This window comes from Tachysurus fulvidraco, chromosome 13, assembly GCF_022655615.1.
Source record: "Tachysurus fulvidraco isolate hzauxx_2018 chromosome 13, HZAU_PFXX_2.0, whole genome shotgun sequence".
NCBI classification, from domain to species: Eukaryota; Metazoa; Chordata; class Actinopteri; order Siluriformes; family Bagridae; genus Tachysurus; species Tachysurus fulvidraco.
The window spans coordinates 25,117,861-25,233,498 of NC_062530.1; the positions used below are offsets into that span (position 1 = coordinate 25,117,861).

Genomic DNA, 115,638 nt, shown 5'->3' on the forward strand with positions numbered 1-115,638 from the left:
GCAGCGGGTTCTGAAAACCGCCCAGCGCATGACAGGGACTCCACTTCCTGCCATGGAGGACATCCACAAGAAACGCTGTCTGTGTCGAGCTTGCAGCATTCTTAAGGACTCCTCTAATCCTGCCCATAGACTGTTTTCACTTCTGCCCTCCCACAGGCATTTCAGGTACCTCCGGACCAGGACCAGCCGACTAAAACAGCTCTGCCACTTGCTGATCCTACTGTCCTTCATTCTACTAGCCCCCCAACCCCCCACCGCCCCAACACACACACCTCACACCACGCTATTGCACTAATGGACTGTCTAAACTAAAACTTCTGATCACTTGTACATTTGCTCAATCACACCCCACAATTCCGTATTGCACTAATGGTATGTTACATAAAAGTATGACCATTTGCACACTTGTTTGCATTGCTGCTCACCATTGCCTTACCATTGTATATACCCACCTGATTTCGGTTCATAATAACAGCAATATATCATGGTACATATCATCCTGTATATTTCGGTTTATCGTAATAACAATATATTTTGTTTATAGCACATACCCTTCTGTAAATTTTAGCTTATAGTAATAGACATCTGTCTATTATGTTCATAGCATATGTATACAGTATATTCATCTGTATATTATATTCATAGAATATATATACAGTATTCATTTGTATAATATATTCATAGTATATTATATTCATATATATCTGTAAATTACTGTTTATTGTAATAGCCATATATTTTGTTACAGCACATACAGTATCCTTCTGTAAATCTGTATATTCGTTCATAGTATGCAAACATCTGTAAACCACTCCATATTACCACGTATTTAACTTATTTAAATTTTGTACAAACTGAATATCCTGCACTAGCTACTATTGCACTCATATATATATATATCATAAATATATATTATTTTTATATATATTTATATATATATAATAAAAATCAATATCATGTAACATGGACACACCTCTAAGAGCCAACCCATTACATGCACTGTCTATAAAAAAAGGAGTGCTCACTCCACTCTTGTGCTCTTCAGTTTGCTGACCAAACATGCACATACTTAATATACTTTATCTTTGTTTACTTGTCTGTATAACAACAGGCTTTGCATGTAAATTACTATCTAAGTTTGAAGTGAGAAGCATGTTTAAGGAAGGAGATATTATGATAGGTGGCATTTTCCCAGTCTCTTCAAAAGAAGAGAGTATACTTTATTCATTTGACAACAAACCACAATGGGCAAAATGTAATGGGTAAGTTTAAATAATATTAAACTGAAGTTTAACTAAAGATTAATTTTTATAAGCCTTTTTTTACAGTTGTGTTGTTTATTAACTTTGTTGATTTCCACAGATTTGGCTTACGAGCTTTTCGTTGGACGAGGATCATGATGTTTGCAATAGATGAAATAAATCAAGATAATCGTTTGCTTCCCAACATTTCCCTGGGATATATAATTCTGGACTCTTGTTCCTCTCCTACTAATGTTCTGAGAGCTGCGCTTACTTTCATGAGCACATCACAGCAAAATGGCTCTCAATGTCATCCACCTCCCATATTAGCTGTTATAGCTGAATCAGCCACTACCCAGTCTTTAGTAGTGGCTGGTGCAGTTGGACCATTTAAAATACCTATGGTAATATAAAACACATCTTTTCAGTAAAAGTATGAGCATCAAACAATATATTGATGAATTATATAACTAATGAATTTAATTAAATAACTTGTTTGTCCCTGAATAGGTGAGTTATTTTTCAACATGTGAATGTCTAAGTGACAAAACAAAATATCCTACATTTTTCCGAACAATACCAAGTGATTACTACCAAGCAAAGGCTTTGGCTTTCCTTGTTAGACAATATGAATGGACATGGATTGGAGTTATACAGTCTGATAATGATTATGGATTTAATGGGATATCAGCATTCAGAAAGGAAGTGGAGGCTCATGGAGTTTGTATTGCATTTGTTCGCACAGTCTTGCGAACATATCCCCAAAGTAAAATCTCTGAAATTGCTGAACTGATAAAGCAGTCAACTATAAAAGTAATTCTTGCATTTGCACCTGAGAGAGATATTGATCCTTTAATGAAAGAAGTGGTAAAACAGAACATTACAGGAATACAGTGGATTGGAAGTGAAGCCTGGGTAACTGCAGCAAGTCTTTCCACACCAGAAATGTTCAAATCGTTTGGAGGAACATTAGGACTTGTTGTCCGAAAGATGGATATACCCAAGCTGGGACCAATTCTCAAAGATATCAGCCCTTATAAAGATTCAGAATCAAGTTTTGTCAGTGATTTCTGGGAAACATTGGTGGGCTGTAGACCTCCGTCTAAAATCAATTATTCAAGTAATGCCACTAAAATGTGCTCAGGAAAAGAAGAAGTTGATTACAAAAACAATTTCTTTGATGTATCTCAACTTAGAATAGCATATAATGTATATCAAGGAGTGTATGCTATTGCACATGCCCTACACAAAGGGATGTTTTGTGAAAGGCCTGAAAGCAATTTCTCAGGACTGTGTCTTAATGCTTCACAGCTTACCCCAAATCTAGTGAGTTTTAACTGCAACGATGCATTAGTTAGGCTCATAATTGAAAACACTTCATTCATTATGTTTTATATTTTGTTTATAAGGTAACTGAGCAGTTGAAAAAAGTACATTTTGTGGATGCATTTGGAGAGCTAGTGTTCTTCGACAAGAGCGGAGATCCACCTGCCTCCTATGAAGTCATAAACTGGCAGCTGAGAGACGGTCAAGTGCAGCATATTCCAGTTGGTCGTTTCAGCACATCTGTAAATGGACAATATGAACTTGTGATTAATGAAGACAAGATAGTCTGGAGCACTGGAAATTTGGTAGTATTATTATTACAACTATTTATTATTATTATTTTTATTATTATTATTATTATTATTATTATTATTATTAGTAGTAGTAGTAGTAGTAGTAGTAGTAGTAGTAGTACTTTAATTTCATTTTATTTTATGTCATCTAATATATTCTCTCTCCAAGACCCCAAAAGCTGTTTGCTCAGAAATCTGTCCACAAGGCACAAGAAAAGCACATATTAAAGGTTTACCTCTGTGCTGCTTTGACTGTATCCCATGTGCTGATGGCTCTATATCAAATACAACAGGTGAAGTGGCCTGCTAACTACTAATGCTGAAATAATTACACTAATACAGTAGTCCTCATCTCTCACCATGTCATTTATTTCTATTTTAGGAGCAACAGATTGTATCACCTGTCCTGAGGAGTACTGGTCTAATGAAAGAAAAGACAGCTGCATCATGAAAATAATAGAGTTTCTTTCATACACTGAAACAATGGGAATTATTCTTATGACACTGTCATTAGTGGGCACTTGTTTAACATTTTCTACTATCGTAGTGTTTATACATTTTAGAGACACACCAATAGTTAAAGCAAATAATTCTGAGCTGAGCTTACTTTTACTTCTTTCCCTTATATTTTGCTTCCTCTGTCCACTGACATTCATTGGTGAGCTAACAGTCTGGTCCTGCATGTTACGTCATACTGCTTTTGGCATTGCCTTTGCACTCTGCATTTCTTGTATGCTGGGGAAAACTATAGTTGTGGTAACTGCCTTCAGAGCAACATTACCTGGGAGCAATGTTGCAGCAAAGTTTGGACCACCTCAGCAAAGGGCTATTGTGTGTTCATGCACTGCAGTTCAAATAATTATTTGTATCCTGTGGCTAAATGTTGCGCCACCATTCCCAGATAGAGTTATTGAGCAGCGCAGTAAAAAAATAATTTTAGAATGTAACACAGGATCAGATGCTGCTTTTTATAGTGTTTTAGGATACATTGGTCTTCTTGCTATAGTTTGTTTGTTCCTGGCCTTTTTAGCCAGAAAGCTACCTGATAATTTTAATGAAGCCAAATTCATCACATTCAGTTTGCTTATATTCTGTGCAGTTTGGATCACCTTTATTCCAGCTTATGTCAGCTCTCCTGGAAAGTATACAGTAGCTGTAGAAATATTTGCAATTTTGTCTTCAGCTTTTGGCCTGCTGATATGCATTTTTGTACCAAAATGTTACATCATTTTAATCAAGCCAGAGAGAAATACAAGAAAACATGTAATGGGGAAAAATACAAAAGTTAATTAATTGTAGGTTTTACAAAGTGCTGCTCTTAAAAAAAATGACCCCTTGTCAAATATACAGTGTTCTTACATGCACATTATATATACACTACAATTTATGACAAATTATATAATATAGTATCTGAATGCAATGAGAGGCTCTTGGAAATCATTAAAGTTATTAAATTTATAAAATTTAATTTTCTTGTTTTTTATAATCCTGACACTGAATTGTGTAGTGATTTTATATCATATATTAGCAATATTTCTGAAAAGAAAGGACTCATAGTAATATTACCTACATAAGCTTCAAATGCAGGAGTGGAGTCAATGGTTACACCAAGGTCTTGAAGAAAAAAGGCCTAGAGTTATTATGTAATAAATAGTTTGGTTTCTTTTAAAAATAGTTATTTTGCATCATGTTATACATTATATGTCTAATCTTAGCAATATTACTAAAGATCCTAGTTCTAATATCTACAGGAACACGTGACAAGTGGGTGGAGTGACAGGTGGTGGTGAGGATCATGTTGAGGCACAGAGGGAAGCAAGGGTCATGGCTGCAAGACCAGAGTGTCCAGAACAATGTCCACAGCCAAGTAGAATAGCCAAGTGCTAGTTGAAGTGTTTCATGAATAAGTAGGTCTTCAACAGGTTGTTTGAAAATAGCCAGTGACTGTCCAGACATCTAGGGGAAGTACATTCCACTACCTCTGTGCCAGAACAGAAAAGCATCTTGTAGTATACTTACCTCTTACCCCGATAGATGGTGGGACCAGTCGAACATTGCTGGTAGCGCTGAGGATGCAAAGAGTGATGAGGGCTTTGAGGTAAAAGGGAGCTGGTACATTTTTGGCTTTGTAGTCAAGCATCAGTGTTTTGAATCTGATGTGTGCAGATATTGGAAGCGAGTGGAGGGATCGCAGCAGTGGGATGGTTGGAAACAAGTTGTGAAGCTTAGGTGGGTTGAAAACAGCTGCATTTTGGATCATTTGCAGAGGACAAATTGTGTTCATAGGTAGACCTGCCAGTAGTGAGTTGCAGTAGTCCAGTCTTGAGATGACAAGAGACTGGACAAGTACCTGAGCAGCTTGTGTTGTCAGAAATGGCCAAATCCTTCTAATGTTGTAGAGAAGGAACTGACATGAGCTTGTCATATTAGCAACATGCTATCATAATATGGGGGTGTCCAAATGGATAAAAAGACCAAAACACAAAACATAAACAAAAGGCACAAAAGCCCCCAATCCCCCCCCCCCCCACCCCTTACGCGTGGCTCCCGACGTGCCAATCCTGTATCATTCATAATATCCTAGGGAACCATGATCCCGGTGATATCCAGGAGGTGGGAGCGAGGCGCCTAGCGAGGCAGGTGGGAAGAGAGTGGCACACGGGAGCATAGCCAGAATGGGTTGAGCAACGTCCACAGTTGAGCAGAAGGGCAGAGCGACGTTCCTAGCCGAGCAGAAGCGTTGAGCGACAACCCCGGACAAGCCACGGCCAGACCCATGTACAGTAGGTCTGAAAGGGAGGGAGGGTGGGAAAAATCCTCTACCACAGAGCAAAAATAATAATAATTTTATATATATATATATATATATATATATATATATATATATATATATATATATATATATATATATATATTTTTTTTTTAATATATATATATATACACACACACACACACACACACACACACACACACACAGGGCAAACATACGGGCCTGCAACACCTTCCGTGGACAAGAAGTGAGGTGGGGTCCTCCACAGGAAAACAGGAAGTGAAATGCCATCCCCCAATTGAACAGATGCAGGGTGATATTACAGGACACTGAAAAAAAATAAAATCAATATCAGGCTGGTGACATTCTCCGCAGGCAAGAAGTGAGGCACCATCCTCTGTGGAAAACAGGAAGTGGAGTGACATCCCCCACAAGAACAGATGTGGAGAAATGTCTGCTGAAAAATAAACAAAAAGTCCAGGGCACAAAAAAAAAACCTGTCTAACCTTCCTATTTTCCCTGGGTCTATTTGAACCGGGTGAAAGATTTTAATGAGTCATAACTTGGGTTTTCTTCCACGTATTTGCCTGAAATTTACCAGGATTTGTTCCAAATTATGAACTTTGCAAGTAAAATTAATTTTGTCTACTTTTGTTGAACTATGTGTTCAGACCAGTATATACTTGTCTGAACTATGCACGCATTTGTTTCCTCTCTTATTTAAAAGTTTTATTCACATGAAATTATGTCATGTTTTTGAGTGGGGGGTGGGTGGGTGTTTGTGTAGCTTGTTGTTGGTTGATCAGATGACATCAGGTGGGCAAAATAGATATTACAAGTGTAAAATAGATTACACACTGAATGGTGATCTGTCAGGGATCAGCACGGACTTTCGGCCATGTGTGTTTGTTGTTCCTCGTCACGTGTCTGCCCCGCCTTCGTCTGCTCCTCCCTGTCACCACACCTGCTCCTCATTGTGTCATCATTGTCTTGTGTATAAATGTGAACCACGTTGCTGATATTGGTTGCGTCTAGTCAAGGTTGAGTTTCATCATGTGTATTATTTTAGTACTCGTCATTGCACTGTATTTGTCTATCATTTAGACCCCATTCCTTTGAAGCTATCCTATGTATGGGTCTGTCTCCTTCCTTCTCTGGTTGTGACAGAATGAATCCGCCAACTCAGACCCAGCAAGATAGCTTCCAGCTCGGACCAGCCATTTTTTTTTCGTCGTCTTCTCCCGGACTGTTCCAGCAGTCTAGCTAGTAGTGATGGCCAGTTCGTGAACGAATCGTTCTTTTGAACCAGTTCTTTTTAGTGAACTGGATGAACCGGTTCACCAAATCGGACTGATTTGTTCTAAACAGTTCACATCTTAAGTCAGCGCTGATCCACAGGTTACTAAAGTTACTCACTTTCAGTCATGCCTGACAGTCGGTCCGACTCTAAATAAACTAATATCCCGGAGTATATGTAACTCCTGTACACTGAACTGAGACATATTGTGCTGAGAGAACTGTGAGCTATATGATACTCTGCATGTGTGAATTACTAGACCGATACAGCGAATCATCAGTACAGAACTGAGAACTGCTTGTTCCGGACGCGTCCAAGAACCGATGAACTGATACAGCGAATCATCAGTACACTGAACTGAGAACTGTTTGTTTCGTAAGCGTCCGAGAACTGATGAGCTGTTGATACTGCGCATGCTTGAATAACTGAACTGATACAGCGAATCATCAGTACACTGAACTGAGAACTGGTTCTTTCGGACGCGTCCGACATACTGAGAACCGATTAGCTGTTGATACTGTGCATGCGTAAATCATTGAACTGATACTGTACAGCAACAAATGGAAATGGTTATGATTTAAAGTTTTATCAACGTATGAGTGTTTAACTCAATTGCATTAGTTTTTTAAACAGCTGATGGAGCGAAAGAAACATTTCAAAATGATGCTTTTTTTGTGTTTTTGTAAGTTGATGAAGATTAGTTTATTAACTTTATATCTTTAAGAAACGCAAAACACCCACGTTCGCACATCAATGCCTGTACTGGGTGTTTTAGTTGCAAAACTTAAACGTAAGAAACGTATTCAACTAAAGTTATTATTACAAAAAACTTGATTGTATCTGCCGGCAGCGGTGGGATGAAAGAATTTATGTCATGACTTCAGGACGTAAAAGAACTGGATTATAGAACTGGTTCATTAAAACAAACTGTCCGAAAGAACCGGTTCACGGAAAAGAACCGAACTTCCCATCTCTACTAGCTAGATCCATCTTAATCATCGTCGTCTTCCCCAGACTGTTCCGCCAGTCTGCCTGGATCTATATTAATCTTCGGCTTCCCCGGACTGTTTCGTCAGTCTTCGTGGACTGTTTTTCACTCTCTCTTTTTTTTCTTCTTCTCCCAGTGCCCTGCGGCATCGCCCCACAACATTTTTCCGGTGAGGGACGACGCTCCTGCCGGATCCTCTGAGGATGACGTCGCCTCACTTCATCTGCGGGGGGTGTTGCAGGCCCATGGCAGAAGATTTTTCCCGCCTCTCCCCCCTTTTATTTTCCTCAGGTCGTCGAGGCGAGGGTTTGGCTGCGGTGCGTCGGGGGACGCTGCTCGGCATGTTAGCTCGGCTGTGGATGTCTCTCGGCCCTTCAGCTTGGTGATGGACGTCACTCGGCCCTTCAGCTTGGCGGTGGACATCGCTCAGCCCTTCAGCTAGGTAATGGACGTCGCTCGGCCCTTCAGCTCAGCGGTGGACGTCACTCGGCCTCCCAGCTTGGCTATGGACTTCGCTCAGCCCTTCAGCTCAGATGCGGATGTCGCCGCGGCTCTAAGCTCGGCTGTGGATGTCGCTTGGCCCCCTCTGGCTGCGCCGCCGTGTGCCCTCCTCCCCCCGCCAACTTCGCCATGGTCCTTGCTCCCCTCACCTGCCTTCACCATGGTCCTTGGTCCCCCATCTGCCATCGCCGTGGTCCTTTCTCCCCCCATCTACCTCGCCATGTGCCTCGCCCCCCCTCCTGAAACTTGCCATGGGTTTTGGCGCTTCGGGAGCCGTGCCTCAAGGAGGGGGTACTGTCAGGGATCAGCACAGACTTTTGGCCATGTGTGTTTGTTGTTCCTCATCACGTGTCTGCCCCGCCTTCATCTGCTCCTCCCTGTCACTACACCTGCTCCTCATTGTGTCATCATTGTCTTGTGTATAAATGTGATGGCAGCGCGGATTCATTGGTTGCGTCTAGTCAAGTTTAGGTTTCGTCAAGTGTATTATTTTAGTCCTTGTCATTGTCCTGTATTTGTCTGTATTTGTCTACCATTCCTTTGAAGCTATCCTGTGTACGGGTCCGTCTCCTTCCTTCTTTGATTGTGACATGACCATTGTAGAATTTTTGATTTACAAGCATTCGTGTCAATTTGGTCTGGAAAAAAACATTATATTATTTGCTGACATTAAAAATGGTCACAATGGTTTCAAAACAATCTCCTGCCTTTGAAATATACCAGCCTGTGCATCAACTTTTGTGCCTCTATAGTGAAAATATTTACAAATTTCTTTTTTTTTTCCTGAAAAATGAGGCATTTTTGTATATAAACAAGGTTTATTATACCAAATATAATTTTTATTTTGCAAAATATATGTTAATATGTTGGAAACAAGTTAGACTAAAAAGGTGGAAAAAAATGTCGATCATAAATACTTATGCCATACATATATTCAAGGAACACAGGATAAGATGTTACTATCCTTTGTGCAAGCATTTCCAAGAGTTCATGAACAGAGAACCTGAAGAAATTTAGGAACGCATCATCAGTAGTGTACCTTTGGTTCCTAGGGTGTTTTGGCCTTTCACACTATACACCCTCCCCAGAGGTGGCCAGCGACAGGGTGATCAATCCTACGCTTGCGTCCCATACCCAATTAGTCATAGGAGTTGCCTTGTTGTTGATAGCCAACATCCCATGGGACTATGCATGGCAGGGGCATCCTCCTCCCTGAGTCAAACACTCTTGACCACATACCTCCTGATCCTCTCACTTCGGGGCCCAGCTGGGGTCTTTCCTCTTCATCCAGAGCCATTGACTGCTGCCTTCTGCCGCCTCCGATACAGCTCTGATTGCCGAACGCTGGCTCTGGCCCTTAATTCGCAGGTCTCTAAACAGTCTGGTCATAGATGTTGCCACAAAACCTCTGCAGCCCACCTCCACTGGTCGGACTAGTGATGCCAAGTGTAGCATCCTTGGGTGAGGCTTGTTTTACATGCTGTGAGAATGTGCCTGAGGTTAGCTGGCATGGAACAGAGGGCACATTCCGGCTCTTCACCATACCATTGGTGAAGATTATCTGGTGTTGGAAGGACGTCATATGTTGCTCTGATGGAAAAGCTCAACCGCTTCGCTTCCATGGCCCACATTTCCTTCCAGCTTATCTTCCTCTTTTCCACACTGTCCCATCGAGTCCACTGTCCCTGTTTGCCAAGAGAGACTGCCTTAGCCCACCTTGCAGCCTCCTGCTGATGGCGTACTTCCTGCACTACCATCATCCGCCGCTCTGGTGCAGTGGCCTTACTCCAGACAGCACGGCTAGTTAGCCCAAGGCCTCCTCTTCCTTGCTGGACATGATCCACAATGTCATCATGTCTGAGGGCTGCTATTGCCTCCTGGACTGCCTTTCCTGGCCTCCATTTGCGCCCGGTTGCCAAGGTCGGTGCATTATAGCTCACCACTGGGTCTCGAGATTCATTCAGTGTCATCTGGAGCCTGGTTTTTGCACACTTGAATTCCTCTGTTAGACTGGTGAGGGGCAGCTTGAGGAAACCATCTCCATAGAGGCATATGGTGGTAAGGCATCGTGGAACTCCGAGCCACTTCTTTAGGTAGTCTGTGACTCCTCTTTCTATCTTCTCCTCTATTGAGATTGGAACCTCATACACTACTAGGGGCCACAACACCCGGGGTAGGAGACCAAGGCTTTTTACTGGCTGCTCAGACACTGTTGGGATTTGGACATCTCCGATGATACATACACACATACACTATATCATATATCATATATACAAGGTCAAGTTGGCTCAGTGCTCCAAATTTGCAAAGGAGGTCAAAACAAGGGTTAAAATGTCAGAAAGAAATGGCTAGATACTATCCTGCTGGGTCTGTGTCTGGCAGAATCTTTCTGTCATAATAGGGGGGTGTCTCAATGGATAAAAAGACCCAACAGAAAGAAAAACATCTATTAAACATAACCAAAAATACAAAACTCAAAAATAACAACACAAACCACGAAGACATTACAGACACAAAACAAAAGACAAGGATTCCACTTTGCCTTTGCTAAATACTTAAGACAATTAGACACATAAAGGAGATGTGCTGAGGCTGGAAGGAATAGACAAGGGCGGGGCAGACACTGGAAACAAAAGGCACATGGCAAAAGTCCAGGCTGGATACTGACACATGAAATGGACAGTTAATTGTCCATGGCTACCCCGAAGTTGCAAGCTGTGACTGAAGGGTAGATCAGATCATTTTGCAGGAATATTGCAAGATCATGACCTGGAGATTAATCACCTGGGATGATTAGAAGTTCAGTTTTGCTAGGATTGAGCTTCAACCGATGAGCCATCATCTACGATGGTATATCGGCCAGATATGCTGAGATCCGAACAGAAGCAGTGGTATCTGAGGGTGTGAAAGAGAAGATAAGTTGTGTATCATCGGCATAGCAGTGGTAAGAGAGCTGTGTGAGGAAATAACTTCACCAAGAGAGTGAGTATACAGGGAGAAAAGAAGAGGACCAAGTACTGAGCCCTGTGGGACACCAGTGGAGAGTCAGGTAGGAAGCAAACCATTCCCTTGCAAGATTCCTGAGGGTGAACAAGAGAAACTTGTGGTTAAACATTTCGAATGCTGCTGAAAGGTCAAGCAGGATGAGGACAGATGACAGCTTGGCTGATCTAGCAGCATGTAGTTTCTCAGAGACATTCACAATGGCTGGCTCTGTCAAATGTGCTGCTTTAAAGCCAGACTGGTTGGGACCTTTGAGGTTGTTCTGTGAGAGATAGACAGACAGTTGATTATAGACAATGCATTCAAGAATTTTTGAAAGAAAAGAAAGAGATGATACTAGTCTGAAGTTACTAATGTCTCATGGATCCAGAGCAGATTTCTTCAGGATGGGAAAAACCCTTGGTCTCTTGAAGGTAGTTGGCACATGACCAGATGTTATGGATTCATTGATGATAGTGGTGATTAAGGGCAGAAATCCTTGTGAGATGGTCTGGAGCATAGTGGAAGGGGGTGGACCTAACAGGCATGAAGAACAATGTGTTAGCAGCACGCCTTTATAGTTCATGGTCTCAAAAATGGCTGCCGCAAGTGAAAAATGTGTTGGAAATGAAAATCCAAGATGGCCTCCGACATGTAAATAGCATCATCAAAATGGAAGTGACTAACATGAGTCGGAAACTGCAGGGAAACATGCGGACCCAGTATATTTTAATCTGTGAAAGATGTCAGAAAACCAGGGTGTCATCATGGATAAAAGTCAGACCCAAATGCAGGTGTCAGACAACAGGTCTTCTCAGACCCGCTGTCAGGCGTTACTGGGTTTCCCAAAAAGAAAAAAAAAAGGTTGGCAATACTCGCAAAGATGTAAGTGTAAAAGTGCTGTTTATATTACAGTGCCCAAGAGGTGAATACCAACCCAACACTATATACAAAAAGTAATTATATATATATATATATATATATATATATATATATATATATATATATATATATATATATATATATATATATATCCCAGATAGCAATTACGTTTGGGCCACATGTGGGTATTATCTGGCACATATGGCCTAGATGTGCCATGGCTATACAGATATGGTCCAAATTGTGGCCATATTTGTTTTGCCATAACTTTAAAATTGGCTGGAAATGCTCTCTTGGTTCACAACTCATTTTGAGGTATATGGCACAGATAACAACGAACACATGAGAAGCATATGTGGTTGGGCTATGGCACACGGTGAGAAACATCGACTTGTGGTAAACTTTTGGCTTATATGTGGAAAAACACAGGAATCCTGAAATCAAGTGTGGCAGACATCCGCCGTTCCACACCTCAGGTTGCTATGCATCTTCCCTCCTATTGGTGGAGTGAGACTACGGCACGAATGTGACTGAGACTCTGACAGTGGGTGGCATTTCTGCTTTCCTCACGACTGTGTAAGCTACGTTCAGGTAAGTGATTGCCACTTTACAGTCATATAATTGAAATATGCAGCATTATGTGTCAATATTGCATGTTATTAAGCGTTTAGTTATTAGTTTAATTGAGGAAGGGGTCAAATTAGCTAATATTTTCCTCGGTTTAACAATACAGTTTAATGTACGCTAGGGATCTGCTGGTTTGGCATTTTAAATTCCGATGTTTTTGGCTATAAATCAACAGTACTTAAGTAAAGTTGGCCGCATATTCACAGATTGGAGTCCCAAGTCAATAACTCCTGAGCTAAATGCTGTTACTACACAAGTAACACCTCTTTTCTATCGTAGTAATGTAGAGAGGCAGCTACAACCCAATTTTTCTCAAAATCTGCTTTCTTCCGTGGTGGACAAAATACATGTCTCTATGTGCGAACCAAGGGACCATCTGCAAAGTGCAAAACCCGAAAAGCGAATACTAAAAACAGTCAACTTGGGAGAAATGTCTTTTTGTATAATTTTTGTTTTTTTATATGAAAATATTTCCCCCAAAAGTAAAACACATTTCCCCCAAGTAAGTGTTGTAGTATAACTATCAGGACATCAGTGATGTGTGAGCTGAATTTGTACATATAGTGTATAAATATATGTGACAGTACAGTGTATTGTTTTTTAGTATTCGCTTTTCGGGATTTGCACTTTGCAGACGGTCCATTGGAATCTGTCTCATGCACTGAAAGTCATACGTGTCTTTTTTAAAGCAGAATACATCCAGTGTAAATTTTAACCAGTTGGTGAAAAAGTATTCTAAAAACAAAATCTAAATAATTTGTCATAAGAAATTATGGTATTATTATGGCCCACATATTGAAAAATACAATTTGCAATTCCTTTCGCAAATATACTGGAAACATTTTTTTGTCAATCAGAGGTGGTTAATTATTGCAATTAAAATATTAAAGGAGGAAATTTATATTAAATGATTTTTTCCCCTATTATCCTCCAGCTCTAACTTCCATATTGTATTGCTGCTAGCATTATTTAAATTCATCTTTATTGCAGAGACCGAGAGGGGGGAAGGAAGGAGTGAATGAAGAAACACGAGGCCCAACAAAACACTGCCGACCCTCATTAGGAACATCAAAACTCAATTTCTCAATACAAGTTAATCTGATTTTTTGTATTTTTTTTCTGTGATTTTTATTACTCGGAGTTGAATACATTCTTAAATGTATTCTTATGTTTACTCTTAAAGCTGTAATTAGTTAAACACTTGTTTTGAAGTAAATTGTTTTGAGTACATTTGTTGTTGAGTGTTTCATTTACTTTTAAGTTAATAAGACTTTTACATACTGTCAGCTGCATGTGTGGCACATATGGGCCAACAGATTTTAACGGAACTCAACCATACTAAAATTGCATATAAGGCTCATATTTGGGCCACATTAAATTGTATTATTTGTATGTTTGGTGGAGTTATGGCACTCCTTTGGTTCGGTTTTGGCAAAGAAGAGGTGTGCCATATTTAGGCCACATAAATTACATTTGGCTCATGCTTGGTAAATGTACAGCACTGCTTTGGTTCAGTTTTGGCAAAGGAGATGTGGGCCATATCTGGGCCGACAAACACAAACTAATCTGGGCCACAGCTCAGCTGTTTATCTGGCCCAAATCTGGGCCAAAGGAAATTTGCTGACTGGGATATATATAAGACCTCTACTTCAAGACAATAAACCAAAATTGCTCACGGCACCACAATTGCACGCTCGCTAGCCAGGTAAACTGACCCAGATCATTCTCTGGGGCACCTTCTTATAGGCCAAGCCCCGCCCCTTTTTGGGTAAGACCAACATTATCACCAGATGTAAGTAAACAGGTAAGTATGTACATTTACACCACACAACACCATTACATATATAAACATATAATCAATGAAATATTTTGAGAAACCAAAAGATGATCAAAATAACAAATAATAAAGATAAACAAAACTGTTATTCCCCCTGTAACAGACAGGACAATGGATGAGCCGGCTTCCAGCTGCTTCACGCCGACACGCCCACTCACAGCGGACCCGGCGCTATTTACCCAGGTCGCTGGTGGCGCTCGGCCGATGATGGAGAAGCAAAGCGGAAGACCGGCAACACAGACGCCGACAAACACTCATAACAGGTAAGTATAGACACACCACAGGACAAAACATTAAACGCAAGACAAAGCTAACATGTGTGTGTGTGTGTGTGTTGTGTGTGTGTGTGTGTGTGTGTGTGTGTGTGTGCTGCACGGATCAACGGGCATAGGGACAGTTCACTCTCACATCACCTCCCCCCCTCTCTAGGCCACGAACTGACCGGATTCCGGGACAGGTAGTCGGCAATCCTGTTCTGGACCCCACGCCGATGTCTGACCTTGAACTGATAGGGTTGCAGAGAAAGGTACCACCTAGTCACCCGAGCGTTGTGGTCATTCATGGTATGGATCCATGTCAGAGCTCGGTGGTCAGTATCTAAAGTGAATTCCCATTCCCGGCATGTAATATCGGAGGCTCTCCAATGCCCACTTGATCGCCAGCCCCTCTTTCTCCATGGTAGAGTATCGCCTCTGTCGGGGTAACAGTTTCCTGCTCAGGAATGCTATGGGCCTTTATTCACCCATCTCGCCCTGGGCCAGGACTGCTCCAATCCCCACATCTGAAGCATCTACCTGAACTGTGAATTCTTTTTTTGAAGAAGTCTGGGCTTAGGAGGACGGGGCCCTAACACATCTGCTTCTTCAATGTGGTGAGGGCCAGCTCACAATCCTCAGTCCAGACAACTGGGTTCTTCATACTCTTAGAGAGCAGGTTGGTTAATGGGACGGCAGTGGTCGAGAAGTTTAGAATGAATCGTCAATAACATCCCACCAGTCCCAAAAAGGATCAAACCTTCTTCTTTGTCCGTGGTCTTGGGTTGGATGGCTTCTACCTTGTCCACCTGTGGCCTCAACTCACCGTTTCCAAGATGGTACCCCAGGTAGTTGGTCTCTGCCTTCGCCCACTCACACTTTGCCACATTCAAGGATAAACCAGCCTCTTGGATCTTGGTCAGGGTGTCTCTGAGGTGCCGAAGATGATCCTCCCAAGTTGCGCTGTGAATGACCACGTCATCCAGGTATGCAGCTGAACACTCTTCACAGACTCTAAGGACTTGATCCATGAGTCGCTGGAATGTTGCCGGGGCCCCATGCAGCCCAAAAGGTAGGACCGTAAAATGGTATAGCCCCAGTGGGGTCCGAAATGCCGTATAGGGTCTGGACGCCTCCTTCAGAGGGACTTGCCAGTATCCTTTACACAGATCCAGTGTGGTGGTTTACCTGGCTTGACCAATCTTCTCCAGCAGGTCGTCGATGCGTGGCATGGGGTAGGCATCAAACCTTGACTGGGCGTTCAGCTTCCGAAAGTCAATACAGATACGTAATGTACCATCTTTCTTTGGGACAATCACAATGGGGCTATTCCACTCACCCTTCGAGGGTTCAATGACTCCTAAATCTAGCATCGTCCCAATCTCTGCTTGCAGCGGTGCCAACGGCCTCTCAGGAACCCGGTATGGCCGCTGTCATGAAGGTGTCTGGTTAACCCTTTAAGACCTAAGGGTATTTTTACAATTAATTTTCCGCCTGGTTTTATTTACTAAAAAGCTTGTAAAACATCAACCCTGTTGTGCACAGACAATTGACACACCTTTTTTTTCAAGACAAGTTGCACTGTCAGTATATTTGTGTTGCATTGATGTCACCTGAATGTAAAATAAGTTATAGGACCATAAACACAAATGAAAACATAAAACGGAAATTGAATCACTCAAATATTTATTGAAAACACACACAAATAGATAAAAGCTAAGCATATTTCCTCTGGAAAACAGTTTGTTCAAGTCTTTGGAGTCCTTGAACTCAGGAATAAACATGAGAACTAATACAGAACAAAAACTATTTACATTTTTCCAAAAAAAGTCCAGGCGTTTTTGGCCTCTTTGGATTTTGGATATTTACAGGTGCCAAGCCTCAAAACAGTTCCTATCAGGAATCACACAGAGGGCCACATCACAGGCTTTGCATTTCCAGGGGGTGGCCTGTTTGACCTGCCTTGTCTGTTTGCAATTCACACATTGCCTTCTACCATAGGAGGCCTTCTTGCTGGTATCAGTTTGGTCAGATGTTGGCACAGGTACATGGTCACTTTGTTGCTGGAGGGGGGGGGGCAGCAAGGTAACACCACAGAGTTGGGCTGTCAGCTCCTCCAGAAAATCCCTGTGGGTCATGGGCTGTTGCTGCTTCTTTGCACAAACTTCCTTGTGAAGTAAATAGCTGTTGGTCGCAGCAATGTCCAAAAAATGGTAAAACAATGTCCTGTACCATCTCATCGTTTTATGGTGAACGGAGTAGTATTGGATGAGTTGATCAGAAAGATCAACACCTCCCATATGCTTGTTGTACTCAGTGACAGGGGTTGGGCATGAAATGGATTTGGTGTCCCAGCCTCCATCCTGAGTTCTTACCCTTCTCTGAACTGTGTTGCCAGAGAAGGCCGGGTGAATTGTGGAGCAGACAGAGACTTCCCGAGTGTCCATCCACTTTACAAAAGCAGAGGGTCGTCACGGATGCACCTGATGGTGCCTCTAGGATCCTTTTTGGTCATAGCATTTGTGGTTGTGCGGGAGCATCCTCGTCTGTTGTCCCTGTAGGTGCCACATGCTTCAAAGTTCATGCTGTAGAGATCCATGAATAGCTTTGGACTTGTGTAGAAGTTGTCTACATACACATCGTAGCCACTCCCTAGGGATGATTTGTTCATGAGGGACATAACGGAGTCGTATGCCAGTCCTACACCAGAAGCAAACACAGACTTCCCCGTGTATACAGCAAAGTCTAAAGTGTACCCAATGCTGCTGTCTGCCAGCACAAAAAGTTTGAAGCCCCACTTAGTTGGCTTCGCCTTCATATATTGCTTCATGCCAGTGTGAGCCTTTGTTGCCACCATCCTCTCATCCACTGAAAGGTTCTGCCGTGGGTGATAAAATGTTCTGCACGCATGTTTGATGTCATCTAAAGGGGGCTTCAGACGAAACAGCCGGTCATAAGCTGGTGTCCCTCTCTTCAGGTCGTTGTGGACATCTTCATCAGGGTCGCTCATGTGGATGTTCCAGGAAATTACCTGATACCTGTCACGTGCCATCACTGAGTGGGGAAACTGTTGGCTGAAAATTGTATTTGTCCTCCAGTAGTCCCGGATATTTGTCAGTCTCACCAGTGCAAAAAAGTCAGTCCTAAATATTTGAAAAATTCTTCAACAGTGAAGTTTTTCCAGGAATATTTTTTGCCACTGGCAATGTTTTTTGCAGTGTTTGTGTTTGTGTTATTACACAAAGTGGTTGCTGCACTGTCACTGACAAAAAGTTTGAAAAGGTCCAATGGTGTGTATGTGGATGTGGGGCTGAGCTGATGTCCTGGCTTTCTTGTGGGGACGAACCTTTTGGGCACTGGTGGGATGTCTGGCTTACTCTCACTGTTCCGTGATGGAGTTGGGGCTGCTGGCTGTGGTGATCTAGATCTCGACCTAGTGGATTCAGGACTCTGTCGACCCCTCAAGCTGCCGGATCTGGATCTTGACGGTGCTTTCCCTCGTGACCGTGACTGCAGCCGTCCTACTCCTGGCAGCTGCTGGAGTGCTGTAGCAGAAGTGGAAGGCTGGGGTGCTGCAGCAGAAGTGGAAGGCTGGGGTGCTGCAGCAGAAGTGGAAGGGCCCTCCACAGCGGAAGAATCGGAGCTTTCCTGTCTGGCTTGAGTGGGTGGGCTGGTGTCTTCATTATCATGACTGTAAAACAAATAAATAAAGCAAAATATTGTATCATACATATCAGATCAATGAGTGTTTTTGTATTTTATTTCAAACATAAGATAATCGCTGAGATTGCTACTGTACCCCCAACCCACTACAGCTAAAAGGTGAGCAGTGTTGAAAGCCCTACCCCCACTACAACATCCATGAGACATTCTGTCCACAGCTAAAAGGTGTGACCTACCCCCGACTACAACATCCTTTTGCTCATCTCTAGGTAAACTCACTAAACCTCAGACAAAAAATGGCTGAGACAAAGTGTAATCCACAACTCTTACTACTCTGTAACAAACATAGAAAAACGAAATACTACTTTTACAGAACTTATTTTTACATATTTAGAAAACGGCAATATAATTATTATTATTATATTTAGAAAACGCTACTGTGCGCATTTCTATTATCATATTACTTTTTTTTTATTTATACTTTTACAGTAAATAAATAACAATCACTTACTCTTCAGCGGGGTCTAGACCATCCTGGTAATCGAGTTCCTCATCAGTCAAAAAGCTCTCTTCTCCTGAATATTCATCATCCTGCATGGCTTCAAAAAAGGCCAGCGCTTGATTTGTGTCCATATATCTCCGACGATCCATTGTTCTCCGTGTATCCTCAAACTTTCTCCTCAAATATTCTCCTCAAACTTTCTCCACAAAACTACTCAAAACTGCCGCGCGTCTCTCTCTCTCCCCTCAACACTATTTGCCGTGCGTCTCTCTCTCCACAATAACAGAGCTGGGGTTCATGCGTAATGACGCACACCAACGTGGCTGACGGATCAGCCGGTCATTGGTCAAAGCCTCACGCAAAGCGTCATGAGATATCCAAAACCGCAGCTAGCATCGAGCTAGCGGCAAAAATGACGGAACATTTATAAATTATGGACATCAAGTGGATAAATCTTGGATGTAAGTGTTTTGATTTATTGCTGAACAATTCCGAAAAGATGCACATGTTCCAGGCTGGATAGAAAACCTTTTGTAAAGGCTACAAAGACACCAAAGATGCCAAAGATGCCCCTGTGATGGCTAGCTCGTGAGGCTTAAGCAGGTGGATCTGGTGTTGTACCAAGCTGGTCCACCCAGGCCTCTGACGGAACAACGAGGGATATCGGCTCAGAAGGAGGTACAGCTCAGCCTGTTTGTCCTCTCCCAGATGGCGGAGATCAACTTCTGCCAGCTCTCTCTCCTTCGGCTCTGGATGTTCCTCCTCCAGATCATCCTCCACCTCACGAATTAATAATACAGTCTCTGGTTTGCTGGGTGCCTCCTTCCACTCCTTAACTAGGTTGATGTGGTAGGTGTCTGCACCGTCTTACCCTTGTCTGGATGATGAACTTCATATGTTACCGGTCCCATTCTACAGACAACACTGTATGGGCCTTGCCACTTTATTAACAGTTTGTTTGCCGACGTGGGCAGCAGTAACAGTACCTTCTGTCCCAGTTGCAGTTCTCGGGATCTGGCATGCTGGTCGTACCAGGTCTTTTGTGCTTTTGCGCCTGTCTGAGGTTCTCTTGGGCCTTCTCCCGGTAGCTTTCCAGGCGGTCCCTCATTTCAAGGACGTACTGGACTATGCCCTTCTCAGACTTCGTCTCATTTCCAGACGTAGCGGCCTCCCACCCTTTTCGTAGGAGATCCAGAGGTCCTTGCACCCGCCAGCCATACAGGAGCTCGAATGGAGAAAAGCCCGTCGAGGCTTGAGGCACCTCCTGGTAGGCAAACAGCAAGAATGGTAGCCATTTGTCCCAGTCCTTTCCAGTGTCCGACACGAACTTATGAAGCATGTTCTTCAGCGTTTGGTTAAAGCGCTCCACTAGTCCATCAGTCTGTGGATGGTATGGGTTTGTCTTTAAGGCAGTGATGCCTAACTGCTGGTGCAGCAACTTCATCAGCCTCAATGTGAAATTAGTCCCTTGATCTGTGAGGATCTCCTCGGGTATCCCAACCCGGGAGAACAACTGGACGAGGGCATTGATGATCTTTGGGGTTGTGATGGAACGAAGAGGGAAGGCCTCCGGATATCTTGTCGCATAGTCACTGATGATCAGGATGTACTGATGCCCCGCACTGCTCATTTCCAGTGGCCCCACAATGTCCATGGCGATGCGCTGAAAGGGAACAGATATGACGGGCAAAGGGTGTAAGGGTGCCCTAGCCCGTTGGCGCACAGCATTGGTCATTTGGCATGTATGGCATGTGGTGCAGTATGTTTGTACATCAGTATACATGGAAGGCCAAATAAATCGTGAGCTAATGTGTGCATAGGTTTTCTGGAGTGCCATATGCCCTGCCCATGGAACACTATGACCTAGGTGTAACACAAGGGGACGACAACATGTAGGGACAACCAGACGGGTAGATTCATGATTTTGCATGTACAATATATCATTGACAACAACATACTTTTCCCCACGTCCCATGTCGATCTGTGAGTCTCGAGCTGGTGTAGGAAGCTCCATACGTGGACTTTCGTCCTCACTCGGCTCCTCAGCCGGCCGGGACAGCTTGTAGAATCGATTCTCGCAGATTCTGTATCTCCTTTACATACCATTCCTCCCTCTGCTCTTGTGCGTTCAGGAAGTCACGTATCACCGAATACATCTCACCTTTAGATGACTCGGGTCGTTGGGGTGATGCCACCTTGGGACACACTGGCGGAAGCTCTCTCTCCTCCTACGTAGACTCAGCCGTGTCCCAGGCCACATCAGATGTAGCCATAGCCTTGCTCTATGAGCGAAGCCCCACTCTAGGTCTTCTACCTCTGGTTGCAGACTTGCGAGGAGCCATCCCACTTCTGACACCAAATGTCAGACAACAGATCTTCTCAGACCCGCTGTCAGGCGTTACTGGGTTTCCCCAAAAAGAAAAAAGAAAAAAATTATGGCAATACTCACAAAGATGTAAGTGTAAAAGTGCTGTTTATTTTACAGTGCCCAAGAGGTGAATACCAACCCAACTGTGAAAAACAAAACGGAAAAAAAGAAATATACAAGACCTTTACTTCAAGACAATAAACCAAAATTGCTCACGGCACCACAATTGCACGCTCGCTAGCCAGGTAAACTGACCCAGATCATTCTCTGGGGCACCTTCTTATAGGCCAAGCCCCGCCCCTTTTTGGGTATGACCAACATTATCACCAGATGTAAGTAAACAGGTAAGTATGTACATTTACACCACACAACACCATTACATATATAAACATATAATAAACGAAATATTTTGAGAAACCAAAAGATGATCAAAATAACAAATAATAAAGATAAACAAAAATAATAAACACAGAGTAATAATATTTAATTTAATTCTTCCCCCGTAACAGACAGGACAATGGACGAGCCGGCTTCCAGCTGCTTCACGCCGATACGCCCACTCACAGCGGACCCGGCGCTATTTATCCAGGTCGCTGGTGGCGCTCGGGTTCGACCAGCCGATGATGGAGAAGCAACGCGGAAGACCGGCAACACAGATGCCGACAAACACTCGTAACAGGTAAGTATAGACACACCACAGGACAAAACATTAAACGCAAGACAAAGCTAATATGTGTGTGTGTGTGTGTGTGTGTGTGTGTGTGTGTGTGTGTGTGTGTGTGTGTGTGTGTGTGTGTCAACGGGCATAGGGACAGGTCACTCTGTCACAGCAGGATAGCAGAAAACATGGTTTATTAAATAAAACAAACAAAACTAAAAACAATACTAAGTCACAACAAAGCCCAAACACAGACAAAACAAAGACAAGAATTCCGTACTGCCAAAGGCAACGTGGTGCAAATAAATATGGAAGACAATTAGACATACTGTATAAGGGACACGGGCAGACATGTGAACACAGAAGAAAGAGATCAAAAACAGAGCCTAGCAGGTCTTAGATACTCAAAATATTTGTGGTCAGTGAATATCACAAAAAGTTTTGTTTATTTGTTTCATTGAAGTCAAGAGTCAAGAAGCTTTTATTGCCAATTCAACCATATATAGCTGTTGCAGTACACAGTGAAATGAGACAACTTTTATCCAGGACCACGATGCTACATAAAACAAAAACAGAGCTAAAGACAGAGCTAAGCTATTCTATTGTTCTATTCTACTATTCTATTGAAGCTATTCTTACTTTCTATTGTGATGTAAGTGTGCTTTACAACTGCTTCAGTCTTGCCAGGGTTGAGGAATGTAATATTCATTCATTCATTCATTCATTCATTCATTCATTTTCTACTGCTTTTCCGAACTCTCGGGTCATGGGGAGCCTGTACCTATCTGGAATGTAATATTAAACCTGATAATTCAAATCGGGGAAAAAAAAATAAAGTATGGGTGGAAACTTTCTCTCTTCTCTCCAAGAAAAAATCAACATCACGTAACATTGACACACCTCTAAGAGCCAACCCATTACATGCACTGTCTATAAAAAAAGGAGTGCACACTCTTGTGCTCTTCAGTTTGCCGACCAAACATGTACATACTTAATATACTTCATATTTGTTTACTGCTCTGTATAACAACAGGCTTTGCATGTAAATTGCTATCTAAGTTTGAAGTGAGAAGCATGTTTAAGGAAGGAGATATTATGATAGGTGGCATTTTCCCAGTCTCTTCAAAAGAAGAGAGTATACTTTATTCATTTGACAACAAACCACAATGGGCAAAATGTAACGGGTAAGTATAAATAATATTAAACTGAAGTACAACTAAAAATTAATTTTTATAAGCCTTTTTTACAGTTGTATTGTTTATTAACTTTGTTGATTTCCACAGATTTGGCTTACGAGCTTTTCGCTGGACAAGGACCATGATGTTTGCAATAGATGAAATAAATCAGGATAACCGTTTGCTTCCCAACATTTCCCTGGGATATATAATTCTGGATTCTTGTTCCTCTCCTACTAATGTTCTGAGAGCTGCGCTTACTTTCATGAGCACATCAGAGCAAAACGGCTCTCAATGTCATCCACCTCCCATATTAGCTGTTATAGCTGAATCATCCACTACCCAGTCTTTGGTAGTGGCCGGTGCAGTTGGACCATTTAAAATGCCACTGGTAATATAAAATATTTTTTATGCAAATACGTTTAGTGAAAAGATGTAGCATTATACAATATATTGATGAATTACAGAATTTAATAATTAAATAACTCGCTTTCTCCCTGAATAGGTGAGTTATTTTGCAACATGTGAATGTCTAAGTGACAAAACAAAATATCCTACATTTTTCCGAACAATACCAAGTGATTACTACCAAGCAAAGGCTTTGGCTTTCCTTGTTAGACAATATGGATGGACATGGATTGGAGTTATAATGTCTGACAGTGATTATGGGCTAAGTGGGATATCAGCATTCAGAAAGGAAGTGGAGGCTCATGGAGTTTGTATTGCATTCGTTCGCACAGTTTTACGGACATATTCCCAAAGTAAAATCTCTGAAATTGCTGAACTGATAAAGCAATCAACTGTTAAAATGATTCTAGCATTTGCATCAGAGAGAGATATTGATCCTTTAATGAAAGAAGTGGTAAAACAGAACATTACAGGAATACAGTGGATTGGAAGTGAAGCCTGGGTAACAGCAGCCAGTCTTTCCACACCAGAAATGTTCAAATCGTTTGGAGGAACATTAGGACTTGTGGTCCGAAAGATGGATATACCTAAACTGGGACCAATTCTCAAAGATATCAGCCCGTATAAAGATTCAGAATCAAGTTTTGTCAGTGATTTCTGGGAAGCATTGGTGGGCTGTAGACCTCAATTTAAAAGCAATTATTCAAGTAATGCCACTAAAATGTGCTCAGGAAAAGAAGAAGTTGATTATACAAACAAATTTTTTGATGTATCACAACTTAGAATAGCATATAATGTCTATCAAGGAGTTTATGCTATTGCCCATGCCCTACACCAAGGGATGTTTTGTGAAGAGCCTGAAAGCAATTTCTCAAGACTGTGTCTTAATGCTTCACAGCTTACCCCAAATCTAGTGAGTTTAAACTGCATTGATGCATTTATAAGGCTCATAATTGATAACAATTCATTCATTATCTTTTATATCTTGTTTATAAGGTAACTGAGCAATTGAAAAAAGTACATTTTGTGGATGCATTTGGAGAGCTAGTGTTCTTTGACAATAGCGGAGATCCACCTGCCTCCTATGAAGTCATAAACTGGCAGCTGACAGATGGTCAAGTGCAGCATATTCCAGTTGGACATTTCAGCACATCTGCAAATGGACAATATGAACTTCTGATTAATGAAGACAAGATAGTCTGGAGAACAGGAAATTTGGTAGTATTATTATTATTACAACTATTTATTATTATTATTATTATTATTATTATTATTATTAGTAGTAGTAGTAGTAGTAGTAGTATAATAGTAGAAGTACTTTAATTTCATTAGTCATCTAATATTTTCTCTCTCCCAGACCCCAAAAGCTGTTTGCTCAGAAATCTGTCCACAAGGCACAAGAAAAGCACATATTAAAGGTTTACCTCTGTGCTGCTTTGACTGTATCCCATGTGCTGATGGCTCTATATCAAATACAACAGGTGAAGTTGCCTGCTAACTACTAATGCTGAAATAATTACACTAATAGTCCTCATCTCTCACCATGTCATTTATTTCTATTTTAGGAGCAACAGATTGTATCACCTGTCCTGAGGAGTACTGGTCTAATGAAAGAAAAGACAGCTGCATCATGAAAATAATAGAGTTTCTTTCATACACTGAAACAATGGGAATTATTCTTATGGCCCTGTCATTAGTGGGCACTTGTTTAACATTTTCTACTATGGTGGTGTTTATACATTTTAGAGACACACCAATAGTTAAAGCAAATAATTCTGAGCTGAGCTTACTTTTACTTCTTTCCCTTATATTTTGCTTCCTCTGTCCACTGACATTCATTGGTGAGCTAACAGTCTGGTCCTGCATGTTGCGTCACACAGCATTTGGCATTGCCTTTGCACTCTGCATTTCCTGTATGCTGGGGAAAACTATAGTTGTGGTAACTGCCTTCAAAGCAACATTACCTGGGAACAATGTGGCAGCAAAGTTTGGACCACCTCAGCAAAGGGCCATTGTATGTTCATGCACTGCAGTTCAAATAATTATTTGTATCCTGTGGCTAAATGTTGCGCCACCATTCCCAGATAGAGTTATTGAGCAGCGCAGTAAAAAAATAATTCTAGAATGTAACACAGGATCAGATGTTGCATTTTATAGTGTTCTAGGATACATTGGCCTTCTTGCTATAGTTTGCTTGGTTCTGGCCTTTTTAGCCAGAAAGCTACCTGATAATTTTAATGAAGCCAAATTCATCACATTCAGTTTGCTTATATTCTGTGCAGTTTGGATCACCTTTATTCCAGCTTACGTCAGCTCTCCTGGAAAGTATACAGTAGCTGTAGAAATATTTGCAATTTTGTCTTCAGCTTTTGGCCTGCTGATATGCATTTTTGTACCAAAATGTTACATCATTTTAATCAAACCAGAGAGAAATACAAGAAAACATGTAATGGGGAAAAATACAAAGGTTAATTAATTGTAAGCTTTTCAGTTTTAATATAGATACATTTTAAATGCTATAAATATTTTAAAATTTCTGTATATGCATCATCTTAATACAGTGAGAAGTTCTACAATTGTAGAGGCTACAAATCCCAATCATATATTATATATAAACAATAAAGTGGTGAAATTAACTTATTTTTTTGTTTTACTTTTTTGTCCATTGCATGTCCTCATCCAATTTGACAGTTTCATGCATATTCTTAAAACTTCTGTGCAAATGACCATCAACTGTTGGTTTAAAAAAAAGATAAAGACAACTTATGTTGGCTTTGTAGAAGCCAACATTCTGATTTCTGTTATAAGCTTATTATTATTATTATTATTATTATTATTATTATTATTATTATTATTATTATTATTATTATTATTATTATGTTGGCTTTGTGAGGTCACGTGAAAATTAAAAATTTGCACAACATGGACATGTGACATATCAAAACACTCAGCACAATGAGGGGAACTGCCCCACGGGTATTCTGATCACGTGACATCACGTGTAGCCCCACCCCCAAAACAAGCAAAATAAAAAAATTGCACAACATGGATATGTGACATATCAAAACACTCAACACAATGAGGGGAACTACTTCACGGGTATTCGGATCACGTCACGTGCTCATGTCCGCTCACCTCCAAAAGTATTGGCACCCTAGCGGTCCAGTAGCTTTCACAATCTGTCGGCCCACTCGCCTCCAAAATGCACCAGCCTTTGCGAATACTTGCACCGTCAAAGCCAACATCAAAGTTTGTTGCGACGAACTTTACAAATCTAGTTATTATTATTATTCTTAGACAAATTTTTTTTTAAAACAATGCGGCCTAGGGCTTTCGAGCCACATGCACCAAATTCGGATATGTCGTAGACCCTGGTCTGAAGTTTGTTGCTTCTATTTTTCTAAGTGATCAGAATTCCGGCATTCCCGGTACGGAAGCTCAAAGTGGCCTTTTTTCCCATAGACTTCCATTATAAACTTTTGAGGTTTATAACTTGGCAAGTTTTCGAGCGATTTACACCGAACTCGGGCAGGTTCTTTAGGACCTTACTCCAGACCAAACTCTTATTCCGGAGTTCCGACAGAATTTTCGGTTTTCCCGTAGTTGATGATCGAACATCACATAGACTTGAATAGGGAATTCCGAAAAGTCCTCTAAGCTCTCACACACAATACATCCAACATTAAGAATTGCATGTACTGTTCTATGCAGTATAATAAGTAGAATCCCATAATGACTGCAGAATTGACATGAAATGTCCAAACCCTCAGTAACCACTTTTTGCCAAAAGTATTGGCACCCCACCGGGTATTCTGGTGACGTCACTCGACACCACGTGACGTCACGTGTAGCCCCGCCCCCAATACAAGCGAAATCAAAAACTTGCACAACAGGCACATGTGACATATCAAAACATTCAGCACAATGAGGGGAACTGCCCCATGGGTATTCTGGTCACGTCACGTTACGTCACGTGTAGCCAGGCCCCCAAAACAAGCGAAATAGAAAATTTGCACAACATGGACATGTGACATATCAAAACACTCAGCACAGTGAGGGGAACTGCCCCACGTGTATTCTGGTCACGTCACATGACGTCAGGTGAAAATTAAAAATTTGCACAACATGGGCATGTGACATATTAAAACACTCAGCACAATGAGGGAAACTGCCCCACGAGTATTCTGGTCACGTCACATGACGTCACGTGAAAATTAAAAATTTGCACAACATGGACATGTGGCATATCAAAACACTCAGCACAATGAGGGGAACTGTCCCACGGGTATTTGGTTACGTCACATGACGTCACGTGAAAATTAAAAATTTTCACAACATGGACATGTGACATATCAAAACACTCAGCACAATGAGGGGAACTGCCCCACGGGTATTATGGTCACATCACATGACGTCAGGTGAGGTCACGTGAAAAAAAAATATTTTGCACAACATGGACATGTGACATATCAAAACACTCAGCACAATGAAGGGAACTGCCCCATGGGTATTCTGGTCACGTCAAGTGACGTCACATGAAAATAAAAAATTTGCACAAAATGGACGTGTGAAATATCAAAACACTCAGCACAATGAGGGGAAGTACCTCACAGGTATTCGGATCATGTCACGTGTTCATGTCCGCTCACCTCCAAAAGTATTGGCACCCTAGCGGTCCAGTAGCTTTCAAAATCTTTCTGTCCACTCGCCTCCAAAATGCACCAGCCTTTGCAAATACTTGAACCGTCAAAGCCAACATCAAAGTTTGTAGCGGTGAACTTTACAAATCTAGTTGCAATTAAAATTTGAGCAAATTTGTTCATTTTTACTATTTAAAAATCTTTACTTTATATATCTTGTGGAATAAGAGGAAAAAGTGCAGTATTTAGTCTAGGATTGGCAACTGTGAAGTATGTCTTGGATGTGTTATTTTTGCCTCCCATATGAAAAGTGCTCTGCTCTGTATAGAACGGGCATAATAAAAAAAATAAATAGTGCAGTGCTTGACCATCAGATTTGATTGTTCAAATTCAAATCTGTAATATATTTAGAAGTCTATAATTATGCCCTCTGGTGGTCATTTCACTTTTTATGTTGCAGTGCTGAGCAGGAATGTACTACTCATTTCACTGCAGAAACTGCACTTATAAAGCAAGCTTTAGTTCATGTAGTGACTCGTGCTGCGAGGTGGGATGCAAGAACAAGGCAGGAGACAGATGGAAAATTTACAGCTCCTTTATTAAAGGTCACAAGTGAAGGCAGCATTGCAAAGTGGAAAGAAGCTGAAGGTGCAGGACAAGGGAAGGTGACGAGTGAGCAGTCAAGCCAGGAGTGGCACCTTCCTGGCAGATGGAGAGGTATCTGGCTGCAGTTAGTCAGGGGAATCTGGTGAAACAGAGGGACGGAAGGAAAAACCTTCCATTAGTTCACCATTCAATTTCCTCCCTATTACCTTTTCCAAGGCTCAGCCAGGCTTCATCACCTACTCCCAGTGGGTGAGGAGTTAGATGCTGCTCCCGATTAGTTCCTCCATATTTTTTCACCCTTTTCTCTGCCCCACCTTGCAGCCGCCCTCAGCGGTGCTGTCTGTTTTGCTGAATTAAGGTCTGGCTGACTGATTAGCACGTTTTAGTGCCATGGAGACCAGCCAGTAGCCCTTGGTGAGGTCTAAAGAGAAGATGTACCGGGCCCTCCCGAGTCGCTCCAACAGATCATCTACCCAGGGGAGGGGGAAGCTGTCAAACTCGGACACCTTGTTGAGCCTCCGAAAGTCATTTCAGAGCCGGATGGTTACATCCGGCTTGGGACCACTATAATGGGGCTTGACCAGAGGGTAGTGGACTCCTCAATGATTCCCTCCTGCAGCAATTTGGCCACTTCTTCCTCTATAGAATGACGGCGGGCCTCAGGTACCCGATAAGTTCTCAGGTGCACCACCGTCTCAGGAGGGGTTTTGATCTTATGCTGAACTACGTGGTTGCGGCCTGGCACGGGGCAGAAGACATCAGTGAACTGGTCCACTAATTACACAAGATCTTTCGGACCTCTCTGCTCTGTCCAAAAGAAGAAAAGGCTGTCCTTAACCAGGTAAAAAAAAAGCGTGGAGGGGCTGTTGGGGGTCCGTGGTGACCCCTTCAATATGGTGCACCTGAGCCCAACAGTGCTTGAGCCGATCTTCCACTTTTTGTTCTCTCCCCAAACCCCTCTCCCGGTGAACCTGGTGAAACACAGAAGATGAAGGGTTAGTTGGGTCAGGAGACTCTCAAGGAGAAGAGGCATCTGTGCCCTGTTCCTCCTGAGCCATGCAAACAGGGCGTTGTTGTGGGAACCCTGACCAGTCATACCCAGGAGAAGAGGGACTGGGAGATAGGAGATCACACCCACCAGTAATGGCCATTCTCCAGTGGGCCTCCGGATCTGGACCTGTGCGGCGGGAACAAAGCGGGCATAAAAATGGCTTGGCGAGTGTCACTGTGCTCCCTAAATCCAGTAAAGCCATGACGGGCTTGCCATTAACCTCAACCTTAAGCTGGGGAGCCTGAGGAGTGGAGGGGGAGTGTCTGCAGCCCACCCATCCAAAGCTTGTTAGCTCAGGGAGGAGGTGTCATGTCAACATTCCGGTTCCTGCCTCTCCCAGAGGGGCTAGAGACCAGGCTGGCAAAGAGTCCAAATTTCTGTAAGAGTCCTAAATTCCTGATGATGGTCACAGATGATATCCATTGTTGCTAACGGGCACACAGGGGCATGCAGCAGCTCACAAGGACTTGTGGAACTGCTCAGCCCAACAGTCCGCCGCTCATCAGCCGACAAGGGATGGATGATGAGATCCATGGCCACTTGCTCCAGCACCTCCTTCATGATCAGGAGGTCCGGCTGTAGCCAGTGTTGGATGATTCGGTACAGTTCCTCGAACTGGGACCGTGGGTTATGTTCTGGCAAATACCTCCAATTATGGAGGATAATGGCCCATGCAGCCCTTCGACAGTCAAACGTTAGCATAAATACCTCCACGTTGTCATCGGCTGTCATCTTAGATAGTGAGCATTGTGCATCATGGTCGGGGTCAGGGAGAGGGACAGCGTCTGCTGTGAAGACCTTTGTCAGGCCCAGTAGTTCATCAGTGGCCACCTGGAGACCCTTGGTCAGCTCCAGGGTGACGGACTGCTGGTGCAGGTTGGCCTGAAGGAAATGCTGCAGCAGCTGCTCCACCGTGACCCAGGGTGCCGATTCTTGGTCCACTGCCTGCACATTCCACCAATGTAGGGACTTGCACTGCAAGGTGGGACACAAGAACAAGGCAGGAGGCAGATGGAAAATTTACAGCTCCTTTATTAAAGGTAACAAGTGAAGGCAGCAGTGCACAGTAAAGAGATCCTGAAGGTGCAGTAGTGCCCTGATCCATTCCCAAGCACAAGGGAAGGTGTTGAGTGAGTAGCCAACCCTGGAATGGTGCTTGGCTAGCAGATGGAGAGGTATCTGGCTGCAGTCAGTGCCAGCGGGAATGAGGAGCATTTTTTTGTGCTTTAAGCGAGGCAGAGTCGGCACCGCCATAACATTTATAATATATGAAATATACATTTTAATTGAAGCAATACATGTTAAGCAAATAATCAAAAATGCTCATAAGCCAAAAGTGTCAGTTTGATGCAAATACTAATAGGGTTTTAACTATCCATTTTTTTTCTTTATTACCTCTATAAAGAGTAATGTTGGTCTTACAGCTAGCATGCTAATACAGACAGAAATTAATTATATTTTAGAAGTAAAATATCAAAGTGTTTGATCCTTTTGAAGTAATTGAATTAACTTTCTCTAAATTCGATCAAATAACTGTCAGGTATCTACATGGATCAACATTTATCTAATTTAAGATTACTTAAAAATCACATGATTCTGGGTCGAATTTATTTCAGAGCTAATTTATTCATTATGAAACAAATTTATTTATCTTTAGTATGTGATTTAAGCTGGTGAGGATTTTGGTGTTTCTTAAGCCTAACCATGGAACCACTGGATATGAGTAATGTAATATAGCTGAAAATTTTAAACTTGACTTTATGAGACTATACAGTCTATATTACCAGTGAAAATTACAATTAAACGAACAAAAAAAAATCACACTTTAATACTCTGTTTAATGTATCCACCTACTCTGGGATGACTAAACACTATAAATATTCTGCAATGCACAAAATGATAAGAAAACATTAAAATATGGACCTAGCATTATATGGAAATCTCTCAACAGTAAGGGAAAGCCAAGATCAGGAAGAGTTGACACACCTCTAAGAGCCGACCCATTCCATGCACCGAAATCAGGGCTAGTGTCTATAAAACAAGGAGTAATCCTTCATGTCCTTTTCATTTTGCTGACCAAACATGTACATACTTAAAATATTTCATCTGGGTTTTCTGCTCTGTACACAAACAGGCTTTGCATGTAAGTTGCTAGCTCAGTTTGAATTGCAAAGTATATTGAAAGAAGGAGACATATTGATAGGTGGCATTTTTCCACTATATTCAAAACAGGAGAATATAGTTTATTCCTTTAACAGAAAACCACAAATGGCAGAATGTGACGGGTAAGTACTGTATATAATAATATTTGACTTAATTATAACTGAAGATTAATTCATAAACATTCTTTATATTTGGGTTTTTAGTGAACTAATGTTTCTCAAAGATTTGGATTACAGGCTTATCAATGGATGAGGACCATGTTGTTTGCAGTAGATGAAATAAATCAAGATGATCGTTTGCTTCCCAACATTTCTCTTGGATACATAATTCTGGACTCTTGTTCCTCTCCTACTAAAGTTCTGAGAGCTGCACTCACATTGATGAGCACATCACAGCAAAACGGCTCTCAATGTAATCCACCTCCAATATTAGCTCTTATAGGTGAATCAGGATCTACTCAGTCTTTAGTTGTTGCCGGGGCAGTTGGACCATTTAAAATACCTATGGTAATGTAAAAATATACACATGCAAATACATTTAATGAAAATAAATATTATGAATCAGTATTATGCCATATATTGATATGTGTAACTTTTTTGTCCCTGAATAGGTGAGTTACTTTTCAACATGTGCATGTTTGAGTGACAAAACAAAATATCCTACATTTTTCCGAACAATACCAAGTGATTACTACCAAGCAAAGGCTTTGGCTTTCCTTGTTAGACAATATGGATGGACATGGATTGGAGTTATAATGTCTGACAATGATTATGGGCTGAATGGGATATCAGCATTCAGAAAGGAAGTGGAGGCTCATGGTGTCTGCATTGCATTTGTTGGCACAGTTTTGCGAACATATCCCCAAAGCAAAATCCTCGAAGCTGTTGAACTGATCAAGCATTCAACTGTCAAAGTAATTCTCGCATTTGCGCCAGAGAGAGATATTGATCCTTTAATGAAAGAAGTGCTGAAACAGAACATTACAGGAATACAGTGGATTGGAACTGAGTCCTGGGTAACTGCAGCCAGTCTTTCCACACCAGAAATATTCAAATATTTTGGAGGAACAATAGGACTTATGGTCCGAAAAATGGATATACCTAAACTGGGACCAGTTCTCAAAGATATCAGTCCTTATAAAGATTCAGAATCAAGTTTTGTCAGTGATTTTTGGGAGGCATTGGTGGGCTGTAGACCTCCATCTAAAAGCAATTATTCAAGTATTGCCACAAAAATATGCTCAGGAAAAGAAGACGTTGATTATACAAACAATTTTTTTGATGTATCACAACTTAGAGTCTCATATAATGTCTATCAAGGAGTGTATGCAGTTGCACATGCCCTACACCAAGGGATGTTTTGTGAAAGGCCTGAAAGCAATGTCTCGGGACTGTGTCTTAATGCTTCACAGCTTACCCCAAATCTAGTGAGTTTTTACTGCCTTGATGCAATAATCGTGTTCATAATTTTAAGCATTTCATTAATTGTGTTGTTTTTTTGTATATCAGGTAACTGAGCAGTTGAAAAAAGTACGTTTTGTGGATGCATTTGGAGAGCTAGTGTTCTTTGACAAGAACGGAGACCCACCTGCCTCATATGAAGTCATAAACTGGCAGCTGAGAGACGGTCAAGTGCAGCATATTCCAGTTGGTCATTTCAGCACATCTGCAAATGGACAATATGTACTTGTGATTAATGAAGACAAGATAGTCTGGAGCACTGGAAATTTGGTATTATTATTATTATTATTATTATTATTATTATTATTATTATTGATAGGGTAAGGCTTAGGGGTTAGGGTTAAAAAATAATAATAATTATAATACTAGTAGTTGTACTTTAATTTCATTAGTCATCTAATATTTTCTCTCTCCCAGACCCCAAAAGCTGTTTGCTCAGAAATCTGTCCACAAGGCACAAGAAAAGCACATATTAAAGGTTTACCTCTGTGCTGCTTTGACTGTATCCCATGTGCTGATGGCTCTATATCAAATACAACAGGTGAAGTGGCCTGCTAACTACTAATGCTGAAATAATTACACTAATAGTCCTCATCTCTCACCATGTCATTTATTTCTACTTTAGGAGCAACAGATTGTATCACCTGTCCTGAGGAGTACTGGTCTAATGAAAGAAAAGACAGCTGCATCATGAAAATAATAGAGTTTCTTTCATACACTGAAACTATGGGAATTATTCTTATGACACTGTCACTATTTGGTGCCTGTTTAACTTGTTCTACTATGGTGGTGTTTATTCATCTCAGACATACACCATTAGTTAAAGCAAATAATTCTGAGCTGAGCTTACTTTTACTTCTTTCCCTTATATTTTGCTTCCTCTGCCCACTCACATTCATTGGTGAGCCCACGGTTTGGTCCTGCATGTTACGTCATACAGCATTTGGCATTGCCTTTGCACTCTGCATTTCCTGTATGCTGGGGAAAACTATAGTTGTGGTAACTGCCTTCAGAGCAACATTACCTGGGAACAATATGGCAGCAAAGTTTGGACCACCTCAGCAAAGGGCTATTGTGTGTTCATGCACTGCAGTTCAAATACTTATTTGTATCCTGTGGCTAAATGTTGCACCACCATTCCCAGATAGAGTTATTGAGCAGCGCAGTAAAAAAATTATTCTAGAATGTAACACAGGATCAGATGCTGCGTTTTATGCCGTTCTAGGATACATTGGCCTTCTTGCTATAGTTTGTTTGGTCCTGGCCTTTTTAGCCAGGAAGCTACCTGATAATTTTAATGAAGCCAAATTCATCACATTCAGTTTGCTTATATTCTGTGCAGTTTGGATCACCTTTATTCCAGCTTATGTCAGCTCTCCTGGAAAGTATACAGTAGCTGTAGAAATATTTGCAATTTTGTCTTCAGCTTTTGGCCTGCTGATATGCATTTTTGTACCAAAATGTTACATCATTTTAATCAAACCAGAGAGAAATACAAGAAAACATGTAATGGGAAATACACCAAAGGTAAGTTAGTTATACATTTAGATAGTGTTTTTTTTATTTTAAATATTATATTTATCAGAAAATAAGCCATACAGCATCACTGTAAAATACAGTGTCCTTACACACATTATAAACACCATTCCCAATGCAAAAAATACTCTGTCATATTTTTGTCACTTCTATGAAGCTTAGAAAAGTCTGATATTATATTTTTATGTAATGTTCTTAGTAAAGTGAATGAACCTACAAATTTTCATGCTGTTAAACTTGAGCATGCATTATCTATGGTCAATAAAGTTAATTATTCAAGTCTATATTATTTTCTCTATTTATTTTCTGTCTTTCTTCAGTGTATTAAATACAAATTTAAATTATGCATAAAGGCATTAGGTAACAGGCAAAAGGTAACAGATTCAACAATTACTCAAAAAATAACCTATAATGTTAATATGAATGGAAATTACTAATTAATTAACATATAAATTAATAGTAAAAACAACAAAAAATAGTTATATTTATTAACAGTTACTATAAAATAGTAACAGTTAACCTGCCTACAGAAACCTTTGTATAATTTTGCAATGCTGGGAATGAAAGATGGAAAATAAGAATGAGGAAGGATTTTAATGCTGTGATAATGGGCTTCATAAATATTTGGAGTGATCTGCTGTTTAAGCTCTGGTAAAAAACACATACTGTACAGTATCATACAATGACTCAATGTTTGAAGAACGCAGTCATAAAAGAACCTAGCTACAGTGCCAAACAATGCCAAGGAGCCAAGTGTATTTTGCCAAATCTTTTTATAACAAGGACCTGAACTTCTTCAAACTTACCTTGACTATTTTAAACAAACATCAGACTTTATACAGTATATGCACAAAAAACACAACCTATCATTAAAACTTACAATCTTACGACCTCAGTGTTTAAATTGTGTTATGACCCATATGTTTAAACCCTCACTACGACCTAGATATCTACTTTTTTATATTTAAGGTGTACTGAAATGACATGTTTTTACATTTACAGCATTTAGCAGACGCCCTTATCCAGAGCGACTTACATTTTTATTTTTTTTTATACAACTGAGCAATTGAGGGTTAAGGGCCTTATTCAGGGCAGTGGGTGGCCAGGCCAGAGGGGTGTAGAAGCCTTTTTCACAACAAAAGTGCAAAGATAACCTACAATATGGCTACTGAATTTACTGTATTTTAGATTACTGTGAACAAACATGCATCATTAAGGAGTCCACCAGCCCATGGTCAGTGCCAAAGCCCAATGGGAGTGCCTGTGCAACACTTCCCAAAGGTTATCCAGGTCTTGGTCTTTGGTAGTGTAGCACCTACTGTATTGATCTTATGGAAGTAACTAAAGGACGTTAACATCTACCTAGGTTCGATGAGAGGTAGGTTGGGCCAATTTACAAGAGAAGCCCCGATTGAGTTGAACAATGGACAATTTTATTGCCTTCTTACAACAGTGAAAATAAATGGCACAATAAATGTTGTAACAAACATTTCGCAGGCTAGGCCATCTCGGTTCATCCAGACTTCCTAGTACTCAAAAAAAAAAAAATAATCTGCATAAACGGTACAGACAAAAACAATTCAGTTCTTTTTTTTCCCTTTTCTGACATGAGACTTCATTGACTTCTTTTTCTTTTAAAGTGCATGTTAACAATATTCAGGAATACACTTCAATATATTAGTCAAGTTACATCAACTATTCACACTTACAATTTAATTATTTGTAATAAAAAATTCTGGTTACACATTAATTCCTTTAAACTCCATCATACATTCAAAATTACCCTGTTTAACACAGGTTTAACATGGAAATTAATTAGCATAAGCAATAAGCAAAAAAATATGGAATTTAACACAATCATTTACATTAACCATGTACCTTGGATATTATGAACATGTTGTATTCACTCATATTGCATAAACAGCAGCTACAAAAAAAAATGACGGAATTTTTAACAGTGCATTTTTGTACCAAAATGTTACATCATTTTAATCAAACCAGAGAGAAATACAAGAAAACATGTAATGGGAAATACACCAAAGGTAAGTTAGTTATACATTTAGATAGTGTTTTTTTTATTTTAAATATTATATTTATCAGAAAATAAGCCATACAGCATCACTGTAAAATACAGTGTCCTTACACACATTATAAACACCATTCCCAATGCAAAAAATACTCTGTCATATTTTTGTCACTTCTATGAAGCTTAGAAAAGTCTGATATTATATTTTTATGTAATGTTCTTAGTAAAGTGAATGAACCTACAAATTTTCATGCTGTTAAACTTGAGCATGCATTATCTATGGTCAATAAAGTTAATTATTCAAGTCTATATTATTTTCTCTATTTATTTTCTGTCTTTCTTCAGTGTATTAAATACAAATTTAAATTATGCATAAAGGCATTAGGTAACAGGCAAAAGGTAACAGATTCAACAATTACTCAAAAAATAACCTATAATGTTAATATGAATGGAAATTACTAATTAATTAACATATAAATTAATAGTAAAAACAACAAAAAATAGTTATATTTATTAACAGTTACTATAAAATAGTAACAGTTAACCTGCCTACAGAAACCTTTGTATAATTTTGCAATGCTGGGAATGAAAGATGGAAAATAAGAATGAGGAAGGATTTTAATGCTGTGATAATGGGCTTCATAAATATTTGGAGTGATCTGCTGTTTAAGCTCTGGTAAAAAACACATACTGTACAGTATCATACAATGACTCAATGTTTGAAGAACGCAGTCATAAAAGAACCTAGCTACAGTGCCAAACAATGCCAAGGAGCCAAGTGTATTTTGCCAAATCTTTTTATAACAAGGACCTGAACTTCTTCAAACTTACCTTGACTATTTTAAACAAACATCAGACTTTATACAGTATATGCACAAAAAACACAACCTATCATTAAAACTTACAATCTTACGACCTCAGTGTTTAAATTGTGTTATGACCCATATGTTTAAACCCTCACTACGACCTAGATATCTACTTTTTTATATTTAAGGTGTACTGAAATGACATGTTTTTACATTTACAGCATTTAGCAGACGCCCTTATCCAGAGCGACTTACATTTTTATTTTTTTTTATACAACTGAGCAATTGAGGGTTAAGGGCCTTATTCAGGGCAGTGGGTGGCCAGGCCAGAGGGGTGTAGAAGCCTTTTTCACAACAAAAGTGCAAAGATAACCTACAATATGGCTACTGAATTTACTGTATTTTAGATTACTGTGAACAAACATGCATCATTAAGGAGTCCACCAGCCCATGGTCAGTGCCAAAGCCCAATGGGAGTGCCTGTGCAACACTTCCCAAAGGTTATCCAGGTCTTGGTCTTTGGTAGTGTAGCACCTACTGTATTGATCTTATGGAAGTAACTAAAGGACGTTAACATCTACCTAGGTTCGATGAGAGGTAGGTTGGGCCAATTTACAAGAGAAGCCCCGATTGAGTTGAACAATGGACAATTTTATTGCCTTCTTACAACAGTGAAAATAAATGGCACAATAAATGTTGTAACAAACATTTCGCAGGCTAGGCCATCTCGGTTCATCCAGACTTCCTAGTACTCAAAAAAAAAAAAATAATCTGCATAAACGGTACAGACAAAAACAATTCAGTTCTTTTTTTTCCCTTTTCTGACATGAGACTTCATTGACTTCTTTTTCTTTTAAAGTGCATGTTAACAATATTCAGGAATACACTTCAATATATTAGTCAAGTTACATCAACTATTCACACTTACAATTTAATTATTTGTAATAAAAAATTCTGGTTACACATTAATTCCTTTAAACTCCATCATACATTCAAAATTACCCTGTTTAACACAGGTTTAACATGGAAATTAATTAGCATAAGCAATAAGCAAAAAAATATGGAATTTAACACAATCATTTACATTAACCATGTACCTTGGATATTATGAACATGTTGTATTCACTCATATTGCATAAACAGCAGCTACAAAAAAAAATGACGGAATTTTTTCATGCTATCCTGAACCATTCTGGTCTACTTACATGCTAGTGCACCGATGCTAATGAGCTGCAGCCTTAGCCACGCCTTAGCATTGTAATACCATGAAGCATAACAAAGTAGATAAACCTTATGTAATTATAAGGACACATAGTTCGTTTGGATTTTACTTTACAGATAACTCTGCAAATACTCCGACTGGTTTTTACTTTTAAGGTAATTCCCCAATAACATTTTAGCACACATGAAAAGTAGCGTCACACTTAGCAAAATGTGCTTCCATTCACTGGAGTTTCGATTGTTTCTTCTTGGCATTATTTCTTGGGTTTTCTGCTTTCTACTGGTTTTAGGATTTTATAAGTTTTATTTTCTGCTGGCATTCACGAGGAGAAGAAGTAGCAAAAAGAAGGAAAATTGCTGATAACCATAGGCTCTAATCGAGTCAGTCCCCCAGCTCCCCCTATGGTTGGGAGTGGAACTACAACATAGTAGCCCTTATTTCTCTATGGGTTACACTAGCTATCCCCTCCCCATGGACAACTTTGTGCAGAGGTTGGGGAGAGCCCGGTCTTACCTGGATCTAACCAAATAATACTGTCAGGTTACAATGGCTTTCAGCACCAACAGCAGCCACTGGCAGTACTGGGTTCTCCCTTTCGGGCTGCACGGGGTGCCAGCAAACTTCCAGAGGATTACGGACATTGTGCTCTGGCCTCATCATTCCTATGCAACAGCATATTTAGATGATGTGGTTAATAATTCTTTCACTTGGTCTGACCACTTGCACCACATGTGTGATGTGGTAGCTCAGTGGTTAAGGTGTTGAGCTACTGATCAGAAGGTCATGGGTTCGAACCCCAAGTCTACCAAGCTGCCACTGCTGGGCCCCTGAGCAAGGCCCTTAACCCTCAGTTGCTCAGTGTAAATCACTCTGGATAAGGGTGTCTGCTCAATGCTGTAAATGAAAGGACAGCACCAATTCGGCACCCCCAGTGTTTTGGACAGCCAGGAAGCACATGGGCACCAAAAGTGCACCAAAAACACAACAGCCAATCAGAGTGGTGCTACAAGCTCCTCACCCTCAGAGAAAAGAAGTGAGAGCAGCATGGGGTGCAGTGCCTCTGGGGAGTTACTGTAAGAGGTCATGCCACACAGGAACTAATGTGCAACTCTTAGTTGCTCTTTCTTTTGTTTGCAGAGCAGCCTGAGGATATGGATGATGCTTCCTAAACCCACTGCACCCCACCAATCTCTTGGGTCCTATCACTGATCCACACCCCCAGAGACCTGCTCTCAGCCAAGCACACCACATGAGTGTACAGCTTGTATAACAGTGTAAATTTGCTGGTCTGTAGACTTTGAGTTTACTCACTTTTGCAGCCAGCAGTTTAGACATTAATGGCTGTGTGTTGAGTTATTTTAAGGGGACAGCAAATTTACACTGTTATACAAGCTGTACACTCACTACTTTACATTGTAGCTCAGTGTCATTTCTTCAGTGTTGTCACATGAAAAGATATAATAAAATATAATACAAATTGTGAGGGGTGTATTCACTTCTGTGAGATACTGTAAGTATTTAATGACATTATGAAATACACTCACCGGCCACTTTCGTCCAACTGCTCGTTAACGCAAATTTCTAATCAGCCAATCACATGGCAGCAACTCAATGCATTTAGGCATGTAGACATGGTCAAGACGATCTGCTGCAGTTCAAACCAAGCGTCAGAATGGGGAAGAAAAGTGATTTAATTGACTTAAAGTGGCATGGTTGATTTCAGAAACTGCTGATCTACTGGGATTTTCATGCACGACACCGGGCGCCACTCCTGACAGCTAAGAACAGGAAACTGAGGCTACAATTCACACAGGCTCACCAAAATTGGTCAATAGAAGATTGGAAAAATGTCACCTGGTCTGATGAGTCTCGATTACTGCTGCGACATTTGGATGGTAGGGTCAGAATTTGGCGTCAACAACATGAATGCATGGATCCATCCTGCCTTGTATCAACGGTTCAGGCTGGTGGTGGTGTAATGGTGTGGGGGGGATATTTTCTTGGCACACTTTGGGCTCATTAGTAACAATTGAGCATGGTGTCAATGCCACAGCCTACCTTAGTATTGTTGCCGACCATGTCCATCCCTTTATGACCACAGTGTACCCATCTTCTGAAGGCTACTTTTAAAGCGCAAATCATCTCAGACTGGTTTCTTGAACATGACTATGAGAATGGCCTCCACAGTCACCGGATCTCAGTCCAATAGAGCACCTTTGGGATGTGGTGGAACGGGAGATTCGCATCATGGACGTGCAGCCGACAAATCTGCAGCAACTTCGTGATGCTATCATGTCAATATGGAGCAAAATCTCTGAGGAATGTTTCCAGTACCTTGTTGAATCTATGCCACGAAGAATTAAGGCAGTTCTGAAGGCAGAAGAGTACAACCTGGTACTAGTAATGTGTACCTAATAAAGTGGCCGGTGAGTGTATAATATAGGCTGTAAGGTCATTTAAATGTTATTGGCTATATTTTAAGGCAGTTCATGGGAACTTTCATTCACAGATTACTATTGGCCAATCGAACTAGGGTGGTGAACCTGATCAGTTTTCCAGAACTAACCCTAGAATTTAAAATAACCTTAGAATTAGAATTAACCTTAAATTAAACTTACAGCAAATTGAAGGGCTGTTTGAAAGCATAATGCTCATGTTTTTGTCTTAATGGGTATTAGAATTCCTATTTCTTTTCAAGGAGGAAAATCAATCAAAACAGTCAAAAACAACCATGCACTAAAAAGTTCTAGTTAGCCATGTTATGTTTAAATCCCTAATAAGCCCAAGACCAAATTTAAAATCTATTAATAGATTATGCCAAAAAAATAAATGGAAAATAAATACAGTTTATAGTGCACATGTATTGGGTCTGCTATAAACACTGCTTAGACAAACTACAGTGTTTCAGGCCATCAGTAAAATTATCAACAATTACATAACCCCTCCCCTTTATACCTATATTTTCTTATGAATGCATCAAAGACCACGTTCATATTTAAAGCACTGTCATGCATCTTCCCTGGTACTTAGAGTGCTGGGACCCACTGCTCTGGCCATGCAGTTCGTTTCCAGTATGGTGCCTTTTCTATCAGCTCTGTGGATAACTGGAGTCAGCTGTGCAACAAGTGAAACTAGTCCAATAAGCTGCAGGCTTTGGACTAACCCTCAGCTGCCCGGGATTTTTATGAGTGGAGACTTTGTGATTGGAGGCATTTTTACTTTTCATCATTACACAAGAACAGAGCAACATACTTACACCAGACTGCCACCCCAAACAGAGTGCTATGGGTATGAGTGCAGTGATTTGCACAGAAAGCAGTGGATACGTTTTGAAACGATTTGACATAATATTTACATGTACATGTTCAGTAGAACAACAGAATCTAATAATTGTATCTAAAGTGTTTTTGTCTTGTTTTACTGTTTCTTAACAGCATCGACTTCAGGGAAGTGCGCTTTGCCCGTGCCATGGAGTTCACCATCCACGAGATCAACAACAGAACTGATCTCCTCCCAGGCATCACATTAGGCTACCAGATTCATGATTCATGCTCTACTGTGCCAATGGCTATCAGAGTTGCATTTCAGCTTGCAAATGGTTTAAAACCAGATATCAATGAAACTGGTAGTTGTTCTCAATATGCAGCAGCCACTGTGCCTGCTATCATAGGTGATTCTGCTTCCACACAGTCAATCAGTATAGCCAGAGTGCTTGGTCTTTTTGGAATTCCACAGGTAAAAATGATTGCCTTGCCACAAACTATTATATTCAAAAACAACTCTTTATATTCATATTTTTGCTTTTGTTGAGAAAGCACCAAAGGAATGTGTAATGTAGAGATTTATCAAATGTGCCGCAATGTAAATTCGGATTTTTGTTGTCTAATCTTTTAGTTGTCTAAATAAATAATGTCCATATATTTGCCTTAGTAAAAGCTTTTACTGCTGTAATTACAGGTGAGTCACTATGCAACCTGCTCATGTCTGAGTGATAAGAATCACTATCCTACCTTCTTTAGGACCATACCTAGTGATCAACATCAAGCAGCTGCACTGGCAAAAATGGTCAAGCATTTTGGTTGGACGTGGATCGGAGCAGTGCGCAGCGACTCCGATTATGGAAATTATGGAATGGCGTCGTTCCTAAAAGCTGCAGAAGCAGAGGGGATTTGTGTAGAGTATTCTGAATCTTACTATAGGACACAGCCACGGAGCAGATTGGAGAGAGTGGCAAATGTCATTCGCAGATCCACAGCCCGGGTTATAATAGCGTTTATGGCATCAGGTGACATGAAGATTCTTTTAGCGGAGCTTTCACAACAGCCACCACCTCCGCTTCAGTGGATTGGGAGTGAAACCTGGATCACAGATCCTGATATTTTGCAGTATAACATGTGTGCTGGTGCAATAGGGTTTGGTGTTCCCCAGTCAGTTATTCCAGGCCTTCGTGAGTTTCTTCTAGACCTCATTCCAAGCAAAGCCCTAGAATCCCCCCTGTTAACAGAATTTTGGGAAAGTTCATTCAGCTGTAATCTTAAAGGTCACACAGGTACCTCAGGGAATCTGAGAGAATGTGATGGCAGTGAGAACATTCAGACACTCCAGAACCCATACTCAGACACATCTCAGTTGCGCATTACTAACATGGTGTACAAAGCAACATATGCCATAGCGCATGCCATCCACCGTCTGATTTGTAATGGCACCCAATGTGATAAGACCATTAAATTTTCACCATGGCAGGTATAAAACAGCATTATTATAAACATTTGGGTCAATGGATTAGTCACGATCAGCAGCTTACCTGCCTCATGAAATGAGCTTAAATGTTTAGTGTCTGACTTGCATATATTTGGACAATAAAGTAATATTCCTAATAACATATTACAGTATAACAGTATTTATACATGTGAATTGTATCTTCTATTCTAAAAAATTTCATGCAGATTCCAAACGATTTTTATTTATTTTTGCCTGCAGATATTTGCTCAGCTCAAACTAGTGAACTTCACTACAAATAATGGATTTAAGGTCTCATTTGATTCTAATGGAGATCCTCCAGCTGTGTATGAACTCATAAACTGGCAGTATAAGAAAAATGGTGCTTTGGAATTTGTCACAGTGGGCCAGTATGACTCGTCCAGGCCGAGAGGACAAGAGTTCAAAATGAGCAAAAATATCACCTGGGTTGGAGGACAGACTGAGGTATTGCATTACAGATTGTATAATCCAGCTGACTATGAGGAAGTAATTATAAAATTACATGTGCATGAACAGAGAGTCGTGTGTTCCACATCTGATTCTGTCCTCAAAAGCTTTATTGTCTGTGTTATGTAGATGCAATAGACTAAAATGCAGTATTTCAGTTTGTAATTTGAAATGTACTTATATATTTTAGGTACCAGTGTCTGTGTGCAGTGAGAGCTGTCCCCCAGGCACCAGGAAGGCTGTACAGAAGAGGAGGCCTGTCTGCTGTTTTGACTGTATAACATGTGCTGAAGGGGAGATCAGCAACAAGACAGGTTTTGTATCAGTACATAAATCCCCCTCGGTTATTTCTTTTATCTACCTGCACAAAAAATATATATAAACATACAATATACAATATAAATATACAATACAATATATATATATATATATATATATATATATATATATATATATATATATATATATATATATATATATATATATATAAACATACAATATACAATATAAATATACAATGTCCTCCATACTAATCAAAATATTTTCAATTTAATTAATGCAAAGAAATGTTAATTAAACAATTACGTGAAGTTGTTATGTGAAAGAAATATTAATATATAAGATCATTTTATAATACTGACAGTATGTGAAGTTCAGTCAGAAATCAGTAAGTTTTACTTTCCTAAGTAGTGATTCATAAGGTAATGCTTCATTATGGTTCTTCTGTTCTAACTGTCCTCTTTGAAACATTCTAGACTCTTTGGATTGTTTGCGCTGCCCTCCTGAGTTTTGGCCCAATGCCAAGCGAGACAGCTGTCTCCCCAAGCCTGTTGAGTTCCTCTCCTGGGAAGAAACTCTCGGTATAATCCTAACAGTGTTCTCCATTGCTGGGGCCTTTATGGCTGTGTTTGTAGGTGCCATATTTTACAAGCACAGGGCCTCTCCTATTGTTAAGGCCAACAACTCTGAGCTGAGCTTCCTGCTTCTCTTCTCTCTGACTCTGTGTTTCCTCTGTTCACTTACTTTCATTGGTCGGCCATCTGAGTGGTCATGTGTACTGCGTCATACAGCGTTTGGGATCACCTTTGTCCTCTGTATCTCCTGTGTTCTTGGAAAGACAATAGTTGTGTTAATGGCCTTCAGGGCTACACTTCCAGGAAGTAATGTCATGAAATGGTTTGGGCCTCCACAGCAGAGACTCAGTGTGATTACTTTTACTCTCATACAAGTCATAATTTGTGTACTTTGGTTGAAAATATCACCCCCTTACCCCTTCAAAAATCTAAAACACTACAAGGAAAAAATAATTTTAGAATGTGGCTTAGGTTCAGCTATAGGTTTCTGGGCCGTGCTGGGATACATAGGATTGCTTGCACTTTTGTGTTTTATCTTGGCTTTTTTGGCCCGGAAGTTGCCTGATCATTTCAATGAAGCCAAATTCATCACATTCAGCATGCTTATATTCTGTGCAGTTTGGATCACATTTATTCCAGCTTATTTCAGCTCTCCTGGAAAATTCACTGTAGCTGTAGAGATATTTGCAATTTTGGCATCAAGCTTTGGTTTGATTATTTGTATTTTTGCTCCAAAATGTTTTATAATTATTTTTAGGCCAGATCAGAATACCAAGAAACACCTTATGGGTAAGACACCTTCAAAAGATCACTGAAATCATCACACAAATAGTACACATGAAGGTCCATCAACTTGGTCCATTTTAGTGACTAAGTGGACCCTTTTGTATCCATTTGTATTGTGAACACCAAATGCACTACGATCATATGCAGCTAGAGTAAATATGATATATTTAAAAATACCTAACTAACTGAAACACATAAATGAAACACAGTGAGTCATGATTCATATTAAATACTACATTAACCTTGTACATATGTCATCTATTGTATCATTGAGTTTTACAACACTTTTAGGTCTCCCCTCCCAGAAGTAGTGCTAGGATCAAACGAGCCTTTATACAAATCTGCATTCAAATGTTTATAATTGCTTTAACAAAACAAAATATCTGATTTTAATTACCCATTAATTTCTACATCAGCTAAGGAATAGTCATTATCTCTCATCTCTATAAGCATTTGTTCTTCTTTTTTTTCTTATATTTGATATTTGAGTGTTTTATATTCAAGTGTACCACATCATTAAACATCTAACAATTTTATTTGATATCTGTGGATATATTTTTTGTGCAAGGTGTGAAACACTGTAAAATAAAAAACTAAAACATTGTGAATCATGAAAAATAAAATGACTGAAGAATTAGGAGACTAAGAGTCAGGTTATTATTAAAAGAGATGGCTTGTTGCTTGCATTGAAGACAACTGGGGTATTAGTAGAGTCTAAACAATAGATAGACACACCAAGCTTTTTTACACTGAAGAATGCATTTATGAAGCTAAATTGTCTGGGATGATGTACTTGTTATCTTCAGCCAATCAGATGACTTCTGTATCATATTCTTGGCTCTGGAACCACACTGAGGTAGTGGGGATAAGTTAGGTAGCAAATTATTCCAGCGACACCAGTTTGATAAACCTCTCATGCTGAATTGGGTCAAGCCTTGGTCAGTACTGCAGGTTTCAAAGACACGGTGGATGAATGTGAATGCCCAGTCCACTTCCTCCAATGCCATTGAAAATCACAGACAGTGCTCCTCTAGGGACATACTGACTACCTCACAAAATGGCTCTTCTAAACTCCCAGATCATTTAGCTGGTGGTCGGGAGACAGATTACGGGTTCTGCCAGTCACTTTTAGTAACTTTTCACACATGGAGGCAGAGCCCACAAACATACAGTAATTAGACAGTGCACTTGAATAATATTACTGTGAATATTAAATTTACTGCCAATCACAAATCCTCCATTTTACATAAAAATTCTATTTTTGTATACTGATGATTTGAATCAGAAAAAAAAGAGCTGAATCATTTTAAGCTGAATCATATTGATATAAATAATCGTTCGTTTGATGTTTATTCTTATCGTGAGATTGTAGAGTGTTGAGTATACACGAGTTATACTTTTATAATGTGTTGTAGAGATGATAAAGGTCAGATGTAGAATACTTTTACTGTGCTCTGTTTGTGTGGAATAAAAAAAGGTTACTGTCATTATTGTTATAAACACTGAATAGACACATAATCTCGTGACCAGTTCACACCCACTCTTATAGTGCATTGAAGCAAGATAACTATTTAAAGCGCTGTGAGGAAGCTGTCCTGGCCTACAGAGTGCTGGGTCCCACAGATGTTACCATGCAGCTCATTTCAGGTCTGATGTTATTTGTGTCAAAGATATGGATAACTGTGTTCATCTGCAAAACATGTAAAGCTAACACGATTAGCTGCAGGTTGTGGACTGACCCTAAGTTACCTGGTATATTTATGAATGGGGACTTCATGCTTGGAGGGATCTTTGCCATCCATGACTCCACAAGATCAGAGCAACTTGCTTTCACCAGGTTGCCATCACAGCTACAGTGCTCTGGGTATGTGTGAAATATTTTCTTGAATTTCATTTATATTCTATTTTATTGAAATTTAAAGTATTTTTTATTTTTAGTTTCTATTTGTTTTTAAATATATATTTTTCCATTTGTTTATTCATTGTAATTGCAATGACAATGAAAAAACCTAAACTATAATTGTGTCTTTACCTTCCTTACTGTCTCCTAACAGCATGGATTTCAGGGAAGTGCGCTTTGCCCGTGCCATGGAGTTCACCATCCACGAGATCAACAACAGAACAGATCTTCTTCCTGGCATCACGTTAGGATACCAGATATATGATGCATGTTCTTCTGTGCCCATGTCAATAAAAGTTGCATTTCAGCTTGCAAACGGTTTGGAGCCGGTTTTCAATCAGTCAGATTCATGTTTAAAATCTGCAGATTCCGCCGTTACGGCAGTGATAGGAGATTCTGCTTCCACACAGTCAATCAGCATAGCCAGAGTGCTCGGTCTTTTTGGAATTCCACAGGTAAATGATTCATCTGCCTGTGTATCCTGAGCATGATGCCATAAAATTACGCATAATTGCTGCAAAGGCCCACAATGTAACTGTGGTGTAATAGTTTAGTCAACAATGGCAATAAACCAGAACTACTGTATTTAAAAAAGTTAACAAAAAGAAAGTTCAGCTAAAGTTCTTTTTTTTTTTTTTCTGCACTGTTTGGATTACAGGTGAGTCACTACGCGACCTGCTCATGTCTGAGTGATAAACTGCAGTATCCTGCCTTCTTTAGGACCATACCTAGTGACCAACACCAAGCAGCTGCACTGGCAAAAATGGTCAAGCTTTTTGGTTGGACGTGGATAGGAGCAGTGCGCAGCGACACCGATTATGGAAATTATGGAATGGCGTCGTTTCTTAAGGCTGCGCAAGCGGAGGGGATTTGTGTGGAGTATTCTGAGGCTTACTATAGGACACAGCCACGTAGCAGATTGGAGAGAGTGGTAGATGTGATCCGCAGATCAACAGCCCGGGTTGTAATAGCATTTATGGCATCAGGAGACATGAGACTTCTTTTAGAAGAGCTATCCCGAGAGCCTCCACCACCACTTCAGTGGATTGGGAGTGAAACCTGGATCACAGATCCTGATTTTCTGCGGTACAACATGTGTGCTGGCGCAATAGGGTTTGGTGTTCCCCGGTCAGTTATACCAGGCCTTCGTGAGTTTCTTTTAGCTCTAACTCCAGCTAAAGCATTAGAATCTCCCCTGTTAACAGAATTTTGGGAAAGCTCGTTCAGCTGTTACTTTAAAGGAAGAACAGAAAATTCAGAGGGCGCACGAGAATGTGATGGCAGTGAGGACATTCACACGCTCCAGAACCCATATTCAGACACGTCTCAGCTGCGCATTACTAACATGGTGTACAAAGCCACGTATGCCATAGCGCATGCCATCCAGGGCCTCATTTGTAACGACACACAATGCGACAAGAATATTAAATTTTCAACATGGCAGGTACAAAAATAAATTTTTACTCTATTGCATTTTTTTTTAAGATGAGTGAAATCAGCAGGTATATATTTTGACTAAACCATGATGTAATGAAATTTTGCCTGCAGATGTTGCACCAGCTTAAAAAAGTAAACTTCACAACTAAAAATGGATTTCAGGTCTCATTTGACTCTAATGGAGATCCTCCAGCTGTTTATGAGCTCATAAACTGGCAGTTTAAGGATGGGGCTTTGAATTTTGTCACAGTGGGTCAGTATGACTCATTCAGACAAAGAGGACAGGAGTTTCGAATAAATAGAAATATCAGCTGGTTTGGAGGACAGACAGAGGTACAGTATAACAAGTACACTGAATACAACAAGTATACAATAACACTAAAACCACTCAACTCCCAGTACTGTCATTTGAAATAGTGGGTAATTTATTGAGGTTGTAATTGGTAAATATTTGCAATTCAGTCTTGGTCATATTCACTGTACATAAACTTTGAGTTAACCTTTGTTTAAACATTGTCCAACTTTTCTTAATTTAAAGCAAATTTGTTTTAAATAGTTATTCAGATTTTTGATAGTGTTCATTATTTGTAACAACATATTATTTTTAAAAACATATATTTATACAAATTTATACATACTGTATATTTATACTACTAAGTACTTGCATGTACTTAATGTGGACACTGAGCAACTGATATAGGTTTTTATTATTTTTCTTACTATGGGGCTATTGTTATTGCTAAAAATAAACTAGAGCAAAGTTAAAATTTTAGTTATAATCTAAAAATAATCCTATGAAGCCTTTTTAATTCTCTTCTGTCTTTTTAGGTGCCAGTGTCTGTGTGCAGTGAGAGCTGCCCTCCAGGAACCAGGAAAGCTGTACAGAAGCGAAGGCCTGTTTGCTGTTTTGACTGTATTCCATGCGCTGAAGGAGAGATCAGCAACAAGACAGGTTGAGTATCACAGTTTATATCGTTAAATGATATGAACCATGATTGTGGATCTGTAAAATGTGCCAGGCCTCCCTGATAAACGATGCTTTATTTGGTAGGAGCTGAACAGTAGGGTGGAGTAAGGAAGGTAGTGGATTTATCCAGTAAAAAAGAGAGAGAGAGTTTATCCAGTAAACAAACCAGCTTGATTTTTCCTTTTGATTATTAAGCTTTACACACAAAAATAGCACTTATCCATAAGTACAGCTTTATTTTGTTAGTATGTCAATCGTAATCTGGCTGTTTGATGGAAATTTGCACTAGAAACATGACAAGTAAAATAATTTTCTCTGTTTAAACCTTGTAGACTCATTAGATTGCTTGCAGTGTCTTCCTGAGTTTTGGCCCAACACCAGGCAAGACAGCTGTCTCCCCAAGCCTGTTGAGTTCCTGTCCTGGGATGAAACTCTGGGCATCATCCTGACTGTGTTCTCTATCGCTGGGGCCTTCATAGCAGTCTGTGTAGGTGCTGTCTTTTACAAGCACAGGGCCTCTCCTATAGTCAAGGCCAACAACTCTGAGCTAAGCTTCCTGCTGCTCTTCTCTCTGACTCTGTGTTTCCTTTGTTCACTTACTTTCATTGGTCAGCCCTCTGAGTGGTCCTGTATGCTGCGTCATACAGCGTTTGGGATCACCTTTGTCCTCTGTATCTCCTGTGTTCTGGGAAAAACTTTAGTGGTGTTAATGGCCTTCAGGGCTACACTTCCAGGCAGTAATGTCATGAAATGGTTTGGGCCTCCACAGCAGAGAATGAGTGTGATTTCTTTTACTCTCATACAGGTTCTTATCTGTGTGGTTTGGTTGAAAATATCTCCTCCTTTCCCGTTCAAAAATCTAAAACATTACAAGGAAAGAATTATCTTGGAATGTGGCTTAGGTTCAGCTGTAGGTTTCTGGGCTGTACTGGGTTATATAGGAGTCTTGGCACTTTTGTGTTTTATCTTGGCTTTTCTGGCCCGGAAGTTGCCTGATAATTTTAACGAAGCTAAATTCATCACGTTCAGTATGCTGATATTCTGTGCAGTTTGGATCACATTTATTCCAGCTTATTTCAGCTCTCCTGGAAAATTCACTGTAGCTGTAGAGATATTTGCCATTTTGGCCTCAAGCTTCGGTTTGATTATTTGTATTTTTGCTCCAAAATGTTTCATAATTATTTTCAGGCCAGATCAGAATACCAAAAAACACCTTATGAGTAAAGTACCTGCTAAGGCTCATTGAGGTTTTATATAAAATGTAGTTATGAATGAAACATAGAAATGTGGTAGAATTATTGCTGAAATAAGACTTACTTATCCACAACACTGTGTCTAAAAATGTTTCCCATTTTGAAAAATGAAATATCAAATAAACTTTAATTAATAACAATTGTGTCTAGATTTTTTTTTACATATACAAGCTAAGATATTCAAGTTAAATTGTTTCTCATTCTCATGTCACCTGATGCCATAAATGCGCTTATAAACTTTGCTGTTTATCTGTGGATCGTGTCTACAATGTGACTTCACGCAATACTTGTGACATTGCTGAAAGACAGCGTGGAAACCCCTCAACCAGGAACCCAGACCAGGATAAAGTGCAAATTGTAGTTGAATCGGTGAATAAATAAAAAGGATATTACTGGGATGTCAGTTAACACATTACCCGTTAGGTTGGAGCATGATATAGCTGAATCGGTTTTTATTGGACTGTTATCCCAACACCCACTGCAGCTCTCCACTGAAACTAAATAGTTTATAGCACAAACATTTGCACTCAGTATGAATTGTCACAGTAAGTCTCCTCATAATAAGATAATAATATTTACATATTTAATAGACATTTAATATGATTTACAGCAGCTGGATTTTGAATGCATGGAGTTTATATTGTGTCAGAACATTATATAAAGCATTCTGCTCTCTTGGCTTGCAAAGGAAGAAAGGCCCCATTGAAGAATGGCTTATTTTACAATGGAGGTGTGGTGACATCTGCTGGCAGAGGGACAGGACGTACAATGATGTTCACAGTGGCGTGGTGGCATTAGATGTTGGAGGGTCTATGGTCATGAAGGTGCAGCCTCTGGTGGATGTCAGTGATGCAGCATGTGTAATGTTCTAATTTATGCACTTTTTCACTTGGCCTCTTTGCACTGTACAGTAGAAGAACCTCTAAATAATCTGATGTGAATAAACAAAATAAAATTTAATGATATAATAGCCTTAGTTTATGGATTACAGATCTCAAAATGATAATGTGGGCCACACAGAAATTGAGCTTGATCCCCTCGGTTTAAAGTCAGTGGATCAGTGAGGATATCATCCCTAAAATGTCCCCTGATATCAGCTTTAACAAATAAAATGAAAGCATTACATCAAATATGCTCCTACTATTGCATGCTAAAAAGACATTTCATCCATATACACCTTCAGTTCCTGCTCCAGAGCCAAGCTGGATTGGACACACTCATTAATGTTAACCATGCTTTAACCATGTCTTAACCTTGTAAAAAAATAAATTAAAAAAAATCAGTATTCCATCAACTTGGTATATTTTCATTAATGACACCCTACTTGATCCCAGAAAATATAAGTGAAGTGAAGTGACATACGGCTAAGTACGGTGACCCATACTCAGAATTTGTTCACTGCATTTAACCCATCCGAAGTGCACACACACAGCAGTGAACACACACTGTGAACACACACTCGGAGCAGTGGGCAGGCATGCTGCGGCGCTCGGGGAGCAGTTGGGGGGGATTCGGTGCCTTGCTCAAGGGTACCTCAATCGTGGCCGGCCCGAGACTCGAACCCAAAACCTTCGGGTTAGGAGGCAGACTCGCTAACCAATAGGCCACGACTGCCCTCATTACTCCCTCCATTATTTTGGATGATAAATACATAACCACTCCCATCACTCCCAGTGCATCCAAGCAAGATGTTTATTTAAAGCAATGTATGGCGGGTTTCTGTCCTTTATTGTACTGAGAGCCATAGATTCAGCCATGCAGATCTTTTCAACTCTGATGCCATTTGTAGCACTTCTGTGGATAACTGTGTTCAACCCTGCATCATGTCAGACTGAAACAGTCAGCTGCCGGCTCTGGACCGTTCCTCAACAACCTGGTATATTTATGAATGGAGACTTTGTAATTGGAGGGATTTTCACTATTCATTATTTAACAAAATCTGAACAAATTACTTACACCAGGCTGCCATCACAACTACAGTGCTCTGGAAGGTTGGTGTGTTAAATGAACATCCCAAAATAGAAATTTATATTTATCAGATTGTGCTTAAGTATGTCTGTCATTAATGCATTTATTCTGTGATTAACCGGAATATATATTTTTTAAAAAAAGGAATAATATTAAATAAATAAATAATTAGAGCTATTATTTTGCCTTTATATTATTCTGTATTATATCTTACTCTGTCTTCACAGCATGGATTTCAGGGAACTGCGCTTCGCCCGTGCTTTGGAGTTCACCATCCATGAGATCAACAACAGATCTGATCTCCTTCCAGGCATAACATTAGGCTACCAGATCCATGATTCGTGTTCTACTGTCCCAATGGCAATAAAAGTTGCATTTCAGCTTGGGAATGGTTTTGAGTCCGATTTCAACATTACTAGTTCCTGTTCAAACTCTGCTGTTGCTGCTGTAACAGCAGTCATAGGAGATTCTCCTTCAACGCCATCAATTAGTATAGCTAGAGTGCTCGGTCTTTTTAGAATCCCACAGGTAAAATCCTGGATCATACTGATTCTATTTTGTCTCTATTTGTGTTGTAATCTTTGCATTGTTATGTGTGCAGGCAAAAGCATAGGCATGATTTAATAAGGCAGTTTTCTATTTTCTTCTTCAGGTGAGTCACTATGCGACTTGTGCCTGTCTTAGTGATAAGAATCAGTTTCCGGCCTTCTTTAGAACCATACCTAGTGACCACCACCAAGCAGCTGCACTGGCAAAAATGGTCAAGCTTTTTGGTTGGACGTGGATTGGAGCAGTGCGCAGCGACACTGACTATGGAAATTACGGAATGGCGTCATTCCTACAGGCTGCACAAGAGGAGGGGATTTGTGTAGAGTATTCTGAGGTATATTACCGGACGCAGTCACGCAATAAATTGGAGAGAGTAGCAAATGTGATCCGTAGATCAACTGCCCGGGTTATAATTGCATTCATGCATTCAGGAGAAATGAGATTTCTCTTAGAAGAACTAGCACGACAGCCACCACCTCCACTTCAGTGGATTGGGAGCGAAACGTGGATCATTGATCCTGATTTTCTCCGGTATAACATGTGCGCTGGTGCAATAGGATTTGGTGTTCCTCAGTCTGTTATTCCAGGCCTTCGTGAGTTTCTTTTAGACCTTACTCCAGCCCAAGCACTGAAATCACCCCTGTTAACAGAATTTTGGGAAAGCTCATTCAGCTGTTATATTAAAGAGCAAACAGACAACACAAAAGGTCTGAGGGAATGTGATGGAAGTGAGGACATAAAGACACTCCAGAACCCATACTCAGACACGTCTCAGTTACGGGTCACTAACATGGTGTACAAAGCAGCATATGCCATAGCACATGCCATCCATGGACTCATCTGCAATGACACACAATGTGATAAGAATATTAAATTTACACCATGGCAGGTATAAAGTTGCTTAACCGAAAAGCTTTAAAATCATTACGATGAATAAATATGTGAATGTATCAATATACCTGTCCTGATATTAGTATTTATTTGTATTTATGTGTAATCATGTTCAACAGTAGTTCTGCCTTAAAACATATTCTGTCTATTTAGACAAACTCACACTGTGCCATGACATTTAATGAAATTCTTTCTGCAGATGCTCAATCAGCTCAAACTAGTGAACTTCACCACGAAGAATGGTTTTAAGGTCTCATTTGATTCTAATGGTGACCCTCCAGCTGTCTATGAGCTCATAAACTGGCAGTTTAAGAATGACGGTACTTTGAATTTTGTCACAGTGGGCCAGTACGACTCGTCCAGGCCGAGAGGACAGGAGTTCATAATGAGAAAAAATATCAGCTGGGTTGGAGGACAGATGGAGGTACTACCTCATGGTCAACAGTACTGTCACAGACCTATTAGTCTGATTCACTGAAGTATTGTTTTGTTTATAAAACTGGGATTTTTAAAATATGATATAATATTAGATTTATATTTGAGCTTTTTTTCTTGATAGGTACCAGTGTCTGTGTGCAGTGAGAGTTGTCCCCCTGGCACCCGGAAAGCTGCACAGAAGCGAAGGCCTGTTTGCTGCTTTGATTGTATACCATGTGCTGAAGGAGAGATCAGCAACAAGACAGGTTGTGTGTCATTGTACAACATGTTATAGACTTGTGGTTCCATTATGTCTTAATTTATGCTTTATATATTAACAGTTGGGTTGTAATTATCCATGTAGTGCAGCATTCGATCCAAGCACAGCCCTGTATACACCTCAAATGTTACTAGTGTAATCAAGTTATTCAAATATTTCAGATTATTAATAAGCCACCAATTTATAAATAGCAATTTATTTCTATTGATTTTGCAGTGAAAATAAAGTAAGTCAGTCAGTGAAAAAAAGGGTCTTCTGCAGCAAAAAGCCTTTACATAAGTCCAATTTATGGTGAGCAGGTTTAAGGATAAAAAATCTCATTATAATAATAAGAAGAAGTTAAGCAAACTAGAAAAGTATAGAGAGTAAGATTGCGTTTAGAAATGCAGGGCTTGTGAATGGTTTTGTTGAAGAGATTTATAGTCTTGTTTCGAGTTATTTAAAATTACCATCATTATGTCTTTATAAGATGATACTATGTATTTTAGACTCTCTGGATTGTTTGCGCTGCCCTCCTGAGTTTTGGCCTAACCCAAAGCAAGAGAGCTGCCTTCCCAAGCCTGTTGAGTTCTTGTCCTGGGACGACACGCTCAGCATCATCCTAACAGTGTTCTCCATCGCTGGGGCCTTCATGGCTGTGTGTGTGGGTGCTGTCTTTTACAAGCACAGGGCATCTCCTATAGTCAAGGCCAACAACTCTGAGCTGAGCTTCCTGCTGCTATTCTCTCTGACTCTGTGTTTTCTCTGTTCACTTACTTTCATTGGTCAGCCCTCTGAGTGGTCCTGTATGCTGCGTCATACAGCGTTTGGGATCACCTTTGTCCTCTGTATCTCCTGTGTTCTGGGCAAGACATTAGTGGTGTTAATGGCCTTCAGGGCTACACTTCCAGGGAGTAATTTAATGAAATGGTTTGGGCCTCCACAGCAGAGACTCAGTGTACTTGCCTTCACTCTCATACAGGTTCTTATCTGTGTGGTTTGGTTGAAAATATCTCCTCCTTTCCCGTTCAAAAATCTAAAACATTACAAGGAAAGAATTATCTTGGAATGTGGCTTAGGTTCTGCTGTAGGTTTCTGGGCTGTACTGGGTTATATAGGAGTCTTGGCACTTTTGTGTTTTATCTTGGCTTTTCTGGCCCGGAAGTTGCCTGATAATTTTAACGAAGCTAAATTCATCACGTTCAGTATGCTTATATTCTGTGCAGTTTGGATCACATTTATTCCAGCTTATGTCAGCTCTCCTGGAAAATTCACTGTAGCTGTAGAGATATTTGCTATTTTGGCCTCAAGCTTTGGTTTGATTATTTGTATTTTTGCTCCCAAATGTTTCATAATTATTTTCAGGCCAGATCAGAATACCAAGAAACACCTTATGGGTAAAGTACCTGCTAAGTAAGAGCCTCACTCAAATATCAGAGGAAACATTATGGTCCAAAACCGTGACTTAAACCTTTTGATTATCTATTATATAAATATGTACAGTATAGGACACTTGATCATTTTTGTTACAAGCATCCCAGTCATGAAAATATGTCATGAAAATCTTTCAAATATACTTTAAGACACATTTAAACTCCTGATAATAAGCTATTTGATTACCAGAATTTCTGATTTCCATAGTAACTAGCCCTTCACTTATCTTTCACATATCTGAATGCATGGACACTGCATGCTAAATCAGTCACTGAAATGTGTATTATTGTATATTTCTGTAACAATTGATGATGAACTGTGAGATTAAAGACAATTAAAAAAAAGAATGCTTGCTCTGTAGTCAGTGAATTATGGACCCAAAGAAATGTCCAGCTATATACTGTAGTTGAAATAACGATAAAAGTTTCTTGGCTTGACTTGAAGTGGGCAGAAAAACATGAGAGCAGATGTAGAATAAACTAATGTGGTTGTGTGATGAAGCAGTGTAACCTGCCAATGCAGAGTAAGTCACCTAAAAGTCGACTATTTTGCTATAATATCATTTATTTAGTGGTTTATTCCTTTATTTCTTATATAATAGTAATTTGCAAATGAACATTTACTTTATCTAATCTAATTTGCTAGATCCTGTTATCACTTATGATGTAACAGAATTACATCATAAAGTTGAAGTTAATAAGGCAAAAAATAAGAACAACTTGCAGTTTCCTCTGAACAATAGATGTTCTTGTGTCAGGAAACATAAAAGTTACACCTTTACGTCTTGCTGTTACAAAGCAATGACATTGAGGCATTAAATATGTGGAAAATCTTGGAGAATCTGCTACAGATTTTATGCAGACTTTGATCGAATGTTTTTCCAAATAACCCCTGACAAACACATTATTATTTTTTGTTCAAAATGTTATCTATTAAGTTGAATGTTACTTCCATACTAAAAAAAATATATTTTCTGTCATTTTTATTTTTATTTATTATTTTTTTTAACTTTAGGAATAATTTTTACTAACCTTATAATGCTTGGATTTTTATTAATTTAAAAGAATGTAAACATATAAGAAAAAGTGACATTTCTGACAAAAATACAACAAATAATGTATCTTTAAAAAATATTAAAATAATAAGCCGAAACGTGTCAAAGTCTCCAGAACGTCTGTGGCTCCAAGATGCTTTTTTAAAAAAATGTATAAGAATTTCCTTTTGAGACTGAATATAATATATTGATATATTTCATATGTATATGTATGTACAGAAAAACTGAATTACTTCTGAATACTGAATAAACATGCCCCTTTGTGCTCAATCACACCCACATGCCAATAAAAAAAAAAAAAAACAACAACCATGGAGCATCAAAGCAAGAGGGCTATTTAAAGAAACGTGACCAACTGTCTTCCCCTTCAGAGTGTTGTGTCCCACTGATTATGCCATGCAGCTCATTTTTAGTTTGATGCCTTTCCTGTCAATTCTTTGTGTAACCTTTCCCAACACTGCATGTAAACCTAACCCTATTAGCTGCAGACTGTGGACTGATCCTCAGGCACCTGGCATTTTTATGGATGGAGACTTTGTGATTGGAGGGATTTTCTCTATTCATTACTACACCCGATCAGAAATGAACACTTACACTTGGCAGCCATCACAGCTACAGTGCTCGGGAAGGTCTGTGTGTGGAGTGAAATGATTACAGTGATTGTTTGTATACAGTATATTTAAAAAACACAACCAAAACTATTACGTAAAGCAACACAGACTATTGTTTTGTTGAAGGTGATTTTTTATATCTTATTGTTTCCTAACAGCATGGATTTCAGAGAACTGCGCTTTGCCCGTGCCATGCAGTTCAGTATCCACGAGATCAACAACAGATCAGATCTCCTACCAGGCATCACGTTAGGATACCAGATACATGATTCATGCTCTTCTGTGCCCATGTCAATAAAAGTTGCGTTTCAGTTTGCAAACGGTGTGGAGTCAGCATTTAATGACACAGATATGTGTTCAAAATCTGCAGCTGCACCTGCGATCATAGGAGAATCTGCGTCCACTCCATCAATAAGCATGGCTAGAACACTAGGGCTTTTTGGAATTCCACAGGTCAACATTAATTAAAGGCTATTCCGTTTTCTGTAATATACATAAACATATTAATGAGTTACATTTTTAGTTATAAATACCATAAAATACGCGATGCGCAAATAGGTTAAACAAAAATATTGATGTAATTACTCCTTTTTTCTGCACTGTTTGGATTACAGGTGAGTCACTACGCGACCTGCTCATGTCTGAGTGATAAACTGCAGTATCCTGCCTTCTTTAGGACCATACCTAGTGACCAACACCAAGCAGCTGCACTGGCAAAAATGGTCAAGCATTTTGGTTGGACGTGGATAGGAGCAGTGCGCAGCGACTCCGATTATGGAAATTATGGAATGGCGTCGTTTCTTAAGGCTGCGCAAGCGGAGGGGATTTGTGTGGAGTATTCTGAGGCTTACTATAGGACACAGCCGCGAAGTAAACTAGAAAGAGTGGCGAACGTGATCCGCAGATCAACAGCCCGCGTTATAGTGGCATTTATTGCATCTGGAGACATGAGGTTTCTCTTAGAGGAACTCGCACGACAGCCACCACCGCCGCTTCAGTGGATTGGAAGCGAAACGTGGATCATAGAGCCCGAGTTACTGCGCTTTAACATGTGCGCCGGCGCTATAGGGTTCGGGATTCCCAAGTCAGTTATACCTGGGTTTCGTCAGTTTCTGCTAGACCTGACGCCAGCCGAAGCATTAAAATCACCTCTGTTAACAGAATTTTGGGAAAGCTCGTTCAGCTGTAAACTGAAAGGGCAAACAGATGTCACTGATGGCCCACGGCTGTGTGATGGCAGTGAGGACATCCGTGCCCTTAATAACGCGTATACAGACACGTCTCAGTTGCGCGTCACCAATATGGTGTATAAAGCAGCATATGCCATAGCGTATGCAATACACGGATTAATATGTAATGACACCCAATGTGACAAAAATATAAAATTTACACCATGGCAGGTATAAAACATTTATTATATATACTTGTTAGAATTTAAGCATTTATATGCATTACTGATTTCTTATAATTATTTGTGTGTGTGTGTGTGTGTGTGTGTGTGTGTGTGTGTGTGTGTGTGTGTGTGTGTGTGTGTGTGAGTGACGAGTATCTTGAATTTAAATAGATTTTATAGCATTGAGATATAAATAATAAGTAATAGAATGGCTGTAACAAATACGTAATATTTATCAAACAAACATGCTGAAGGGGTCCGTTGGATTTATTAAAATAATAAAAATAAATAATTGAAAAGCCCCCCTTTTAACTACAGAAACATTCATGAAATTGTGTCTACCACTGCAGATCCGTAACCAGCTCAGGAGACTGAACTTTACTACAAGAAATGGATTTCAGGTCTCATTTGATTCGAATGGAGACCCACCGGCTCTATATGAACTCATAAACTGGCAAGTTGATAAGGATGGCAGTTTGAATTTCATGACAGTGGGCCAATATGATTCATCCAAACCAACAGGACAGGAGTTCAGAATGACCAGAAACATCATTTGGGTTGGTGCACAAACAGAGGTGAAGTCTAACTGTATTTGAAAAACAACAGGAATACAAAATTGCTCCATTACAAAATTAATTTTGAGCTCTGCACATTTTGTATATGTTTTTAAATAGGTACCAAAGTCTGTGTGCAGTGAACACTGTCCTCCAGGCACAAGAAAAGCTGTGCAGAAGGGAAGGCCTGTGTGCTGTTATGACTGTATTCAATGTGCTGAAGGAGAGATTAGCAACAACACAGGTTGTAAATACATTTTATATGAAAGTATGTCTAAAAGTATGAAAACACCTGACCATCATGCCCATATGTGGTTCTTCCCTGAAGCGTTGACAAAGTTTGGAGAACAAAATGTATTTGTAATTTGTAGCATTCAATTCTGTTATATGGGATTGAAGCGGGCCAAAACAGTTCCCTTTTTAAAATGTCCCTGTGATTAAAGCAAGGTCCATAAAGAGATGGTTGAGGAACTAGACTCTACTTAACAATACTGATTGGAACACTGACTGTGCACCAGGCCTCCTCATCCAATATCAGTGCCTGAGCTCAATAATGCTCTTGTAGCTGAATGAACACAAGTCATCACAGACTTGTTCCAAATTCTAGCGAAAAGCCTTCAGCAGAAGAGTGAAGACTATAATAACACCAAAAGGGGAGTAAGTCTATAATGGAATATTTAACAAGCACATATGGCTGTTATTGGTCAGGTGTCCACATACATCATTCTCATTCTATGAAATAACAACATTTTGGCACTGCTCACTACATACTGTAGCAGAAAACATCTGTTAACATGGATATGATCCATCCATTGTTGTCTAATCCTTTTGAAGAGATTGTTATGATGATTGTTATGATGCCTAGCTTCATTATTCCATTGTTCTACTGTAATATAAATTAGAGTGTGTCCCACAAGCCTTGATATATTAAAACATTGAGATCTTGTTCCTAGATTCATTGGATTGTTTGCGCTGCTCTCCTGAGTTTTGGCCCAACATCAAGCAAGACAGCTGCCTCCCCAAGCCTGTTGAGTTCTTGTCCTGGGACGACACTCTCAGCATCATCCTAACAGTGTTCTCCATCGCTGGGGCCTTCATGGCTGTGTGTGTGGCTGCTGTCTTTTACAAGCACAGGGCATCTCCTATAGTCAAGGCCAACAACTCTGAGCTGAGCTTTTTGTTGCTTTTTTCTTTGACTTTGTGTTTTCTTTGTTCACTTACTTTCATTGGACAGCCATCTGAGTGGTCCTGTATGCTGCGCCACACAGCGTTTGGGATCACATTCGTCCTCTGTATCTCCTGTGTTCTGGGGAAAACGTTAGTTGTTCTAATGGCCTTCAGGGCTACACTTCCAGGCAGTGATGTAATGAAATGGTTTGGGCCTCCACAGCAGAGACTCAGTGTACTTGCCTTCACTCTCATACAGGTTCTTATCTGTGTACTTTGGTTAATAATATCTCCTCCTTTCCCTTTCAAAAACATAAAACAGTACAAGGAAAGAATTATTTTAGAGTGTGGCTTGGGTTCTACCATCGGATTCTGGGCTGTACTGGGATATATAGGAGTCTTGGCACTTTTGTGTTTTATCTTGGCTTTTCTGGCCCGGAAGTTGCCTGATAATTTTAACGAAGCTAAATTCATCACATTCAGCATGCTGATATTCTGTGCAGTTTGGATCACATTTATTCCAGCTTATGTCAGCTCTCCTGGAAAATTCACTGTCGCTGTAGAGATATTTGCTATTTTAGCATCAAGTTTTGGTTTGATTATTTGTATTTTTGCTCCCAAATGTTTCATAATTGTTTTCAGGCCAGATCAGAATACCAAGAAACACCTTATGGGTAAAGTACCTGCTAAGGCTCTTTAAAAACCTAGGTTACACGAAGTTCCAACATTTTTTACAACTTATGATGCTTTTGCATGCATAGTTTCCAAAATTCACAGATTTTCTTTTAGAAAAGTATTTTTATTTTAATTTAGTATCTAAAGAGTCAAAGTGTTGACAATGAATACATATGATTGTGTTTGCAATAGTAACATATAATAATAATAATAATAATAATAATAATAATAATAATAATAATAATAATAATAATAGGGTCAACTTTATTAATGTTTTTACATGCACATCATTAATAAAAAAATTACGTTTTTTTATGCTAAAAGATTTTATATCAATTCAATTGTCTCTGATTCTAATGAAATTTCATTGAACTGTATGCTTCCCATTTTCCATTTCCAATTAGCCATTCAAGTATAAACTATACTTTAATAACTGCTCAATATGTCAAAGCTCCTAAGCTGCAGGTGTATATGACAGTTCATTAAACAGATTAATACAAATATATTCATGCAGATATGGAACATAATTAAATAAATGCCTTTTTTCTCTGATTGTTTGACTCTTTATGAGACTATTTGTTTTCACACAAACGGTCAAATTTAAAAATAAAATTAAAAATAGAAAACATAGATATGTCTATGATTTATTTATTTATTTATGGTTTTTATTTCACAAAATAATATTTGATTCTGATTAGTTTGCATTTACATGATTATTCCTATTAATATCACAGCATTGTTACTAAATGTCTACTGTATTATACTGTGTGTGTTGTAAATTACAAGACAGTGAAATACTAGAGCTACTGTAGCCCTTTGCCTTACTGGGTATAACCTATGATTTAATTTCCTATGATAGATTCTATGAGAGTACAAAAACACTACTCAGCTTATAGAAGAGAACATTCACAATTAGTTTACTATAAGCAGCAAAATGGGAAACGTTTATTCAAGTTTTTCCAGTCATTCCTTTTTTGGTATTGAGTTCAGGCCTCAGCAGTATAATGTAACATTTAGGAGCAAAGATACAGAAAAGCAATCCAAAAGTGGAGGCCAGGATGGCAAATACTTCCACCGCTACTGTGTATTTCCCTGGGGTGCTGTTGTATGCAGGTATGAATGAGATCCAAACAGCAAAAAAGATCAGCATACTGAATGTAATCAACTTGGCCTCGTTAAAGGTACCTGGAAGATTCCGTCCCAAAAAGGCCAGAATGAAGCAAACACAGGACAGGAAACCAATGTAACCAAGCACTAAGTAGAATCCCAGAGGCCAGACATCCTTACACTCCAGTATGATCCGTCCACCCTGGTAAGATGTATTTTTAAAAGGGTAAGGGGGTGCTAATGCTAACCAGCTAACGCAGAGTATGGCTTGGCCTGCAGTGCAGCTGACAATAAATGCTCTTTGCTGAGGAGGTCCGAATCGTTTGAGGGAACTGGAGCCAGGCATGGTGGAATGGAAAGCCAACAGCACCACAATGGTTTTGACCAGGATGCAGGAGATGCAAAGGACAAAACTGATGCCAAACGCTGCCTGTCGTGCCTGACAGGACCACATCGAAGGCCGGCCCAGAAATACCAACGAACAGAGAAAGCAGAGTTTCAGTGACAGCAAAAGCAGGAAACTCAGCTCTGAATTGTTGGCTTTGACTATGGGTGTGGATCTGAAGAGGAAGAATATTACAAAGACAGCAGTTGCTGCAGCAACTCCCAGGAGCGACAGGCTAACAAGGATGACACCCATGATCTCCTGAAAGGAAAGGAATTCCTCTATGCCTGCCACACAAGCCACACGCTCAGCATTGGACCAGAAGTACAGAGGACACCGGATACATTCTGTGGCTCCTGCAAGAAACACACACATTTTTGTAAAGCAGTTACAAACTTGCCCAATACCACCTTAACAGTGAAGCATGGTGTTGGTGGCATTATACGTGGGAGACTGGACAGGGTTAAGGGAATGTTTATTTTATCCTCAATAAAATCCTGTTCCACAGTGCTCATGACCTCAGAGTGGGCCGAAGGTTCACAATCCAATGTAATGAATACAACCCTAAGCACACAGACAAGACAAGGTGTGGTGTGGCTTAGAGACAACTCTTGAGTGGCCCAGCCAGTGACCTGACTCGAACCCTATTAAACATCTTTGGAGAGACCTGAAAATGGCTGTCCACTTACGGTCCACATGCAACCTGACCGTGCATGAAAGGATTTACAAAGAAGAATATCAGAAAATCCCCCTCTTCTGCTTTGAAAAACTGGTTTGATCACATGCTGTAATTGATGCCATAGATTCTTCAATGAACGGTCTGAATACTTATGTACATGTGACATTTCAGTATGTTCTTTTTAAAAAATTTAAAGACATTTCTAGGACTCTGTTTTCACTTTGTCATTTTGGCGTAGTAAGTAAATATTAATAAAAACAAACAAAAAAAGAATTTCATTCATTTTCTACTGCTTATCCGAACTTCTCGGGTCACGGGGAGCCTGTGCGTCTCAGGCGTCATCGGGCATCGAGGCAGGATACACCCTGAACGGAGTGCCAACCCATCGCAGGGCACACACATTCTCATTCACTCACACACTATGGACAATTTTCCAGAGATGCCAATCAACCTACCATGCATGTCTTTGGACAGGGGGAGAAAACCGGAGTACCCGGAGGAAACCCCCGAGGCACAGGGAGAACATGCAAACTCCACACACACAAGGCGGAGGTGGGAATCGAACCCCCAACCCTGGAGGTGTGAGGTGAACGTGCTAACCACTAAGCCACCGTGCCCCCTTGGCTACAACACAGCAACATTTTAAAAAAAGAGGTTCTGAATACTTTCTGAATGCACTGTATAAAAACCAAATAAAAGTATTAAAATTTCTTAATCAACAAAACAGTATTTTTGTTGACACTATAAAACCTAAAGAATATATTTATGTGCTTATCACTACATGTCTTCACTGCTACAGTATGTAGTGCATTTGTTTCTTTTCACCTGATATATTGGTGAACTCTCCCTCTGTGCAGGGCAGACAGTCAAAACAGCAGATGGGTTGGCCTGGTCGTGTGGCCTGTCGAGTCCCAGGAGGACAGGGGGCTGTGCACAGAGATGAAGGCACCTGCAGGGCAATGGACACTGAAATTAACTTGGAAAAATTCACAGGGAAGTAAAATGACCTACTAGCAATGTGTGAAATGAAACCTAGGATGTTCTATTAACATGTTGAACATATTATTCAAGGTCAGGATTTGAGAAACCTAATTAACAAACACATGTGGTTAACTAATATTAAACTAAATAGGTTTTTCATAGTGTTTACACCTGACTCTGCCCTCCTGTCCACTTTATCAAGTCCATGTCCATATTGAGCTGTTGCCAGTGGGGGGCCGAACCATCATAACTGCCCACTGTCTGAAACTTCATTCCACCTCGTCCATCTTTCTGCCAGTTTATGATGTCATAGAGAGGTATTGGTTCTCCATTTTCATCAAAATAAACCTTTTCTCCAAACTGGTTTGTGAAGTTCACTCTCTTTAGGTGATAAAGCAACTGTAAATAAAATGAAATATAATCAATATGGATAGTGCTTAAAATAAAAAAATAGCATTCAAGATTATGTATTTTTGCCACATGCAATATTAAGAAAGCAAATTCTGTCCTATCACCTGTCCAGGTGTGAATTCTGCCCCAGTGTTACAGCTTCTCTGGTCAGAGGCCTGTGCTATAAATGTGCATTGAAGGAGGCTGTGCAGAGCATGAGCAATCGCATAAACTGCCTTATAAACATTATATGAAACCCGCACCGGTGTCACACTTGTGTAGCTGCTTTCAACCTGTTCCAGAGTCTCCAAGCCAGTACAAAATGGCCTGTCCAAGCCCTCACTGGTGGCATAACCCAGCCGGCAGTTGAACTGTTTTTCCCAGAACATATTAGTGAAGGCTGATCCTGGGTTATCTGAGGGACGTACTCTCAGAAGAAACTCAAACAGCCCAGAGATATTTGCACCCCTAATGGAAAATCCCAGGGTCCCAGTTAACACATGCTGAAACACAGGAGCTGTAAGAACACTGGCAGCTACCCAGGATTCACTTGCAACCCACTGCCAGCCTGTCAGGTTTCTCAATGCCATCTCTGAAAAGAGTTCTAGAAGTTGAACTTCGGAGGCAAATATCACAATAACTCGGGCTGTGGAGGCCTTCAGGGCATCAATAATGGAACTGATCTGTTTTGGCGTGGGTGCTTCGGGAATGGTGCGGTGAAAATCCACACAACCACCCCATGCTTCCAACTGCTCAGTAAAGGCTTGGATACCATAACGGCTATAGTCATCCTCTGTGCCAATTGTGCCCACCCAGCGCCAGTTAAAATGGGCCATCAGCTGCACCAGAGCTTGCACCTGGAAAACATCACTGGGAACAGTGCGGAGGAAAGTTGGGTACACTTTCTTATCAGTCAGACATGTGCAAGTCGCAAAGTAGCTGATCTGAAAACAGTTAAATAGAGAGAGAGGGAATAAAAGATTAAGAGGCAGATACACTTTCTTTTAACAGGACAAAAAAGGTATTCTTTCAGTCATTGTCATAACCAGGATCCACTGCACATTTTCATTCCAACTAAGCACAATAATGATTCTGACGTTATCATTAGAAGACATTTGACTGATAATTCAACAACATTTTAAGTTCATTGAAGTACAATATGACTTATCAATCCACCACTGTAAATCAAAGCAAGTGGAAAAACAAAGTTTGTTTCTGCGTAAGGACAGAATTTTATTACACACTTAAACTTTAGCATGGATTAAAAGGGGCTTTCCAAAGATACATGTGTAGGAGAAGTAAATTATAGCAAAATAACATGTAGGATTTCACAGTAAATATGTTTTAGTGAAGCAAATCATTTAATGAGGGTCAATTAAGACCAATGTTACCAAATTTCTCAAAATACTCATATAATGTGGCCTATTATAAAGAAATATTAAAATATTCAACAAACAAAAACAAACATCCTGGCTCTTACTATCATAATTGCTATTTCGTTCAATTAAATTGTTCTTTTCATTGCAACTCACTCTTCTAATACACACCAAGTAGTTACAGTATATCCACAGTGTCATTACTATGTGTGATTAATAATCATTATTATATTCTAACAATAAAATATTCAATATATCATCACACAGTAAAAGGACAATGGAATCCACAGAGTCTCACATTATTACTGTATAATACTGTTTTGCAAATACGACATCTCTTTGATCGTAATTATTGTACATACTCCAATATCAAACAATTCATTTTCCTCAGTATTTCCACAGTGCCTCACTGTGTAGCACAAATACTAAGGTTGCAATAAAAAAGAGAGTAAATGGAATATAAAATGGAGGTGTTAGGTTTATTTCCCTCGCTTTAGAACAAAGCTCACCATAGGGATCTGTAAAGGCCCAAATGTTTGGGCTACAGCTCGGGATGGTGAAGATGATGCCAGGCCTATGATTGCTGGAACAGGAGCTTTAGAGAGGCAAAGAACATTCATGGCTGCAGAGCTCTCTTGCTGAACTGTAGAAGATCCATTAACCAGAGAGAATGCACTCTGTAGACTAGTGTGGACATGATCACAGCTGTCCAGAATCCGATAACCCAGCTTCATACCTGGTAAAAGCCTGGGGTTCCTGTTTATCTCCTCAATAGCAAACACCATGGTCTGGACCCAGCGGAAAGCCCTCGGGTCAAAGCTGAAACGACAGATATGCGTAGTAAGAAAGGAAGGAAAAAGCCTGGAAAAGAAATACTGAGGTGACAAAACAATTTGGAAAAAAATTTACCCATTCAAAATTTTACCCTTTTACCCATTCAGCAGTTTATTTCTTCATTTTCCATTAAAAAACCCACCATGTGTAGAACACTGACAGAGCCAGAACGAATGATCTATTGTGACTAATACAGGCATTCTGTACTGGAACCAACTTGTCATGTTCCATTCATGTGGATGTCTCACTTTTAGATACATGCATTATCACTCACCCACTACACCTCTGAACCTGTGGTCGGTCTGTCAAAACATAATCAGGTTCTGGAGCTATGTAATGCAGGGGGAAGAGCCCTCCAAGAATAACATCTCCATCCATCTCCAGCACATGAGAATCAAACTCCCCCATTCTCTGACAGCCACTACTTGACTCTGAGCAATGAACATTGGGCCAGAGGAGTAAAAATATAGCCAACAGTGCCAGCTCACCCTCACCCAATGGCATATCCCCAAGCATCACAGAGGCTCCTGGGTGAAGTCATGGGCATGCTTAGAGTGTATGACAGACTGGAAGACTCTGCTTTATAAAAGAACTTAAAGTTATGTCATCTGGTTTCATACGTAGGTGACTGACATCTGCACAGGCTAATGAGGAAAGAGGACTGAACAGACTTATTATTATGTTCTAGAACTTATTCAACCTTGTCCCTCAGATACCTATTTATATAATAAAAGTCACTTTGTGTAAGAAAGTGCCACAAATGTAAACAGGAATTGTCAAGCGCCCTGTTTATAATTGGTAATGAACCTGTGGAATATTCAAACATATGAAAGGAATTGTGTTAAATTCGGCAATATTAATAAATGCTTGCCCAATATTGCCATCTGCAGGATCTGGTTGAACTTACTTTAATATTGTAGAGGCAAAGAGTTGTGTGACATGACGTTCTTTTGAAGTGATATACCTTGACATTCTGTGTCACAAGGCCTCATGGTAATTGTGACCCTCTGCACTGCTTACAGTACTAGTCAGATAGGAAACTGAGTGTAAGGGTTTATTTGATTTCAGTATTTTTAGTATGTTCATCTATTTCAAGGGGGCACGGTGGCTTTAGTGGTTAGCACGTTCGCCTCACACCTCCAGGGTTGGGGGTTCGATTCCCGCCTCCATCTTGTGTGTGTAGAGTTTGCATGTTCTCCCTGTGCCTCGGGGGTTTCCTCCGGGTACTCCGGTTTCCTCCCCCCGTCCAAAGACATGCATGGTAGGTTGATTGGCATCTCTGGAAAACTGTCCGTAGTGTGATTGTGTGTGTGTGTGTGTGTGTGAGTGAATGAGAGTGTGTGTGCCCTGTGATGGGTTGGCACTCCGTCCAGGGTGTATCCTGCCTCGATGCATAATGACGCCTGAGATAGGCACAGGCTCCCCGTGACCCGAGAAGTTCAGATAAGCGGTAGAAAATGAATGAATGAATGAATGAATGAATGAATGAATGAATGAATGAATGATCTATTTCACTAGTCTCAATCTTTGGCATTATCTGCACTATTCAACTTCTCCAGTCTTTAAACAGTTGTCATTTTAGGGTTATTTTTGCTGTCCCAAGTCTCCTGAACAGATTGTTCATACAGTATTTACTCTCCCTGGCATCTGCAGTGAAAGCAAATGCAAGTCTATTCAATTGGTCTGTAATCTTCAATGAACCAAAGCAAGTTGTTCCAATAATTTAATTTATCCAATCTATTTATCATTTAGTTTTGTCTTGATTTCTAATGTCTCTAGTTGTGCAGTTGATTTCTAATGTCTCTAGTTGTGCAATCCGGGATAAACGCAATCATTTAGATGTACTGTATATTATTTTCTATTTCCTTTCAACATTTTTATTCTTTTACGTTCTGCATTATATTGGACTGAGTACTATTAATAGCTTTTAACGTTGGTGAAGTGGGTGAAAATTCATAATAATATGTTTGGGTACCAGTTCATTAGGACACTAAGATTTACCAGGTAGTCTAAATGACTCATGTATTAGCAGAAATTGCAGTGATTTGTGGTGGATAGTGTTACACAACATACAGTGATATGGTGACTTTTGGCATATCCAAGTGCTTATTATGAAGTCATGATTAATTTCAGGGCAAATAGTGTACAGTAAATATGTTCACACAGAATAATGTTTAGCAAAGAAGTAATTCAGAAAAATCAGAAGAAATAAATACTATAAAATTATAATAATATTTTTTTACGATAACATGAATCATATCTAACAATATAAGTCATATATTCATGAAAATATGATGTCATAATTTCCAACATGACTTCAGCAGCTATATAAAACTCTATACATTTACCACAGAAAGTCAAGGAGAGAGAGAGAGAGAGAGAGAGAGAGAGAGAGAGAGAGAGAGAGAGAGAGAGAGAGAGAGAGATGTATCCTATTTCATGTCTGTGTCTGTACTTAACCTGGAGTTCATCATTCGCCCTCTCCTTCTCCACATCTTCAGCCACTGGCTTGGACATAGACTCAGGATATTGTCAGCTCCGGGGCCACTTCAAACTAAATGGGATGCAACAGGATGGAGACCTTATTCTGGGAGGCTTGTTTGCAGTCAACTTTGATGCTGTGTTTCCAGATTTAAGCTTTACAAGTGAACCGGAACAACCCCATTGTCAACAGTGAGTGGGTCTGACAAAGCTATTGTCAGTGTAATCTCTTGTGCTCAAAGAAACATACAGCAGCACTTATACACACTTAATTTAATGCAGCTGATTTCACTCATATGATTTATCTCTTTGTGTGTGTATCGATGCAGGTTTGACATGGCAAGCTTCCAGCAGGCAATGACTATGGTTTTTGCTATTGACGAGATCAATAGAAATCCCAACCTGCTTCCTAACATCACACTGGGCTACCATCTGTATGATAACTGTGTGACACTTGCTGTAGCATTTCGGGCAGCCACAGCCCTGATCAGTGGAACTGATGAAATTGCCTCTGGACTGCATTGCACCAGTTCTCCCCCGGTGATTGGGATAGTAGGGGACCCGGGTTCCACTCATTCTATTGCTATCTCTAGTGTGCTGGGGTTGTTTCGAGTGCCTATGGTACAGATTCAGGGAAAGACCAGTATGCTTATAAGAAATTGATTAAAAAAGAGTTTGTGTTTATATAAATTGAATGATCTTTGTACTAAAATTATGAAAGTAATTATACTTTTAAAATGCTATATTTCTCTTGTTCTGTCTTTTATTATTTATTTATTTTTTTTACACTTTCTTTACCTTTGACTACTTTCCTGTTCTTTCTCAATTTTCATCAGGTGAGCTACTTTGCCACTTGCTCCTGTCTCACTGATCGGAATCAGTTCCCCTCCTTTTTCAGGACAATTCCAAGTGATGCTTTCCAGGTTCGTGCCATTGTCCAAATTCTGAAATATTTTGGTTGGACCTGGGTGGGCCTGGTGTACAGCAATGATGACTATGGTATTCATGCTGCCAATGCCTTCCACCAGGATGTTCAGGAACAGCTAGGTGGTTGTGTGGCTTTTTCTGAGATGCTGCCAAAGGACAACAACCGCAGAGATGCGGAGCGCATTGTCAAAGTAATAAAATCCTCCACAGCCAAGGTGGTGGTGGTGATATCTACCGATGCTTACTTGGTGCCAATAATGCATGAAGTATTTCTGAACAATGTCACAGGAAAGCAGTGGATAGCTAGTGAAGCCTGGGCTACTTCACCCGTCTTCCGTACTCCACACCTGCTACCATTCCTTGGAGGAACTCTAGGCATTGCCATTCGTCGTGGAGAGATTGCAGGGCTCCGGGACTTTCTACTACGTCTGCACCTTGACATGCAGCCTGCAAACAACATGGTGCAGCTCTTTTGGCAGGCGATGTTCAGATGTAGGTTTGATTCAGATGGCATGCAGGCAGCTGGTGAAGAGCAGAAAATGTTGTGCACAGGGAATGAAGATCTGAGCAGCACAAATACAGCATACAGTGATATGTCTGAACTAAGGGCTTCTTATAATGTATATAAAGCAGTTTATGCACTAGCTCATGCCCTTCATGACCTGACACAGTGTGAGGATGGCAAAGGGCCCTTTCATGGTCAAAGCTGTGCCAAAGTATCTACCCTGCAGCCTTGGCAGGTGAAACTGATCAATACACACATGCTTATTGAAGAACTGCATGCATTTCACATATGTTGCAGTGAGAAGAAATATACACAAGTATAGATTTGCAGTCACCTATTAAACCATAAGAACGGCAAGCCAGTTTATTTATTTTTGCTGTAGACTGAAGACATTTAGGATTGAGATCATATGTATATGAGAATAGAAATTAATTTCAGTTTTTTTTTTTAATTTTCTCGTTCTTTTATGTACATGTGTTAAAAGACAGAACGTTTAGGATCAGACCACCCAATTTTAAACAAGAAAAAAAAAATCTGACTAATTTTTACTTCTTGTTATCAAGTTGTGTACTGTTTTTATTTTATTTATTACGTGTTCTGTCTTTTTAGACCGATTGTCCTGTGTTTTATGTGGTTTAACATATCGAGATATATAAATACAGGGGAATCCAAAAGTCTCATATTCTTCTTAAACCCAAATGTCTTAGTTGCACAGCACAAACATAATAATTGCCTTTCCAATTCATTGCTGCTTCGGTCCTTTTAGGAGGACTGTACTGTATTTGTATGTTTTTGCAATCTACAACCAGGATTTACTTATGTAGTAGTTCCGTATTTCTCATGTAATACTGTAATTTCTCAAATTATTTAATTATTAAAAATCCCATTTTTCCCCAACACTAATAAATAACCTTATGTATGAAATTAATTTGCAATGCTGTAGATTCAGGATAGTGATTTTTTTTTTTTCTTAATCCCTGTATGTGAAGCAGTGTTCTAAAAAGATATTAGTTTATATTGCAGGAAAAGATTTCTTGTCAATCAAAGGCATCATTATCATGTCTTATCTGCCTGTCATATCTCCTCTAATCACTGTAAAGGTTGTCCATTACATTCAGAGAGTAAATTTCACCACTGGCTTTGGGGACCACGTATCCTTTGACAAGAATGGCAATCCTCTGTCCATCTATGATATCATGAACTGGCAGCCAAACCTAGATGGTTCGATGAGGCTCCATACAGTTGGTGTAGTGGATGAAGCTGCGCACGCAGACCGTGTGCTAACACTGAATGAAGATGCATTGTTCTGGAACTTTGAGATAAAGAAAGTAAATATAATCATAAATAATAGGAAGCGTATAATGTGTTAGAAACCTTATGTATTTGTTAATTACGTTTAGAAAACTGCAATGTTTTTTTTTTCTTTGTTCATTTATTCTTTCTAGCCATTACATTTTTAAAGTTTGCATTGCTGACTTGATGACTCTCCATTCCATAGCCACCAAAGTCTGTGTGCAGTGAAAGCTGCCCCCTGGGCACCAGAAAAGCGAGACAGAAGGGCATGCCAATCTGCTGCTTTGACTGTCTGCCCTGTGCTGATGGAGAAATAAGTAACACAACAGGTAAGTAATCATGACCTTTATGTCTTGTAAATGATAGATCATAATGTTTAGAGACTTAAATGATAATAATGTTAAAATGTTTTTTTTTTTTGTTTTTTTTTATCTTTCGCACTCAGATTCAAATGAATGCATCGTGTGCCCTGATGAGTTCTGGTCCAGCCCAGAGAAGGACCGTTGTGTCCCTAAGGAAGTGGAGTTCCTGTCCTATGAAGAGCCACTAGGCATCTCCTTAGCAACAGCTTCCCTGTTTGGCACCTGCTTCTGTACTGGGGTTCTGATTGTGTTTGTGCATCACCGTCACACTCCTGTTGTCCGGGCCAACAACTCTGAGCTGAGTTTCCTGCTGCTCCTGTCACTCAAATCGTGCTTCCTGTGTGTGCTGCTGTTCATTGGCCAGCCTCAATTGTGGACATGCCAACTGAGGCATGTGGCATTTGGTATCAGCTTCGTATTGAGCGTCTCCAGCATCCTGGTCAAAACCATGGTGGTTGTGGCTGTGTTTAAGTCGTCTCGGCCAGAAGGCCAAAATGCTATGAAGTGGTTTGGGGTGGCCCAACAGCGAGGTACAGTTCTGGTCCTCACAGCCCTCCAGGTGGTTATATGTACAGTCTGGTTGGCTACAGCATCTCCTACACCCCACAAAAACACTCGCTACATCAGTTCAAAAATAGTCTTTGAATGTGCTGTGGGTTCTGTGATGGGGTTCGCAACTCTGTTAGGCTACATTGGCCTGCTGGCTGCTGTAAGCTTTCTCCTGGCCTTCTTAGCGAGGAACCTGCCAGATAACTTTAACGAGGCCAAATTCATCACCTTTAGCATGCTGATATTTTGTGCCGTGTGGATCACCTTCGTGCCTGCGTACGTCAGCTCTCCAGGGAAGTACTCTGTGGCTGTAGAGGTCTTTGCTATTTTGGCATCTAGTTTTGGGCTACTGGTAGCAATATTTGCTCCAAAGTGCTACATTATACTCTTACACCCTGAGCGGAACACCAAAAAGGCCATCATGGGTCGAGCACCACAAAACAAATAGCTACAAATGTATTACTGCTGGATAATTGAACATAATTCAGTTGTTTGCTTAATAATATAACTTATGTAAGGATTAATAAATCATCATTTAATCTATATTGTGTAAAATTTACTGGAGCATAAGGACCAAGATCTGCCAAATCGAGGAATAAAATAATAATCACAAAAATCATAAAATGATTGTATTTCTATTTCTTTTACAGAATCATACAAATCACAGACATCCACAATGTTTAAGCACCCAAAATCAAGAAGTGATTTCCTACTTCAAAAAGACCTTAATAATGGACAGATTTCATGCTCAATAAAAATGAGAGTTTAATATCCAGAAATCTACATGTTACTTAATAATTGTTTTATTCTACAATGAAAACCATTCAGAATATCATATTTTAATGGACATTTATAAATCTGTATGTCCTTTTTTCATTTCCAGTTGGATACTAAAATGGGCATCAGTCTTTATTAACAGTACTTTAATTTTAATTGAGGTGTACAAGGTATTGGATTGCATGAGACATTTATGGATGTATTTTGCAAACATGATAATAGTAAATAAAATCTGTTTCTCCTGATTCTTTTTGACTTTTAAATTACATTTCTGAAATAGATTCCAACAAATTAAAATTTAAGAAAAAAAATGTTGTCAGAATGAAGCAAACACGGGACAGGAAACCAATATAACCAAGCCTCCACCTTGTGTGTGTGGAGTTTGCATATTCTCCCCGTGCTTCGGCGGTTTCCTAAGGGTATTCCGGTTTCCTCCCCCGGTCCAAAGACATGCATGGTAGGTTGATTGGCATCTCTGGAAAATTGTCCGTAGTGTGTGAGTGTGTGAGTGAATGAGAGTGTGTGTGTGCCCTGTGATGGGTTGGCACTCCGTCCAGGGTGTATCCTGCCTTGATGCCCGATGATGCCTGAGATAGGCACAGGCTCCCCGTGACCCGAGAAGTTCGGATAAACGGTAGAAAATGAATGAATGAATGAATGACTTTGTCCAACAGTAGCAGCTGTTTTTTTGCAAAATAAACTTTATTTCAAATCAGCTTGCATTTATTGAACATGAACAATTACATGTATATTTATTAAAAATGATTAGTATTGTACTGTGTTATAAATTTCAGTACAGAGAAATAGAAGATCTAAATAGTGTCTACTTTCTGTGTACAGATTGTGTAATGTAAACTGCAATTATAAGAACCAGAAAAGTTTATTTTGATGTTTTTCCAGTCATTCCTTTTTTGGTATTGAGTTCAGGCCTCAGCAGTATAATGTAACATTTAGGAGCAAAGATACAGAAAAGCAATCCAAAAGTGGAGGCCAGGATGGCAAATACTTCCACCGCTACTGTGTATTTCCCTGGGGTGCTGTTGTATGCAGGTATGAATGAGATCCAAACAGCAAAAAAGATCAGCATACTGAATGTAATCAACTTGGCCTCGTTAAAAGTACCTGGAAGTTTCCGTCCCAAAAAGGCCAGAATGAAGCAAACACAGGACAGGAAACCAATGTAACCAAGCACTAAGTAGAATCCCAGAGGCCAGACATCCTTACACTCCAGTATGATCCGTCCACCCTGGTAAGATGTATTTTTAAAAGGGTAAGGGGGTGCTAATGCTAACCAGCTAACGCAGAGTATGGCTTGGCCTGCAGTGCAGCTGACAATAAATGCTCTTTGCTGAGGAGGTCCGAATCGTTTGAGGGAACTGGAGCCAGGCATGGTGGAATGGAAAGCCAACAGCACCACAATGGTTTTGACCAGGATGCAGGAGATGCAAAGGACAAAACTGATGCCAAACGCTGCCTGTCGTGCCTGACAGGACCACATCGAAGGCCGGCCCAGAAATACCAACGAACAGAGAAAGCAGAGTTTCAGTGACAGCAAAAGCAGGAAACTCAGCTCTGAATTGTTGGCTTTGACTATGGGTGTGGATCTGAAGTGGAAGAAGATTACAGAGACAGCAGTTGCTGCAGCAACTCCCAGGAGCGACAGGCTAACAAGGATGACACCCATGATCTCCTGAAAGGAAAGGAATTCCTCTATGCCTGCCACACAAGCCACACGCTCAGCATTGGACCAGAAGTACAGAGGACACCGGATGCATTCTGTGGCTCCTGCAAGAAACACACAATCATTTCTTTCAAGAATTGTTTTTTATTTTTTAAATGGTTTCAAAGAAAGCATTAACTCTGAGTGATGGCACTGTCACTATAAACTACTCACGTAAATTGGAATTGTCTGGTTACAGGAGGTTTATGCTTAGAACCATAGGAATGATTAGTCATTTTTCTTCAATATATTTCACTTAGATGTGCGGATGGTCTGCCACTATACTATAGAAATTATTGCATATTACAATGAATGTATTAATGTAATCTATTAACCAGGTGCTATTATATACCCTATGACCAATCAGATTTAAGTTTAGGGAAACAGAGTGTGGTATAAAAATGAATACCTTATATATGTCATATCCTAACCCTAACCCAGTTTCAAAGAGTATTTTTTAGATATTGCATTAAAAGTATCTTAGAAAAATAAAACAAAATGAAAAGGTAAAGAAAATGAAAGAATTTGGTAAAGTATTAAAAGTAATTATTTAAACTCTCAGAATTTGTGTTAATCATTTAAATGTTGATACTATTGTGTTGATACTATAAATATACCTGATATATTGGTGAACTCTCCCTCTGTGCAGGGCAGACAGTCAAAACAGCAGATGGGTTGGCCTGGTCGTGTGGCCTGTCGAGTCCCAGGAGGACAGGGGGCTGTGCACAGAGATGAAGGCACCTGCAGGGCAATGGACACTGAAATTAGCACTGAAAGTCCAACTAGTAAGTTGCACAGTCTGAAATGCATAATAATAAAAGCCTGATGCATATTTTTAAGATTTATTAATTGCATAGATATATGCAAAGAATTATTAATTGCATATGACTGTGAGAACTGTACCTATGTGAAATTAAGCAAGTATTTAACTAATATTAAACTAAATAGGTTTTTTCATAATGTTTACACCTGACTCTGCCCTCCTGTCCACTCAATCAAGTCCATGTCCATATTGAGCTGTTGCCAGTGGGGGGCCGAACCATCATAACTGCCCACTTTCTGAAACTTCATTCCACCTCGTCCATCTTTCTGCCAGTTTATGATGTCATAGAGAGGTATTGGTTCTCCATTTTCATCAAAATAAACCTTTTCTCCAAACTGGTTTGTGAAGTTCACTCTCTTTAGGTGATAAAGCAACTGTAAATAAAATGAAATATAATCAATATGGATAGTGCTTAAAATAAAAAAAAAGCCATCCAAGTTTTGTATTTTTGCCACATGCAATATTCTTGCTGAAAGCAAATTCTGTCCTATCACCTGTCCAGGTGTGAATTCTGCCCCAGTGTTACAGCTTCTCTGGTCAGAGGCCTGTGCTATAAATGTGCATTGAAGGAGGCTGTGCAGAGCATGAGCAATTGCATAAACTGCCTTATAAACATTATATGAAACCCGCACCGGTGTCACACTTGTGTAGCTGCTTTCAACCTGCTCCAGAGTCTCCAAGCCAGTACAAAATGGCCTGTCCAAGCCCTCACTGGTGGCATAGCCTAGCCGGCAGTTGAACTGTTCTTCCCAGAACATATTAGTGAAGGCTGATCCTGGGTTATCTGAGGGACGTACTCTCAGAAGAAACTCAAACAGCCCAGAGATATTTGCACCCCTAAAGGAAAATCCCAGGGTTCCAGTTAACACGTGCTGAAACACAGGAGCTGTAAGAACACTGGCAGTTACCCAGGCTTCACTTGCAACCCACTGCCAGCCTGTCAGGTTTCTCAATGCCACCTCTGATAGGAGCTCAAGAAGTTGACCTTCTGTGGCAAAAACCACAATAACTCGGGCTGTGGAGGCCTTCAGGGCATCAATAATGGAACTGATCTGTTTTGGCGTGGGCACTTTGGGGATGGTGCGGTGAAAAGCCACACAACCACCCCATGCTTCCAGCTGCTCAGTAAAGGCTTGGATACCATAACGGCTATAGTCATCCTCTGTGCCAATTGTGCCCACCCAGCGCCAGTTAAAATGGGCCATCAGCTGCACCAGAGCTTGCACCTGGAAAACATCACTGGGAACAGTGCGGAGGAAAGTTGGGTACACTTTCTTATCAGTCAGACATGTGCAAGTCGCAAAGTAGCTGATCTGGAAACAGTTACATAGAGAGAGGGAATGAGAGACACAGATAAAGTTTCTCATTAATGGACAAAACAACAATTCTATACTAAGATAATTGATAGATCAGATAGGGGCTTTACAGATGAACATGGGTAGGAGATGTAAATTATAGTTAAATTATATGTAAACACCACATTAAATTAGCTTTAATAAGGACATCATTCAGTGAGAGTTATTAACTAGGTGTCATCATTATTTCTAATAGTGTTCTAAGATAAATCATATACTGGGCCTGATTAATAATAATAATAATAATAATAATAATAATAATAATAATAATAATAATAATAATAATAATAATAATAATAATAATAAACCCAAATGGTCATTCTATCCTCAGTATCCTTACTGATTGTATGTAAAACAATTAGGCATCTAGTCTTTTAAGGAATATACACCAAAACTTCAAAACAAAAGTATTATATCATTGCACATTGAAAGAATCATGAAATCTAACAAAATAGGGGAAAAGAGCAGAATTTAAAAAGCGAAAGATAATATGGTTTAACTTCTAGGTCAACAAGAATAAATGTTATTTAGACCCAGGTACAACTGTTCCTATTATGGAGATTGTTATGATGATCAGTGCATGTGCTTTTTTTTTTTTAATTATACGTATTTTTATATTAAATTATAGATTTCATTTTAAAGTCTTTATTTTTCCTATATATGTTATTTATATTGAATATATTGATATTTTATATGATTTATTGTAATAAATATCCTACATTAAATTATTTATATATTGTTGTTTATTATTTTAATGCACATTAAACATCTAATCGATTGTAACACATTATTGTACATACTGTAAAATCAGGTACAGCACTGTGTATCAAAACTGAAGGTACAGACATGCACTGGGGTTGTGAGGGTATTACAATCAGAGGAAAATAAAACAACAGATTTTTTAAGATCACAAACAAAGAGTTAAGTGAATACACTTTTGTCCAAATTTTGATTTAACATTCCTATGTTTGCTTTTTTACTTCACTCTCAGCATCTTTTATTTCAAGCTCACCATAGGGATCTGAAAAGGCCCAAATGTTTGGGCTACAGCTCGGGATGGTGAAGATGATGCCAGGCCTATGATTGCTGGAACAGGAGCTTTAGAGAGGCAAAGAACATTCATGGCTGCAGAGCTCTCTTGCTGAACTGTAGAAGATCCATTAACCAGAGAGAATGCACTCTGTAGACTAGTGTGGACATGATCACAGCTGTCCAGAATCCGATAACCCAGCTTCATACCTGGTAAAAGCCTGGGGTTCCTGTTTATCTCCTCAATAGCAAACACCATGGTCTGGACCCAGCGAAAAGCCCTCAGGTCAAAGCTGAAACGACAGATATACGTAGTTGTGTAAGAAAGGAATAAAGACAGTCTGAAAATGTAATGAAATAAAAACATAATTAGGATAAATAAAATCAATGTTTCATACCATATAGAACTGCATAGACTTAATTTCACCTATTATCAGTTTATCTGTTAATTTTCCATTCAAAAATTTAGCAATGTGTTTTAAAAGTAGACAGAACCAAAACCATAATTTGCTTAGTGACTAATACAGGAATTATGTTCTGGAGCTCTGATGTTTCACTTCCAAAGTCTGTTCACTATCAGAACAAGCCACTCACCCACTACACCTCTGAACCTGTGGTCGGTCTGTCAAAACAAAATCAGGTTCTGGAGCTATGTAATGCAGGGGGAAGAGCCCTCCAAGAATAACATCTCCATCCATTTCCAGAACATGAGAATCAAACTCCCCCATTCTCTGACAGCCACCGCTTAACTCTGAGCACTGAACCTTGGGCCAGAGGAGTAAAAAAATAGCCAACAGTGCCAGCTCACCTACTGGCATATTCCCAAGCTTCACAGAGGCTCCTTGGTGAATTCATGAGCAGTGTATTTTCCTGCTTTAGTGTCTAGCAGAGTGGTGGACTCTGCTTTATAAACGGACATATGTCACCTGTTTTCATACATGACTGACATCTACACAGACCAATCAGGAGGAAGAAAATGATGCAAGGAATTAAACAATGACTTGAGCATAAAGCAGCTCTGCTTAGTTGTGCGTCTTCTGGATGAGCGATGTGCTACGTCCAATCTAATTGCACTATGTATAATTCTTTCCTCTTTTTTTAATTGTTTTAATTTGATTTTAAATCAATTTTTAAATCATTTTAAAAGTTTTAAATTCCTTGTTTAATTGTTGTGATTATTGTTTTTATGATTATTTTTACTTTATTTTATGTAACGCACTTTTTTAAAATTACCATTGTGTATGAAATGTGCTATATAAATAATTTTGCCTTGCCTAGCCTGGAAAATACTTAACCATTATGGAAAGTGTTAAATGAAGGAAGGAAGGAAGGAAGGAAGGAAGGAAGGAAGGAAGGAAGGAAGGAGAGAAGGAAAGAAGGAAAGAAGGAAAGAAAAATGTCACTTGTTTAGATTAGAACAAATGCAATTGTATAAAATACACATAATAGTGGACACAATGTGTGTGTGTGTGTGTGTGTGTGTGTGTGTGTGTGTGTGTGTGTGTGTGTGTGTGTGTGTGTGTGTGTGTGTGTGTGTGTGTGAGTGGTAAGTGTTAGACAGGTCCAATATTGCCATCTGCAGGATCTGATGGAATTTACAGTTATCTGACTGTTTTGAGACATGAGGATATGTGACATGGCATTCTATGGTAAAGGCCCAAGACAGGTGGAAAATAGAAAAGTTTCCTGGTCAAATCTACAGTATCATTTAGTTGTTGTTTTTTTGTTTGTTTTTTATTAATCATTTTATGGCATGGCAATATCTTTGACCTTATGTGGCCCTTTCCACCTCTACAAACATTCGAGGCAACCTCTCGGTTGAGGTTCAAATTGACAATATCCAAAATTGTTGCTATTATAAAGCTTACATTCTTAATAATTATTTAAAGTCTTATTCATTGTTCATTCAAATTCAGTATAACTGTATTACATTAAATAATTCGTCTCGCTTTTTCATATGGCCAAGTAAAAGCACGAAGCCATTTCCACAGAGGCCCATGTGACCTCAGCAGGTATATAAAACTCAGCCATATATAAACCACAGAAAGAGAAGGAGAGATAGAGAAGCACAGAGAAAGAAATATGTGGCCTGATTTATGTCTGTATCTGTGCTTAGCCTCATTATTGGCCCCTTCCTACTCCACCTCTTCAGCCACTGGCTTGGACATACACTCAGGATACTGTCAGCTCCGGGGCAAATTCCGGCTAAATGGGATGCACCAGGATGGAGACCTTATTTTAGGAGGTCTGTTTGAAGTCCACTTTCTAACTGTGTTTCCAGAGTTGAGCTTCACAAGTGAACCGGAGCAACCCTATTGTCAACAGTGAGTGGACTCAGAAAAGTGCAAATGGGTAACAGAAACAAAAGCTGAAAGATTTAATTTATTAAGTGACTTAATTAATGAACATGATATGTTGGAATTACGGATCTGTTGCTAAAGGCAATTGCTGTGCACTTGCATAATAAGAATGAATGTGTATATTTTTAACAAGCATATTTTTGTGTCACAAAGCATGATTACATAATTGAATCAGTACACCTATTTTTACCTTTTTTCACTCATATGATTTATCTCTTTGTGTGTGTATCGATGCAGGTTTGACATGGCAAGCTTCCAGCAGGCAATGACTATGGTTTTTGCTATTGACGAGATCAATAGAAATCCCAACCTGCTTCCTAACATCACACTGGGCTACCATCTGTATGATAACTGTGTGAAGCTTGCTGTAGCATTTCGGGCAGCCACAGCCCTGATCAGTGGAAGTGAAGAAATTGCCTCTGGACTGCATTGCACCAGTTCTCCCCCGGTGATTGGGATAGTAGGGGACCCGGGTTCCACTCATTCTATTGCTATCTCTAGTGTGCTGGGGTTGTTTCGAGTGCCTATGGTACAGATTCAGGGAAAGACCAGTTCGCTTTTAAAGAATTGAGGAAAAATGTAGTCTAACTGCAAATCTGTAACATCTATAATGTTATTATTTTTATGCTACTTATGTGACAATAGATTCATTGTAATTATTAGAAATGGCTTTTTCCTTTCTAAATCTCCCATTTATGCTTTTTTTTTTTTTTTTTTGAACATTCCTTTTCTCTTACTTCCTCTACTGTTTCTCATTTTTCATCAGGTGAGCTACTTTGCCACTTGCTCCTGTCTCACTGATCGGCATCAGTTCCCCTCCTTTTTCAGGACAATTCCAAGTGATGCTTTCCAGGTCCATGCCATTGTCCAGATCCTTAAACGTTTTGGTTGGACCTGGGTGGGCCTGGTTTACAGCAATGATGACTATGGTATTCATGCTGCCAATGCCTTCCACAAGGATGTTCAGGAACAGCTAGGTGGCTGTGTGGCTTTTTCTGAGATGCTGCCAAGGGACAACAACCGCAGAGATGTAGAGCGCATTGTCAAAGTGATAAAATCCTCCACAGCCAAGGTGGTGGTGGTGATTTCTACTGAGGCTTACTTGTTGCCATTAATGGGTGAAGTGGCTCTGAGAAATGTAACAGGAAAGCAATGGATAGCTAGTGAAGCCTGGGCTACTTCACCCGTCTTCCTCACACCTCACCTATTACCATTCCTTGGAGGAACTCTAGGCATCGCCATTCGTCGTGGAGAGATTGCAGGGCTCCGGGACTTTCTACTACGACTGCACCTTGACATGCAGCCTGCAAACAACATGATCCGTATCTTCTGGGAGGAGATGTTCAGATGTAGGTTTGATTCAGATGGCATGCAGCCTGCCAGAGACGATGAGAAAATGTTGTGCACAGGGAATGAAGATCTGAGCAGCACAAATACAGCATACAGTGATATGTCTGAACTAAGGGCTTCTTATAATGTATATAAAGCAGTTTATGCACTAGCTCATGCCCTTCATGACCTGACACAGTGTGAGGATGGCAAAGGGCCCTTTCATGGTCAAAGCTGTGCCAAAGTATCTACCCTGCAGCCTTGGCAGGTGAAACTGATCAATACACACATGCTTATTCAAGAACTGCAAAAATGTTGTCGACAACATGATGCAGTGAGAATATACAATATGCCTACATAGTTTTATTTGTATACTATTATAAGCCACAGTGAGGGATTCCTACTGTACATAAACTTGCAGTTCTGTATTCACTCTGTATTTGAATCGTTTTAATTATTTTAAACCCCCAACTGGTACAAATCTAAGAAAAATATATGCACATTTTATCTTACAGATGCATAATACTTAATGCTTTATTCATGTGATTCTCTATGTGATTCCATTCGATTGTGGAGCACTGTCCTAAAATGAGTTTATATTGTAGGTAAACTATTAATATCAATCAAAGACATGTTTAACATTTGTCTTTTCTGCTTATCGCTGATAAAGGTTGTCCATTACCTACAGAGAGTTAATTTCACCACTGGCTTTGGGGACCATGTATCATTTGATAAGAATGGTGATCCCTTGGCTATTTATGATGTCATGAACTGGCACCCAAACCAGGATGGATCAATTAGGGTCCACACAGTTGGTGTGGTGGATGAAGCCGCACAGACAGACCGTGTGCTAACACTGAATGAAGATGCATTGTTCTGGAACTTTGAGACAAAGAAAGTAAACAAACACATACACAAAAATCACCAACAGCTTATAACATTAGAGAACAGGCTTAATGTTAAACTGCACATGAAACAGTGGCAGTTTCTCATTATTTTGATGTACTGTTGTATCTGAACTTTCCATTCCATAGCCACCGAGGTCTGTTTGCAGTGAAAGCTGCCCCCTTGGCACCAGAAGAGCGAGACAGAAGGGCATGCCAATCTGCTGCTTTGACTGTCTGCCCTGTGCTGATGGAGAAATCAGTAACACAACAGGTAAGTAATCATGACCTTTATGTCTTGTAAATAATAGGACATATAAAAAAAAGTGTTGTGTTTCCTTTTGATAATCTCTTTAATCCCATACTAATTTTACACTTTTCTCTCACTCTTTGACACTCAGATTCAAATGAATGCATCGTGTGCCCTGATGAGTTCTGGTCCAGCCCAGAGAAGGACCGTTGTGTCCCTAAGGAAGTGGAGTTCCTGTCCTATGAAGAGCCACTAGGCATCTCCTTAACAACAGCTTCCCTGTTTGGCACCTGCTTCTGTACTGGGGTTCTGGGCGTGTTTGTGCATCACCGTCACACTCCTGTGGTCCGGGCCAACAACTCTGAGCTGAGTTTCCTGCTGCTCCTGTCACTCAAATCGTGCTTCCTGTGTGTGCTGCTGTTCATTGGCCAGCCTCAATTGTGGACATGCCAACTGAGGCATGTGGCATTTGGTATCAGCTTTGTATTGAGCATCTCCAGCATCCTGGTCAAAACCATGGTTGTTGTGGCTGTGTTTAAGTCGTCTCGGCCAGAAGGCCAAAATGCTATGAAGTGGTTTGGGGTGGCCCAACAGCGAGGTACAGTTCTGGTCCTCACAGCCCTCCAGGTGGTTATATGTACAGTCTGGTTGGCTACAGCATCTCCTACACCCCACAAAAACACTCGCTACATCAGTTCAAAAATAGTCTTTGAATGTGCTGTGGGTTCTGTGATGGGGTTCGCAACTCTGTTAGGCTACATTGGCCTGCTGGCTGCTGTAAGCTTTCTCCTGGCCTTCTTAGCGAGGAACCTGCCAGATAACTTTAACGAGGCCAAATTCATCACCTTTAGCATGCTGATATTTTGTGCCGTGTGGATCACCTTTGTGCCTGCGTACGTCAGCTCTCCAGGGAAGTACTCTGTGGCTGTAGAGGTCTTTGCTATTTTGGCATCTAGTTTTGGGCTACTGGTAGCAATATTTGCACCAAAGTGCTACATTATACTCTTACACCCTGAGCGGAACACCAAAAAGGCCATCATGGGTCGAGCACCACAAAACAAATAGCTACAAAGACTATTTGTTTAAGAATTCTACATTATTGAATTTTATGTTTAATAATATGTTTAAATAAAGATTCACAAATCTCAATTTTTTACCGATGAGCTTGATTGAGCTTCACCCATGAGCCCATGAGTCTTTTGAGATTCACAGAAGAATAAATGAATGCACACATAATTCAGAAAATGATTGGATTTTTTCACTTGTTAGGAATAACAGTGTTAGCCAAAATGTAAAGCAGAAGCAATTTTCTACTACAATGAAATCTTTAAGTTTTGGTAATTGGTATTAACATATTGGCATGGACCATCTCAATATAAATTTCCATAGGTGAAAAACAGGTAACAGCAAATTTAGTATCTACATAAGCACTGGAATGTTGTCACATTTAGACACAGATATGATGCAAAACAATAATTCTAAAGATGGTGCAACCCCATTATCGGACTGTATTGTTCATCCACGAGTGGCAAAAACATTTAACTGTGAAATAGTTAATAAATTGAAGCCTTTCACCAAAATATGATTATAATGTATTATGTATAGTTGCTTAAACAACCAAACAAAATAAGGTTTAATAAAATTTAAGAAATTAAAAAAAATAATATTACCTTTTTTAAAGTCTTTTTGAGTGATATTCCCATACACATTAAAACATCTGAACTCTTTTCTGTGAGTCTGCCACATACATGGATTTGATTTCAAGAGTTCTAATGGTGCAAATGGCAAAGCATACAAATCCAATGCAAAAGCTAGCAGTGTTTAGAGGATCAATAAATGGCTTTAAACAGACATAGAAAACTTGAAACTCTACAAATAACAAGAACAAAAAAATGCCATAATTGCTTTAATTGAGTGTGCATTTGCGGGAAAAAATGTTTTACTTCAGAATTTGTAGTTATATCTTTTCACTTTATAAACTTAAAATACATTTAAATACAAATTTGGTCAGGAGCAGCCAAAGGTGGCTCAGGCATCTGTTTCGGATGCCTCCTGGACGCCTCCCTGGGGAGGTGTTCCGGACATGTCCAACTGGGAGGAGGCCCCGGGGAAGACCTAGGACATGCTGGAAGGACTATGTCTGGTTTGCCTGGGAACGCCTCGGTATTCCCCCGGGAGTCTAGGGAGAGGGAAGTCTGGGCGTCCCTGCTTAGACTGCTGCCCCCGCGACCCGTCCCCGGATAAGCGGTAGAAGATGGATGGATGGATGGATGGATAGATAAAATAAAAACTACATAAATGATCTTAAACTCACAAATAACCAGGAAGTGATGGATATACTGTAGGTCACAAATTTATTTGTGTGAATTCTTTGACATTACGAAGGTCTTGCCTCTTGGTCTTGTTTATCTTGGCTAACTTTGGTCTTGCCTTTCTTCACTCACTGTCTAGAATGTATACTAAAAAAAGCAACTTATGAACTCAAATGGCTTGAGCTTGATGTCTAAGGGCTTCTGGAAGACCTGCCTCACACATTCTTGCTTTGATAAAAAGATATACACTATTGTACTATTGCAAGTGATTTAGTATTCATTATTATATATGCTTGGGATACTGAGAAGTCACTGACCAGTCCATATCACATCATAAGTTATTCAAACTGTCTACAATTTGACAAGCAGCAATAATAGCTTATAAATCCCAGAAATAAATGGGAATTAGTGACAGACTCCAGACAACACAACTGGGAAACTGTCTTGATTTTATTTAGGTCTGTTGATGCTCCTTCTGATAAAATTACATCCCTTTCTGAAAGAGGGGGCATTTCCCTAAGTTAGTATTCATACTTCATGCTCCTGGCAGACTCAATAATATCATCAATAAATTGCAGAAACGACTGGATGTGTTTATTTTGCCTTGTATAAAGGAATGACTGAATACACTAACCAAGACCTGCTGGCTTGCAAAAATGGACTTAGTCAGTAACTATAATCAGGTCCTGGTTGCTGAGAGGGATAGGCCTGAATCCACCGTTTACACAACATTTAGCTTATTGAATGGAATTGAATTCAACTGAATTGAATTATTCAATTGTAAATGGATATCTTCTGGGTTTTTTTTTTCAACAGTTGATGAAATGGCTAGTGATCAGCAGTTACCATACCAATATTTTGGGATTTCTTTCAATGCTGTATTTGAGTGCATTCTGGGTCTTAGAATTCAGCTGAGGTTAGTCTATGTACTGTACATGTGCAGATCATGATTCTTTCATTAAACTATAACGTTCAGTGAAGCAAGAGAACTTGAATAGAAACTTGAAACCACCCTTAAGAAACTTCCCAGCCACCAGTGTCCAAAAGCAAAACAAGTTACACCAACCACGGAGGCCTGATTCTTTCAGATAAAAGCTGCTCAGATTTGAAAGTCACACCTCCTTTTTTTTGAGCAGCCCATAAGCGTAATTTTTCCATAGAGAATTTTCTTTAAATCTGTATAAATACCAGGAATCTTGATCAACCAGCCAAAACATCAGACCAGACATACGCCCTTGTTTTTTATCACTATTTTTAATCTGAATAGGTTTATGGAGTCTGTCTTTACTCTTTTGCACGTGGTAATGGCCATTATTAATTTTTCCAGAGCAAATGGGACTGCTTGTAGCCTACAAGGAGAGCCTGCAAACCCACAGATATGGAAAGACGGTGATATAATTGTTGGAGGGGCTTTCCCTTTTCATAGTAGTTGGGAGACCATTGACTTATCCTATGTGTTCAAGCCACCTCCAATGAAGTGCACGAGGTAAGCAAAATAGAAAAAAATATATAAATTAGTAGACAGTAAAATCAAGTCAAGCTGAAAAGTTATTTATGTAACTGCTTAAAAGTCTAATCTTTACATTGTTTCTCTTACCTTCCTAACCAGCCTTGATTTGAGAGCACTCCAGCTTTCCCAGACCTTGATATTTGCAGTAGAGGAGATAAATAACAGTTCTTCTTTACTGCCAGGTGTCTCTCTGGGATACAAGATCTATGATACATGTAGTTTTGCTGCACAGGGGATAAGAATGGCTATGGCACTTATAAATGGAAATGAGAACTCAATTTCAAATGAACCCTGTACAAAGCCAGCACAGGTCCAAGCTATAATAGGTGAAACATACTCATCAGTGTCTATGGCTATTGCGAACAGTATTGGACCATTCAGTGTTCCTATTGTAAGTATTTGTCGTTGCAAATAATCAAAAAGGTGAACAGAAATGTGCATCTGTCATTTTGACTATTTTTTTTGTTTAAACATGATGCACACAAATGACTCCTGTATGTGATTTTTTATTTTAGATCAGTCATTATGCCACTTGTGAGTGTCTCAGTGACAAAAGGAAATATCCCTCATTTTTGCGCACTATTCCCAGTGATTATTACCAGAGCAGAGCATTAGCAGAGCTGGTCAAGCACTTTGGCTGGACCTGGGTGGGAGCAATAAGAAGAGATGATGATTATGGTAACAATGGTATGGCTGCATTTACGGAAATTGCAGAGAAGTTAGGCATCTGCTTAGAATATTCCCTTCCATATTTTAGAACGTACTCAAAAGAAAGAGTGTTGAGAATCATTGACCAGATAAAAATCTCAACTTCTCGTGTGATTGTTGGATTCCTTGACACCTGGGATTTGGAGGATCTCTTGCATGTATTTTTTGAACACAATATCACTGGATATCAGTGGGTGGGAACAGAGGCCTGGATCTTTGACCCAGAGCTAGCCAGTTTGGACAAGCACAATATACTGCAAGGAGCTATAGGACTAGCAATCCCCAAAGCAAAGGTGACAGGTCTGCAGGATTTCATTCTTGATGTAAAACCACTGAAAACTGTAGGTAGTGCAATTTTTCCTGAATTCTGGAAGGCTTTGTTTGACTGTGAATACACAATGCAGAATGATTCAAGGGGCTTGCCAGTGTGCACAGGAGAAGAGAAGCTGTCTGAAGTTACAAACACATTCACTGATATGTCACTTATGCCCATTTTTAGTAATGTGTATAAAGGAGTTTATGCTATTGGCCATACGCTACACAACCTTCTTGGCTGCAATGAAACATGTCCTACAAAGGAACAGCCTGGTCCTGTCACAGTGAGTTAATAAACAATGCTTATTACAATAGACCAGGCATGTAGCATGTAAAATCTAATGTCCAATATGTCACATCTCTCTCTCTCTCTCTCTCTCTCTCTCTCTCTCTCTCTCTCTCTCTCTCTCTCTCTCTCTCTCTCTCTGTGTGTGTGTGTGTGTGTGTTTGTGTGTATTTTGTCAGTTTTTAAAACACCTCAGAAATGTATATTTCAAAACCAAAGAAGGAGAAGATGTTTATTTTGATAAAAATGGTGACCCTCCTGCAAAATATGAGATAATAAACTGGCAAACCAATGACAAAAATCAGTATGAATTTAGAACTGTTGGACTCTATGACCACACATTATCAAGTCATGAACAATTAGCAATAAACCTGACCTCTATCGTGTGGGCACAAAATGCCCTTCAGGTAAGTGAATGGAAAATTGTTTCTTTATCTTTATGACAGTCATTTGTTTGGAAAATATTTAATTATTAATATAATATATATATTTGAACTTATAGGTACCTGTATCTGTATGTAGTGCAAACTGCCCTCCTGGTACAAGGAAGGCTGTGCAGAAGGGAAAGCCTATATGTTGCTTTGATTGCATACCATGTGCCGATGGGGAGATCAGTAAAATGACAGGTATAATAATACCCAGAAAGAAAAAACTCAAAAAAATATTTTAGAATCATGTATTTCATGACATGTGATTCTTCAATAAGCTTTTGCATTGTCACTGAATCCTAGTGACTTTTTTCCCTGTGCATCTTATGTGTTGTTTATTGCCAGATTCGACTGAATGTGAACAATGCTCCCAAGATTACTGGTCAAATTCACAGAAAGATGAATGTGTAAAGAAGGAAGTTGAATATTTGTCTTATGAAGAAACGATGGGAATTTTGCTAACAGCTGTTTCTATTATTGGTGCTTTTATAACGATGGTAATATCAGTAATATTCTTTAGACATAAAAATACCCCAATAGTCAAAGCCAACAACTCTGAGCTGAGCTTCCTGCTGCTCTTCTCTCTGACTCTGTGTTTCCTCTGTTCACTTACTTTCATTGGTCAGCCCTCTCAGTGGTCCTGTATGCTGCGTCACACAGCGTTTGGGATCACCTTCGTCCTCTGCATCTCCTGTGTTCTGGGAAAAACAGTAGTGGTGTTAATGGCCTTCAGGGCTACACTTCCAGGAAGTAATGCCATGAAATGGTTTGGGCCTCCACAACAGAGACTCAGTGTACTCACCTTCACTTTCATACAGATTCTTATTTGTGTGCTTTGGATATCAATATCCCCTCCTTTCCCCTTTAAAAATCTAAAGACCTACAAAGAAAAAATAATTCTAGAATGTAATCTGGGTTCTATCATAGGTTTCTGGGCCGTTCTTGGTTATATAGGATTTTTGGCTCTTTTGTGTTTTATCTTGGCTTTTCTGGCCCGGAAGCTGCCTGACAATTTCAATGAAGCCAAATTCATCACATTCAGCATGCTGATATTCTGTGCAGTTTGGATCACATTTATTCCTGCTTATGTCAGCTCTCCAGGAAAATTCACTGTAGCTGTAGAGATATTTGCCATTTTAGCATCAAGCTTTGGGTTACTGTTTTGTATATTTCTTCCAAAGTGTTATATCATCATAATGAAACCAGAAAAGAATACCAAAAAGCAAATGATGAGTAAAGCACCTGTGAAGTGAACTAATAACCTAATTATCAATAAAAAGCTCAGGTTCTGCTTGTAATGGGTAATTCAATTATTTAAAAAAAAAAAAAAAGAATTTAAATTATTGTGTCTTTAAGCTTCCTTGTATTTGTAGTTTATTGCTAAACTTTAGATTGCAGCTGTCATAGATTATTCTTGTTGATATCAAATTATTTGTGATAAGAAAACAATTAAAAAAAGTTACTATATTGTAATGCAGTCTTAGTAAATCTTTCATACCAACAATGTCATTTTTTTTTTGGATTTCAGTTAAGTTAATCATTTTCTTTTTGTGTTCTACAAATTATGGAGTTTGTGCATAGTGAGGGCTGCTTTGTATGGATGATAGGTGTCTCAGAAGCTGGCTGATTATTTTAAGGAAACTAAAATTTGTCTAAATTATTATGCCCACAGGCCTTCTTATGCCAGCACAAATATTTTTAAAAAATCAGCAATTATATGGAATTCAGCACAGGCAATTTAATGCAGGTGTGTATTGGATTGTGCCACAATTTTGTTGACTAGTATGAAAGACAAATTAAAATTCACATTTATTTGTATAACGCTTTTAACAATGGAAAATTGTCTCCATGCAGCTTTACAGAACATAACCAAAAACCAAAAAGTGTGTGATTATAATATACCATCCAACAATTGGCCCAAGCCCCAAATCCCAAGTCCATGTGGAAATCTTAATGGAGAGCCAATAGTGTGAGGTTTTATAAGAAACCAAGGTCAGTGGGCTCCTTCCAACTGCCCAATGACTGCATCAATGAGTTAATGGCAAGAGTCACATCCCATACCAACAACATTTAACACTTGTACACTAAATAAATACAGGCCATTAATGAATACATTTCAGTACATTATGGGGGCGCTTAAACAGATACATACTGTATGTGCAATCTACCTCTTCCACATCTGTGGGCTTTTTCTTTGTGAAACATGAAATGCCATGCATCAATTATTGTGTTCTGAATCAAGTAATATTCAAGTACTGTTATTCACTGTCCGCAGTCCCTACAGCTCTAACAATTCCAGAGGTAAAATTCTTCACTAAATTTGAACCATTGAAGCACCTATAACCTATTGAGTATTTGTGAAGGGGATGAGTAGAATACAGCATTCAGAACTTCTTTTGGTTTCCTGGGGTGCATCACTGGGGCATTTTGTATTAGTATGAAAAGACTCTTGACTTGTTGGTGCCACATTCCAGCTTGGGACAGATGCAGTCTGCACTATTGCTGGTCTGTGCCTAAAGTTTATTATTTTTAGCTCAAAAACCTTGAGTTATTGGGACAAATAGGGGGTATGCTGGTATCCACTGGTATGATGCCCCCTGAGTACATGACTGCCCATTTGGAGCTCATGTACAGTAAGACCAATAGATCATATGTTGAAATTTGAAAGTACTACATTTTGCTGTTTTAGATGCAGTTCTACAATTAACAATTTAATACACTCTGGGATGTGTATGATTCCTGGTCAACCGCATGCTAGGAAAAGGATTCCTGCAATGATAGCACAAATCCTTTGAGAAAAGGCACCTGAAGGACTACTAGACAATAGATTATTTGGCCCGAACTTTAAAACACCTCCCATCACCCGGGTAATTGATCTTGTTCTGGGGTTGCAAGAGACAAAACAATTCAGGAATTTCCTTTGTAGAATTAGCCATTTCTGAAAGTATAATGCAGCAAAGGTCTCTATCAAATTTGGCAGAATTTGAAAGAGAGCAATAGAAGAAGATTCCAGAATCAGAAAATAGGCTTGTCATACACAAGATGACTTAAGGCTCCAAAAGCTGATAAATGCGTTTCAGAATCGTAAAATAAAATCCTAAACAGTATCTTTATATTATAAAAAAATTTGCACAATAAAATAATGAAGTTAATGTATGCCTGCATGTAAGCAGAGCAAATCAATAAGATAATGCAATTGTAAAGCATACACCCAAGAGTCTCATCAATTTGGGAGTCAAAGAGATATATAAAATCCCAAACAACTGATCATGGTGTTTAGGGAATGATGAGGATGAGGTTCCTGCACACGTGGCTTTTATTCACTCAGGTGAGAGCAACTGATCCTCCTTGCAGCTTACTAGGCCTGCACAATCCTCCTCAACTCACCAAAGATGGGGATGTAATGATTGGTGGTATCTTTTCTGTTCACATCAAATGGGACCAGATAACACATGTCTTTACATCTGGGCCCCAGCAACCAGACTGCATAAGGTGAGGGGACAATAGGGGAATTTTAATTTGGTTGAATTTGACAAGTGAAATAAAAAAAATTGATTAAGATATTTTTATTTTAAGAAAGTCAGAAACATTTAATGATTTTTATTACAGCAGATGTAAATCTGTCACTGTATTACAGCTTATGTGCTTTGGTTTTCTTGTTCCTGTAGTTTGAGCCTCCGTGAATTTCAAAGTGCACAAACAATGGTATTTGCTATTGAAGAAATCAACAACAGAACTGATATACTTCCTGGAGTCAAATTGGGTTACAGAATCTATGATTCCTGTGGGTCAATAGAAATGACCACAAGAGCCTCCTTATCCTTAGTTAATGGAAATGGGAAAAATATATCTGTAAATACTTGCTCCAAACCTGATACAGTGCAAGCAATAATAGGACAAACATCCTCCAGCCCGTCTATTGCCATTTCTGCTACTGTGGGACCTTTGCACATACCTGTGGTGAGACCTATTTCTTTTTAAGAAAGAGCCTTGCATTTAAATGTGAATTATGAAAATGTCTAAAAATGAATGCTAAATACAAAGTAAATAATATGTTCTTGAAATATTTGTATTGCAGGTCAGTCACTTTGCAACATGTGCATGCTTAAGTGACAAAAAGAAATATCCATCTTTCTTCAGAACTGTTTCTAGTGATTATTACCAGAGCAGAGCTTTAGCTAAGCTGGTCAGGCATTTTGGATGGACATGGGTAGGGGCTGTATGCAGTGATAATGACTATGGAAACAATGGCTTAAACGAATTCATTATTGCAGCCAAAGAAGAGGGAATCTGTGTTGAGTATTCGAAGCCATTCTTTAGGACAGATCCCAGAGAAAAAATTCTGAAACTAGTTGAGATTATCAAGGCTTCAACCTCCAAAGTTATAGTAGCTTTTGTCTCATATTCTGACGTTGGAGTTCTTTTTAAGGAAATGGCCTTACAAAACATGACTGGGTTTCAGTGGATTGGAAGTGAGTCCTGGATCTCTGATATGAACACAGCCAATGCTGAATGGCAACATATTCTGAAAGGATCAATGGGTTTTGCTATCCCAAAAGCTGAAATCAACGGCCTACGAGAATTCCTGACCAATCTTAATCCAGGTTCTGGTGTGGCTCTTTACCAGGAGGTGTGGGAAACAATATTTGATTGCAAATTTTCCACACAAAACAATGTTGATATGAAACAGATGTGCAAAGGCAATGAAAATCTTAATCAGGTCCAAAATCATTACACAGATGTTTCAGAGCTACGAATTGCAAATAATGTATATAAAGCAGTGTATGCTGTGGCTTATGCCCTGCATAGCAGATATAGCTGTTCTAAGAGGAACAGTGAAAAAGAGGGTCCTGTTGCATGTGCAAATATAACAGATAATAAACCATGGCAGGTAAGTGTAACAGTATACTGTATGATGTATGATAAAAAAAAAATTATTATGTTTGTCATTGAAGAGTTTGCATTGTTTGATTTAGGTACTCAATGAGTTAAAGAAACTCCATTTCACCTCTACAACTGGAGAAGATGTATATTTTGATGAGAATGGAGACCCAGCAGCGAGGTATGAACTGCTGAACTGGCAACTGGGAAAAGACAGTAAAATAGTGTTTGTTAAAGTCGGCTTCTATGATGCCTCTCTGAATGCTGACCTTCAACTGTCATTTAATAATATCAGTATAGTCTGGGCCCATAACAAACCTCAGGTAAATGACGATATCTACGTGAACAGATAATATGTATAATACATGTTTTAGCAAAATATAAATAAATAAAAAATAAATACATCAAATGATTATGTTCAGGTGCCAGTCTCTGTGTGTAGTCCAAGTTGTCGCCCAGGCACCCGTAAGGCTGTACAGAAAGGAAGGCCAATCTGCTGCTTTGACTGTATACCATGTGCAGAAGGAGAATTTAGTAATATAACAGGTATAATGAATAAATGTTAATAATGAATAATGGTTAACCTTCATGTCACACAGAAACAGCAGGAATATTTAAAGATTTTATCACTATGGTTAATAGATATAGAAATTGCACTTACTTAAATTGCTAAATTGCTATCCCTTTTTCTAACCTTTTATATAGATTCTATATCTTGCATCAAGTGCCCTCCTGAACTGTGGTCTAATGGCATGAAAGATACCTGTGTCTTGAAGTTGGTGGAATTCCTGTCATTTGAGGAGTTAATGGGAATCATTCTTGTATCATTTTCTTTGTTAGGAGCTTTGTTCACAATCTGTATTGCTGTAATTTTTTTTAAACACAAGGATACACCAATTGTTAGAGCAAATAATTCTGAGCTGAGCTTTTTGCTGCTCTTTTCTCTGACTCTGTGTTTCCTATGTTCACTTACATTCATTGGTCAGCCCTCTGAGTGGTCCTGTATGCTGCGTCACACAGTGTTTGGGATCACCTTTGTCCTCTGTATCTCCTGTGTTCTGGGGAAAACTGTAGTGGTGTTAATGGCCTTCAGGGCTACACTTCCAGGCAGTAATATCATGAAATGGTTTGGGCCTCTACAGCAGAGACTCAGTGTACTTGCCTTCACTCTTGTACAGGTCATTATTTGTGTACTTTGGTTAACAATATATCCTCCTTTTCCCTACAAAAATATGAACTACTACAAGGAAAAGGTTATATTAGAATGTCATGTAGGCTCAGTTATAGGTTTCTGGGCTGTTCTGGGTTATATAGGATTTTTGGCACTTTTATGTTTTATCTTGGCTTTTCTGGCCCGGAAGTTGCCTGACAATTTCAATGAAGCCAAATTCATCACATTCAGCATGCTTATATTCTGTGCAGTTTGGATCACATTTATTCCTGCTTATGTCAGCTCTCCTGGAAAATTTACTGTAGCTGTAGAGATATTTGCTATTTTAGCATCAAGCTTTGGCTTATTATTCTGCATATTTGTTCCAAAGTGCTATATAATCGTAATGAAACCAGAAAAAAACACTAAAAAGCAAATGATGGGGAAAACACCTACTCGGTAATTGACCAAGTTGATATTATTTATGTTATGTCATAAAGTTATGTTATTTTTTTTAGCACAAATTGTACCCAAATTGCAATTTGCAAGTGCACTGTCAAAGACATCATCAATAAAAGTAACTGTGCACATGCAGCATAAGGGATTGGTTTTGTAAAACATTGTCTATAAGGGCCCTGCATAATTTACTCTAACCTAACATTACACATGTATGTACCCTATACCAGATGAATCCAGTTATATATGAGAGCAAATGGATACGAATAAACAAACAAATAATGAATAAATAAAAGTATTCCCAGTTCTGTTTGGGTCTATTTCTGTATATTCTTCTTCCATGTAAGATCCCTTTATTGCATGTAACAGAAAATAAACATGTGGTAAACATTTACAGCATTTGGCAAACCTTTTGACATTTATGGTATTTGGCATATTCGGCATACATTCATCTCATTTATTCAACTGAGGATTAAGGGTCTTGCTCAAGGTCGCAGCAGTGGACACTTGGTGTACCTGGGGTTCAGACTCATGACCTTCAATCAGTAAATCTTAAGTGAATTCTCAAGTGGATATTTTAAAACACAGATGAAATAAACCAGTGCCACAAACATGTAAAAACATGTCACATTACTGTTTATTATTGTTATTGCAGGATAGGTTTTCCCTCATGTGTGGCAGGTGCTGGTGTCTATTTGCTCTGAGAGCTGTCCCTCAGGTACCACAAAGTCTGTTGTTAATAGAAGACTCTTCTATTATGACTGCACTTCAGGTCTACCAGGAGCAATTACCAACAAATGCTCCTCCTGCTAATTTTATACAACCAACTGATAAATGATACAGTGCAAATAAATCACATCAACATACATTTTATATTGAGCCCTATTTGAATATGTATTGAACATTGACCCCAGAAGTGGACTTATGGACATATAGCCATCCATCCTCTGGACTCACAGCCATGTCTTGACATGAATACAATTGTCATGTTGTTGGCACTGAAATTTGTTCTCAATTTAAATTCAGGCCTACATTGTATTATCTGACCAATTTACAAATCTGACTGCCACTGACACATCATGGTACATCAACATGACAGCAAAATTTACTTATCCATGTGTATTCTTATATTGTACCACAACCATAAACCACAGAGAGAGCCTTATTTTCATTTAAAACTGGTGGTCTAATCAAGATAAAGGGAATTATAGTTATCCCAAATACCAATTTATTGTGCCACAAAATGTGCAGGCTTTGTTTAGACTGTTCTCAGTCTGAAAGGCCTCTAAAAAATTAACAACTACAAAAAGAATCCACATTGCTTTATGCCCCATACCCAACCTGTCTGACCAGCTGACCAGTTATATGGGTGATTTTTAAAATAATGGTCCACTAATCCAGCTGCTGGACTCATCACTCACATCTCTCTCCCCATACAGGCTCCAGAACTGCTGCCATAACTCATTGCCATAGATGAAGCTGCAAATGTTTTATAAATCAAAATATCAGGAAAGTTGCAAATCCAAATCTTGTCCAGCCTTCTCACTCAAGCATTGTGCAGGGCAACAAGCAACAGTTTTATTTTAGTCTATAAAACTGTTCACTTTTCTACCTGCTTCAAAGCCACCAACATCAATCCAGTCCCAATGAAACCTTAAATCTTTTACGTACAGTACATTATTACAGGCCGGTCACATATCTTGTAATGAACACTCATTTTCACAAATGCTGCCAAATATTTCCTAAATTCACTGCAGTTTACATACATGGCTAACAGGGAAGATGAAGAGGTACTAAATATGAAATATAGGCCTACTACTGTACATATTTTATCTGCCAGCATTTCCACAACTCTGGCACAAATATGAAAATCCTCTTTGTTGATTCAGCATAAACTACCATCATCCCACAGCTGCTGGACATGAATCTCACACACTTCATCTGCAAATGGACCATAGAATTTTTCATATGCCAATTTGAAACTAGATATAAGGTGTAAGATACTCTGCAGTGGTCCACTTCAGGATTGTTTTCCCTCTATATACCAAGGTCTGTACCTGTAAAGGCTCATCAATCAAACTCAGATGACACCACATTTATAGGCCTCATATCCAATGAGAATGAGACTAAATATGGATGCAAAGATTAGCATGTGACCTGGAGCAAGGACAAAAATTTGGATCTGAAGGAACACCTGAAAAGGTTTAGAGGTACAAGCACTTGTTAACATGTTTGCATCATGCATATCCTGCAGATTATAATTGTGCAACTACCACATTTCAAACATGTTCTATCAGTGACTGGGAAGGCCTCTGAAAAACATGAATCTCATCGTCATGTTCATGAAAGCAGTTTGAGACTCCTTTTGTTTTGTGATATGGTGCATTATCATGCTGGAAGTAGCCAACAGAAGATGGGAAAATAGTGGAAATGAAAGAATAAACACGGTCAGCAACAATACACAAATAGTCTATGACAACTGAGCAATGATTGATTGGTATTAACAGACCCAAGGTGTGTCAAGAAAACATTCTCCTAAATGAATATGTTTTTTTTTCATTATTTCATCATTCTGAGTAAATTCTAGACACTGTGTGTGAAAATCCCTGGAGATCAGCAGTTACTCAAAAGTACACAAGTGCCTGGTCAATTTGGTAGTCAAAGGTTTATAAAAGCCCAAACATAAGAAAGGGGATTAGGAAGGCATGAGGATGAGGTTCTTGCACACGTGGCTTTTATTCACTCAGGTGAGAGCAGCTGATCCTCCCTGCAGCTTACTAGGCCTGCACAACCCTCCTGAACTCAGCAAAGATGGAGATGTACTGATTGGTGGTATCTTCTCTTTCCACAGCAAGGTGGACCAGAGAACACAAATGTTTACATCTGGCCCACAGCAACCAAAATGCATAAGGTAAGAAGACATTAAGGGACATTGAATTTGTTGAAGATCTAATCATTTTATTTATAACACTTATAAAACATATTACTTTTCATTTATAAAATAAAAAATTGTTTGTTTTTTAGTGCTTGTAGTGCTCACTGAAAATGCATTTGCGTTTGTTTTTTCATTGCTCCTGTAGTTTAAGTCTCCGTGAAGTTCAAAGTGCACAAACGATGGTATTTGCCATTGAGGAAATCAACAACAGAACTGATCTTCTACCTGGGCTTAAATTGGGATATAGAATCTATGATTCATGTGGATCAGTAGAAATGACTACACGAGCCTCCTTGTCTTTAGTCAATGGAAATGGAAAAAATGGATCTGTAGTGTCTTGCTCCAAAACTGATACAGTTCAAGCAATTATAGGACAAACATCATCCAGCTCTACTATTGCTATTGCTGCAACTGTGGGACCTTTGAACATACCTGTTGTAAGGCTTCATCTTTTTTTGTGTATAAACAACTTTAAAAAAAATACATACAAAATAACAAGAAGCATCTTCTATATTTTTATTAAAATAATGGAATATAAGTACATAGTAAATTACATGTCTTTTTTTTTTTTTTCAAATCTTGCAGGTCAGTCACTTTGCGACATGTGCATGTCTAAGCGATAGGAAAAAATATCCATCTTTTTTCAGAACTGTTCCCAGTGATTATTACCAGAGCAGAGCTTTAGCAAAACTGGTCAAGCATTTTGGTTGGACATGGGTGGGAGCTGTATGCAGTGACAGTGACTATGGAAACAATGGCATAAATGAATTTATCATCGCAGCCAAAGAAATGGGAATCTGTGTTGAGTATTCCAAGGCATTCTATAGGACAGATCCAAGAGAGAAAATGTTGAAAATAGTTGAGATCATCAAGGCCTCAACCTCCAAAGTGATTGTAGCTTTTGTCTCATATTCTGACCTTGGAGTTCTTATAAAGGAAATGGCCTTACAGAACATGACTGGGTTTCAGTGGATTGGAAGTGAGTCCTGGATTTCTGATGTGAATCCAGCCAATGTTCAATGGCAACATATCCTGAAAGGATCCGTGGGTTTTGCTATCCCAAAAGCACAACTCAAAGGCCTAGGGCCATTTCTGACTAAGATTAATCCCATTTCTGATGCAGCATTTTACACTGAGTTATGGGAGACAATATTTGATTGTAAATTTCCCACACAAGGCAATGTTGAGATAAAACAAACATGCAAGGGCAATGAAAGTCTCAGTCAAGTACAAAACATTTATACAGACGTTTCAGAGTTACGACTCGCAAATAATGTTTACAAGGCCGTGTATGCTGTGGCACATGCACTGCATAACAAATATGGCTTTTATAAGTTAAAGAGTAGACAAGAAGGTCCTACTGCCTGTGTAAACATAACAGATAATAAGCCATGGCAAGTGAGTGTAATAGTATACTCTCATGAAAGACATTTACTTATATACTTGTTTACTTATATATATACAGTATATACACATGAAGTGATTGTTTTTCACTGCTTGACATAGGTAGTCAATGAGCTGCAGAAAATTCATTTCAACACTACAACAGGAGAGGATGTATTTTTTGATGAAAATGGAGATCCAGCAGCAAGATATGAACTACTGAATTGGCAACAAGGAAAAGATGGTAACATGATGTATGTTAAAGTGGGTTTCTATGATGGCTCTTTGCAAACACATCTTCAGCTGTCATTTAACAACATAAGTATATCTTGGGCACACAACAAACCACAGGTAAATACCTAAATAAACAAGCAATTATAAGCCATATAGTAGACAAGTATGAATGAATATATACAGTAAAATTGTTTTGCAGGTGCCAGTCTCTGTATGTAGTCCAAGTTGTCCCCCAGGCACCAGGAAGGCTGTACAGAAAGGAAGGCCAATCTGCTGCTTTGACTGTATACCATGTGCAGAGGGAGAAATCAGCAATATTACAGGTATAACAGGTTTATTAGACAAAATAGAACTGCAAGAACATCAATTGCTATTATTTATTAATATTTATTTTTTCCTTTCTTTAGATTCTATATCTTGCATCAAGTGCCCTCCTGAACTGTGGTCGAATGACAAGAAAGATACCTGTGTCTTGAAGTTGGTGGAATTCCTGTCATTTGAGGAGTTAATGGGAATCATTCTTGTATCATTTTCTTTGTTAGGAGCTTTGCTCACAATCTGTATTGCTGTAATTTTCTTTAAACACAAGGACACGCCAATTGTTAGAGCAAATAATTCTGAACTGAGCTTCTTGCTGCTCTTCTCTCTGACTCTGTGTTTTCTCTGTTCACTTACATTCATTGCTGAGCCATCTAAATGGTCTTGTATGCTGCGCCACACAGCGTTTGGGATCACCTTTGTCCTCTGTATCTCCTGTGTTCTGGGGAAAACTGTAGTGGTGTTAATGGCCTTCAGGGCTACACTTCCAGGCAGTAATGTCATGAAATGGTTTGGGCCTCTACAGCAGAGACTCAGTGTACTTGCCTTCACTCTTGTACAGGTCATTATTTGTGTACTTTGGTTAACGTTATCTCCTCCTTTTCCATACAAAAATATGAACTACTACAAGGAAAAGATTATATTAGAATGTCATTTAGGCTCAGTTATAGGTTTCTGGGCTGTACTGGGTTATATAGGACTTTTAGCTCTTTTATGTTTTATCTTGGCTTTTCTGGCCCGGAAGTTGCCTGACAATTTCAATGAAGCCAAATTCATCACATTCAGCATGCTCATATTCTGTGCAGTTTGGATCACATTTATTCCTGCTTATGTCAGCTCTCCTGGAAAATTCATTGTAGCTGTAGAGATATTTGCCATTTTAGCATCAAGCTTTGGTTTATTATTCTGCATATTTGTTCCAAAGTGTTATATAATTATAATGAAACCAGAAAAGAATACAAAAAAGCAGATGATGGGCAAAGCAAATGCCAAATGATTGAATTTTCTACATTTAATTTAAATGATGTAGTCTATGCTATATGATTCTATTTGATTGACAACCAGGTGTATTTTCACATGTCCTTTGAAACAGCTTTCCTTGCAAAATTTCCGTTGTCTTTATATGATGAGGACAAACATTGGGACAAACAAATGCACTGTCACAGGCCTAGCATCTAGGCCTAGTATCTGTTAAGTATCTATTAAGTAGACTTTAACAATACCATACAACATATAAATACAAATTCAAACACAGCGACCTTCCAATTTAGCTGTAGTATGTTCAAAAAGTTAATGTTATCTAACACATATCTGAAGTTATTATATACTGATAATGTTTGGCCATTATCAAAATTGATAATTGAGTATTTTAACAAAGTCATTTGGGCTTGAGACAAAAAAGTTTTCAATTTCAGATCTGACCCAAGATTCCCAAGTGGATGTTTAACACTCAGGTGACTTATAGTTTCCCAAACATGTGCAATCATGTCACATTACAGGTTATTATTGTTATTGTAAGAATAATTTCCCTCGTGTGTGGCAGGTGCTACTGTCTGTTTGCTTTGAGAGCCGTCCCTCAGGTCCCATGAAGGCTGTTATGAAAAGAAGACTGCCTGCTATTATGACCGCTCATAGGACCCAACAGGAGCAATTACTAGCAAAACAAGGTTTCCTTACTTGCCCCTTTTGTACAATCAATCAAGCGAGAAAGATTAAATGAAAAACAAAATATGTACATATGATCTTCCTATTGAGGCATAATTAAATTTGTTTTGAACATTTATTTTCCCATGGCATTGCACATAAGCAGTTATGGGAAATGTAGCTGGTATTCTTTGTTCTTTATTCTTTGGCTTTAATAACTGGTCACTCTGAGCTGTCTAATATGCTTCACAGTATTCAAACCTCCATCTCAGTGGACAGATGAATTGTCATCCACACTTGGCACTGTGTTGAGTATCTTCACATTTAATGAATAATGTTGACCAATTGTTGGAGTAGACACCTTTACTTTCTCCATTTACCATTAGTAAACATTGTATACACATTCCCTTTAAAAAACAGGTTTATGTAACATAAAAGAAACTCTTATGTAATATAGCAAGCAAAAAAGTACAATTGAAAAAATAGAAAATATTTTTGCTTTTTATAACAATGAAAGTGACATCCAAACTCATGTTTAAATCTAATTATCAGCCACCTTTCATCAATACAATGATGATGATTAACCCCAAATAAAGATTAGCTGTTTTTGTAAGATTTTCTCTAGGACATCTTACTAGTTCAGCTGCTGGAGCCCATTCGAGTCAAAACATTAGAGGTACCATGGAACACCCTGAAAGCCATCATCAACACCATGACTCCAAAATAAACAAATCGACAAGAACAAAACTTATGAGGAATGCTGCATAAATATCAAAAGTACTGATCACTTCCTGAACGTGACCACATGCTATTGTGTTATTTACATATCTGATAAATGGATATGGTTGCTATAAGGAAACTTATGGCTTTTTTTCAGATGCCTTTATTCACAGCAACATTTTTCTCATTTATACAACTAAGCAAATGATGGGTAATGACCTTGCTTAAGTGCCCAGCAGTGACACCATGCTAACCCTGGGATTTGAGCTTCCAACCTTCTGATCAGTAGTCCAGGAAACCAAAGTAAATCAGATTTTGACATAGTTCAAAAAATATGCTTGGCTCAAAAACATTGAAAGCTTATCACTCAAAGAACACCACACCCATTTTACAGCAAGGTGCTGTCAGTATCCTGCTATAGAGCTGCTTTTTTTATCTGGGCCTGGGGTCTATTCAAGATACTAATCTATTTTAGGACACCAGCTACAGACATATGATAACTGCTAAAAGTGAAGAAAAATCTCACTTTCAACATAATGGTGACCCAAAGACTAAAGTTAACAAAGGATTAGTTTAATTTTGGAATAGCCCAATCGAATTTAGCCCAACCAGATTTTAATTTTATTAAAATATTGTTGAATGATCAAGAGGGCTGTGTACCTTCACATGGTTTCTGGAGCATTTGAATAATAAAAAGATTTAAATAATAATGATATTGGCAAATAAATATGTGTGCAAAGATGGTAAACAATGATGTGGCAATGTCCAATTTGGAAACGTGTATTTCACACACTGGTAATTGTCATTTTATAAATTATGTATCTGATGCAATCGCATTGACTGAACACAATGGGTCCCAATCCGCACAACCCATTGAGCTTGGGTATATACTGTAGGTAGCACAATGGTCACAACTGTGTTCTTTTCAAAGAGAACCTGTTTGATTACCAGTAATCATCTATGCTTGTGAAGTCACCAATAATTCCAGATCACAACAACCGACACATTATAGGATACATAGGAATCACATTGTGAAGACAGTGTCATGAATCAAATCCAATCATACTGTATCACTGCACCTCTACTTACTCTAATTTTGTTGGTGGCTATAACACATTAAAGGTGTAAAACAATACACGATTTTATTTCTTCATTTGTTTGTTAGTTTTTTTTTAGATTTTGCTTTCAAACATTTTGACATATTGGCAATGGTTGGGAAGTGGAAACTTTTACAGTCATTTCTGTAGAGAGAGTATTATGACAGTGCATGAAATTATTTATCTCACACTTATTTTTCAGCTGGTTATTCAAAGGGGCTTAAAGCAATGAAATAAGGTTTTTAGCTATGTTTGATATTGGTGTCCTTTATCCATTGTATCGTTTTATAAATAAATTATAATTAAATTGATAATTAAAGCAGAATAATGTTAAATATTACTTAGTAATTAGTCAAGAGATAGTTTGTAGTTTCTTCACTGCATTTCAAGACCCTTCACCTCTGCTCTGTATGCTTCTGTAGTTCACCCAAAGGTGCCACAGTCATAAACTTGTGCTAGTGGAGGCATGGGCATTCCCCAGTAACGTAGACCAGTACATCACTAAAACACTTCACAGGTACTGCATAATTGGTTGACTATTTTCCTGGCAAGGATTCCATGCACATTACATAGGGTAAGCTGTTGTGACCCGGTTGATACTGGATTGAGCATTTCCTTCATTTGCCCTGAAGTGCTGCCAGGCAATGATAGGTGAACCAAAAACAGACTGCATACACCAAATTGTTAATGTATGTTGCCTTAATTGCAAGAGAGACATGAGAGGAATGGGCAATACTGTAAAAGAGTGGGTCTAGGTAAATGTACCATGGAAGTTGTACAGGCAAAAGGCAAGGCAGAACAAGCTTGGGGCAACAGTTACAGTGGAACAAGAAGACCTGAAAACACACAAAAATGAAAATAATACCCACACTGCTTGAATCTTAACAACTGGTGGCAATAGAAGTAGAACAGTAAAATGGAAACACACAGTCATGTACAGAGTAGAGCATGGGGATCCAGTGTTTGATGCTGGATGTAAACTGGCTCGCTCCCACTACCTGGTGTCTTCCTGAAAGAAAGTCCAGGATCCATACACAAATGGTGTCATTAAGGCTGAGGGCAAGGAGCTCGGAGGCCAACCTATGTGGGTCTATAGCATTGAAGAATGAGCTATAGTCTATATACATACTTAGTCTTACATACTTCTCTTTTGTTACTATCAGTATGGGTAAGTGCAGTGTGATGGACAGGGTGAGAGACCTCAATAGACCTATTGGAGCAGCAGGCAACTAGAGAAGGTCAACAGTGTCAGGGATGGAGGATAGGTTTTTGAAGGTCTCAAAGACCTTATTTGACTAGTGATGTAGGACCATCACTAGTCATTTACAGTACATTTACAGCATTTGGCAGACACCCTTATTCAGAGCAACTTGCATTATCTCATGTTTATACAACTGATCAATTCAGGGTTAAGGGCCTTGCTCAGGGGCTCAACACTGGCAGCTTTATGGACCTGGGATTCACTCAAAACCTTCTGATTGGTAGCTCAACACCTTAACCACTAGGCTACGAATGGTGAATGGTGATTTTTCAAAGCAGGTTGGTACAACAGACTTTGCTAATGACTTGTTAAAGATGGAAGTAAAGAAGCAATATGATCAGTTCAGGATTTCAGTACTTGGTCAGGAATCCCACCAGGGCCTGTTATTTTTCTGATATTCGAGAGATTCTTCCAAAACTTGTCCTATGATATGATTACTACAAACTCATAACTAACCGCTTTGTTCTAAAGTAGTAGCGAGCAAGTGATAGCAAGCAAACTCCACACATTTAGCAGAGTTGGGAAATTAATCCCAACCCTGGAGGTGTGAAGCTGCTTTTTTGCTATCCAATAATCAGTGCGAAATAATGAGGTTATGCAATTGATACACCCACATCAAAGGGAGTGGTAAATTCAGTGAGTGAAAGAGGTATAAAAGCCTATAATATGGTGATGGCATTTTGTGCAGGGTGAGAATGAGGTTCCTGCACACATGGTTTTTATTCACTCAGGTGAGAGCAGCTGATCCTCCTTGCAGCTTACTAGGCCTACACAATCCTCCTGAACTCAGCAAAGATGGTGATGTACTGATTGGTGGTATCTTTTCCATTCATGTGAAATGGGACCAGGTAACGCATGTCTTTACATCTAAGCCCTGGCAACCAAAATGCAGAAGGTGAGAGCACATCAGGGAAAGTTTATTTAATTGAATTGTGGTAAACATTGGTTCAATATCTATCCATTTTATGAAGATAAGAAATATTTTCTATATGCATTACATCGTACTTTATGTAAACTTTAATTATTGTATTGGTGTCAATAGTGTTCATGAGAAACATATAAAGTTTTGTTTTCTTGGTCCTGCAGTTTGAGCCTACGTGAATTTCAAAATGCACAAACAATGTTATTTGCCATTGAGGAAATCAACAACAGAACCGATCTTCTTCCTGGGGTCGAATTGGGTTATAAAATCTATGATTCATGTGAATCAATAGAAATAACTACAAGAGCCTCCTTGTCCTTAGTTAATGAAAATGGAAAAAATGCATCTGAAATCCCTTGTTCCAAACCGGATACAGTTCAGGCAATAATAGGTCAAACATCTTCCAGCCCGACACTTGCCATTGCTGCAACTGTGGGACCTTTGAAAATACCTGTAGTAAGGCTTCTTTCTTCATGAGTAACGTTTCACACTTTGTTCTGAATTAAGACAGTTTTTCTTGTAATAGTGAATTATGAGCATAATTAATAAATAATTGTACTGTATGTATGTACAAAGTAAATTACACATCATTGAAATTTCTGTATTGCAGGTCAGTCACTTGGCAACATGTGCATGCCTAAGCAACAAAAAGAAATATCCATCTTTCTTCAGAACTGTTCCCAGTGATTATTACCAGAGCAGAGCTCTAGCTAAACTGGTCAGCCATTTTGGATGGACATGGGTGGGAGCTGTGTGCAGTAATAACGACTATGGAAACAATGGCCTAAATGAATTTATCATTGCAGCCAAAGAAGAGGGAATCTGTGTTGAATACTCAATGCCATTCTTTAGGACAGATCCCAGAGAAAAAATTCTGAAACTAGTTGAGATTATCAAGGCTTCAACCTCCAAAGTTATAGTAGCTTTTGTCTCGTATTCTGACCTTGGGGTTCTTCTAAAGGAAATGGCCTTACAGAATGTGACTGGATTTCAGTGGATTGGAAGTGAGTCCTGGATCTCTTCTATAAACCCAACCATTGTACAATGGCAGCATCTTCTGATAGGCTCCATGGGTTTTGCTATCCCAAAAGCTCAAATCAAGGGCCTAAGAGAGTTTCTTACCAAACTAAGCCCAACATCTCATGCTATTTACCAAGAGCTGTGGGAGACAATATTCGAATGTAAGCTTCGCACACAAGAAAATTCTGAGATTAAAGAAATGTGCAAAGGTAATGAAAGTCTCAGTCAAGTTCAAAATATTTTTACAGATGTTTCAGAATTACGAATCGCAAATAATGTTTATAAGGCAGTGTATGCTGTGGCATATGCCCTGCATAACATATATAGCTGTTCAAAGAATGAGCATGGACAAGACAGTTCTTTTGCATGTGCAAACATAACAGATAACAAACCATGGCAGGTAAGTTTAACAATAGAGGCTGAAGTATATTTTATATAATAAATAATTACATATTATATATTAATATATACATATTGATGTGATTAATAATAAGTGATTATTTTCCGATATTTGATTTAGTTAGTCAATGAGTTGAAAAAACTCCATTTTACAGCTACAACTGGAGAGGAAGTGTACTTTAATGAAAATGGAGATCCAGTAGCAAGGTATGAACTGCTGAATTGGCAAGAAGACAAAGATGATAAAATAGCGTTTGTTCAAGTGGGCTTTTATGATAGCTCTTTGCAAACACATCTTCAGCTATCCTTTAACAACATGACTATATCCTGGGCCCAAAACAGTAATGAGGTAAATACCAATATCTATATTAAAAGATTATGGGTACAATAAATGTGTTCATTTATGATTAATAATTATATACAATAAAAAAATATTTTCAGCTGCCAGTCTCTGTGTGTAGTCCAAGTTGTCCCCTGGGTACAAGGAAGGCTGTACAGAAAGGAAGACCAATCTGCTGCTTTGACTGTATACCATGTGCAGAAGGAGAAATAAGTAATATAACAGGTATCATTTATAGTGGTTAGCTTAAAAAATGCACAACATACCCAGCAAGATTAAAGTTTGTTTATGTTAATACATTCAATATAATTTAAGATATACCTAAATTTATATTCTTTTCTCTTCCTTTAGATTCTATAACTTGTATCACATGCCCTCCTGAACTGTGGTCTAATGAAAAGAGAGATAACTGTGTCTTAAAGTTGGTGGAATTCCTGTCATTTGAGGAAATAATGGGAATCATTCTTGGATCATTTTCTTTTTTAGGAGTAGCTTTCACCATTAGTATTGCTGTAATTTTCTTTAAACACAAGGATACACCAATTGTTAGAGCAAATAATTCTGAACTGAGCTTCTTGCTGCTCTTCTCTCTGACTCTGTGTTTTCTCTGTTCACTTACATTCATTGGTCAGCCCTCTGAGTGGTCCTGTATGTTGCGTCACACAGCGTTTGGAACAACATTTGTCCTCTGTATCTCCTGTGTTCTGGGGAAAACTGTAGTGGTGTTAATGGCCTTCAGGGCTACACTTCCAGGCAGTAATGTCATGAAATGGTTTGGGCCTCTACAGCAGAGACTCAGTGTACTTGCCTTTACTCTTGTACAGGTCATTATTTGTGTACTTTGGTTAACAATATCTCCTCCTTTCCCATACAAAAATATGAGGTATTACAAGGAAAAGGTTATATTAGAATGTCATGTAGGCTCAGTTATAGGTTTCTGGGCTGTTCTGGGTTATATAGGACTTTTGGCTCTTTTATGTTTTATCTTGGCTTTTCTGGCCCGGAAGTTGCCTGACAATTTCAATGAAGCCAAATTCATCACATTCAGCATACTTATATTCTGTGCAGTTTGGATCACATTTATTCCTGCTTATGTCAGCTCACCTGGAAAATTCACTGTAGCTGTAGAGATATTTGCTATTTTAACATCAAGCTTTGGTTTACTATTCTGCATATTTGTTCCAAAGTGTTATATAATCATACTGAAACCAGATAAGAATACAAAGAAACAAATGATGGGTAAAGCATCTGCTAAATAATCTAATAGTCTCTATGTTTGCTATAAACCTGTTTAAATTATGCATCTTGTTTAAAAGGCAGATTCTATTTTAAATTAACTCTTTTTAAATTCATTAGCATAAAGATATACAATACCAATAACTGCACTCAATAAAACTGTTCATCTGACATCTGACTGTGTGGTACCATTTACATTGTTAGTGGTCAATGGAAGAAGCCTTATTACACAACAAATTTGTCCTTTAACATATTTTTTTCAAATTGGGTTTCTACAAAATGTCCTATATTTAATTCACCCTTGTCCTCATCTTAAGCCATAAGTTATTTATTTTTTTTTATTTTTTTTTTACCATAATGTGAGCAATACAGGAGATAAAAAAGGCTTTCAAACCTTTGTCACTATGCAGCCATGTATGCAGCAAGCCAGGATTTATTGTTTCTTTTGCCACCTTTCTATCATATCCAGCATTACATTTTTTATTTTTTTTTTTTGGAATTTGTACTGCAGTAGATCGACTGTGGGATTCGAACGGATAAGCTAACTTTCACTCACTAGATGCATCATTAAGGTTTGGGCTCTTATGACCGTGTAAGTGGTTCACCAATTGTCCTTCCTTGGACCACTTTTGGTAGGTACTCATCATTGTAGACTACTGGGTAGAACCCACAGTCCTGTGTTATTGGACATGCAATGGTTGCTCACATCTGTATGCTTCCCTATTTTTTTTTGCTACCAAAACATTAACATTGAGAACTCCAGAACTAACAGTTGCCATTGCAACAAGATTATCACCTACATAAAGTGTGTATATAAAATGTCCCAAAAGGTTCCAAACATTTACATAAAACCATTTGCATGAAACAAAGCACCATTAAAGGAGACTTATGAGTATACATTTGCACATAGAGTGATTCAACAGTGTAATAAAATAAAAATGTGTGCCTCTTAGGAAACATTACACAATAATGAGATAATAGATTTCTTAACCTTAAACCCAAGGGTCTGGTAAATTTGGGAATCAAATGGTTATATAAATGGCTAAACATCCATCATAGTATTTACGGAGGTATGATAATGAGGTTCCTGTACACATGGATTTTATTCATTCAGGTGAGAGCAGCGCATCCTCCCTGCAGCTTACTAGGCCTGCCCAATCCTCCTGAACTCAGCAAAGATGGAGATGTACTGATTGGTGGTATCTTTTCCTTCCATGTCAAATGGGACCAGACGACACAAGTCTTTACATCTGGGCCACAACAATCAAAATGCAAAGGGTGAGACCACATTAGTGGAATCTGAATTCGGTTGAATTTGGTAAATGGAAAAGCAACAATGATTAAGATGTGATTTATTTAAAGAAGATCAGAAACATTTAAAATGACTTACATTGCAGTATTTATAAACGTGTTTCTGTATTAGTGCTTACAGGTTCACTGAAAAGATATTTACTTTTATTTATTTTTTTTTCTTGTTCCTAAAGTTTAAACCTTCGTGAATTGCAAAATGTACAAACAATGGTATTTGCAATCGAGGAAATCAACAACAGAACTGATATTCTACCTGGTTTAAAATTGGGATATCGAATCTATGATTCCTGTGGATCAGTAGAAATAACTACAAGAAACTCCTTGTCTTTAGTCAATGAAAATGGAAAAAATATATCTTTAAAGTCTTGCTCCAAACCTGATACAGTTCAAGCAATCATAGGTGAACCATCCTCAAGTCCTTCTATTGCATTGTCTGCTACTGTAGGACCTTTGCACATACCTGTGGTAGGACTTCTTATTTCTATGTAAATAAAGTATTTTCTTTTCCATAAAAATATTTTTTTATGGTAAATTGAGAACATACTTAATAATTTAATATTAAGTAAATTACACATTAATGAAATCTCTATTTTAGGTCAGTCCCCTTGCAACATGTGCATGCCTAAGCAACAAAATGAAATATCCATCTTTCTTCAGAACTGTTCCCAGTGATTATTACCAGAGCAGAGCTTTAGCTAAGCTGGTACGGCATTTTGGTTGGACATGGGTAGGAGCTGTGTGCAGTAATAACGACTATGGAAACAATGGCTTAAATGAATTTATAATTGCAGCCAAAGAAGAGGGAATCTGTGTTGAGTATTCCAAAGCCTTCTTTCGAACAGATCCCAGAGAAAAGATTTTGAAACTAGTTGAAATTATGAAGGCCTCAACCTCCAAAGTAGTTGTAGCTTTTGTTGCATACACTGACTTTGGATTTCTTCTAAAGGAAATGGCCTTACAGAACATGACTGGGTTTCAGTGGATTGGAAGTGAGTCCTGGATCTCTTCTTTAAACCCAAGCATTGTGCAATGGCAGGATCTTCTGATAGGGTCCATGGGTTTTGCTATTCCAAAAGCTCAAATCAAAGGCCTATGGGACTTTCTAACTAACCTTAATCCAGCTTCTGATGCAGCGATTTTCAAAGAGCTATGGGAGACAATATTTGATTGTAAGCTTCCCACACAAGAAACTGTTGAGACAAAGGAAATTTGCAAGGGTAATGAAAGTCTCAGTCAAGTTCAAAACCTTTATACAGATGCTTCAGAGCTACGAGTTGCAAATAATGTTTACAAGGCCGTTTATGCTGTGGCTTATGCCCTGCATAACATATACAGCTGTTCAAAGTGGCAAAGTGGAAAAGAAGGTCCTACTGCATGTGCAAATATAACAGATAACAAACCATGGCAGGTAAGTATAACAATATAGCCTTATGAACAATATGTAATATATTTTTGATGGAAGTATTTTTGAAATGCTTTATTTAGGTACTCAATGAGTTGAAGAAACTCTATTTCACCACTACAACTGGAGAGGTTGTTTACTTTGATGAGAATGGAGATCCAGCAGCGAGGTATGAACTGGTTAATTGGCAACAACGCAAAGACAGTAAAATAGAGTTTGTTAAAGTAGGTTTCTATGATGCCTCTCTGAATAAAGACCTGCAACTGTCATTTAACAACATCAGTATATACTGGGCCAATAATAAATCACAGGTAAATAACAATATTTTTATACACACATAATGTGTAGAATATAATAATAAACAAGTCATTATATATTTTAAATTATGAATATACTATAAATTAATAAATATATACAATAAAAATTGTTTTCAGGTGCCAGTCTCGGTGTGTAGTCCAAGTTGTCCCTTGGGTACAAGGAAGGCAGTACAGAAAGGAAGGCCAATCTGCTGCTTTGACTGTATACCATGTGCAGAAGGAGAAATCAGTAATATAACAGGTATAATGAATAGTATTTAGATTCAAGAACGCATACAATATTCAAAAATATTTAAAGGTTTTATTAAGCTAATAATCACAAGTAGTTGCAGTTGCAAATAGCTAAATTGCTGTTAATTTTATCTTTCTTTAGACTCTATAACTTGTATCACATGCCCACCTGAGCTGTGGTCTAATGACAAGAGAGATACGTGTGTGTTAAAGTTGGTGGAATTCCTGTCTTTTGAGGAGATAATGGGAATCATTCTTGTATCATTTTCTTTGTTAGGAGTTTTGTTCACCATCTGTATTGCTGTAATTTTCTTTAAACACAAGGACACACCAATTGTTAGAGCAAATAATTCTGAGCTGAGCTTCCTGCTGCTCTTATCACTGACTCTGTGTTTTCTCTGTTCACTTACATTCATTGGTCAGCCCTCTGAGTGGTCCTGTATGCTGCGCCACACAGCGTTTGGGACTACATTTGTCCTCTGTATCTCCTGTGTTCTGGGAAAAACTGTAGTGGTGTTAATGGCCTTCAGGGCTACACTTCCAGGCAGTAATGTCATGAAATGGTTTGGGCCTCTACAGCAGAGACTCAGTGTACTCGCCTTCACTCTTGTACAGGTCATTATTTGTGTACTTTGGTTAACAATATCTCCTCCTTTTCCATACAAAAATATGAGCTACTACAAGGAAAAGATTATATTAGAATGTCATGTAGGCTCAGTTATAGGTTTCTGGGCTGTTCTGGGTTATATAGGACTTTTGGCTCTTTTGTGTTTTATCTTGGCTTTTCTGGCCCGGAAGTTGCCTGACAATTTCAATGAAGCCAAATTCATCACATTCAGCATACTGATATTCTGTGCAGTTTGGATCACATTTATTCCTGCTTATGTCAGCTCTCCTGGAAAATTCACTGTAGCTGTAGAGATATTTGCTATTTTAACATCAAGCTTTGGTTTACTCTTCTGTATATTTGTTCCAAAGTGTTATGTAATCATGCTGAAGCCAGATAAGAATACAAAAAAGCAAATGATGGGTAAGGCATCTGTGAAATGATTGAATTGTCTAAATAGCCACAATTAAAATGATTTGTATAAAATATTTACCTTAATTAAAGTGAATGTTTTAATTTACAGTAAATGAAAGAATTTAAATAGATTTGTATAAAAATCTACTTTTTTCTCTGCAGTAATAAACTATTGTCTTTTGTCTGACTTTGCAGTAAAATGTGCATATTACTAATGGTTAGTGTTTTAAGTTTGATTACATAGAGGTGTGTTTTCACATATATTTTGAAACAGTTTAATTTGCATTTACATTCATGGCATTTGGCAGATACCTTTATTCAGAGCAACATACAGAACTGTTCTATCAATAATTACATCCTGGTACTATTTTACTCTTCCACTCTCTAAGAATATGACTGGTTTAGAAACTCTGTTATAGATTTAATATAGAAAGAAAAGCCCACAGCCAACACATTCTTAATTATTACATTAATTTAAGTACTGGGGGGCACGGTCGCTTAGTGGTTTCCACATTTGCCTCACACCTCCAGGGTTGGGGGTTCGATTCCCACCTCCGCCTTGTGTGTGTCGAGTTTGCATGTTCTCCCCGTGCCATGTTCTCCAGGGTTTCCTCCGGGTACTCCGGTTTCCTCCCTCGGTCTAAAGACATTCATGGTAGGTTGATTGGCATCTCTGGAAAATTGTCTGTAGTGTGTGAGTGAATGAGTGTGTGTGCCCTGCAATGGGTTGGCACTCCATCCAGGGT

General features: G+C 39.1%; 15 protein-coding genes across 15 annotated transcripts; 13 read left to right on the forward strand and 2 right to left on the reverse strand.

The window, feature by feature from the left end:
- Positions 1 to 1,067: 1,067 nt before the first annotated feature.
- On the forward strand, positions 1,068 to 4,209 carry LOC113652550 (extracellular calcium-sensing receptor-like). Its single transcript, XM_047822590.1, has 6 exons — positions 1,068 to 1,262; positions 1,363 to 1,645; positions 1,752 to 2,567; positions 2,651 to 2,872; positions 3,030 to 3,153; positions 3,243 to 4,209. Exons 1-6 carry the CDS (start codon positions 1,153 to 1,155, stop codon positions 4,151 to 4,153), a joined length of 2,466 nt encoding a protein of 821 aa, XP_047678546.1. The 5' UTR covers positions 1,068 to 1,152; the 3' UTR covers positions 4,154 to 4,209.
- Positions 4,210 to 21,136: 16,927 nt separating this feature from the next.
- On the forward strand, positions 21,137 to 24,916 carry LOC113652553 (extracellular calcium-sensing receptor-like). The gene is made up of 7 exons (XM_047822812.1): positions 21,137 to 21,225; positions 21,296 to 21,524; positions 21,818 to 21,863; positions 22,041 to 22,178; positions 23,223 to 23,373; positions 23,473 to 23,755; positions 23,870 to 24,916. Exons 1-7 carry the CDS (start codon positions 21,137 to 21,139, stop codon positions 24,770 to 24,772), a joined length of 1,839 nt encoding a protein of 612 aa, XP_047678768.1. The 3' UTR covers positions 24,773 to 24,916.
- A 7,235-nt stretch (positions 24,917 to 32,151) lies between these two features.
- LOC113652554 (vomeronasal type-2 receptor 1-like) lies at positions 32,152 to 42,411 on the forward strand. Its single transcript, XM_047822813.1, has 9 exons — positions 32,152 to 32,354; positions 32,456 to 32,738; positions 32,843 to 33,658; positions 33,741 to 33,962; positions 34,110 to 34,233; positions 34,318 to 35,219; positions 41,006 to 41,182; positions 41,470 to 41,676; positions 42,313 to 42,411. The coding sequence occupies exons 1-9, from the start codon at positions 32,152 to 32,154 to the stop codon at positions 42,409 to 42,411; spliced, it is 3,033 nt and encodes a 1,010-aa protein (XP_047678769.1).
- On the forward strand, positions 42,371 to 46,159 carry LOC113652685 (extracellular calcium-sensing receptor-like). The gene is made up of 6 exons (XM_027161908.2): positions 42,371 to 42,576; positions 42,717 to 43,017; positions 43,240 to 44,025; positions 44,263 to 44,487; positions 44,681 to 44,804; positions 45,246 to 46,159. The coding sequence occupies exons 1-6, from the start codon at positions 42,467 to 42,469 to the stop codon at positions 46,157 to 46,159; spliced, it is 2,460 nt and encodes an 819-aa protein (XP_027017709.2). The 5' UTR covers positions 42,371 to 42,466.
- A 1,541-nt stretch (positions 46,160 to 47,700) lies between these two features.
- LOC113652412 (extracellular calcium-sensing receptor-like) lies at positions 47,701 to 51,818 on the forward strand. The gene is made up of 6 exons (XM_027161436.2): positions 47,701 to 47,994; positions 48,185 to 48,485; positions 48,689 to 49,474; positions 49,579 to 49,800; positions 50,296 to 50,419; positions 50,767 to 51,818. The coding sequence occupies exons 1-6, from the start codon at positions 47,762 to 47,764 to the stop codon at positions 51,678 to 51,680; spliced, it is 2,580 nt and encodes an 859-aa protein (XP_027017237.2). The 5' UTR covers positions 47,701 to 47,761; the 3' UTR covers positions 51,681 to 51,818.
- Positions 51,819 to 53,391: 1,573 nt separating this feature from the next.
- LOC113652555 (extracellular calcium-sensing receptor-like) lies at positions 53,392 to 57,188 on the forward strand. Its single transcript, XM_027161671.2, has 6 exons — positions 53,392 to 53,678; positions 53,883 to 54,183; positions 54,308 to 55,093; positions 55,295 to 55,519; positions 55,655 to 55,778; positions 56,281 to 57,188. Exons 1-6 carry the CDS (start codon positions 53,392 to 53,394, stop codon positions 57,186 to 57,188), a joined length of 2,631 nt encoding a protein of 876 aa, XP_027017472.2.
- Positions 57,189 to 58,826: 1,638 nt separating this feature from the next.
- LOC113652688 (extracellular calcium-sensing receptor-like) lies at positions 58,827 to 62,704 on the forward strand. Its single transcript, XM_027161910.2, has 6 exons — positions 58,827 to 58,888; positions 59,029 to 59,323; positions 59,485 to 60,270; positions 60,614 to 60,838; positions 60,938 to 61,061; positions 61,771 to 62,704. Exons 1-6 carry the CDS (start codon positions 58,842 to 58,844, stop codon positions 62,682 to 62,684), a joined length of 2,391 nt encoding a protein of 796 aa, XP_027017711.2. The 5' UTR covers positions 58,827 to 58,841; the 3' UTR covers positions 62,685 to 62,704.
- Positions 62,705 to 63,595: 891 nt separating this feature from the next.
- LOC113652695 (extracellular calcium-sensing receptor-like) lies at positions 63,596 to 68,819 on the reverse strand. The gene is made up of 6 exons (XM_027161924.2): positions 68,686 to 68,819; positions 68,087 to 68,396; positions 66,327 to 67,145; positions 65,983 to 66,210; positions 65,656 to 65,779; positions 63,596 to 64,507 (listed from the first exon to the last, which is right to left on the reverse strand). The coding sequence occupies exons 1-6, from the start codon at positions 68,817 to 68,819 to the stop codon at positions 63,609 to 63,611; spliced, it is 2,514 nt and encodes an 837-aa protein (XP_027017725.1). The 3' UTR covers positions 63,596 to 63,608.
- Positions 68,820 to 70,959: 2,140 nt separating this feature from the next.
- LOC113652667 (extracellular calcium-sensing receptor-like) lies at positions 70,960 to 74,976 on the forward strand. The gene is made up of 6 exons (XM_027161882.2): positions 70,960 to 71,084; positions 71,222 to 71,513; positions 71,729 to 72,559; positions 73,425 to 73,652; positions 73,823 to 73,946; positions 74,063 to 74,976. The coding sequence occupies exons 1-6, from the start codon at positions 70,975 to 70,977 to the stop codon at positions 74,974 to 74,976; spliced, it is 2,499 nt and encodes an 832-aa protein (XP_027017683.2). The 5' UTR covers positions 70,960 to 70,974.
- A 1,111-nt stretch (positions 74,977 to 76,087) lies between these two features.
- On the reverse strand, positions 76,088 to 81,082 carry LOC113652329 (extracellular calcium-sensing receptor-like). Its single transcript, XM_027161297.2, has 6 exons — positions 80,827 to 81,082; positions 80,216 to 80,525; positions 78,343 to 79,161; positions 77,995 to 78,222; positions 77,643 to 77,766; positions 76,088 to 77,090 (listed from the first exon to the last, which is right to left on the reverse strand). The coding sequence occupies exons 1-6, from the start codon at positions 81,048 to 81,050 to the stop codon at positions 76,186 to 76,188; spliced, it is 2,610 nt and encodes an 869-aa protein (XP_027017098.2). The 5' UTR covers positions 81,051 to 81,082; the 3' UTR covers positions 76,088 to 76,185.
- A 1,230-nt stretch (positions 81,083 to 82,312) lies between these two features.
- LOC113652331 (extracellular calcium-sensing receptor-like) lies at positions 82,313 to 86,120 on the forward strand. The gene is made up of 6 exons (XM_027161298.2): positions 82,313 to 82,556; positions 82,830 to 83,121; positions 83,359 to 84,189; positions 84,592 to 84,819; positions 84,956 to 85,079; positions 85,207 to 86,120. The coding sequence occupies exons 1-6, from the start codon at positions 82,315 to 82,317 to the stop codon at positions 86,118 to 86,120; spliced, it is 2,631 nt and encodes an 876-aa protein (XP_027017099.2). The 5' UTR covers positions 82,313 to 82,314.
- A 2,518-nt stretch (positions 86,121 to 88,638) lies between these two features.
- On the forward strand, positions 88,639 to 97,108 carry LOC113652556. The gene is made up of 12 exons (XM_047822814.1): positions 88,639 to 88,853; positions 88,977 to 89,268; positions 89,393 to 90,184; positions 90,366 to 90,593; positions 90,689 to 90,812; positions 90,960 to 91,863; positions 93,969 to 94,106; positions 94,283 to 94,574; positions 94,693 to 95,505; positions 95,591 to 95,818; positions 95,918 to 96,041; positions 96,201 to 97,108. Exons 1-12 carry the CDS (start codon positions 88,639 to 88,641, stop codon positions 97,106 to 97,108), a joined length of 5,058 nt encoding a protein of 1,685 aa, XP_047678770.1.
- A 2,794-nt stretch (positions 97,109 to 99,902) lies between these two features.
- LOC113652653 (extracellular calcium-sensing receptor-like) lies at positions 99,903 to 102,968 on the forward strand. Its single transcript, XM_047822554.1, has 6 exons — positions 99,903 to 100,012; positions 100,182 to 100,473; positions 100,622 to 101,404; positions 101,543 to 101,770; positions 101,853 to 101,976; positions 102,061 to 102,968. The coding sequence occupies exons 1-6, from the start codon at positions 99,975 to 99,977 to the stop codon at positions 102,966 to 102,968; spliced, it is 2,373 nt and encodes a 790-aa protein (XP_047678510.1). The 5' UTR covers positions 99,903 to 99,974.
- A 3,628-nt stretch (positions 102,969 to 106,596) lies between these two features.
- Positions 106,597 to 110,633, forward strand: LOC113652557 (extracellular calcium-sensing receptor-like). Its single transcript, XM_027161673.2, has 7 exons — positions 106,597 to 106,623; positions 107,425 to 107,588; positions 107,780 to 108,071; positions 108,226 to 109,035; positions 109,156 to 109,383; positions 109,476 to 109,599; positions 109,726 to 110,633. The coding sequence occupies exons 1-7, from the start codon at positions 106,597 to 106,599 to the stop codon at positions 110,631 to 110,633; spliced, it is 2,553 nt and encodes an 850-aa protein (XP_027017474.1).
- Positions 110,634 to 112,101: 1,468 nt separating this feature from the next.
- Positions 112,102 to 114,921, forward strand: LOC113652340 (extracellular calcium-sensing receptor-like). The gene is made up of 5 exons (XM_027161312.2): positions 112,102 to 112,386; positions 112,517 to 113,329; positions 113,407 to 113,634; positions 113,758 to 113,881; positions 114,014 to 114,921. Exons 1-5 carry the CDS (start codon positions 112,129 to 112,131, stop codon positions 114,919 to 114,921), a joined length of 2,331 nt encoding a protein of 776 aa, XP_027017113.2. The 5' UTR covers positions 112,102 to 112,128.
- The last annotated feature ends 717 nt before the right edge of the window (positions 114,922 to 115,638 follow it).

Excerpts from the sequence above, each read along its gene's own strand:
- LOC113652550 (XM_047822590.1), top strand. The coding sequence starts at position 1,153 with ATGTTTAAGGAAGGAGATATTATGATAGGTGGCATTTTCCCAGTCTCT. Across the intron at positions 2,568-2,650 it reads CACAGCTTACCCCAAATCTA|GTAACTGAGCAGTTGAAAAA; the intron begins GTGAGTTTTAAC and ends TTTGTTTATAAG. Across the intron at positions 3,154-3,242 it reads CTCTATATCAAATACAACAG|GAGCAACAGATTGTATCACC; the intron begins GTGAAGTGGCCT and ends TTTCTATTTTAG.
- LOC113652553 (XM_047822812.1), top strand. The coding sequence starts at position 21,137 with ATGTCGATCTGTGAGTCTCGAGCTGGTGTAGGAAGCTCCATACGTGGA. Across the intron at positions 21,226-21,295 it reads TCAGCCGGCCGGGACAGCTT|GAAGTCACGTATCACCGAAT; the intron begins GTAGAATCGATT and ends TTGTGCGTTCAG. Across the intron at positions 23,756-23,869 it reads GACCATTTAAAATGCCACTG|GTGAGTTATTTTGCAACATG; the intron begins GTAATATAAAAT and ends CTCCCTGAATAG.
- LOC113652554 (XM_047822813.1), top strand. The coding sequence starts at position 32,152 with ATGTACATACTTAAAATATTTCATCTGGGTTTTCTGCTCTGTACACAA. Across the intron at positions 32,355-32,455 it reads CAAATGGCAGAATGTGACGG|ATTTGGATTACAGGCTTATC; the intron begins GTAAGTACTGTA and ends TGTTTCTCAAAG. Across the intron at positions 33,963-34,109 it reads TCTGGAGCACTGGAAATTTG|ACCCCAAAAGCTGTTTGCTC; the intron begins GTATTATTATTA and ends TCTCTCTCCCAG.
- LOC113652685 (XM_027161908.2), top strand. The coding sequence starts at position 42,467 with ATGAGTGGAGACTTTGTGATTGGAGGCATTTTTACTTTTCATCATTAC. Across the intron at positions 44,026-44,262 it reads TTAAATTTTCACCATGGCAG|ATATTTGCTCAGCTCAAACT; the intron begins GTATAAAACAGC and ends TTTTGCCTGCAG. Across the intron at positions 44,488-44,680 it reads GGGTTGGAGGACAGACTGAG|GTACCAGTGTCTGTGTGCAG; the intron begins GTATTGCATTAC and ends TATATATTTTAG.
- LOC113652412 (XM_027161436.2), top strand. The coding sequence starts at position 47,762 with ATGCAGCTCATTTCAGGTCTGATGTTATTTGTGTCAAAGATATGGATA. Across the intron at positions 47,995-48,184 it reads TCACAGCTACAGTGCTCTGG|CATGGATTTCAGGGAAGTGC; the intron begins GTATGTGTGAAA and ends GTCTCCTAACAG. Across the intron at positions 50,420-50,766 it reads AGAGATCAGCAACAAGACAG|ACTCATTAGATTGCTTGCAG; the intron begins GTTGAGTATCAC and ends TAAACCTTGTAG.
- LOC113652555 (XM_027161671.2), top strand. The coding sequence starts at position 53,392 with ATGTATGGCGGGTTTCTGTCCTTTATTGTACTGAGAGCCATAGATTCA. Across the intron at positions 55,094-55,294 it reads TTAAATTTACACCATGGCAG|ATGCTCAATCAGCTCAAACT; the intron begins GTATAAAGTTGC and ends TTCTTTCTGCAG. Across the intron at positions 55,779-56,280 it reads AGAGATCAGCAACAAGACAG|ACTCTCTGGATTGTTTGCGC; the intron begins GTTGTGTGTCAT and ends TATGTATTTTAG.
- LOC113652688 (XM_027161910.2), top strand. The coding sequence starts at position 58,842 with ATGAACACTTACACTTGGCAGCCATCACAGCTACAGTGCTCGGGAAG. Across the intron at positions 58,889-59,028 it reads CAGCTACAGTGCTCGGGAAG|CATGGATTTCAGAGAACTGC; the intron begins GTCTGTGTGTGG and ends GTTTCCTAACAG. Across the intron at positions 60,271-60,613 it reads TAAAATTTACACCATGGCAG|ATCCGTAACCAGCTCAGGAG; the intron begins GTATAAAACATT and ends CTACCACTGCAG.
- LOC113652695 (XM_027161924.2), bottom strand. The coding sequence starts at position 68,819 with ATGGGGGAGTTTGATTCTCATGTGCTGGAGATGGATGGAGATGTTATT. Across the intron at positions 66,211-66,326 it reads CAGAATTCACACCTGGACAG|TTGCTTTATCACCTAAAGAG; the intron begins GTGATAGGACAG and ends TTTTATTTACAG. Across the intron at positions 64,508-65,655 it reads AGAGTTCACCAATATATCAG|GAGCCACAGAATGTATCCGG; the intron begins GTGAAAAGAAAC and ends TGTTTCTTGCAG.
- LOC113652667 (XM_027161882.2), top strand. The coding sequence starts at position 70,975 with ATGCAACAGGATGGAGACCTTATTCTGGGAGGCTTGTTTGCAGTCAAC. Across the intron at positions 71,085-71,221 it reads GAACAACCCCATTGTCAACA|GTTTGACATGGCAAGCTTCC; the intron begins GTGAGTGGGTCT and ends GTATCGATGCAG. Across the intron at positions 72,560-73,424 it reads CTACCCTGCAGCCTTGGCAG|GTTGTCCATTACATTCAGAG; the intron begins GTGAAACTGATC and ends ATCACTGTAAAG.
- LOC113652329 (XM_027161297.2), bottom strand. The coding sequence starts at position 81,050 with ATGCCAGTAGGTGAGCTGGCACTGTTGGCTATTTTTTTACTCCTCTGG. Across the intron at positions 79,162-80,215 it reads GGCCTTTTCAGATCCCTATG|ATCAGCTACTTTGCGACTTG; the intron begins GTGAGCTTGAAA and ends AACTGTTTCCAG. Across the intron at positions 77,091-77,642 it reads AGAGTTCACCAATATATCAG|GAGCCACAGAATGCATCCGG; the intron begins GTATATTTATAG and ends TGTTTCTTGCAG.
- LOC113652331 (XM_027161298.2), top strand. The coding sequence starts at position 82,315 with ATGTGGCCTGATTTATGTCTGTATCTGTGCTTAGCCTCATTATTGGCC. Across the intron at positions 84,190-84,591 it reads CTACCCTGCAGCCTTGGCAG|GTTGTCCATTACCTACAGAG; the intron begins GTGAAACTGATC and ends TCGCTGATAAAG. Across the intron at positions 85,080-85,206 it reads AGAAATCAGTAACACAACAG|ATTCAAATGAATGCATCGTG; the intron begins GTAAGTAATCAT and ends TTTGACACTCAG.
- LOC113652556 (XM_047822814.1), top strand. The coding sequence starts at position 88,639 with ATGGAGTCTGTCTTTACTCTTTTGCACGTGGTAATGGCCATTATTAAT. Across the intron at positions 90,594-90,688 it reads GGGCACAAAATGCCCTTCAG|GTACCTGTATCTGTATGTAG; the intron begins GTAAGTGAATGG and ends TTGAACTTATAG. Across the intron at positions 96,042-96,200 it reads AGAATTTAGTAATATAACAG|ATTCTATATCTTGCATCAAG; the intron begins GTATAATGAATA and ends CCTTTTATATAG.
- LOC113652653 (XM_047822554.1), top strand. The coding sequence starts at position 99,975 with ATGTTTACATCTGGCCCACAGCAACCAAAATGCATAAG. Across the intron at positions 100,013-100,181 it reads CAGCAACCAAAATGCATAAG|TTTAAGTCTCCGTGAAGTTC; the intron begins GTAAGAAGACAT and ends TTGCTCCTGTAG. Across the intron at positions 100,474-100,621 it reads GACCTTTGAACATACCTGTT|GTCAGTCACTTTGCGACATG; the intron begins GTAAGGCTTCAT and ends CAAATCTTGCAG.
- LOC113652557 (XM_027161673.2), top strand. The coding sequence starts at position 106,597 with ATGGGTAAGTGCAGTGTGATGGACAGG. Across the intron at positions 109,384-109,475 it reads GGGCCCAAAACAGTAATGAG|CTGCCAGTCTCTGTGTGTAG; the intron begins GTAAATACCAAT and ends AAATATTTTCAG. Across the intron at positions 109,600-109,725 it reads AGAAATAAGTAATATAACAG|ATTCTATAACTTGTATCACA; the intron begins GTATCATTTATA and ends CTCTTCCTTTAG.
- LOC113652340 (XM_027161312.2), top strand. The coding sequence starts at position 112,129 with ATGGTATTTGCAATCGAGGAAATCAACAACAGAACTGATATTCTACCT. Across the intron at positions 113,635-113,757 it reads GGGCCAATAATAAATCACAG|GTGCCAGTCTCGGTGTGTAG; the intron begins GTAAATAACAAT and ends AATTGTTTTCAG. Across the intron at positions 113,882-114,013 it reads AGAAATCAGTAATATAACAG|ACTCTATAACTTGTATCACA; the intron begins GTATAATGAATA and ends ATCTTTCTTTAG.